This window comes from Vidua chalybeata, chromosome 8 (assembly GCF_026979565.1).
Source record: "Vidua chalybeata isolate OUT-0048 chromosome 8, bVidCha1 merged haplotype, whole genome shotgun sequence".
Classification (NCBI taxonomy): Eukaryota; Metazoa; Chordata; class Aves; order Passeriformes; family Viduidae; genus Vidua; species Vidua chalybeata.
This window is the reverse complement of record NC_071537.1, coordinates 6664944-6809122: the sequence shown is the minus strand read 5'-3', so window position 1 is coordinate 6809122 and position 144179 is coordinate 6664944. Positions and strand designations below refer to the sequence as shown.

General features: G+C 40.2%; 3 protein-coding genes across 3 annotated transcripts; 2 read left to right on the top strand and 1 right to left on the bottom strand.

Annotated features, from left to right (window-relative positions):
- The first annotated feature begins 4905 nt into the window (after positions 1-4905).
- On the top strand, positions 4906-9301 carry KCNK18 (potassium two pore domain channel subfamily K member 18). The gene is made up of 3 exons (XM_053949237.1): positions 4906-5122; positions 6165-6308; positions 8496-9301. Exons 1-3 carry the CDS (start codon positions 4906-4908, stop codon positions 9299-9301), a joined length of 1167 nt encoding a protein of 388 aa, XP_053805212.1.
- Positions 9302-37048: 27747 nt separating this feature from the next.
- Positions 37049-64894, top strand: SLC18A2 (solute carrier family 18 member A2). The gene is made up of 15 exons (XM_053949548.1): positions 37049-37283; positions 39081-39432; positions 46777-46835; positions 48914-48997; positions 51761-51853; positions 52260-52349; positions 52457-52500; positions 52575-52635; positions 55977-56072; positions 58898-58976; positions 59227-59278; positions 59692-59755; positions 60786-60905; positions 61449-61582; positions 63440-64894. The coding sequence occupies exons 1-15, from the start codon at positions 37163-37165 to the stop codon at positions 63548-63550; spliced, it is 1560 nt and encodes a 519-aa protein (XP_053805523.1). The 5' UTR covers positions 37049-37162; the 3' UTR covers positions 63551-64894.
- Positions 64895-66064: 1170 nt separating this feature from the next.
- On the bottom strand, positions 66065-118671 carry PDZD8 (PDZ domain containing 8). Its single transcript, XM_053949321.1, has 5 exons — positions 117723-118671; positions 101219-101341; positions 97142-97244; positions 71710-71872; positions 66065-70653 (listed from the first exon to the last, which is right to left on the bottom strand). Exons 1-5 carry the CDS (start codon positions 118604-118606, stop codon positions 68459-68461), a joined length of 3468 nt encoding a protein of 1155 aa, XP_053805296.1. The 5' UTR covers positions 118607-118671; the 3' UTR covers positions 66065-68458.
- Between the last annotated feature and the right edge of the window lie 25508 nt (positions 118672-144179).

Below are 144179 nucleotides of genomic sequence, written 5' to 3'. Positions count from 1 at the left end.
AGTGCCACATTGATAGTAATAAAGAATAAGCATTTTTAAGAGCAAAGTGGACTTGTCATCTTGAATCTACATGGGTTTTTTGCCAGTTCAAAGAAGTGCAGATTTGCAAATAAATGCAGTGTTGACATGAACCATGATGCTTAGCTTTCATGCAGCATATAATCTCACATACTCTAATGTTAATTAAATTCCTGAGAAGCAGCTTTCTGATCTCTCTACAGGGAGCTTGTGTGCCTTAAAATGAGCTACTGTGCTGAGATAGTCTCCACTATACCAGCATTACGTTCACTACATTAACTCAGTAAAGACTTGGCACAAGATGTGGAGCTGAACCTCAGTAATCCCCTTTGCTTATCTGGAAACCCAGGGCTCCTGCACTGTGGGCTCTGACTTTGGTGACTCGAGGTGACACCAACCTTCCTGCTTGTTCCAGCACACTGAAATGGTGCCACAGCACCCAAAGGAGTCATGCACAGCAATGAGCAGTAACGTGCCTTTGTTTGCAAAGCCATCCCCACCCTGACTGAGAATTGTTGCCCTCTATCCACCAGCATTTGGTTTTACTTGTGGTCCTTTAGAAAGGGTCTGGAAGAGTGTTTTCTGTCTAGAGTAGCTTCCCCTCCCAGCCCTAAGTGTATTCTGGCTTACCACATGTTTCAGAGAGCAGCAGGAGCAGAGGTGTCTGGTACAGAGCTCTGCTGTGTTGGAAACCTCAGCCTTGCAGCAACCAAACCCTCCAGATGAGCTGCACCCCTGGCTGCTGGGGGAGAGAAGATGTTACCAGTTCCCGAGGGGGGAAGGCTAAAATTTCCTCATTTGAGGGGCAGCTTGGCTCCTTCCAGCCTGTTGTGGTTGCTCAGGTTTGGGAAGAGGAAGGCAAGGCGAAGTCTTTCTAGCCAGGCACTGATATGGGGGTGGGGGAGAGGGAATCTAGTGGCTGGTTAGCTCGTGAGTGACCAAAGACTGGTCCTGTGTTTAGTTACCAGGTGAAAAAGACTCACATCAAAGGTGTGTTCTGACTACGTGACTTCGTCCCTCTTAGAAAGAAAGAAGAGGAACAGAAGCTAATACCCAAGCCTTGGTTGGTCCTGGGGCATACTGAGAGTGTTTTTCTCTCATAAGTGAAATGATAGGACCATTGCTTGGCTTTGGTGTGAACAAAGAAAGAAATAGGAAATTCTCCTATTCAGGGTGAGAGTCCTGGACATCTTTGAATCCACTTAGCATTTTATGTAGTGTCAGGATGTTAGTCCTGAGTGCTCTCAAATATTCCCAGAGGTTACAAGCTCAAGCACTCGACTCAAGCAAAAGCGGAGACTTTTAAAGATGGATACAAAGAAAACTAAACCTTCCCTGGGGTATCCAACACACTCTACAGCCCCAGTTCATGCATTTCCCTCTCCATCCCAGCAGTGTGAGGTGTGAGGGCACAGTGATAAGAATAGGAGGTGTCAGGGGAAATCATATTCCAGGGCAATAAGGAATGTGGGGTTGTGAGGACAAAAATATTTGCAGAGTGCCTTAAAAGCTGGTGTAGCTCATGTGGCAGGGTGTATTTGCTCTGTACAAATCCCACGTGTCTGTGCTGGGGCTGGGCTTGGGCCAGCACTGCTCCTGGGCTGAAATCCCACAGAGAGAGGCCTCGAAGAGGCTGGGAGGGATTGGGATAACCATTGTGGGTGGGAGGTGGGAGGAGTCTTTTGAAAGTGCTGAGGATGCTAAAATTGAAACTTCACTGACATCTCCCACCCAGCTGACCTCAAGTGGTGTGTCCTTATGTCTTGGGGTCAAATCTAATGCTTACACAGCCCTGAGATTGCTTTCTTAATGCAACTCCTGCTGCCACTCATTTTTGCTGGTTTTGGGTGCTTGGAGGTGATATCACCATTATACCAAAACATTCATTTTTTGGGGGAGCTTAGGTATATTAATGCATTCTGGAAATACTTTCCAGGGGCCTATAGTAGGGCAATGGATCAAATCTTCCATGATCCTTGTTAACATTCGACCTCAAATGGAATGTTTTTAATTCTCCTTGTCATGAAGAGCTGCCAGGCTTAGGTCTCAGTCCTCTACCAAACAATATTCCCTTCAGAATCAATGCCAGGTGTAAATAAAAGCAAACCATTTAATCCATTGCCATTTATTTAAAAAAAACCACTGTCATCCTCCAAGTCACTTTGATTTTCTCTTAAAAAGGATGACATGACATCTTTGTCAGTACAGAATGGTGAATCCAGTGGTGTTTCATAGAGGAGGTAACACAGCAGGTCTTTGGCAACATAGCAGATGACTTAATGCAGGAAGAGTTTTACTGATTATTGAAAAACGTTTCTCTCTGCCCAAACAGTGACCTTCTAGGTTTAACCTATGTAATCCAGAAATATCAGATAAAATAGCAATTTCATCGTAAGTATATTATTTTTACTGGAATTATTTAACCTTGCAGCTGTGGTCAAAAACTTCCCTTTCAAGCAGCACCTTACAGAGCACTCACATTTGCCCTAATCAAAGAAATGGAAGATGGGACAAGTGCAGGTTTGCTGTCCATTAATGTGGATAGGAAATGTGTATTGCAAAAATCTCTCTCAATACAAGTACCAGTAACTCAATTTGGAATAACTTGTGGTTCGTGGGATTTGCTTTTAAGCAACTAAGTTCAAATATGTAATACAGCAATAGTGGGAAATGGTTTAGATTAAGCAAATAATGTAAAAATCATTTCTGGTTTTACTTTTATTAAATTTTCTTCTTGTCACAAGCTCAGAGCCTGATGCTGCAAATGGCTGAGAAGCTCCTGGGAATTGCTAAATACTTTGCAGTACCATGTGTTGGAGGAGGCTGAGAAGATTTCAAAGCACTTTGTAAGAAAGATGTTTATATCTGAGTTGCAGATGAAAAACTGTGCAGGACAAATTGTATCAGAATTACCATACTGGTCAGTGAAAACCTTTTTTAGAACATCAGTGTGAATATGTTGCCTCAGAAGGGGCCCATTGGCCCAGTACCCACCTTATTTTTACAGCTGCAAGCTATTTTCAGTTCAGGGGGGTTACTGAGCCCTATGTGGTTTGTAGTCAGTGTCAGTGACTGTTCTTCTAAACATGTCTCCATTCTCTTTCATGTATGGAAACCCAACCACCTTTGGCAAAGACTATTCTAGCTATGTGAGAAACAATCCTGTTTTGGTTTGAAGCACATTTCTACTTGCTCCTTTTGATGGTCCTCAATTCTGCTTCTAGAAGAGGCTACAGAGAGCTGCTCCCTCACCTACTCTCCAGAACACCTGGGAGACTGAAGATAGTTCCTCAGTCACAATTTTTACCCCCTGGCCAATGACTGCTCAGTCATTCTTTGTCTGAAAGTTGTCCACACCTTCAGCCATCCTTGTTGCTTTTGAAATCTTCCCCGTTTTTAACTGAGCTACTCGAGAGCAGGGTAGCAGAACCAGGTTGGCTCCTGCAGGTGTGTGCAACCCATGCATTTGGACAGCAGTAAACAGCTGTCCAATGTTTCAGTCTCCACTGTAACAATTCCCAGCATAAAGGACACCGGACCTATGTACATTATCTCCAAGTACAACCTCTCAGGAAGTTCTGTTGCTTTTGACTAATTATGTTGCTTTTGACTAATTATTTTAACCCTGTGTGTCAGGTCAGTGGGGGGAAAAATTAAAACAGAGATTGACTGCAATAAGAGGATTTATAAATCTGTTGCCAAAAAGCAACACTGAGCCAACAAGGCAGACAACAAGAAAAATAGCAAGCACACAGGATTATTTTTGTCTTAGCTATAAAAGTCTCTTTTTTTATAGTGGAGACTTGCATACTGATGAACATAAACTATCTTCTGATTGAATTTACTGAGAGTTTGACCTAGAAGAAATCACTGTAAGCATATAGGATTTCTGTGTGGATGTGTGGACTTGTTCCACATATACAGCTCAGTAGGTCTTGGCTGCACAAGACTGTTTCAATTTTTAATGAAAGATGCCTGGGGATGAAATATTTAACACCTCTTTCTTTAAAGTCCAACTCCCCTTACTACCACTACAAAAATTGCAAAGGGCAGTGATACTGTTTGTTGCTCCAAGTGTTTTAGAGCAAAGGATGAAAAGAAAGGCTTTCTTTTTAAAGTTGGAAATAGTTTGTAAAGATCACTAACTCTGAACTGAGTCTTGCAGTTCTGACTTACTAAGGTCAGTGGGAATTTCATAAATGAAATTACTTTTTATATAGGAAGATTTTATTCAAATTAGACCTAGGAGAAACCTTCTTGACTCTTTTTATTTTATTTTTTCTTGTGAGAAAAAGAACTTAAAATTCAAAAGACCCTCTCTACAAAGACTGAGTGATTCTCTGAAAGAGAAATTGATTGTTCTATGGTCTGCCCAGGAGTTACAATTAGAGCCATCCCCTTCTCTTGACTAATTTTAAATTTTCCTGTTTGTTTCTGGGAGAAATCTTTAAAGAACTCCATCCCTTACAGTGCACATTTTCCCTTCTGGGAGCTGCAAGTGTTTCTGCTCTGTCAATGGGAAGCTGTTGCTCAGGAGAAGAAACTTTAAGCATGAGTTGGCTCGAGTGGAAGCAGATAGGAGCTGGTAATCCATGTGCATTACAGTGCTGGCTGATCAATAATAATTCAGGGATAGAGTGGCGTGGCGTCAACTGAGAAGTATTTCAGGGCTTGATCAGTTGTCCTTCTTGTCCGTGGGGACTGTAGTGCAATCTTCACTTATAAAGACATGTGATCTGAAAGCCTGAGGCAGAACAATCCTTGTTTTCACAGGAGAAGCTTTTCTTGGCTGCAAAAGCTTTTACATCCTCATCTTTCTTTCTAAAAGCTGTGTCTTCTCCACAAAATTATATATTTAAAAAAAAAAAAAAAAAGGACAAGCTTAGGATGGCAACAACATCACAGCCTCTGCGAGGTAAAACGACGTGTAAAAAAATATTTTGGGCAGTGTTTCCTCATGCCTGCTTCATTCTGTCTCTCGTCATCTATGCTTTTCTTGGGGCTCTCATGTTTTCCCACATGGAAGGTACCCGGGAGGTCACAGTAACTGAAGAATACAGAACATTTCTGCAGAACCTGGTGTACCTCGCCAGAGAGTTATCAGGTATGTACTGGAATTTCAAAATGACTTTACTGTACAGGGAGCTATTCATTCTCTTGCGTTCTGAATGAGATTTTTTTTGCTTTTGAAGACATTCTTCAAAATACTATCGGCTGACCCCACAAATAGGATTTTCCCTCTGCCAAGATAATGACTGCTGTTTTCTTCCTTAACTGTGATTTTTGACTGCAAGCTTCCCCAGTCCTGCCTGGGTAGAATTTTCCTGAGATGCCTATGTTCTCCCTTTTTGCCCAGGTTCTTAATGAGCAGCTGAGATTCCTGTGGTATTTCCTTCAGTTTGCTGGGAGCTGAATCCTCACTCTCAGAAGGTTTCTCCAGCTGCCTCTTCCCTGCTCTGAGCTTCCCTGCCAGCCCTCTGGTGATGGGATGCTCAGAGGAGACAGGTGCAGTTCCGCACCCCAGACCCAGTGATGCTGATTGGAGGGGGTAAAGGAGAAAAGAAGGGTTAGAAATCCTCCTGGATTTGTGATGGGGCTTGTACATGGGCTTGGAGTTTCGCTCAGGTAGCTGTGCTGACGCAATGATCAGTTTTGGGCAATTAAATAATGTAAATGATGTCCTTTCCAGCAAAGCTCAGCCACAGGGAGGAGGAAGAAGGGTTGCAGGATTCACAGCAGGGCTCTGGGCAGTGACATCCAAGTGGTTCATATCAGTTCCCTACTGTTGAGCCCACATTTCTTAGTGTCTTTGGGTCAAAAGAACACTAATCTCCTGGGAAGTCCAAAATGAAACAGGACATTCAGGCTGGAAGCTGGTTACTCAATCATCTTGCCCTGCTTCTTTATATTTATGTTTATTTGTTCCCTGTAGTTTTATTCACCAAAGCCACTGAACCCACCTGATTTTTTTCAGAGGTGGAGGTGAGGGGCTTGAAAGGAGAGGGTGAGAAGGTGAATATTTTTATCTTTTAAGAGAATATGAACAAATCCTCACCTGGAGTATATTCCACTGGAGACACAGGCAGGCTGCTCCCTGAGTGGTGGTCTGCAAACACTCACTGTGCCTCCTGCTGTGACTGTGACAGATAATGTGACAGAAAATGAGAAGTTTAACGACGACATCCGTAAGCTTTTCAACACAGCTGACCCAGTCTGGTTTATGAATCCAGAAGAAAGATGGAGTTTCTTTGGGTCTCTCTTTTTTTGCTGCACAGTATTCACAACTGTGGGTAAGTACAGAGGTAAAGTAACACCCTTCAGAATAAATTCCTATTGCTGCTTTCTTTAATGCATTTCTTCCAGAGAATTGAAACCACCATAAACAAACAAACAAACAAACAAACCCACCCCTTCTAAACCCAAAGCCCAAATCCCCTTGAATTTTCCCCTGAGTATTGCTGAGTCTGCAAGTGACTCTGCAAACACAGATTGCAGAGACCCAGCTGAGTCACAGAAAGAAGTCACAATTTAGTAACTAGTGATGGTCCACACTAATTAACTGCATCCTTACATATATACTATTATATGTATTTATATATGATGTTCACAGAGCTATTGAACTAAAAAGAAATCTCACTTTTTCAGTCAAACCTTATCCTTCCCACTGTTGTGTATCCTATTGGGTAATGATTTCTTCTCTGGAAAAGGTAATTCATAATGCATATATTATTTTTTAAATGCTTCTCAGTTACTTATGTCTAATTCAACTTTGTTAATCTGTGGTTCTGTAATTAACCACTGTGTTCACATTTCTCTGGGTTAACAGCACATGATAGTGTTTAAGTCACACCTTTGAAATCTTTCAGTCTGACTTCAGATTTCAAAGGAGGACCTAGATCAAATAGAAACATCTGCTCTGATTTTGGCTCCCCCTGCATTGCTAAATACAACTCCCCATGCTCATTTCCAAAGCTACTTTTATCCCTTTGTTAATCTCTCTCAAATGCTGGCAAGTACAGGCACTGTCTATTCAAATTTTTCATAATCAAAGCTGAATGGGAAATATTCCTACAGCGTTGTATCAAATTGCAAAGACATTTCTCCACTGCAGTAGGATATGCTCAAGATCCCAGCATGGGGAGGCATCCTACTGTAAAAGAAAAACTGAACCTTAAAAAAGAGCTTATCCTACACAAGGAACAGGGTGAGAGCTGATGTACTCAGCCAGAGCTCTTGTGTGCTGTGTCACAGCTCAAACCTCACACTCTCATCTCTCGGGTGACTGTTTCAAACTCAGCTTCTTGCAGTTTAAAGGCAGAAATCTGGGTGGTCAGAGACACACTGGGGATGTGACCAAAATCCTCAGCCCTGTGAATATTTCCTGGAACAAACACAGCAGCCAAGAACTTTTGAAAGGGGATGTTTAATCAGAAAGCTTTGACTTCAGCAAACTGATGAGAAGGCATATTGTTGGAAATGTCTTCCCTGGGTATATTTACCCACCTCCATTAACATGAGACTTGACACACCAACCCAACATATTTATTTCTAAACTGCCAGTACTTTTTGCCTTCATAGCACTGAGTATTAATGCATCTTCCTCAGTTTTGGAATATTTGCTGCTAATAGATGGAATAGGTGGCTATTTCCATTGCAGTGGGTTTGTTATTTGCAGTATCAGGAACTGATAAATCACCTCGGGATAGAATCAAATTATATATCTTGAATTTTCTAGGAGAATTGAAGCATCTAGTCTGAAGTTGGATGGTCTGAACTGCCATCTCTTCACTGTCTAGGGAGAATGCCTAGTGGCTCAGCTAGGATAGGTTTCTGGATAGCTAAATTTAAGCTCAGGATAAGTTTTAAGTCTGGAAAATGCACAAGGTATTTTTAATGCACAGAAACCAATTTTAAAAAGAATAAATAAGATCACTTTGTGTAATAATGACAATAATCTTCCCCAAGTGCTTTGACAGTAAAGATTAGCATTCCCAGCTAGCCTGTGGGGAAGAGAGTGACCAAGAATAAATGGTATTTCAGTGCCTCACAGCAAAGCAGGGACTGAGGCTGGGTTCAGACCAAAGGCTGTGGCAGCCACAAGTGAAAACATGCATGGATGAAGAAAATGAGGGAAACCATACCTCAGCATATGAGCTAATAATCTGACAGGCTAAGTACTTGGTCCAGAAGCTCATCTAGGAAAAAGCAGGGTTTTTGAAGGGAGAGAAGGAATACTCAATGCTTTCTGAAGGATGAAGAGAAAAATGGTTGTTAAAATTGAATACAGTTACTATAATACCAATGTTTTCTCCCTCTAGAATGGAAAAGCACTGATGTACAACTTGAGTTTCATATCCAATATGTTAGAGGAAGGAAACATAAATACCCAAATTGGATTTAGGGAAAGGCTATATCTTCTGCTACCATTTTATGTATCACATCTCTCTCCTCTCTTCTCCTTCTTGTTCTTGTTCAAGGTTATGGTAATACCTATCCTGTGACACGGAGTGGGAAGTATCTCTGTATGTTGTATGCTTTATTTGGGATCCCTCTGATGTTCTTGGTCCTGACAGACATGGGAGACATCCTTGCAACTGTCTTATCCACGTCCTACAATGAGTTCAGGAAACTACAGTCAAAAATTCTTGCCTCTAAACTCTGTTCTGGATCCACATGTAGCAAAAGGAATGAACTGAAATCCAGGGCACAGTCTAAAATAGTCATCAACGAGCCCCTGACCATTATGGAAGTGCTGAGAAGTCAGTCAGGTATGAAACCAGTCAAATATCGCAATGTGGAACTTTTTGAAATGTTAATTGCCAGGGAGAATGAAAACACACAACCAGCAAGAAATAAAAGCATGGAGAGATGGAGTTCGTGTCCTGAGCTAGCCAGGGAAAAGACGGTGTCCAGAGTAATCGAGAATTTTGACAAAATAGGAAAAGAGTTAGAAAAATTAGATGTGCCCATTGTACTGATGGTACTCGTTATCTTTGTGTACATCTCCTGTGCAGCTGCTATTCTTCCAAACTGGGAAAAAAATATGGATTTTCAGGAAGCCTTTTATTTCTGCTTTATCACTTTGACCACTATTGGATTTGGAGATACAAAACTAGAACATCCTAAGTTTTTCTTGTTTTTTTCCCTCTACATTATAATTGGCATGGAAATTGTCTTCATTGCTTTTAAGCTGGGCCAAGACCGCTTAATTGTTCTGTATAAAAAGGTGATTTCATTTTGTGCAGAGAAAAATATGTCATCAAAGAAGATATATCCAAAATAAGAGCAGTCATTTGTCCTTCACTTGTCAGCACTGACCGCTGCAATGAGATGAAATTGTTTCTGTGCATTTCTGCCTTGGGCTGGCAGATGCCATATTTTAATCTGATTTCCTCTGAGAAATGACTGTGAAATGGCTGAACACCTCTGGAAGCACTTGGTGAAGGCATCTCTAGGGAGAACTTTCCAAAGGGGTCCCTTCTGCTAAATAATCACAGATGCTGCATGATGAAGAAGCTGAAGGCTCTCCCTGCCAGTTCCCCCTGACATATTTTGCAAAGCTCTGACTTTCTGCAGCCTTTCTGTCCCCCTTCCCACTGCAAGCCAGTTCAGGAGTTTTGTTTTCAGTTCTGGTCCAAGCAAGGCCCAGGTCTCCTGGAAGGTCCTGTCCTGCCACCTTCTCTGCAGCCAGGGCCAGCTTGGTCGTGGCTGTCTGTGCTGAGCTGTGACACCCTGCTGCTGCCATCTGCTCATCATCAGAGAGAGCTGGGGAGGAGAGGTGTGGACCCAGCAGCTGTGCATGGCAAACATCACACCTTGCACAGCTCAGAGAAATGTTCCATGGAAAGGAAGGACACCACATTTTCCCATCTCTCAGAAACCAGTCAGAGAATTGCTCATCTGTTCAGGGCTGGAACCACCCCTGTCCCATCATGACTCGTGGTGTCTGCGCTCAGCCTGGAGTCAATGTGTGTCCCACAGTGTCCATCTCCCGAGGTGCTCAGGGCAGGTTCTGCTCCGTGGTGGTGTCAGGGGAAGGCACACAGCACTGCTGGAGTGGCTGCAGCCCTGGAGTGATGCTCCATGTCGTTGCTGTTGCAGGAGCACGTGCTGAACACCGACCCCAGCAGTCCCCACTGCTCACCCACATTTCGCTCTGCACAGGCTGCTCCACTTCTGGGAGCTCCTTGACCCGCCTGTAGAAGGAAAAACTCACCTGTTTCACTGGGATGTGGGGAGGAGCCTGTAATCATAGAATTGTGGAGCACATTAAGATGAGAATATCATTGTTTCTTCAAGATTTTGCTTATATTATCAATAATTTGAATTGTCAATAATAGCTTTTCATTAAAACCAATAATTTAGAATAAAAATATATAATTGATATAAAAGAAACCACTAACTTTAATTAACCACCTTTTAACTTGTAGATGATATGCATGTCCACTAAATGTGAACAACTCTAGATTATAAAAAATGCTTGATTATGACAGAATGTACAGAATATTCTCCATTAGGAAATTTACCAGTTGAAGCTGAGACTTTCAGAATATTTATACATTCAAATATATCAGTGTCTGTTGCACTCCATGTATGTGACCGTATGTATTCAGTCCTTATTAATAATTAGATGCAATTAAGCATTGATGATATGCAAGATATATAATGACTGATGGTAAACAGAAAAGTGTTTTATAAGAATAAAAATAAAAACTACAGAAGCTGGAAGAAACTCCAGTTTACTCTGTCATGTTTGTTGTGATTTTGGCCATACGTAAAAAGTCCCTCCATATCACTATTCTCATATAACTTAATTTTGTCCCTTCAAATTAAAATCAGTGTAGAGCTTTGGTACCCTGTCAAAGTTCTCAGAAATCAATGAAAGGACTTGCGTGATATCATGGGCTTTGGATCAGATAACTGCACTTCCTGCCTCTCAAGGTTTTCCTTGTGATATTCTAAACCTGTCAGCATTTTTAATAACTGGTCTGTATGTAATTTAATTTGTTTCTGTCATATCAGTGGGATCCCATTTAAGGAGAGCAGTTAATCCTGAATATTTCTATATATTTCTCTTTGGCATGATACCTTAATACCTTCTCATTTACTTTATGGATTTAGGGAATTTTGGCTGGATTTACAACAGAGATTCTTCACCAAATCATTCTAGTTATGGCCAAGGGATGGCAGTAAACAGCTTTCTTTCCTATAGAATCTGTCAGTTAAGGGGGATAAAAATTGATTTTGTAGAAGGAGAGGGCACAAGTCACATAACCATTACCTCTATAAACCAATACTGCACCTGACTGATGAATATTGTGCACAGCTCTGGTCTTTCACCTCCCAAAGGATATGTAAATTTGGAAAAAAAGTCTATAGGCCAGGGTAAAGGATGAACAAAGGTAGGGAACAACTTCCATCCAGGACATGTACAGTAGCTCTCTAGTCTGGAAAGAGGTGAGAGACTGATGGAGAGATGTGTAACATTACAAGGGCTCAGAGAAGGGAAACCAGAAATGATGGAATGATTTTCAAACATCTCTCATTGTGAGAGCTGGGGCTGACAAATGAATCCCACATGTGACAGGCTTAATAAAAGAAAGAGAAAGAAGACAAAATGGTGCTTCACACAAGATATAATTAAGCTGTAGCTATTCCTTGTCATGGGAGGATGTGGCAATTAAAAATTCCCATTAGATCAATGAGAGATGGGACAAAACCATGAAAAAAAAAAAACATTAAAAACAATTAAATCCAAAGATAACAATTCTGGCTCGATAACCACCGAGTTCTAAATTGGGAGATGAGGAGAACCCTCTCTACAGATTTTGCTGTCCTTGTTTTCTTCCTTTGCAATCTGCTGTCCCTCAGAGACAGAAAGTATTCTGTCCATCCTGTTCTGGCCTTATTTCCATGCCTGTAATGCATAGAAACATATTGCAATAGAGTTAAAAAAACCCACTCAGCAAATCTAATGCCTGAATAGATATTTAATTTCATATTTGTATTCCAGGTAGACAAACTAGTCCAGTCTGATTGTGCAAAACATATAACCAAAAATTGTGATTTAGGCAACACAACACAACCAGTCTGCAGTAAAAGTAATGGGGTCATTTGGCTTGTGTCATGAACCTAAAGGAGGGTGGAGAGTTGGACACACATTGCATTGTCAGGTATAAAAATGTATTTATGTCTTCTATTCAGGTACACTGAAACAGTGATCCCACACAAGTAGGAATATCTGGGCCTGATTCTCTTACTCTCAGAGTTGGGAGCCAGTTTCCAGATGGCAGAGCAGTGTGCAGCAGCCTTGGGCTGACAGTGACAGCAGCAGTTCACACTGCAGAGCAGGATCTGAATGTAAATACAGTAAATATAGTCACAGAGCTAATGAAAATGAAACAAAGTAGTGAGTAATGGCTCATTTAGTGCATAAATATTTATGATTTGACTGCTCTTACCATGAACTAAATCCTGGAAGAATTCACAGTCTCTGCCCACAGAAGTTTTTATTCAACAAAATTGACATGGAGATCAGCTTTGTTTGCTTCAAAGCAGTACAAAATATTGCTTTTCATAAATTTTCCACATCACGATCTGCATGAGATGGTGGATTAGATGTGAGGGGCTTCATTGAAGAACTCTTCTATCAGGAAAGACGTGACTGATGGGGAAAGAGCTGCTTGATGTGTAACCCACAGCGGATATGAGTTATTACAGCCCCAGCTGGAGAGCTTTACAGATCAAATGCACTTGACGCTGAAGGATGCTGGATCAATCACCCTTGATTGGGCCAAGATGGCAGCTGTCACGAGCACTTAGGAGCAGAGGGCAGGGTATCCCTGGTGTGGGAATCACAGGGAAACCATGGGAATGAGTGGAAGGAGCAAAAAATAATCTTTGGGCAGAAGGGTTGGAAGGAGAAAATGACAGTGGTGGTGGAGGAAAAAGCCATTTTCTGTGTACACATAAATATGGTGAAGAGATGCTTGAGACTGAAAATACAGTGGGGGCTGGTTCCTCTGGCTTGGGAAGGTTTGTGCAGCCAGCTTGGTTGGAGAGCCCTTCTTAAACCAGCACAGTGGTTATAGGTGATGGGCTCCAGCACAGGTCTCACCAGCAGCAGCCACAGCAGGGCAGAAAGTCTGTGCAAGGAATCCTCCTGAGAGATAAAACAGTGTCAGAAAGAAGACACAGGGTCTGGACTGAAAAGCCATTAATGAAACCATCAGAAACATTCCTCTTATGCTCTGCTTTGTCATTCGAAGAATGACATTTTTTTCACAAGCACCTTTTGCACGAGCAGTACGTCTGAGGACTCAGGAAACTCTTAATGGGATGTAGGACTTGTCATCTGTGTGCCAGTAGTTCAGATGTAGTCCAGATTTTAGTGGGCTCCATGTTAATAACATCTGATAACACTTTGATGGCTTTTATGCTTTTTCAACTTGTTCCAGGTGGAGATGCACCCACATCATAAAAACACTGCCATATAATGAATGCTAATTGCATGTGTGGTGGCAGGCTCAGCAGAGCTGAAGGCTGGGACTCCAGCTGGGAGCAGTCCCTGCAGTCCTCTTGGCTTCCAGGTTCCCAGCATACCTTGTGATCCTAATTTCCAGACCACAGGGAGCATCAAATGTAGCATGTGTGGCTGTTGCATGCAATGTCAGTGTTTTGTGAACCCAGAAGGATGGGTCTTATCACTTAACCTGCCTTTCATAAATGAAACACTCTTTGAAAATTCATTATTCCTATATATAAATAACAACAGTATTTTTTTGGTTGTTGTTATCATTACTATTACTAAGCAGCTCCACAGGCTGTATTCAGCATGTTCTGCCAGGACATGCTATATTATAAGACCAACTTTAAGTATTTAGCTGGGCTATCTTTCCATTTCGTCCTCACCTTATGCACCACTTATAAGTAGAAAAAAAATATTTTTCAAGCCATCCAACACGGCAGCCTGCATTTACACACAGAGCAAGGGAGATGAGGGTGCTTAGGATAAATTTCAATTGTCTCTGTTAAGGTACACGGGCACAGATAGCAGCAGAAATACAAGGAATTTTCTCCATCACTCATACAGCAAATCATAGCTACATGAAGACAGCAGATCTCTCATATATGAAGCCAATATTTTTAGGATAGCAATCTGAGGTCGAAGTGCAAACCTTCATGAGCAATGAAGTCCATGAATGTATTGCTTGTACGTGCCAAAAACTGATTGTCTGCACGTGGTTTTCATCAGAGAGTTTTAGGAAGTGCTTGAACAAATGTTAGTTGGCTTGTGTGCTTGTGGGTTTGCATGTGAATCTGAGCTTTTTTTATTTTTTTTTTTTCCTTTTGAGTTAAAATTCAGTCTCTGAGTAGACAAAATGTAGTTCTTTTGAGGTTAGTTCAGGCTTTTTCAAACTGATTAAGCTCTCTGTCTAGCTGGAGACAGAATCCTTCCAACACTGCTCTTGTGCATGAAACTTTATGTCTGTGCATTTTCAGGATGCACCGAAGCCCAGAGGAAAAGGAAAGCAATGGGCAAGAAGGGAAAGGAAAGCAAGAAGAAAAGAGTAGAAATTCGACAGTGAAAAATGAATTTCTATGTTAAGCATCTACTGATGAGAAATCAGGGTAACGATGCTAACATTGATTCATTACATTATCTGCTTCCACAAATTCCTGTGTGAACAGGAAAACGGAGTGAGAGAACACCACAAAATCAGCAGATAAAATTGCCAATGTACTTGATGTGCTGCTGGAAGAAAGCTCCTTGATCTGCTGTGCACTGCAGACTGTCATCGTGCTCTCTGATCTGTGCCCCGTGGGGGAGAGCCACCCGCGTGCTCTCTCCTGCCACACGTGGCAAAAACATTTGAGAAACAGTACCAGAGCTGGAGGCTGGGCTTCTGACTGTGGGTACAAGACACTCTCTGATATTTTTCCCACTTTATACTTCTCTTGTGGAAAGTAATAGGAGATGTTGCTGCCAAAGGAATTCAGGAGTTTGGGGAATTCAGTTATGTATTAAACCTTCTGCTCACCAGCTTGATAATGCACGTGATTTTAGGCTGTTTATCTCTCACACAACCATCCAAACTCTCAGGAGAGCACTGACTGCCTGGATTCCACTGATGCCTAGTGGATGGTGTTCCAAATACACTTGTCAGCCAAAAGTTGCAAGTGTTTTTCAAAGCAAATCTGAGTGTAGGGTGGTATTTTTGACTGAACCACAAAATGTTGATGGTGAAGAGAAGGTTTTTGGAAAGGCTTTAACATTTCCACCTTTGAATGACTCTGAGAGATGAGCCATTCATGTTGGTAAGAAGGGAAGGACCTGAAGGATAAAGCTCTTTGTGATCCTCCCATGCTGTCACTGTAACTTTTGACACAGAGACATGTCAGGTCACACTGCTGATGGAAGAGGGCTGGCTTTCTCCAAGGCTCATTCCAAGCTTTTCCACATCTCCCAGGAGAACACCAAACAATGGTCTGATCTACTTGAGACAAAGCAATATATGTCATTCTTGATAAAAAAAAAATATTTCTCAAACAGTTTAAATAGCCTTGTGACAAGAGAGCCTTGTACTTCCTGGGAAGAGGAAATAAGAGAGCAAATGGAGGCTCATGAATTTTCCTTGGAGTTTAAGAGCAGCACATAATTTGCTGCACTAAGAAGTCTGATTTTCTGAATGGGTCTCTAAATAGTGAATGCTTGGACTGACATTTGACAGCCAACAGCACCTCTTTTCTATCTCCCCCACAAGAAATGTTTTTACAGCAATTTTCTCCTCCAAGGAAATGAACACATTTTGTGCTCAAAGAGATTAAGGACTGGCATAGGTACATGGGTTTGCCTTCTAAAAAAAAACACTTATAAATGCTATTTAAGAAGGAGAGGGCTGAATTCTGATCTTCTTGATATCCATGGCAAAGCTCACAGTGCTTTGGAAAAATAAGGTTTGGAGAGAAGTGACAAATAGAATATGTTCTGCCATTAATCACTTTGATCCTGGTTTTAGAAGAGCCATTTCATGCCTAAACTGCCCTCGCATGGGAAGGTTTTTTCCTACAAAAAAACTGCCTAAATTACTGATTATTTGTCTTTTTTTTTTTTTTTCTCTTGAAAGGAGTAGATCTTTTTCCAGGTCAGCAGCACTGACCTGAAATCAAGAAAAGAGCTCCCTGTCTCAGAGTTCCCATCAATGGCCCAGCATGTCCCTGGATCCTCAGGAAGAGCCTGGGTGTGACATATTCCCTGGGACAAGGCTCACCCTGCCATGGGTCAGAGATTTACTTCTTCCTTGGAGAAGCATGGATATATTCCCTCTCTTGGCCTTGTTTTCCATTAAAAGGGAAGCTGCAGCATCAATAATAACACTATAAACACAGCAACTAAGGTAGTCATTAAACTCAGCCTCCAGGTGACTTTAAAATAGATTTTAGGGATGATGTTCCAATAAACACTTTGACTTGAACTTAATTGAAGTCCAGTGTTTTGAGAGTCAGGTATTTTATTTGTTCAGTTATAGCTTTTACTGATGGGAGCAAGAAATCATGCTAGAAACTGTTCTCAGCATTTCAGTGTTTGGAAAAAGGTGTCAAAAAAACCCATTAGGGAGTCTGTTCCTGTAAAATTCTCCTGCCTGCCACTTCACACAGAGGATTTGAAGTGGTTGACTTTGGCAAATGCTGATTTGATCTAAAAATCCCACCTGCTTTTTAGTCTGAATAGCATCACCATGGGGCTATACAACCTTTCAGAGCAGCTCAGTTATAAATAAGGAGACCAAAAGATTTGGTCCCTGACTCTGATTACACTTCCAGCAGTTTCAGAGGGCTGCAGCTCTGTCAAAGTCAGAAAAAAAAAATGAAATTATAAACCAATGGTATTTAAGTCAGGCTTCTTGAATTCTGTTAATAATTATTATTTCTGGAGTTTATTATTTTTATTATGGCAGTTCCTTGGAGCATCTTAGATGAGGACTTTAAATCCTCATTTATCTGAGAGTTTCGAGCTGCATGCCTGCTGCAGAGTGCATCTCTGTAACTAAAGCAGCCCTTATCACTTCCTGCCTGTCCTGGCTGAGCAAGAAAGAGAAACTCCTTATGGCACACGCACAAAGATGTGTCACTGGGTGATTGAGTAGATCTGCGAAGCAGCTGCGGTGTTTTTCAAAAAAGAAGAAACTCAGTGAAATAGGAGCCTCCTGCAACACCATGAGATTTCATGACACAGGAAGTGTCTGCATTGCCCATCTGTCCTGCTCCAGCTGTGCCACTTCACCCCACCAGCTGTGGTCCAGCTCGTGGACACTTGGCCTGGCCAATCAATCAGTGAATGCCCGACCAATGCACTGGCTTTGGGTGCTAGTATTTGCTGCCCTGATTTTTAAAAGTGTTAAGTTTTCTTTTATAGTTCTTTTGAAAGTTTTAAAGCTCTCATAGAACTTCTTTAGCCTTCTGATAATGTTTACATATTTGAGAGTCAAGAGTTCCCACACAATTTCTTGTATAAATAGAATAGTTTACATATTTCTCCGTGGGTAGAGAGAAATGGTTGATTGATCTTTGGACCAGTGTGGTTGGAGAGGTGGTAATTCCATCCTCTAATCCATGGTCATCTTTGGAATTCTATAAATACCAGATGTTTGAATGAAACTGAGTCTTTCTCTCAACTTACCAAGCTTCTATGTACTCATTTTGTGTCCAATAGTGACAAATATTTATAAATATCTTTACTGATCTCTATATTAATCTCTTGGATAACTCTGAATACTGAGGAAACACGAGTCTGTCAGCCTTCATATATTAATTTAGTTTTCATGGTGATGGATAGCTCTCATTCAAGGTGCTTGAAGCTGCCTGGAAAGCTGGAAAAGTGATGTAATCCAGCACAGCAATCATTTGACAAGCAGAGATAGAGGAAATCACTTTCCCCCTCTCTAGAGTGGAGAAAGAAAAATGTGATAAACTTGCAAAATTTCAAATCATCATCACATTTTATGAGACTGGACTAGAGGGTATGTGTGTCAGAGAAGTACTTGCATAGGAGTGTTTAATGTATATGCAATGTATCTGTATAATGCAGATTAAGTGATTTATATAATAATCTGCACTCAGGGGTCCATGAGCATCACTTCTTTGCAGGCAAGAGTTGCCTTAGGACTAAGATGAAAGAGGTGCAGAAAAGAGATCAGTCAGAAAAGCAACCACACTTGACAGCCTGTTATTGTTGAGAAGAGTCTGAGACACTAATAGACCCTTACGGGAGATGTTTCAATTCAGAGCCCTCCTGGCTGACTCCCTGAAATATTTGTCAAAAGTGTACAGAAAGATGCTCAGCTGGAAGAGAGCTTCATAGCAAGAAGGGCTCAAAGCAACATGATTTAATGAAAAAGAAAGAAAATCAAAGCAAAGCAGATTATAATGTCTGAGAGAGAGCTGGGAAATGCACAAATGGTCTGATAGGTTATAGCTGTCAAACCTGGGGGGACATGAACTCCTGGATGGCCCTCCCTTCACTGCTGCAGGCCTAGATGGTTCTCTGGAGACAGCAAAGCAAAGCATCCTTTCATCCCTTCATCTTTACAGAGAGGTCTCTGGGTCCCTGCAGTCTGGAGAATACATCCCTGCTCCTTCCTGCAAGATTAACATAGGGATAACCTCTCTGGACTATTTGCCTTTATACATTTAATTTTTAGCCACAGAGAACACAGTGAGTGAAGGGATGTTAAATTTGTATTTACAAGAGGAAAGCAATATGCTTAAAAAATTGTCCACTGGAGCTCATGTTCTCTTAAAGTCCCAGAGCTTGTTAAACCAAACAGGCTCCTGTGGGTTCTGCAAGCTGTAGGACACTCTTCAGGAAGACCCTAAAAACAAACACTTTATGGCAAGTAACAAGTGCTGAAATTCCTAGAAAGTCTTTCCAAGTCATGGTGTACTTCTGCACAACCATGACTCAAAGGCTATTCTGAGTGAAGGATATGATTTACAAAGAATTCTGTGCAGGTGGTTTGGCAGGTTGTGTGTTTCGTGGTGGATGTGTTGTACTTTCTATGTATATTATGCTCTTTTGAGGAATGAATCATTTCTATTTGAAGAAGTCTTTAGGCATCCATTAAACATAACCTGGAGCTTCACAGTGAAGTGCCTCCTTCTTCCCAGAGGCTTTCCATCCTCTGGCACGACCATGGACCTCCATGGTGAGAGAACAAGGTGCTGTTTGCTTAGCTCAGGTAAATTCCCACACTCAGAGTGACTGACAACAATTGCAAAACTCTCATTTTCTTCAATGGAAAACCTTTGATGTGACTCTATCCCTGAATAATGCAGCTCCTGTCATTCCAGTTGTACTTCTGAAGTCTTTGCAAATGCCTTTCTTTCCATTCACTCAATAAGAGTGATGAAACACTCTCTGTAGCTTTGCTTTCACAGCTCTACTTCTCTCTGGAGGAAAGCAAAACTGTTCTTAAGCAGCTGCAAAAGGAAGGATGTGTGATGATGATCAGAGTCTGACCTCCATAATATCGATCCTGGCAGTGAGATTGGACAGATGCCTTTTTTTGGGTTGTTGAGGAAGAACTTTCTTCCTTATTTTATTTCTGAAGGATTCTGCTTTTCTGTGCTTTGAACGGCACGGTGTGTGGAGGAAAGAACTGATTAAGAGAAAATTCTCATTTTATTCCTGGAGGCAAGTGTGCGTTTTGCATTCCCTGTGTTCACTTAGACCTATCTGAAATTGCAAACGCTTCATCTGTATTTTTATTACTCAGGCTTGTCGGGGCTGTGTGCTGGAGATGGAAAATCCCTCCGGCTCGGTTGCCTGAAGCCACTAGATGGTGCAAGCAGACCTCGTTCCTCCGGGAGGCCCAGCGCCAGCAGATGGCACGGCTGAGATGGAGGCAAAGCCTCCCGTTTGTTCTTCAGCGTTCCTCTGCCTCGGAAACCAGAGAACGCCTCAGAAAATTCTGTTAGGAGCAGTGGGATTGTTACTTGGGGACTTTAAAAGGAGGAGAGTACGAATGAAGTTTAGGAAGGAAAGAATAACAAAACACTTTACACAGAATAGTCAATCTGTAATTGGTTTTAAAGCAAAAAGGAGCCACAAAGATCATTTGATGTGATGCCCTACATTTATTGTCACAGGGAGAGCGTAGATTTTAAGATGCTCCTTGATCAGTTCTTATTTTAACATTCCTTTTAGAGAAAAAATATATAGGAAATATTGAAAAATCTCAAATTTCTTAATCATGGCCATATGAATGGGCAAACAGAGGCACAGAAGACTTAGAGACACACAGCAGCTGGGTCTGCTGACCCTACAGTGGTGCTGCTCCCCCTGCCTCTCTCAAATCCTCTTCTGCTCCTCAGGAGGTGGAAAGAGTTTCCTGCAGTGGAACCTGGACATCACTGCCCAAAGCAGGGACAGAGGAGGTGACAAAGTGTCAGTTCCCAAGCCAGGCCCACCCAAACCCACATGGGAGGCAGGCAGTGAGAACTGAGACCTTTGCAATCCTTGTTCATGTGCAAGGAGGGCCAGGAAGGGTAAAAGCACTGCCCACATTGCTCTGCATGCCAGTGGGAGAAGCACTGGCTGATGGCAAGAAAAACTGATGTAGAACAGGGCATTTTATGCTCTGGTTTTTATTTTCCATCAATTTGGAAAAATGACCTAAAGGAAATTACAGCCTCCTTGGCTTTATTTGCCCTCATCCACTGAAGTGTGGTAATAACATCTTTGAGGACTGTGGCAAAGCCTAATATGCTGTTTGCTCGCCATAGGATAAAAGATTTAATTAATATCAGAAGAAGAGCTAGATTCAAATTCTTTGTTCCTATAATTGATCTCTACAGGCCTTTCTAGCATTAGAAAAATGAGCATCTCAGACAGAAAGACTTATTTTGAAGTTTATTGTCTTTTACTGACAAAAAATCACTGAATACACACACACACACAATTTTAAGAAGTCAAACCAAACCGCCATCCATCACACTACAATTAAAATAATGGTCAAACCAAACCCCAACACAGCCAGAAAAATGCTGACTTCAGGGTATGTTGGAAGATAGGGGGGTTCTTGGAAGTCATATCACCAAGCACAGCCCATGTACAGCTGGTGGTGTGAGATGGGTAATCACTTCAGGAACTCAGTGGGAAGGTGTTTTATTTGTTCCAATTTCAGGGTTAGGAACAGAGAAAGAAAATGTTTCTGGTTGAAGGATACCCTGAATGCAAAAGTTTTCTCTTCAGGCAGATCAGTTCCCCCTGCATTTCCCACCATGCCCATGGAAACCACCAGCAAGGAGGATATTTTCACAACCACTCATTAAAGCTGGTGTCACCATGAGCAGTGCCAGGAGTTGGACTTGGTGACCCTTGTGAGTCCTTTCCAATGGAGGATATTCTAATCAAGCAATACGAAATGCCACAATGCATCCTGGATGTGAAATTTATGTCTCAGATTTCAGACTGAAAAAACACTCCTGAGACATCCCCCTCAAGGCACACAGTGCCTTTTCTCCTGCTTTGGAGCCCTGGTCTTTGTTGGAAGCCTCCAAACATCATTTTTGCTTCCTGAGTTATCTCTGAAGCAAATTCTGCCATTTCCATCTCACTGCAAGCAGTGATTTTTCCTATTCTGCAGCCAGTCAATATTTGAATTGGCAGGAAGATGGGGTGTTTCAAAGGACAGATAATCTTTTATTTGTTCTCTTCCATCCTTGCTTATACTCGGCCCAGACTTCTGCTTAAATGTCTCCAGTTTGTCTTATTGTTATTTTTAGTGGAATTTAAGTTCCAGTGGTAGAGGCCACGGGACTTGAATCATTCCAGCCTATGGTCCTGCTAGCATGGCTGATTATAACTGCACGAGGCAGATCTGATACAAACACACAAAATGTCAGCTCCTGCACCACAGCCCCATCCCAGAATAACACCGACCTCACCACCCCTCTAAATGCTGCCTGGGTGCTGAACTTTCCCTGCCCTGAGTGCAGGAGGAAATACAAAGCACAGGGAAAGAGAATGGCTGCCAGCAATGGCAGTCAGCACATCGGGCATCGCTGACGGAACTGCGAAGGAAAAGGAGATGCTAACCGGTGCTGACATGCTCCTGAGTGTCATTCCCGGGCCATGGAGGGGACCGTGTGACCTTGGGGTACCTTCCTGAGAGGAGGAGGGAGAATGGGTGCAGATCCCTGCTGGTGGCCCCGTGCTGCCCCTTTTGCCGTCCCCCAGTGCTGCACCTTGCAGGGGTTTCTCCGTGTTTGCTTTAGGAGGAGAAGACAGGGCAGGGGCTGAGGATGCAGAGCAAACACAGCTGTCCTTCCCCTGTCCTCCCTGTCTGCCCTCTGCCCGCTCCCCCCGCCTCCTCCAGGGCAATTCCCACATCATTTCAGACAGAAATCGGGGCAGAAATCAGTGTTGCATGGAGCAGCATGGATTTACAACGAGGGCTCCTGAGAGGGACCGGGACAGCATCGGCGCTGAGCCCCTTGGGCTGCTCTGCAGGTCCAGGGCTGCACAGAGGGGTGAAAACTGACCCAAATCCATCTTCCCGACACACATTTATTACTCTGGGCTTCGTCAGTGCTCTCATTCACGTTTGTGCAATGATTTCTCGTTGCTGTGACTTGGGGCTGCAGCAGCCCCTGCTTTCCCAGGCTGTGGCTGTTGTCAGGTAAGAGCAAGACAAACCACAAGGGCTGCTCACACACGGAGGGAGAGGGGGACTGGACATGGACAGAAAATGAGCCCAAACATTCATTTTGCTGTCTGCCCAGTGAGTGTTGCTTCTCTTATTAGAAAAGACTGGCTGGAAAGCCGTAACAAAAGGCTCAAGGGTTATATCAGAGCAAGCAAATTATTTTGGTGAGTATTAAGTAACATTTATCAATTAATTTTTTTGGGACAAACAAATTTTAAAAAGAGCCAGATCTGTTTCATAGAGTTACCTTTGAAACACCTATCACAAAAGCAGTGTGCTTTAAATTAGATCATATATCCATAGGCAATTCTTGGCAAGGCTTACAGGACCCAGAAAGGAAATGTTAACATTTAAAAGATGTCTTTGTTGCTGTTTAATGATCTTTGCTATACATTTCAGACCCTGCTCTCTTTCTGACTCTACAAGTTGTGTATATAAAGCTGACAAATAGAAACAGAAACATGTTATCTGTGCAATCAAATAGGACTAAACCGCACACAAAAGGGTTTCTAATATTATCAGCCTTTTACACTGAATGGATTATTGTCTCACAAAGAAATTCAGCTGGATTACAATATTTGATAAACACCAAGAAGGAGTGTTCTGCTTGTGCAATATCCACAAGGAGCAGTTCCAGCTACAGGATATTGTTGTGCTTTTGTAAACATTTCAAACGCAGCACTGCTGAATGGTTGATGGAAGTGCTGTTTGTGCTTAGGTGGTCATGCTCAGCTGCAACGTAACAAACTGCTCAGCTCAGCGCTGTCTGATCGAGGGCTGCTGCAAAGAGCATTGATGACCCCCTATGGAAGTGTTGGTTCTGATGTGGAGGGAGCCTGTAGTCCCAGCCTGGGACTGGAAGTCCTTTATGTTATGCACTGCATAACTAAATAATGGAAAGGCAATTCCTGCCCTGAGCAACATCTAATTACTCCAAACAGCACAGGGAGGGCTGCATGCAGGAGTACAAGGGGGAAGTGGCACTGCCTAAGGTCGAGCAGCAGTTTCTACGTGCCACCTGTGCCAGGCTTTTTGTACTCATGGGCTGAGGGAGGACGACAGAGTTTCTTTAATTCTTCTTTGGAGAACATTCTTGGTGTCAAGAACAGCAGAAGAGGAAGGACAATATATTTATTAAAAATATAACAAGTCTGAGCATCAGCAGGGGAGTATCCTGATGCTGGCAGAGAGGTGCCCCGGGGCACACCTTCAGCCAGGCTCTCTGTTATTTGTAGCAGCCTGGTTACTCTGGTATTCGTGGACACAGCCACTGCACTTTCCAGCAGGTGCAGTAAATGCAATTCGTTGCTATGGATATGGATCCTGCCTTTAGAGTCTAACTTTGAAGTTGGTTTGGGTTATCTGAAAAACAAAGATGCAGCACGATGCTTTGCCTTCACTAGGATTGCAAATTATTTCTTTTATCCTCGAATTTTCCTTTTATTGCTTTGCTTTCTCTCTTTTATTTATTCTTGTGAAGAGACAGTCTGTGCAAATATTGTGATTTGAAAATAGAGGCAATGGAGGCAGCCTATTGAAATCTCCTTTCATGTAGATGCAGGCTCTAGCAGAGCTAAATCAGAGGTAATTTTTTTTTGCAAAGAAGTGGGAGTACCTGATTATTTTTGACAAAGAGAAATCATATGGAAAGAAAAACATAGTATTTAATTGCAAGTGAAATTCTAGAGGTGCTCAAGATACAATTCGATTCAAACTGAGACTGTGAATAGCCCAGAATTCAGATGTCCAGCTTATATAAAAAAAAGGCTATTTAGAAACATCAAGATTTGAATTTTGAATTTCCAGAACACTTGAAGATTACAGGAGCTTGATCCTCAGATCCTTGGTTTGCCTGTATCTTAAAGTTATGAGGGATCTGCTGCTGTATGCTTACATGACAATCTAAGCAAAAACAGGAAAAAGGTTTTAAATTTTAAAAATCATTGTTTAATTTAGGAAATAAAAATATTTATTTCAGAAAATTAATCAGTTACATATATGCAATGTTGAAAAACTGCTCAGGAGGTGAAAAACATCATTAATATTTTGGTGCTTCATATTTCCTATCAGAAGCTTTTCCTTATGGTGATTGTTCACAGTGTAGAATTTCAAAAGCATACTTAATTTCCTCTGAAAAGGGATTTTTAATCAGAAATCAGCAAAAGTTATTGGGAAGCACATCATTACACAGAAGTCAGCTGGCATCACTTCTTCACCTACTTTACCGCAGGTGATCTAGATAGTTCATTATAATTATAATTATGGTTATGGATATAATTATATCCATATATACATCTCCAGTTTTCAGTGGATATATCTTACCTGGATTCCTCATGGAAAAGGCACAGAAAGAGAAGGAAAAACTGAATGAAGATATGCTCTCCTGTTAAAATCATGAGCCTTTTTTACACGTCAGGGCTTTAAATAATGAACTAAGGCAGAGAAGATATTCATCTTTAGTACAAGTCAGTGTGATGCTCAGTCCATTTCCCTTTCAGTCCAGAATATGTGGTCAAAATGGGATTTCTGCTTTAAATCTGCATGCAATTCTTGTGGAAGCATCTGTAATGCCTGGATTTCTTCCCACTAACTTCAGTCATTTCTGAAAATGCAAAACCTGCTTTCTTTATGTAAGAATTTCCTTTAATAAAAACCAAAAAATCGTAGCCTGTAAACCTGGGACTGCTTATTATTCATAAAGCTATTCTTGTCCATAAATTTTCACATATGATGGGAGTCTCTAGAAGCTAAAAATCAAGAAACTGTGCAAATACTCACCAGCACAGAGTCATAAAACACAATAAGGGACCTGAAAGTTGGAGGGAAGAGGCTATGAACATGGTTCTCCCTTAATTTAACTGAATGAAGCAAACAAACCTTTGGAAAATGAAAATGAGGAAATCAGATAATGAATAACGATAAAGGCTCATTAAAACTTAGACGTGCGTCCCTCAAATATAATTACCTTTAATATGATTTCATCAAATGTCACTGAAGAGCTGGAAACTCATAATGATGAAACACTTTTCACCCTACGGTGAGGAGGCCTCATCAAGCTTTATAAATATTGACAATGACTGACTCTTCCTGCAGGGAAAATGGGGTGACTGGAAATGTTTAATCTAATAGAGAGCCCAGGCAGCGTCACAGGGCGGGTGCAGGTCGAGCCCCTCCACCCAACACCTGCAGGGTGGGCACCTCCACTCAGATCTCACACGTGGGATGCTAAACGTTTGTCAGATCTGAATATCTAACCGTGGAACTTCCCTCCCCTAGAATGTTTAAACTTCACAAGGATTAACTAACCTGCCCTGCATCAAAACATCAGTTGTGGTGAGCTGCTGTGTAACGCAGAGGAGCTAGAAGGGTTTATGACTGTGGAAAAGCTGTCCCCAAATATTTCATGTGTGATTGGCTTTGTTTAAACAGGAAAATGGAATGAAAAATGGCATAAAACTATGTAAAACTTTATATAACTTTAAACTATGTATAAACTATATACTATTAACTATAGTATATAACTATATAACTTATAAACTATAAAAACTTGATATAACTTTAAAAGAAGTTATATAAAGCCAGGATTGTATGACGAAGAAGATACTCCATGTCACAGAATCCTGATTTTACATAAGTTCTCTTTCCTTTTCAGAAAGGCAAAAATATTATAGAGTGAAAATTTAATACCTTTGATGTCATGCAGAGAGGAATCCCTTCCCTCCCTTTGCAGAAATACTCTCCTGCTCATGGGCTGCTCCCTGGATAAAGATGGATGTACTGAAGGTTTTTAAATGCTGTGTTCAGCAAATCACATTTTTTGATTTCATGGCTTCCATGCTCTTATCCATTGTGTTGCATTCTGCTGTATTAAAGAAAAAATCTCTTGTTGCTAAACTAAGCCTTTTTAATGCTGTCAGGGAAAGCTCTGGCTTAAGCTTAGTTTTTACAGTTCATGGCTTCTCAGTTTGAACAAATGCATCTTTAGATTCAGCACTGGCTCTGTTATTTGTAGTTAACAACACCAAAGTCCTGAATCTCTCCCTCCCAGGACCCTGTGAGGAAGATTGGTGCTCCCAGTGACTGAGGGGAGTCTCAGCTGAGAGCTGCTCCCAACTCCCCTCTCCAGGAGAGCCCTTGCTGATCTCTTTCCTCACCTGGGGGAAGGCTGATGGCATTTTGCTCCTTGAGACCACGTGTTTCACACCTACACACCTCCCTTTTCACATGCCAGACACCACCAGTCGAGGTTCCTTGGCATTGTAGCTGTTAATTCCTGGCTTTTAACCATCTGACACCAGGCCAACTTTGCTCCTCTGTTGCATTACTTGGATGAAATGGCAAAAATGAAGGCATCTGAGAAAGTACAGGTGTAAACAGGCATTCTGTTGAACTGCTTTCCCCTGGAAGATCCATGGAAATCCTCTGGCCCCTGTACCATTGAGGGCTCTTCTAGGGCTCCTGTGGCTCTGAGAAGCTGTCACTAACACAGCAGGGAAGTTTTGAGCCTTAAAGGTGGAATCCCACATGAAAATACACAGCAAGTTCAGCAATGGCCAGAACTTCACTGCTTGGAGACCTCTGGCTCATATTTGCTCCCTCCTTTTCTGAATGCATTTAACACAGCTTCATGCTTTTATTTGTTGTGTTCCCTTGAAAGATGTCCATAAAGACACCAGAAAAAGCTGGTGCAGCATATTTGATATGCTGCAATATAAATGTCCACTTGCAATGCATACATTATATAGTTTTTTTTTAAGTAAGATTGAAAACAAAGCTGCAGAGCTCAGTTTATTAATATGTTGTATCCACACCTACACATAAATGCATGTGTTTGTACATCAGTGTGACATTACATGTCTGTGCTCATGGACCCCTGCACACACTACACAGAATTATCTGTCACATTAAGACTACACAAGACTCACAAAAGCCTGAAAAACTGACAGAAAACAGAAGGGAGCACAGCCGGTTTTGATGGCTTCTGACAATAAATAGTAACCTTTATTTTTCACTTACATAGCACAGGCCATACATCACATCTATGGGCAAACCCTGCTATAGCTAATGGAGATAAATCCATTAACATCATCAATTTATTCTCCTTTCATTTCAGGGTTCTACAAAGCAAAATAAAATATGAAATAAAGCAGGCTTTATGCTAAGGGAAATGTAATTTTGAATTTGAATTCATTGATCAGGAATGAGTAATTTGCCCTATGTTTTGGGGTCATTAGTGTGGGAGATAGTGCAGTGCAGTCCAACAGAGTCTAAGTTTAGCAGTGATATTTCTCATAGAGCATGAAGCTAATTAGTCCCTCTGAAAATTCCTTCTCAATCCCTTGTGGATTTCTTTCTGGAAAACCTCAGAAAGTCAATACAGAAGTTTCTCTTAATGCTATGCATCTCTAGTTAACTCTTTATTTTTCAGTGTAGGACCAGGACAAGCGTGGCAGTCTTGAAAGTTGTTCACAGTTGTTACACTGATAAATACACACAATTTTCTGGGCTTTAGTATTGCAGCCATTAATAAGGAAAAAAAAAAAAAAAAAACAACAACAACAACAACAACAACAACAAAACAAAACAAAACAAAACAAAACCAAAAAAAAACCAAAAAAAAAAACCAAAAAAACTCCAAAAAAACCCCAAAAAATGGGGAGGGTTGTTCTGCTTGGCTTTTCTGTTGCTAAAGCCAATGCTGAAGAAAAGAGGGTGTGTAAGAACCCCAGAATTTGCACCTTCAGGCCTGGGCTGCAGGCGCCACCAGCACATGATCATTGGTGAAAAATACACCACGGATTTCAGTGCATGCCCAGGGAAACCAACAGCTGTACTCACAAAAAAAGCAAATGGTTGTACACCAGTTTTCCACTGTTTCCTCCAGTTATGATTCTTCTCCTTCTGTCCTGCCCTGCTTCCCATGTCCATCGTTGCTTCTGACACCTCAGAGGCTTTTGGAGAACAACCACTATGAAGACATTTCTGCCAAGGGCAGCCCAGACCTGGAGTTCCAGCCCTGCTGTAAACTCAGTCCCTCACAATTTCCTTGGCACTGACATGCTTCCCCTTCAGCTGAGCAGCTGCAAAAAATTACAGGCTCTGAAACCTCTGTGTATTGTTCCCTGTGTGAGTGGCAGGGATCTGTTGGAGCCAAGTTCCCTTCCATATGTGCAAACTGTTCTCCCCAGGATTACTCCTGCTAACTCTGCTCTAACCAGCCACTGCCAGATTATTTCTAGGCTTTAAAAAGATTTTCTTCAACCAAACACATTTAGGATTTTCTAATAGCAATTTAAACCTAATCTGAGAATGTCTGGAAGTGGAAAATGACTTCTACATGCTGAGGATAGTGTTCCATTACCAGTAATTTATTGTCTTTAAGAGCATCACTGGAACATTTATTGACACAACAAAACACAGACATTTCTGGTTTATTGTAAAATCTCATTGTGCTCAGCCATTTGTGACTAAGCACAGCAGTGCAATTTATACTCCCAGGCAGGGTTTCCTATTTTTCTAAGTGTGTTTAGACTCATATGAAGATTGTACAGTCCAAGGGACAAAAAAATCTCCTGTTGGAAACCAGTGTAAAACCACAAGCGGTATTGGTGGAAGAAAATAAATTAAGATCTTTAGGAAGGAATTTGGCTGAAGAAATTTACTGCAGCATTTTCAGTTGTGTATGCTGGTATCTAAGAGATTATGACTGGTTTGTTGAAGCAAAGAGTCTCAGTCATTTTAGATTGCAAATAATGTTCTTCTGTGTTAAGATTTTAACAAGCTCATGTAAGATATAAACTTAGTATTTGTCTCTTCATTGACTCTAGAACAGATATTTCAGAGAAATATAATTTCTAATTAAAGGTTACACAAAAGAGAACTGCTAAAAAGTTGTGTTGGTTTTTTTTTAATAAATATTTATAATTTTTGCTAAGACATTTTAGATCCAGTCTTGCAAAGTCACATCTCGAAGTCAGGGATTAAACATAACTGTTAGGTCTGTCAGAGTACTAGAGTAGAAATCTTTGAATTTCATCCATTAGCAGTGGGTGAGGGAGCAAGTCCATGGCTGGTTCTGGGTGCCTAAGGAGATCCTGGGTGAGTCACACATGGCTGAGAGGTGCAGCTCATGCACCCCACATTTCACTGACTTTCCACTGCATTGTTCAGAACAGTCTCAGAGCTGTATTTTGCAAGGATTCAGAACTGTTCAATGTCAATTTTTAACCTTCAGATATTTTAGAGGCTCTTGTGCATTTTTATTTTGAATATATTTATTCCTTGGTACATTTCACCAATTAACTTGACCTCTATCACCTACCAAAAGAAAAGCCCATTGACTTCTTAGGTTTGTCTGGAATTGCTCCTACTTGCAGAGGTAAGTGGGTGGCAGAAAACACTTCTGCCTTCCCCTCTTTCCTGTAAGACCAGGATATTTCATGTAAGGCCTTGTTCTGTAAAACTAATGTGATTTTCTCCAGACCAGGCAGTTAACATTTCTCATTGACTGCACTTATACCTAACATATTGCATAAAGCTCTGAAGAGATTTCATTTATGCCAGCAATATAAATAAGGCCATACAAAAGCTTTTTGTCCCCCAGCTGATCTAGTATCTTTGTTCCTGCATTACAGTTGTTTGTTTTCTTGCAAGCTCTGAATGTTTCTTTGTGCTCTTATCCCATAATTATTTCATTAGGACCCACGAGGCTGCTGCATCAGCAGAGCACATTCAGCCCAGGTGTTGCTAAAATTATAATCTATGGGAAGCAATCACAGTGTTCAACAGCCTGCAGGTCACACCTGCTCAGGGTGGTTGGCTTGTTTTTCATGATGAATTTTCCACAGGGTTTATTCCAGGATAATACATTTAGATGTAGGTCTGGCAGGCAATTCAAGGATTTTAGAGTGGATTCACTTTTCCTGGTGGATGGGATTTGCACTAAAATGTTAATTAAGTAAGGCAACTTTTTGAAGCCCCTTTCACTGATGACTGTGTATTTGAGGGATTCTACTGTGACATCATAATTCTTTAAAATGTCAGATGAACCTTTTTTTATTTTATTTTTTATATTTTATTTTATTTTATTTTATTTTATTTTATTCACACTTAACTTGCCTTTTAAAATGACAAAGTTACATTTTGGTTTAACATATTTAAAGCCTGCTGCACTGAAACTGTGTTGAAGAACAAGGAACATCTCCACAAGAATTCCCAGGGTGAGTGGGTTGTGCACTATTACCTGAATTACTGATCTAAAGCACACACATCCCTTTATGTACATGTGTCTGTAAACACAAACTCATTCTGCATTCTCATTGCTAAACATTTTTCTTCATAAAAGGAGTTCACAGTTTGTGCCTGGAGGGGACTCTGTTTTCTTGCAGAGCCACCTAGAAGATACCAGCTTCAAAAGACACGTAAGCAGTCAATATAAACACAATTCACATGCAATGACTGAATTCCTCTGAGCTCCAGGGATAAGAAGGACTTTTTTTTTTTTTTTTTTTTTTTTTTTTTGTCAGAGGCTTTTTAGTTTCAGGCAGATTTCTGAAGAAAATAATTAGATTTGTAAAACTGAGACCAGCATTTCTTCCCATTGATCACAGAGCTAAGAGCGGCCTCAGGGCTTTGTTCACTCCAAAGGGAAAACCAGCCTGGAAAGAACAGAAAAAACAAGGTGTTATTTAGCCTAGTTATTTTCCAGCTTTTAATGTGCTTGGCAGAGCCTCTTTCTTTGTCAGATTAATCATGTCAGAGCCAGATCTCTCCATCACTAACCTCTGGTCAGTAATACCAGAGTACTCAGACAAAGCCTGCCATGGAAATGCTAAAAATAGCTTCCCTGGCCATCTTGCAGGGTGATGGTTCTCCTGGACTGCTCATGAGGACAGACACATCAAATCCTCTGCCCCATCCAGCTCTTGGTAATGTTTGCTCTCAGGAATGAAAAATATTCTGGGTGCAAGAAGGCAGCAGAGAAATAATGATGTTGTGGGGTGTGGGATGGACGGGCACTGCCTCTCCTGCCTCTCCTGGTCCTTGAGGTTAAATTCTCAAACAAGTCCAAAAAGATGAGGATATACCTAGCACACCAAGAAGCCATTGCCACTGATGAAACATTCATGGTGTTTATTCTGTCATTACTTTAGATACCATGTATACATATAGACAAATATTTTCCCATCTATAGCTAAACACTCTTTTCATGCTGTAACTCATTTAAGTATCCCAGGTGATGTGTTTTCTTCAGGGGTTTAGACAGGGAGCAGGGTTAAGTGGTGTTTTTCTACTCAAGCAGTTCCCCAAGTGCAGAACTGTAAAATGCTTTTTTCTAATGTGGTTAGCAAAATACTTAAAAAAATAAATTTAAGAGACATTTTACCATGGAATACAATTTCCTAAATTTGAAATGCATTGAAAATTTCAGGCCTTCACTGAAACCCTCACAATATTGTATTTTTGACTTTTTTTTCAGTGTGAATTGTACAAAGTGCCCTAACTTGAAAAACTTTACTTTTGAAGAGGTTAAATTATTTAATGTGTATAGATAGCCTATGCCATTATGTATACAAGTCCAGGATTTTGTCCATGGTACATATACATGTATGGTCCTCCAAAAGCATCACGAGAAAGAATCACCTATTTCTGTTCATATTTTCATCTACTCTTCCACCACAGCTTTCCCATATCTGTAAGAACCTCCTGCATAATTTCTTGGTGGATGGGGAAGTTTCTGCTTGTATTCTGACATTCAAATTAATGTTGTTGTTTCTATTCAAAGGGGAACAAGTGATATTTTACTCCTTTTTAGCAGAGACACAGGAGCTGTTCAATCTCTTTTCTTTTCCCACACCCCCTTTCTCCACCCTGAGCCTTTCCAGCTTTAAAAATTACCCCCTCAGAGCATGTCAGACCTGGTTATCACACACACAGCTGTTCAGCCAAATAAATGTTTAGCATTATTGATGAATTGGTCAGTGATTCTCTTAAAAGCAAAATTTCTGCTTTTTTTTCTCTCTCCTGTGAACATTGCATGCCATAGTGAGTAGCTGTATATATAGAAATACACATTCACACATACACTTTCTGTAGGTTATAATTTCTGCAGATTAAAATACAATGCACACCCTCTGTGCCTGGAGAAGAGGAGATGCATTATTCAGTGGAGCTAACTACCACACAGTCTCACTGCAGAGTAATTAGCAGCATGACTGTCGGGCACAGAGGGGGGAAAAAAGGTCTGGAAAGAGCTGCAAAGGATAAAAAAGCTGGCTAAGTGTATCACTTGCTATTAGTAAAACATAAGCTGCCAGGTATGGGATTGTAAGAATTGTAAGAATTATTTATAACAGGAATTTTCCCCCAGCAGCAATAGCTGCAAATGATTTATTCATACAGAAAGCTAAGTTAATTATGAAGTATTGCAAATTAAAACTCCAAGCACTAAAAATAAATGTAAATCTTAAAAAGAGACAGCTTTAAAAGGGATTATTTTTCCCGAAGAAGCCAGCAAGGTAGTGCATTTCTCAGACTGGATTGTGAAAAGCAGGAGGGTTTTTTTCTAAATTTCAACATTTAAGGAACCTGCAGGCAAATGAGAAAATTCCACTTCTCCCTTCTGCTTCCAATGGAATCATAGAATGCTTTCAGTTGGAAAGGGTCTTAAAGATCATCTCATTCCAAAGTCCCTGCCATGGGCAGGGACACCTTCCACTTGACCAGATTGCTCCAAGCCAAAATCCAACCCGGCCTTGAATACTTCCAGGGATGGGAAGTATTTATAAGTCCTGAAAATTTGTATTTCTAAATAAATATATGCTTTTGGAACTAATTTCAGAGTTTATTTACTTTAAAATTTTCTTATTAGAAGTTTATTTCATATTAATTTCTTATTAAAATTAATACAGTGATCACATTATTAAATATGGGTCTAATAAGTGTGTGTATAGTTAAAGAAGTCAAAGCAAATAAAATGTAGCTGACCAACATTTTTCAAAGCATGAAAGCATTTTGAGCATTTTTGCTCCACTGTTCTGTTGAAAGCTAAAATAACAACTTGAAGAAACAACACCCTGGCTTTTCTTCTCTCTTTTTTTGACCAATCTTAATTAAAATGCAGAATAGTAAAAACTTAAAATCATCAACAGCTGATTTGGCTGCGGTCCTATTCCTTTTCTGCTCGATCTTCAGTAGATACAGAGATGACTGATGAAAGACAAGTGGGTATTAGTGAAGGAATCATTATTTGCCTGAGTGCTGCTCACACCTGCAGGGCAGCAAACCCGGCAGGCTCTGCCCTGCTCCCTGCCTGGGGGAACCACAGTTCCCTCAGCTGCCTTGGTAAAGCAAAAGTGTCCATGTACCAACAGGCATCTTCACATGCAAAAGGATGTTTCTGAGTGCTCTTCTGTCTACCCATGCTAATGGCACAGGCATGATTCTGCATTTATATTTCAGCACATTTTACCAAACAATCAATTAGCTGAAGGCAAGAGGAACCAGGAAGAGTAGGAAAGGGGGATGATGTAAAACTCCAGCAAAGCGATCAGATGTTGTCAGTGTGTTGATAACCACAGCAAGAGAGGGATGAGGAGGAGAAATGCCACAAGAAAGGACTGAGAGAGGAGGTAGGAGGAAGGGATGGTCCCCCCTGTCATGTCATTGCTGCTGAGAGATGGAAACAAATTGCTTCTACAGTCATATCTCTCTTAAGGAATGGATAGAAAAACATCTTATTTCTATCCACATCTGCTTTTTGATAGGTGACAAAGCAACAGCACTGCTGTCAATTTGCTCTCCTGTGAACTGTTGGGAAAAAATACCCAGGCCCACATTTTCCTGGTAGAATATTGCTATTGACATTGCACTGACATGCATTCCATATTAATGATGCTTCTGCTGCTGACCAGAGCTGGTGCTGCCCTCCTCCTACTGCTATCCATGCAAGCTGTCAACTAAATAATGCCATTTTTTTGATTAAGTGCCTTCAGTATCTGACACTCAAAAGATGAAACACTTTCCTCACTTCAGATGAGTCAATGGTATTTTTCTATTTCCTCTGAATACAGAAGTTTTGGAAATTCAACTTCAGATGTGAATGTGTCCAACTCCTGAAGCTGCTGATTAAAAAGTTGAACAACCTCAAACCAATTATAAGCCATCATTCAAGAATCAATAACCTATTAATAGCTTTGGGAGATATTTGTCATGTGCTGGCATAATGGGTTCTATACAGAAATAATACATGGTGGACATGTCAAATAAAATCAAAGCTACCTGCATGCGAACAAGAGAGTGCTGAGCTGTCAGCAGATCCTCTCCCACTTTTCATTCTTTTTTGAAAAATCTGTGTATAGGAAATAACCCACTGTCCTGAAAGTTTATTCCCATTCCCAAGACCTGTTAAACTTCATCCAGAGATGGGTTAAGAACCAAGAGAGCAATTTAGACAATAAGCATTTATCTCCTATTATAACTGACATTGGCAAAATTCCAGTGTAAATGTCTTTTGTTCTCAGTCTGGATGTTTACAGCATGAAAAGGCTGCTGTCACAGAGGCACCAGCAGAAGTTTGAGCACTTTCCTAAGAAACCTGTATCAGCAGTGAAATCACATCACACCAAAGATGGAAACCACTAAACAGATTAAAATGCACTGCAGGCAAGGTAGCTACAGAAAGAAACGACCTGCGTAGTGAGGATGTCATTATCTTCAGCATGGCATTTGGATCTGGGGCTACTGAGCTCCTGAAGAGACTTCCCTCCCATTCAGTGGGTTTTTCCAAAAGTGAAGCTCTGTGAAGCAAAGAACAGTTCAAAGTTCAGTATTTGGTGACTAAAAGAAAGTAGTGTGCTATGTGATATGAAAGACAAGAGTTTTACAAAAGTGGAAACCTTTGTTAGAATGTGTTTCTTGGCCAGTTCAATGTGGTTAACCTTTTTTTTAATATAAATTGAGAAGAAATTGATAAGGCTGAGTCAAACACTTGGAATGCCATGAAGAGAAGACAAAAAAATTAACAGGAGACCTCATTGTGGTTTCTAACAACCTCATGAGGGGCAAATACTGATCTCTTCCCTCCCATCATCAGTCACAGGACTCAAGGAAAGGCATAAAGCTGAGTTAGGGGAGAGTTAGGTTGGATATTAAGAGGAAGTTTTTGTCCAGGGGTTGGATATGGGAGTAAATCACGTGGGACTCCATTTTCTTCATGGTGGAAAAAGGCCATTCTTTATTCACATATCTCCTTTTTACACAGGTATACAGACCTCGTGTGGGACTCTAACTGGTTAGTAGCTTTCTTGCCAATTACTTTTATTGGTTAGTAACAAGTTGTTATTCTGCATTGATTGGTCACTCAAACCCTTGGTGTATATGATTGTGAAAGATAGTTTTCATTTTTCTGTCTAATGGTATAAAAACAGTTTGTGTAGGTGCAAGTTATTTTTTAACAAGTTATTTTAATGTTCATTTATTTTATGCAGGTGCTTTTTATTTTTTAACAAGCTTTTAATAGCTTGTTATGTTAACAAATTGCTCACAACAGGATTGCTTTCATATGGGAACTTGCAAAATGCTAGTTTTGACAAGGCCAGCCACTGATTCCAGGAGAGCAGGCTTGATTTTATGAAGCCTTTCTTTATGATTTTTCTACCTTACTGTTGGGCACTCAGGCTCCACAGGACAATGGGCACAGCACTGAGGCTGCCTGAGCTCAAGAAATGTTTGGACAATTGCACACCGTGGGATTCTTGGGGTGTCCTGCACTGGACTGGGAATTGGACTAGATGATCCTGGTGGGTCCCTTGTGATACTCTATGATTGTATGAAATTCCTAATTTTAGGCAGCTGTTCCGTGTGGCTCGCCAAAGGTGGCACTGATGTGCTCCGGTGTCTGAGAAGCGACTTTGCTGGGCACACAGAGGTTCTGGCACATCCCGCTGGGCACACAGAGGTTCTGGCACATCCCGCTGGGCACACAGAGGTTCGCTGGGCACACAGAGGTTCTGGCACATCCCCCTGGGCACACTGAGGTTCTGGCACATCCCCCTGGGCACACAGAGCTTCTGGCGCAGCCCCGCAGACCCGCCCCGGCTGTCCCGGAGCATCCTTGCGCGGGCTGGGGGGACAGAGAGAGGAGGGCAGAAGAGGGGAGTCCCTCCCCGTGCCCCAGCGCTGGCCAGCGCTCCTCGGGCTCCCACGGGGACCAGAGGTGCCGCCCCTCTCCTCTCCTCCTCCTCCTCCTCCTCCTGCCGCTCCTCCTCTCCCGCTCCTGCCGTGCAGCGAGGCCGGCCGGGGACGCGCCGGGAGCGCAGCGCGGAGCGGGGCTGCAGGAGCGCGGCTGCCGCCGGGTCCCCGCCCGTGTCCCCGCCCGTGTCCCCGCCGGTGCCCGGGCCCCGCCGGCCTCCGTGTGTCCGCAGCCGGGCCGGAGCATGGCTTGGGGCGAGCTGGGGCTGCTCCGCTGGCTGCGGGAGAGCCGCCAGTCCCGCAAACTCATCCTGCTCATCGTCTTCATCGCGCTGCTGCTGGACAACATGCTGCTCACCGTGGTCGGTAGGTGAAATGGGCTTGGGCTTCTTTCCCTCCCCCGGCGTCTGCCAGGGGTGATCTCCGGCAGCAGATGTGCTCCCTGAATGCCTGATTAATGCTCTCAAACCCAGCATTTTCAAACACTGATTAATTTTGGTTTTAACCATGAATTATATTCCAGGCATTGCAAATGCACTGCAGTGGACATCAAAGTCTTGCTTTATTTCCATGTTAATTTCAAGATAAGGAATGGTATAAAAAGGTCTTAATAACTCCTTTTTTTCTCTTTTTCTTTTTTTTTTTCTTTAGTTTTTTTTTTTTTTTTTTTCTTTTTCCTGCTAAACGCCACTAATACTTCATAGAACGACTGATAACAGTATTTTTAGCTCATCATCGTTTTTTCTCCTGTGGTCATGCAACTGAAACAACAGGCTAGATAACATTGGAGATGCCTGTTTCCTTGTGATAGTTCCTGTTTCCCCCACATTGGTCTTAAAATTATAGGTTAATAAGAAAACTAAGTCACTTTTAAGAAAAGCACTTCCATGAGTTAGTTTAACAAAATAATAAAAGTTTTGATCAAAGTCTGAGATCCAGCTTTTAATGGCTTCAGTGGCACAGTGTAAAAATTCAGAAATCTGCTCAAATAAAACAATTGAATATTTTTCACTGGTAGACTTAGAACTCCTCATATTCAAATGTTCATATGATTTGAAAGAAGATGGTCCAGGGAAACCAGTGGCTCGTGGATGTGCACACAAACACACATGAATGCACATGGATCTCCTGGAAGTGACTCAGTCTGTGCAGAGCCAGCTCTCAAGTGGTGCTTCAGACTCAGTTTCTGAATCAGACTCCTGAATTTCTTGAAGAGGTTTCAGCTTAAAAGTTGTTGCCACAAGGTAGACCTTAGTTTAAAAAAATATCTATTTTTAGCAAGTTGATGTTGGAATTTTTTTACATTAATATACTTCCTTATAGGATTAGTAATATTTGATTTCTTATTTAGTAATATATATATGCTAGAGGCCCTAGAAATTGTTACAGTTGGTAGATTTGAGAGGCTGGGTGTTTTCAGGATGAAATGCAAGATGGGAAGGGGTGATTCTGTCACTTGTATTAAAATGAATGAACCTGACATCTGTTTTTACAAACTCTGAAATCCTAATGTCTGAGATACATATTGATGCAATTATATTGCAGCCAAGATCCTAAAACATGTAAACATGGTTCCTTTTGGATGATCTTTTCAATGTAAATTTTAAAATAATGAGAAAATATTAATATGTCAATAAAATATTGACATATTTTTTTCTGATTCCTTGATATAGGTCTGTTATCTTTTTTCCTTCTTATGGCTGGTACCTATCAATAGTTTGGTGGTTTATTTTAGAAATGTTTTATACTGTATTTTTTATATTTTGGTTGAATAATCATTCCAATGCTCTTCTCATTATTCATGATTTCACAGCCCAATAAAAGGACTTGTGCAGCCACATGGAACGAAGAGGCTTCAGACATGGGTTTTGATACTTCTAATATTTTACTTAATGATGTATGTATAGAAAACCTTATGGGAATCTTATGAAAACTGACAAAAAATAAAGAACAATGTAAACTAACTTTTTGTTTTAAACTGCACTTCTGAGTTATGGGTGTGTTTTTTTCCCATGAGCAAATTTCTCTTTCAGTTTTGTGTTTCTGAACATGCTTAGTAGGAAAGCCTTGTACTTCCTGATCAATGGCAAAGCAACAACTTGGTGATTCCATTTACAAATAACCTGATAGTAAGATGCCAATGTATTCTGTTTGTTTTTCCAGTGCCAATAATTCCCAGTTACCTTTACAGCATCGAACACGAGAAAAACACCACAGAAATCCAGACTACCAAACCAAACCTACCCTCAGCCACCATGGACAATTTCCAGAGCATCTTTTCCTACTATGACAATTCCACCATGGTCACTGGAAACGAATCTGACAAGACACAGCCCGGAGAGCTGCATCAGACCCAGACAGAACAAATGGTTGTCAGTGTGACTCCTTCCCCCTCTGACTGCCCCAAGGATGACAAGGAGCTGCTGAACGAAAACGTCCGGGTCGGTCTCCTGTTTGCTTCAAAAGCAACAGTGCAGCTGATGACCAACCCCTTCATAGGGCCTCTGACAAACAGGTAAGTCATTGCTGCTGCACCAGCACTGAGGGTTTCACACTGATCTTTTAGCCCAGATTAGTGTTTCAAACAGATTTTTCTTAATTCTCTTTTGGCCCTGGATTGCTGCCTCCGTGCTTTTTCTGGAGGAATATTCTAGTGAAATACATTTGGTGAACAGTTTTAAACACTTATACCCTTTCCAAAATAGCTGCACATCAGCCATCAGTATCACACTTTTCCTCCAGCTCCTGAGACCTTGGGTTTGTATAGAAACCTTTGCTGAGATGGTGTTGAAATATCTCCCAAAAGGACGCCAAAAAAACACTGCAATGTAATATTCACAAAGATTGTGAATTGCCAATATTTCTGTGACACCCACATTAGGCAAAGACTGTAGGCAGGATTCAGATCCCTTCCCTGCTCTCACTCAGATGAGCAGCTCTTGGTGTGTGGTGGTTTGGAGTTGTCTGAAGTGAGAATCAGTGGGAAAATTGTGTGGACTTCAGGGAAAAGTGAACAAATGCCCAACTTAGCTGATGCCGTGCTCATCACCAGGTTCAGTGGGTCCCACATTCCCATCAGTACATGACTCTGCCCAGCCTTCTAATTGCTCCCTCTAAATTCTTGCAAATATATGATGTCTTGAACCAAATATGTTTAAATGGGACTTCACAGAAAATTTATTTGAGCCAGGATCCAGCTTATAAACACCAATATCAATGACTTAAAGCCCCTCTCCAAATCCAAGTACTGATTGTATTTACATGAAGATTAAAAAGTAAATATAATATCATTTACACTTTTGATGTTAATAATAAATTTGATTTCACTGTTAACATTTTGTGTAACTGCTCCCCACAGAAGCAGCTTCAGTCCTCCCAAACAGACTATGAGATCAGTCTCTGCAGGAAATAAACTCCAAACTGTATTTAGTCAGGTCAGTGATCTGCATATTTCTTATGTAAGCTGTTTTTATAGAGAGTTATTCCTTTCAGAAAATAACATGCAGCAGAAATTTGTACTTGCAGAACACTTCTGTTCAAGCAGTCAATGTCCATCATAGGTGACAATATTTAAAACAACCAACACACTACCAACAATACGTCAGATATTTCAGCTTTTGAAGCTAAAACTACCATGTTTAGGTTTTATAGTGTATATATATATATATATGCACACACACAATAAATATATATACAGTATATATATATACTATATATTTTTATAGTATGTATATATATATTATAAACCATAATATATATACTATATATATAGTGTATATAGTGTGTTTCCTTTCAATCTAATAAGAAGTATCCAGCTGAGGGCTAAGCAGCATTTGGACTCACAGTGTTAGGTATTCAAAACCTGTGCTTGATCTGTGGAACTGATCTAAACACAAAAGCTGTAAATGAGAGAGACATTTTCATTTCTCTCTCATTTCCCCTTATCACCAATACATATCACCTCCACAGATATAAGTACACCATCACAAAATTACTTTTGCACAAATATTGCTGGAAGTTGAGAAGGATTTTTCTTACCTGCATTGTTTAGTGAAGATGCCATAACTCTTCTGCAGGTAAAGTAACAAAACATCAAATAACATTTTTATAATAGTTCTTTGGATGTGCTTCTAGGTTTCCCTAAATGGTTGTCCTATTGATATTTGCTCTTTTTGTGTTAGCACCACTATTTCCAGAGCCTGCCAAAACAGGAGAAAGGTGTGTGGTCACACCTCTCCCCTGGAGCCAGCTCCTGGGACGTGTGTGATGCATCCCTGGTTTGGCAATGAGGCAGAGATGTTCCTGTAGCATCCCCTGTTCCTGTTAGGGGCAGGGTTGGCACCACACCAGTGTGAACTTTAGTGCTGGGAGCTGAGGTTTCCTCCTGGAAACATCCCACAGGTTTTTGCCTGGGGTAGGGTGTGTGACTGCAGGCACAGGGACAGGTTTGCTCACATGAGTGCGAGAAGGAGAAACAAGGAGCATGTCATCTCATCATCCCACATGACAAACTCTTCCCTCATACAGCTGAAGTGAGTGCCTTAATGGCAAAGTGGCCCTAAATTAATTTTAGGGTTCACTGGTTTTCTTTCGTGCATTATTTGTATTTTGGTACTGGTACCTGCCTTTCTTCTGAGAAATGTTTAGCAGGAAATATCAGTTAACACATTTATTAATTAACAGTAGAAGTTATTAGATACCATCCCCCTCTTAAGCTGACAATTTCTAGTAACAATGATCAGCTAAAATTTGTGATTGTATAAATCAAACAGAAAATATCTGGGTTATCAATAAAAAGACTCTTCCTTACCACTGATAAGCTGTTTGGTTACTGTTAAGATTTTTGCCTTTAGTACTTCTACAGAATTCCAGCAAAATACCAAAGCTTACATAGAAATGATTGCTTGTTCCAAGATCAGTGTGCACAGTTGGTTAAGATGCCCAGTAAGTTTCATTTTCAAATGAGTAGCACACTGTGTACAGTGGTTTTTATTTTTCAATCAAATATAGCGGTTCAAGAGGGGTTTCAAGATTTAGTCAAGTGCTGGTTTTCACCAGGAGCTGGCTTTGAGTTTGTACAGCCAGCAACAGGATGTTCTACTCATGAGTCTCTGCAAATAATCACTATTTTTAAGGTTCTGAAAGTTTTGGAGGCCTGTTTTCCCTTCTTTTATAATTACTGAAAGTATCGATTTTCAAAAACAAATGCCAGAATTGGTTTCATTCAAGGAGTATGTTCTGCAAAAACCATTTCTTATTTAAAGCCCAGCTCTTTTCATGGAACACCAGACACACCTGGCTCAGAGGACAGGTTTGCAGTTCCTGAAACAATACATGTTCCCTCTGCCCTAACAAAGTCCTGGCAGAGCAAACACCGGTGATAGCTTTGCCATAGGAAGTCAACAACACACTTCCCACCCTGGCACCTCTTCAGGGCAGAGCTGATAAGATTTTGTGGGTCAGAAGCACATTATGTTTTTCTTGGTGGTGAAATTTGTAACAAACTATCCACAAAGCACAGCATCTGACGCAGAGCTCTTTGTGAGGAGGATGCACTGGCATGGGGAGAGTGAAGGCTCTGCCTAAAGCTGTCCTGTGAAGAGGGAGTGCAAAAGGCTGCCCTTTGTAACCCACTGCTTTATCAACTGCACTGGCACAGGTGCCAGAGAAGCTGTGGCTGCCCCATCCCTGGAAGTGCCCAGGGCCAGGTTGGAGGGGGCTCTGAGCACCCTGGTCCAGTGGAAGTTGTCCCTGCCCATGGCAGGGGTTGGAAGGAGATGGGATCTAAGTTCCCTTCCAACCCAAACCATTCTGTGGTTCTCTGATTGACCCTACTGCTTTTATCAATCTCTCACCAAGCTCTGTGCAGCAGGCTGGGAGCCCAGCTGTGCCAGCCCCTCAAGCAGCAGAGCCAATCAATGCCTCTGCCGTGTGTGTCCCCTTCTTTTGTTCATTAGTCTGAAAAAAAATTTGTTTTAACCTTGTCCTTATTCATATCAGCCTCAAAAAACATTACAAATGATTAGCCATTTTCATCATCACCCTCCTTTTGACACGATCTTGGCTACAGCTTTGAACTCCTCTGCATGAAAGAAGACCACAACGTGTTTGTGCCCAAGACACACACAAAGAGGGAAGCAGAGGAATAAACAACATTTGTAACTACATATTTACAGTTCAGTTCCTGTGTGAGCTTTCCTTTCAGGTTTTGGCAGGAGGTTGAAGTGACTTGTTCTGTCTGTCCAGGTCACTCTGTCCCTCTGCCTTCCTGTGCTCCAGCATGGGGGTGGGAGCGCAGGGACCACACGCCCAGTCCCTGCTGACCCTACATGTGCTGTTTGAACTCCACACATATTCAGTGGTTCATTGGTTCAGAACCCCAAGGAACATATTCTTGCCATAAATCCTCCCCAGTCTTCACCTCCAGTGAAGAGCCAGAGTTCCAGCCAGGACAGAGCTAGCAAGGGCTGCTCACATGGAGCTGTGTAACAGCAAGGTTGGAATCAGTGGATTTGCAGCACTCTAATTGATAATTAGGCTCTAATAATCCACAGCTGCTCACCTGGTCAATGTAACCTTTATTGTGCTGTTGCACAGGACCAACAATCTGTTGTCTTAGTCTAAAGTAATCTTGTTAATGGGTATAAATAATTTCCTGAGAGCCCTACAATCTGGAGCCACAGTGACCGAAATGGAGTTCGTTTGGGCATTCTCCATCAGTGGCAGCCTTTCCTTTCCCTCCTTCAACTAGTGACTCAGACTTTTCCAGAGATCAGAAATACTTGTAATAAGCACTTGAAGCTGCAAGTAGCCTTGATGAGGCATGCTGGACTCTGCTTCAGAATTGCTTGGAGGGTTTTGAAAGGAGTACCCAAGTAAATTATATGTTTAGCCATAGTAACAAGAAAAGATAAGAGAGAAGACAGGCTGTAATATTCTTTGGTGCTGCATACATGCAGAGGAACAAAATGCAGAGGTAATTGTGATGGAGGGTGCAATGTCATGGCTGAGGAAAAACTGCATATTCACTTTTCATCTGGCAAGAACATGAATGGCCCAGGACCGAGGGGCAGAATCACTGAACTGTCTGTTTACAGGTAGTGCCTCTCCTTTTTATGATTATTTATGTTGTACAGTGCACTTGTTCAGCAAAACCTCCCAGTCTGTGCTCTCAACACCTGTGGGACAGCCCAGGGAATGGAGCTGCAGGTCAGATATTTGTGGTAGCACAGCTGCCAAATAATTAGTGCTGCTATTTGAGGAGGAGCAGGGCTTGCTGAGAGGCAGCGTGTGTTGAGATTGCCCAGGAAAGGACAACCTGCATATCTAAGGAAATGTCAGCTGGATGTGGGCAGGACTGTCCCCTGAGAAAGCCCAAGCATGGCTTCTAGAGGTTCAGCAATTCCATGCAGGGGCAGCACTCCAGAACTGTGCATCTCCACATTTTGGGGGATGCTCTGGGCATCCTTCCAAAGTATTATAAGGACTTGTTTAGCTCCCACCCTCTCCAATGTGTCACTTTCCACCTTGCTGTGGCCCTGTTTGTCCAAGGAAAAGGAAGAATAACATCTGCAACTGCAAAAATTAAGAACAATGCTTGAACAGTATTACACTAAGGATCAGAAGTGACTTCTAAAATGCTTGTTTTTTCTTGCCTACAACCACCAAAAAGTTCCCTGGTGTAGGAAGCCCATTGGAAGAGCTGAAATCTCCTTTATTTAGCATGATAGCACTGCTCTGTGTTTAATTTGTGAATGTTTGTGGAAGATCTCACAGCTCATGTCTCTGATGTAGTGATGGAAATGTGAATGTGGGAGCCAATTTGGATGGCATTTCTCTTCATGCAAATAACTGAATATTATTTCAATACTTGTAGCAGAAGCAAATTGCTATCTCACAGGCCCTGTGTCAAGTCTATCAATTGCTTGATTCCTGTACTGAAATCAGAATTCTCTCTCACAGTGCCCATCCTAGATACGTTTGGGATGGCCTTGAAAGACCCAGCCCTACTTTTCTTTGCAGTGGGAAAAGGCATAAGGACATTCACCTTCTGCTTTCACACCCCAGAAAAATCTGATGATGCCCACCATCATCAGTATCCATACCTGCAGGGTTTATTTCTTTTTTTTTGTCTGTACTCCTATCAGTGCTTTCTTTAATTGAAAAGCTGAGAATCAGAACAGTTGTGATCAAACTCTCTGTGGCCTGTTCTACCTGGGCCCAATGGGAAGTGTTCACTTCAGCTCTGAGGCAGCTAAGTTGGCAAGAGGTAATTTTTTTATTTCCTCATGCACATAGAAACACCAGGGGAGACCAGCATCCCATTGTGTAATACCTATTACACACACAGCAAGGGAAAGGCTGCCTTAGAAAAAATAATTCACTTTAAATAAGGCAGACAAAAAAAGTATTGCTCTTTTGTATATCATGTGTGAAGGTGCTGGGAGATTAAAGTTATTATCCTAAGGCCACAGGGGAAGTTTGTGATAAGGATTTAATTTGCTTTGGAGACACCAGTTCAGGTAAGTTGCACATGAGTGACCAGTCTCTGCTGGATATTTACAACACCCACTTACAGATTTCAACTAGGAGAATCTGTGCACTATGTTTTTATCATATTTTAATGCAGTGATGATTTAAGGCAAAATACCACGTGAAAGCTCAATTTAGTTCATTCACAAGAATGAGACAAACAATGAACATTGAGCTCTGCACTCTAGGGAGTTTTCCATTATCAAAGGTCCTTGATTGTATAAAAATATTAATACAAAACCAAAGCTTGGAATAATTATTTTGGTTTGTCTATGTCATGACTGCTGTTATTAAAAGGGCCATTTTTGACCCTTCCATTGTTTGATTGACCTGCTTTAGCCAATGCTGCCCATTTAAATGCACAACACTGTCAAATCATTGGAAACTGAAATCCTTTGAAAGTACTCCTCTGAAAAGCAGGATCCATTGTTGAAGAATTTGACCATTAAATAATGTCCTGGCACACACATTTGAGATGCACAGTCCTACAAAAAATGAAGCTGTGAACAAGGTGTGCTGGATAGAATATGCACACTGTCTTCATAGCTACCTAGGTTCTGACTCTAGGGTAGATTTTTATTGCTGTGAAAAATAACATATTGTGATTTTTTTTTTTTTTTGTGGTTGAATTTTCAATTTTATCTGCTCCAAAAATGTAATTGCTTCCCAGCCAGGAAGTTCTTTATTTCCTGGAAACTTGAAAATACTTGGAGCAACCAGGCATTTCTACAGGCTGTTTAGAGTACTAATGAAGAAATGGGCTGATGAAGAAAGCTTTGATCAGATCCATTTCTACTCCTAAACCCATGGAAAGCAAAAGTATTATTTTCAGGCTCTTTGGGATTTTTCCAGTGCTCCTGAGGCAAAACTCCCAGAAAAGCTGATGACAAATTTTTCCAGTAAAAAAGCCATTGGCTTGACTATGTCTCATTATAATCATTGTCTGATGAGGATGGAAACAGATGAGCACTGAAACATGACTGGGGTATTTCAAAATTCAGCACGCTCAGGGAAATCTTCCCTTGGCATATCTTTGGCAACCTCATGGAGGGGTTTTATTGGGAAAAATTAAGGCAGAATGAGAACAGGGCAATCAGGGCAATCATGAGAAGGATTTTTTCTAGGCATTTCAGATAAAAAGTCTGCTGTGTCAGATGAAAAGACGTTTGTAATGTGGACAAGTATGGCCATGTGGTCCACAATAAATAGTTCAAAGCCTGCCAAGAAACTACAGGTTGGGTTTGTATGGTGTGTGAACTCGTGTAAGACTAACTCAAAACCTCACTGGGACAACCTCAGAAATGTGAATATTCATTTTGTTTTCCAGAATAGGCTACCAGATCCCACTGTTTGCTGGCTTCTGCATCATGTTTGTTTCAACAATCAGTAAGTGTCACATCTTACTTGGTCTGGCCCAGGCACAACTTTTAAATAAATGGTCCATAATAATTATCACTAGGAATTCTTCTTGTTGATGTCTGGGGACTAGTTCCCAAGGAAAATTTAAGGGAGTCAGCTCCATGTTGATGGTGGTACTGATGAGATTGAACAAGTGCTCTCTTGGGAACGTGCTCTGAGGAATCACAACCCTTCATCGCACCTCAGTGGGTCTCTTCCTTAGCTGAACCTTTCAGGCTTTTCTGATCTGGAGCAGTGCTCTGACAGTTTTAAATAGCCACAGGAGAGCTGTCTTGCAAGGCCCTGGGCAAGCAGATATCATGGGGGTTTATCAGAAAGATTGTGAGGCTGCAGTGGCTCATGAGCAGGGTATGAGTCAACAGGATCACAGTGTCACTGAACATCGCTGTGGGATGTGCAAACAGGAGCACAGCCTGCAAGTCAGCTGAGATAATTTTCCTGCTCTAATGGCATTGATAAGGCTTCAGCTGCTGTTTTATGTTTGGTTTTGGCCTGACATTTAAAGCTGTGGCCCAGACAGAAAGAATACAGAGAACATCAAGGCTCATTAGAAGCCTGTGAGGATCAGTGAAAGAATCGTTTTTGCCTCAGAAGGCAGATGTAAGATGTATTAGAGCAGATGTAAGATGTATTAGAGCCTGTGACAAAAAAAGGAAGGGGACAAACAGATCTCCAGGTCCACTGTACATAAAAGAAAGAATAATGAGAGGTTTCCCAGAGGAGATGTGGAGGGCACATCCCTGGAAGTGCTCAAGGCCAGGTTGGACAGGGCTTGGAGCAGCCTGCTCTGGTGGAAAGTGTCCCTGGCCATGGCAGGGGATTGAGCCAGGTGATCTTTAAGGTCTCTCCTAACCCAGAACATTCCATGATTCTATGATCTTAAAACTGTATCATCAAGGGAACTGAAGTACTAGAGAAGATGATCTGATCTTAGAGCCACTGACAACTCTGTGTTTTTGGAACATGTTAGATAAATTCTGGTTGGGATGTAGATAAGAGTAGGGAGCCTAATTCACAGCAGAGGAGAGAACTGCTGATCTGCTGAAATCCTTTTTTTCTTTATTTTTATTTTTAAGTGTTCACACAGTAGGGATTTTTGTAAAATGTGGTGAAAAACCCCAAGAGGCACAACCACATGGCAGGTGGGAGGAGTGCATGTGGATCCCATGTTTAGTTGGTGCAGAACACCTTCCTGCAGCTATAACCTGCCCAGCTGGCCAAGAGATGGGAGCTGAAAAATAACCTTTATAAACTCACTGTAGATTTAATGACACTGACAATGACATGGGCTCTACAAGCAGAGATGTGATTGGGTTCTGAGAAACTCCTATTTCCAGTGTTGTGGGTGGGGAATTTAGCCAGGCTGAGTGCAGCACGCAGGGGCTCTGTCCCAAAAGGCTGAGAATGAAACCTGAGGTTAAATCTCTTGGGGAAGGAAAGAGTGGCCCATCCTCTGGTGCACTTTCTCTGCTAGTGGGAGGAGAAGGAACTTGCTGAAGGTTTTGAAAGGGGGGGTCTGGCTTCCCTGCACCTTCAGCCAGCTGTGCTCCACACATCTGGCACGGGGCTGGCAGCACCAGGGGAAAACCTCTCTCCACCCACTCATTATTGGAGGAAACATTGGTGAGTGTGTGTTACAGCCTGCCTTCCCCAGGTGCCTGGAGCTCCAGACTGGGCAGCCTTAAATGAAGCAGCGTGGAGAGGTGAGGCTGGAAAGAAAAGTCTTATTACTCCTCTTGTGTGCAGCTGAACCAGAGCAGATGTAATCAAATCCTGAGTAATTAGTTAAAACTGCTTGGGCTCTTGCATTCTGTGTTACCTGGGGGCTTAGACACCTGAGAGCAATTCAACACTGACACATCTAAATGCAATAAGAGAAAATAATGCAGTTAGCATTGAAAGTGGCACAAGTCACTGTAAACACTTGACTAAATTGTAGGATGTTTTTGTGATAGTTTCAAGAAATCTAACTTTTTAAACTAGTTAGAGTTAACTTAATTTGAAAAATTACCTGGTTTTTTTTTCTTTTTTTTTTTTTCCTGCAGTGTTTGCCTTCTCTGGAAGCTATGCACTACTATTTATTGCCAGGTCCCTTCAAGGAGTGGGTTCCTCATGTTCTTCTGTGGCAGGTAAGAGATGATAGAGGAAAATGCAGATCACTTCCAGTCTTTGTTTAATTGAATTTTGTCAGCACATTCAATAATTAATACAAAAATATTCAATTGAATCCTTTTTTTCCCCTCTTTTATATAAAGTAGCTCAAAAGCAAATGTCTTTTAAGACTTCCTTGGTATTTGGGTTGCAGTAAGGTAGAGCACTAAATGAACTGCACTCTCCCTGGGATTTCTGCACCTGTGTCTTCAACATTTTAAATTCATTTTTAGCCATTGTAAAGGTCACTGGGAACGTATGTTGGTACTTATTACAGTTAGAACAGCAGCTCTGTCTGTTACGGAAATTTCTGTTATAAAATGTTGTTTTCAAGGGCTTACCATGCAGGCTGCCAGTTTGGGCTCAGTATATCCATACCACATTTCCAAAAAAAGTGTTTCATTTTTAAATGAGTAGGTAAAATGGATTATGGGTTTTCAGCCCAAATTATTTGAGCATTCTTGAGGCTGAGGTTGGAGAAAATACATTTTGTTCATGCTGAATATTCCAATCTTGGAAAAATGTCCTGCAATGGCAGGAACTGACATCAGTTAGAGTTACAAGTCAAGCTTTCCCAAGGGAAGACATGCCAGAATCAAAATTATTGTTCAGCTGCATCTCAGTCCCTGTGCAAGGGGGCACCTTGAGCTACGGGCTCTTAGGTGAACACAAGACTTTTTTATTTCTCAGCCAATGAACATAAAAGAGCAGAAAAGGCCAAGCTACCTTCTAGTCCACCCCTTCCTGAAGGCAGGATCAACTTAATATCTGTCATTCCTCATGCACACTTGACAGGCCTGACCTCAGAAGCCTCCAGAACTGCCCTCAGCATCCAGCTCAGTGCTTAAGTACCTTTATGGTCAGGAAGGTTTTTTTCCTGATATCTCATCTAAAGGCTCTTTACTGCCATGTGAACTTATTTCTGCTTGCCATCCTTCAGAGAACACAAAGAACAGTTTCCTTTATCTTCCTGACTCTTTCATATTGCAAGACTGTTATCACCTCTCACATCAGTTTTATCCTCTCTGGTTTTAAATTGGAAGTCCTGCAGTTGTCCCTCACAGATATTATTCTGAGCCCGTGCTCATCCTCGTTGCCATTCTCTGCATGGCCTGCAAGCAGCCCCAGATTTCTCCCTGTGCTGCACCAGAGGCAGACCCAGCTCTGGGGAGAAGCTCTGACTCCTTACAGGGCCACCAGCAGTGAGAGTCCCACCATGTATCTCACAGTAACGGAAATTTTGTGTGCCATTGCTGGCAATCATTTACTCCCCTGTGTTTGTGTGTGCAATCTTTTTTTTTTTTTTTTTCCCCACAGAATAATGAGGTTGGAAGAGACCTCTCAGATCATCAAGTCCAACCTATGCCATAACACCTCAACTAGACTATAGCACCAAGTGCCATGTCCAGTCTTTTTTTAAACACATCCAGAGATGGTGATTCCACCACCTCCCTGGGAAGACAATTCCAGTACTTTATTATTCTTTCAGTGAAAAAGTTTTTCCTAATATCCAGCCTATACCTTCCCTGATGTAGCTTGAGACTTTCAGGAAGTTGTAAGAGCAATGAGGTCACCTCTAAGCCTCCTCTTCTCCAGGTTAAACAACCCCTGTTCCTTCAAACATTGCTCACAGGGCTTGTGTTCCCAGCCCCTCACCAGCCTTGTTGTCCTCCTCTGGAGATGCTCAAGTGTCTCAATGTTCTTCCCAAACTGAGGGGCCCAGAACTGGACTCAGCACTCAAATTCTCATCTATGTGTAGAACTTTGTGTTACTGTCCTCGCATTTTCCCCTCTTCCTTTTTTTCCAGAATATTTCCCCAAATCCCACGTTCATTGTGAATTCTAATGCAGCTCTCTAACAGCTCTCCAGCTGTTCATGCAAACAATTTGATGTCATCCACTCTTTTCAATAAACATGGTAATGCACACAGGACCTCTGCTCTTTTGATGATGGGTGGTATTTACTGAATGATCAACCATGCAACATATTGTCTTCCTTCTCTGTGTTGCTGCAGAACTTATTTACTGAGTGCTATGTAAATCTTGATTTGAAATCAGAATTATTAATTTCTATAAGGACTCTTCTGCAACATTTACATCTGCAGTGTCTGAGTGCTCCACAAAAAGACAAGCAAATTAAGCTTCATGTTTCCTTTTGTGAAATGAAGGCTCATAATCAAGTGCAGATATAAAGCATGTGAAGATAAAGGTCAAAAGGATCCTTTAATTTTTTTATGCTGAACTTGAAATACTCATTTACAAAGCAATCAGCTCTGCATAATACCTCATGCCCAGAGCACTGTCCACAATTGGAGCTAAGTGGTCACCAGACCTTTGTGCACTCTGAGTGTAAATAAATGATGGTGAATACTTGTCAAAAGCTTTGATTCTGCTCATTGAAAAGCATCATGAAAGAGCTCCATGACAAAGAGATGAATAAAGAATCTAACAAATAAGGACATCACTAAATTACCTGACTAATACTGCACAATAGAACATGGCCTTGGTGACCATGGATGGTGCCAAGAGCATTTTTGCTTGGAAATTAATTCTATGGGGAGGGAGTATATATATGTATATTAAAAAAAAAAAAAACAAACCAAAACAAAACAACCTTGGTCATTTCTGTATAATGTTTAGTAGGTGTGGCAAATGATAGCCATAAACTGTAGCACACAGATGCCTAATTTTGTGCTGTGCTTTTTTTTTTTGTCTCTCTATTTATTTGTTTTTAATTGTAGGGATGGGATTACTTGCCACTGTTTATACAGATGATGAAGAGAGAGGCAACGCAATGGGAATTGCACTTGGAGGCCTGGCTATGGGAGTATTAGGTCAGTGAGTTGGAGGCTCTGCTGGCAGAAGAAACCATTCCCCAGGCATCCCAAAGCTTGTTCTTGGGACCTGTGAAAGCAGAAGGGTCTCACTGGGTGTGATGGCATTGTGCAGTCTCCAGGCTGGATTCATGGTGCATGTGAAGAGCAGTTTTTCCCACAGCAGACATTCCCTGTGTGCATACACACGTCAAGCAGTCGTCTCTGAGATGTTTGGGTTTTGTTTACATTGCACAGTGTTTTGGGGAATGAAGAATATGGTTGTTGCCACGGTCAATGGTCTTTGTGGGGATTTTCTAACTGGATTTTTGGTTGCTGTGTGCCTGTAGCAGGATGCCCGAACATTCGCAGGGGTTTTGTTCAGAGTCAGAGTTTTCACAAGTGTGTCCTTTCCTTTCCTTGGCAGTGGGCCCCCCTTTTGGGAGTGTCATGTATGAGTTTGTGGGGAAGAGTTCTCCTTTCCTGGTGCTGGCAGCCCTGGCTCTGTTTGATGGAGGTCAGTAGATCCCTGAGTCAGTATCACCCTGAGGCACGTCCCTTTCCTGTTCCTGCCATCCCTCCCCCTTCCTGGAGGAGAGTTACAGCATGGATTTCTTTTCACAGCTGTTCAGTTGCTTGTTCTGCAGCCCTCCAGAACACAGGCAGAAGTGAGTATTAAGGTAAAACACTGCAGGAATGGGTGTCACTTTGCCTTTCCTAATCCCAAGCTTTTGTTTCGCAGAGTCAGAAGGGGACACCTTTACTGACACTTTTGAAGGACCCCTATATCATTATTGCAGCAGGTACCAGACCTTTTTTTTCCTTCTTTAAATCAGCCATTGATGTCATTCCTGGCCTCTTGGCATGTCTTGGGCTGAGCTTCTTTAACAGCATTGTCATTTTCTGGTTTACTTTACATAAAGATCTAAGAATGTGTTGGTGTTACAGGATGAATGTACCAGCAGAAGCACAATAGGCAGAAAATTTGAAATAAATGTGTCTTTCCAACTGAGAGGCCACTAATGACTTGCAGGTGCCTGCTGGGGCACTGAGATGTGGCCAGGAAACTTCCTGTGAGGCAAGTGAGTTGGGCCAAGGCTTTCAGAGTGAGGGATTGCCAGCACATCACAGGCAGGCACAGGGAATAACACTGAACTTTGTTTCTGTTTGAACAGGGAGTAAGTTTGGTCTCTTGAGCATGAATTGCTGTATTTCAGAAAAGGTCTGGTGGAATAGTGAATGGTGTTTGGTATTATATGTATCTTTTTTCTAATGAGCATTTCTGTTTCAAGAGAAGTTTGTCTTTTTGCATCGCACATTGTTGAATGTTTATTCTGAATTCTGTAATTAAGCCTGGCCCTTTCTAATGTTGACAAAATACCTGGAAACAGAGAATTATTTTCACAGTTCTGTTTCTTCATCCTAACTTGCTTGTCTAATAGAATAATTCTTCCACGCATTTTTGGAGGTTTTCTGTTTCTTGCTGATTTTAGGGAATTATCATAACCTTAACTCTGACCTGGTTGAGCCATGACTTAAGTTATACAAATCCTTTTGCTTGAGAAATTCTTGGAGTGGGAAAAAACACTGAATAAAAGTATTTGAGGAAAAAATATAGCAATGACAGTACTTGTGATAAGAGATCAGATTTGTCATTCAGCTGATTCAGTAACTTCTCCTACAGCAGTTAAAGCACATAAAGTATGAGAAAGTCCCTCCCACAGACCATTGGTGGGATTAAGGGGAGCACCTGGGGTCTCTGCCTCCCAGGCCAGAGGCTGCCCTGTGCTTTGACAGTACACATGATGCTGATGTTCTCTAACCTCAGCCTCTCCTCCTTGCTTTATTTCCCTTGCAGACCAAATTTGGTTTTGTCAGCGCTGAATGCCAAATGCCCTGGTTTGTGTCAGAGGTGATGCTTCACAGTCTGTGCCATCAGCACTCACCGACTAGGCAGAGGAAATGTCTCTGACATGTTTTGTCCCTGCTGGTGGGAGCTCAGGGAGTGAAATCTGTGTCATTCCTGAAGCCAAACCTCACTGACAGGGATTACAGGAAAACCAGTGCTACTGCCTGGCAAAGCTGCATGGACAGACAAGTTGGTTTAAATTATCAGATCCAAAAACCAGAGCTGAGGCAGATATCACCAGGAGCACACAGGTCCTTGGGAGGCTGTGGGACAGCTTTTCACTGGGTGCCTGCTCTTTCACAGGAAAATGCCAGTGATGTCTGTGGCACTCTGCCAAAAGCTGGGGGTCTCTTGGTCTCTTGGCTGTGGAGATGGGATTCAGCTGGAAAGCTGCAATTTCACACCTTCTGGCCAACACAGGACATTTAATCTCATTCAAGGAAGAAAAGATGTAGGATTCATGCCTTTGACACATGGCACTTTAAAGAAAGGTCAGCTCCATGCAGGACTGAGGAAAAACATAATTTATTTTCTTTTGGGGAAGCTTTGCTGAGGTAGCAGGCTCTTGGACTTTGCCCCCAGATTGCACAGTACAGCTCAGGTTCTCACTTTGCTCTTGGGGCACATTCTACAGGTCTGAAGCACCTTTATCCCCATATCCCTGAGTACTTTGGTGGTGCTTCCTGGCCTAAGGAGAAGTAGGTGCCACAACCGTGTGCAAGCTCACCTGTGAGGTTTGTTCAGAACAGAACCAATCCTTTGCTGTTTAAGCTGCCTCAGTCAGAATGCTCCTGCTTCCTCCAGCTGCACTCGGTGCAGCCTGAAATGTTTTTTCCAGCATCAAGGAAGCTGTTTGAGCATGGCTGATTTTGGCTTGGGAGAGCCCTAAGGTGTTTAACTGGGGCTCCTTACAGACCCACTCTGGGAGCTTGCACCCAAGTGGAAGGGTTGGCTTTTGTCTTTAGGGCAAAGAAGTGCTGAACTGTTGCTCCTTGCCTGGGGAAGGGAGCGAGCCAGCAAGTTCATTTTAGGAATTGTGGAAACACAGTCTAATATATTCTGACAGGTTTGAGCAAAGAATGACATCAGTGCTCATTTGGTTTTGAACCTTGTGATGAGGAACTCCCTCCGAGAGAAATAATGTTTTTCTGACCTCTGAAAAATTCAGCTTTTTTTTTTTTTTAACGTGTAAAATTTGTATAGTAAATGGCTGGAAGAGTCTAGAATATTCTCCTGGAAATCAGAGATTGTAAATATTAGGAAGACAGATGGGAACACAAGTCTGAGGATGTCACTTCCAGCGGTGATTCCCCAAAGCCATTTTTAAGGGATTAGCAGAGGGGACATGTCCTGTTGCCCTGCATTAAGCTTTGAGTGCCTGAGGGTCTTTTGAGTAAGTGTGAAAGGCATCTCAAATCCAAAGAAATACCATGGAGTTTCATAATCCCTCCACTGAAGCTGAAGTGCAGCTCTGAGGACAGATGAACATGACACAAACCCGCTGGAGCCTGGGTCTGCAGGCAGCGGTGGAGGGCAGGGCTGAGCTGGCAGGCAAGACTGAATCAGCACTTCCACCACTTGTTATCCTTGGTGTCTGGGTTATGAAAGGTCCAGGGATTCAAAAGAGATTTGTAAGCATTTGAAATTCATAGGGCTGTGCAAGCTCAAAGCCAAACCCACGTTTGCTGCACAGGCTGGCTCACTGCTGCCTGCAGGATCTCGAGAGAAAATTCCCCTTTGTGGGGAGCAGACATCCCTGTGCCTGTATCTTGGTATTTTCAGGATCAAGACCTCCACATCCTGTCATGTGAGGTATTCCTGGTCTCTCAGATGACAGAGGCACAGGGTCAGAGCCTGAGCCTCTTACACAACTGGGCTCTGGTATTGCCCCAGGAGACCACAAAAAGACCAAGTGATTGTAGTTTTAGCTAATCATTTGTACAACAGACCTTGTGAACTTTCCAAATGTCATCAAGCTCACTGCAAACTTTCACATTATGAAATAGCTTAACCTTTATTGTAGAATTTTTGGGAGAATAGAAACATATAAAAAGCTAGCCTTCAGTGATTTTACACTGTGTTCTATTTAATGTTAATCACTATCTGACACATGAAAAATAGGGCTTTAAAATTGCAATATTTTATGTAAAAGTATCCATTCTTTGCATGGTGTTTTGTTTATAGTCAAAAGAAATAATTACTACTTTTTTTTCCCCCTCCCCTTCTTTCTTTAAGGCTCAATCTGTTTTGCAAACATGGCTATTGCTATGCTTGAACCGGCTTTACCCATCTGGATGATGGAGACCATGTGCTCAAAAAAATGGCAGCTTGGTAAAGTACAGTACATTATTTGCATCTCTATATATTGTCTATTGAATGCCTGAGTTCTGGTCCTGTTAAATATTATTTGCTTCAGGAGGGTAATTTTTTTTTTTTTTTTTTTTTTTATCTGTAAAGTGTCAGTGTTAAACCTGCACAATTACAAACACTGGTATGTAAGAAAAATACACTGGGGTGATGTTACTGCAATAGAGGCTCCTGTAATGGGCTACACTCACTTTTCAAGGAAAAATAATTGTAGGCAGCCTCAGGACTGGTGTTGATCCAGCTCCATTGGGAATGCCAGCGCTGCTCTGGCAATGAATGTTGGCCAGGGCAGCTGCAAGGTGCCTGTTGAGCTACAGAGCCAGGCTTGCAGAGCAAAACCTTTGTTTTCTCTGTGGGGAATCCCCCCTGAGTCCCTAGTTTGAATTGCCCCGAGCAGGCAGGCACAGAGACCTGCAGCAGCTGCTCTGTGCTTGGTGCAAGCAGGCTCCTGGCAGCACACCCTCCTTCCAGCCTGCTCCTGCTGACATGTGGAAGAAAGATGGACTTAAATGTGCTTAAAATGTGGCCACGGGAGCACTTTCCCTTGGAACTGATATAGTTGGCTTCCTTTAGTGGTTACTTAAACATCCCTTTCAACAGAAAGCAATGGGGAGCCCCACCTTGGACCTCATTATGACTTTTAGCAGGGACACAGCCTTGGGAAACCAAGTCCATAAACCTGGAGCATGCCTCATGTATCCGTTTGCACTCCAGATAAAGCTGGGGCAGTTACTTTCTCTTTGAGGTGAGCAAGAGCAGGAATAAACCACCAGAAAGTGGATTAAATTTTAGTGAGTGACAAAGTGTGTGTGAGAGGTTGATGTGAATCTTCTCAAGTGGGGGATGCCCAGCCTTCATCTATCTCTGATTAATTTAATGATGGCATGAGGGTATTTTTTAATATCAGTGTATAGTTTGAAAGAAAAATCCTTCATGAAAATGATGTTCAGCTGATATCCCTGCTCTGTGTTAATGTACACATTACACCCTATAAAAAGCACAAACCTGTGTTACAATTGACATCTACAGTGGCCACAGATGCAGTTCTTAACATACTGCTGAACCTGGCAGTAACTTCTAGCCTGTAATTCAGCAGAATGAACATGCAAACTTAGGTTTTTTGAACCTCAAAAAGGAAAAAAAAAAATATTGCCTCCCTCACCAGTTTCATATTACTTGTGCAATAGAAATGAGATTTACAAATCTCTTCATTGAACAGAGGTTACTAGAAGGAAAATATCCATTTTAAATGGAGATTAATTTAACCCCTTAATGATACAAGTAATTGACTCCATTTCACTTTGTCTGATTTGACAGCATTAATGAAAATTTTTAAGCCTCTTAAATTGTAAATTGAACTGCAGGGTTTTAAGCAAATTATTATCTTATGGAATTGGAAGCCAGCTGTTTGAAGCATGATCTGAAGAAGGTATAAAGAACCTTGATTTGACCAATGACTATTACCGTGCATAAAGACTATTTTGAAAATTATGGTTCTGCCTCAGTATATCACAGCTTACAGACCAACCTGTGCAAGTCTTTGCAGTATAATTTCTCTTTTACAGCTGTCAAGACCTGCTCTGTGTGACCATTTGGTATAACTAGATAGCTCCAAGCAGTACTGAAGCAGCTCTGGTTACACAGGCTAAAATGAAATCTTTCCCCAGCACCACCACTGTAACCCACAAGGTTTTTAATCACAGGATATTGCTGTGCTAAAAATTACCTCTTGATTTTTTTTCTTATGAATATATCAGAGAGATGGGAAGGAAGATGGATAGGCAGGAAATGAGAAAACCTATGTTGCCCTGGTGAAAGATGAGGAGCACACACACGTGAAGGCAGAGGTTGGATTGTGTACCCTGACACCGTGGCTGCTTTCTGAATTTCTGGCTGGGTCCTGCCCTGGGACTTCTGTGCAAGGAGAGGATGAATCCTCCAGAACAGACTGTAATAACTGGATTTTAAACCACAGATATCACCAGACAACAGCATCTACTCCAGATACAGCCACTGCTGTGGCAGCTTCAGGGACAGAAAAACATTGCTGGTGCCAACAATGTGCTTTTCCAAGTGGAAGTGGGAAATGAGAGAGACAGAATTTACTCAGGTGTCCTCAGCTGCAAGCTATTACAGTTTTTTTAAAACTTTATTTTATTTAAACCAATATGTGATAAAAAAAAAATAAAAATACATTGGCTAAATCATTTTGATACAATTTTAAAAGGTTTTTCACCCTTGCATTATTGGTACATGCTTGACTTCAGCCTGTGCTTGACCAAGGGCCATATCACAGCACTACAGACTTGCCTGTAGCAGAAGCTTAATGGCATTCCCAGGCTTAGAGGGGACTGTCACTTGCAGAACCACAGCAGCCTTGCTGTCCCTGCTGCAGGGGGATTCACCCACCCTGAGCACCCTGGGCTGGCTGCATGTGCTGAGCATATGCTCCATAAGCCCTGAACTGCAGGAGAGCTGCTCTCCTTGACCTCTCCCAAAGCTTATTGCAGTCAGATATAAACTTTTTGCTCTTTGTTGTTCTGTCCCCTCTCCCAGACCAGTTCTTGGATCTAATGCTGAAAAACTCTTTTCAAAGGCTTCACGTTGCTCCTGCATTTCACAGATGATGTCCTTAGATTTCACGGGAAGGCTGCAACAAACCGGATATTTGATTCTTTGGGCTCTATTAGATGTGTCCAGATCAAAATTGCAGTGTCTGGCATTTATTAGTTTCTTCTAGCACTTCACTGAAATCCTTGCTGATAAAACATCTCATTCATATTTTTCAGGCGTTGCTTTTCTTCCAGCTAGCATCTCTTATCTCATTGGGACGAATCTTTTTGGGATACTTGCGCACAAAATTGGAAGGTATGCCTAATTTAAAAATACTAATCACCTTCCAGTCTCTTCATGTACCATTTCCAGTGTTTCCCAGGGCAGTTTATTGATAGTGGAAATTATTAAAGCTTGTTCTATAGGAGCAAAATTTATTTTTTTTTTGGAACACATTGCTACTTTTGCTGTTTAACTCAGTGCTTCAGACATGGCTTTGAAACATTCAGGTTCAGCTCTAATATCTCATTATCACCATCTCTGAGTGATGTTTCTTCTTTGGTAGGTGGCTTTGTGCTTTGCTCGGGATGCTAATCGTGGGAATAAGTATTTTATGTGTAAGTAGACAATCACACATCTTTTAAATCATGTGAATGTTTGTGTGCTCATCTTCAAATACGTGCTTTTCCCATGAGAGTTTTATGACACGTTATTAAACAATGTGTGGTTAATAGGTTCCAGATCAGAGTTTTGAGTGCTTTCCATTTTCAGTGCTTCAATTATTTTTAGAAATGATGACTCTGAGAGGAGCATGCTCCTCTGTTGAGCTGTCACTCAGCAGTTTATAATAGTAAGTGTGTCAGTGGTTTAATGGCACAGTTGTCTGAAATGACAGCTCAGAACAAGGATCAAACTCTCAGATCTGTACAAAATGGGCCGTAACTACTTGGGGAATTAGCTCAGAAAAAGAAGCTAACCTCATTAGCATGTGCAGTGTGATGTAATTAACTGCCTGAAATTTCCTTTATAGGTTCCATTTGCTAAAAACATTTATGGGCTCATAGCACCAACTTTTGGAGTTGGATTTGCCATAGGTAAGAACATTTGCAATGAGATCTTACAATCTGTTATTTCTGTAAAAATTATTTGATATGAAGTTACACAGAATATAATTTTTTTTGCCATTCTGATCTAAGTGTTGCAGCCTGAGCTGTGGCCCAAACTGGCAGGCAGAGCAAGAAGGATTAAGGGACAGTGCTTATAGAGTTTGAACCAGGCTGCTTTAGACCAGCTGGACCCCCAAGCCTGTCCAGAACTGCTCCATTGACCTAAACAGATCTTTCAACCTGTCCATGAATGTAAATTGGTTTTTAGAAATGCATCTGTGCACTGCCCCAAACCCACAACCTTTCCTGTAGAGGAAAAGGAGTTTTATAGACATTTCCACTGAAAAAAAAGGGCTTAAATTGTCTGTACATAAAGAGGAATTCCCAATCTCACACACGTGTACTCCTCAAGTAACATGTGTGAACTTTCCTTACACTGGGCCGTGCAGGCAGGCTGCAGTGGGGACCCTGCCTTGCTTTCCAGTGCTTGGCTGCTCAGCAAATGTTCTGGGGCATCTCCACATGAGGGATGTGTAGTGAGGAAAGAAGCTACAGGCACCAATTCAAACCCCAAGTATCTCAGCAGTTTTGTGAGCTGTTTGTGCTGTTTCTTGCCAGAAATGAGGGTGTGTATCAAAAGACAGGATAAAAACACCATAAATAGTTTTGATTGACTGGGGGTTAATGCTGTCTTTTAGGCTTTCAGTCAGGGTAGGTTCACACCAGGTAACTTTCCCTTAATTACTTGGCAGAAGTGTGAATGCACCCTAAATTCACATTTCCCCTGTCCTCTGGCAGGTGCCACATGTACCCCTGTATACATGTCCACACATGACCCCAGACACAGCAAAGACCACAAAAAACAAAGCTAATACAGACTATTCTTACACAAATCTTTTGCTTAGTTATGAACAAGCATCAATTCAGCTGCTTTTCCATCCCTTCTTAGCACATAATTCACCAAGATGTTAAAAGAGGGGGAAGAAAATGCAGCATTTTCCTGGAATGTGTTTTGCAGGGATGGTGGACTCCTCCATGATGCCAATCATGGGCTACCTGGTGGATCTGCGCCACGTGTCAGTCTATGGCAGTGTGTATGCAATAGCTGACGTTGCCTTTTGCATGGGTTTTGCCATAGGTAAGTCCAGCCTTTCCCTGCCTGGAAAGCACAGTTAAGAAAAGGGGGATCTGCTACAATTCCAGCTGTGAAACCCAGTGGTACTTGCAGGTTTTATGAGAAGAGGTTCTTATTTTCTGCAAGAAGTCAGAGCAGGGGGAATTGTGTTTGGCATCTGTTCCCCTCCTCTGCAGCAGTTTGTGCTCACATCACGAGCTGTAAGAGGCTTGAAGGTGTCGGGAGGCACTGAACACAAATGGGATGGAACATTTAAAACTAACACCACAGCTGTGCTCCAAGGGTCTGTGAGGGGAATCCCTCCCCACTGACCCCCTGCCTCCTTGAGAGCATGACACAGATGCCCTTAGGAACACCTCTAATCTCCTCAAGGAATGTGGGCTATGGAGCCAGGAAAGTTTTATGATATAATTACAGATATGTCTTTACATTCCTCAAATCTGTTTGTAAGATGAGGGGTTTGTATACAGAATTGCTGTTGTTTAAAGTGACTGCTGCAAATTTTGTGTCTGAGCAATCTCCAGAAAAGGGTTTTATCTGTACAAGGTCCCTCTGCTGGTGGTGCCATTGCCAAGGCCATTGGATTCCCATGGCTCATGACAATTATAGGAATCGTGGATATCCTCTTTGCTCCCCTGTGCTTTTTCCTTCGCAGTCCACCTGCCAAAGAGGAGAAAATGGTAAGTGTAACTTGGTGGTTTTTTTTTTTTTTAATTTTGTTTTTTTTTCAGTGAAACAAATCATAACTTACATTTGCATCTTTGCCTCTAACTTCCTCAAGACGGGACCAGCACAGTGTATTTTACCCTCAGGCATTAACTTTGGAATGAGGTCCCCTTTCTTTCTGTGTCCAAGATGTATAAAGGCAAACCCTTTATTAGTTTGGTGTTACAAAGTCACAAATTTGACTTTTATGAAACAGGGTCCTGCAGACGTTCCTCTGCATCAGCATATGCTGTGGTGGAGTCAGTAGAGAATTCGTTTCTCTTTTCCTTGAAGACCCAGAACTCTATTGACCAGTTGACCAAATTATTCCATGGTGTGCCTCAACCTGTGTTTTTCCCATGGTCCTCTGGGAAAAATATATTAAAAATATACCACAGTATATTTAGAATATTTTGAATCATCTTTTTTCCTCCTTCTCCTTCCTTCATACAGTTCACCTATCCCTACAAACGAGTGTCTTCTCTTGTCCAATATGTACCACAGGGCTTCTCTCTTTTTTTTTAAATATAAATTTGCCAAAGACTTCATGATCTGGAGCACTCAGTGCTCCCCTGCCACGGTAGGGTGTGTAAGAACAGTGTCACCATCTGGAGGTTTAGCCCACTCAGCACTTCATCCTTGCTCTTCCTGAAAAAGCCTGATCTGGGCCCAAAATGTAGTTGCTGGTTGTTTATTTGGGTGAAAAGAAACTAATTTTGCATGGTCATGGTCTTGTTCTGCAGTGGCACAACTCTGCAAGGTAAGGACAGCACCTGATGTTGGTGCTGCTCACTTTGTACTGGCAGAAGGTGGAAAATTGAATCTTGCTGAAATAATGGTGTGTGTGAGGCCAGAGACCTTCTGCTTGGCTCATATTTGGACTGCAGAATCCCAGTTAATCCCTTGTCATGACCTTTGCTGAATGCACTGGTTTAGTTTGTTTTGGTTTTTGTACATTAAATAAGGCTGAGGAACAGAAAGGAAAAAAAAAAAAAATCAGCTGCTGTTTCCTGGCAGTATCAAATTTATCACGTACTTCTATGGCCCCTGACAGTTTTGTTTGTAACAACACAGCCCCTGAAGGGACAGGATCTCTCCCCATGGCTCCAACACCTTCCAGCATCTGCCACCTCTAATATACCTTTAAATGCAAAATAGCTCCTGTTCCCAAAGTGGCTCATGGCTGTAAAGTGATGGACCAATTCTTTCAGGCTGGAGGAGAGTCAAAAGGCGGGTCCCAAAATTGTGGTCTTTGCATAATTATTAACCCCCAAACTTAATTACACTCATCATGAAGAACACTACACAGCTGCTCCAGAACTCCCTGGGGAATTGCAGCCCAGAGAATTGAGTATTTTATCTGGCCCTTACCACGATTACCACTTTTAGCTTGCTGTGGGTGTCGAAGCACAGCACTGGGACCACCACTCCTGGCGTCATCCTCAGTTATGCTGTTCTGGATCTCCATGGAAAGAGGGGACAAAAGCATTAAAGGAGAATTGGCTTGAAGCAGTAGGACTGCTCTTGACCATTCATCCAGGTTTTAATAGATGGAAACTAATTCTGGGAGGGGTAAACTACTGTCTGGAGAGCAGGTAGAATGTATTTCAATAATACCTGGGCTGAAATACTGGAAATAGAAATTTTCCAGAGCTGTCTTTAGCACCAAGATCCCCCCTCACACAGACCTGTGGACTCAATTTACCCTAAGTGCAATCAATTTGGGCTCTGCCTCAAGGGAGGAGAGGTGAACCCCCGAGTGGTGAATGCAGCATCAGCCCCAGCCTCAGCTGGATGCTAAGCAGGAATACTCACACTCTGTTTTCTTCCAGGCAATACTCATGGATCACAACTGTCCTGTGAAAACAAAAATGTACACCCAGAACAACATCCAATCCTACCCCATAGGTGAAGAAGAGGAGGAATATGAAAGTGACGAGTAGCAGAAAAGCCATATCTCATATTTAGGTGTACGAAATGCTGTGGTTCATGTGAAACATCTCATCCAGAAATAGGTTTTAGTTGTACTGTACTTTTAATAGTGAAATGGTCAGAAAAACCAAAGGTACATTATATATTGCCCGTGACTATAAAGCAGACTGCAAACCGCCTTATGGGGGGAAAGAGCTTTTATAGACCATTTGTATAGTGTTACTCTTTGTGTATTTAATTTTATTGAATATTACACTCTATTTTTATTAAATGTGTAGTATAAATCTGTATAAAATGTGAATTTAAACTATTTGGTTTTTAAAGTCACCTCACTGACAGTATTTCATATTTTATTTGAAGTCACAGGTTACTGTCAAACTCGAGTCTTTCTTATTTAATTGGAAATTTAAAAAAGCAACCCTCAAAGAAAACCCAATTTGCATCCTTTTAAGTGACACCCTTATAAGTGCATTGAAAGGAGCTGGAATTCAGAGTGTGGACAGCACTACCACTTTTTTCATCAACTTCAGGTCTTAATAATACATACAAAAAACTAAATAAGAGGCACAACTTCTCTGCCAGTTTAAATAGCAAGTTCTCCCTGAACCACCAATGTTGAGGAAAACATGTTGTTAAACAGACTAGGGTATTGCTATTATTGGTATCTAACAAAGTTTTAATCAAGCAGTTGTGCAATATGAAGCCCCCAAACACACAGCACCAGGTAAACAAGTGTGTATGAGCATGCACTGTTCCTGTCCCCTAGCAGGGAATGTAACAGCACGAGGATTCTTTTTGTATTTCTATCTTTTGGATCTTTTAACATATTTCAACTTTATTTTAGTTGCATCTTCAGTGACTGGTTAGGAAAAGCTGCAGTATTACAGTATTCAGACTTAGCATGTACTGAAAGTGAGCTGCTAACTGGAGCAGTTCAAACAACTCTTTTACATGTATTTATGTATACATCTAAAAATTCAATGTACATTTATTTTTTTAAATGACTTCAAATACACTCTTTGCTTAAAAAAATGGAAGAAACAGCCAGCTTGTTGCCAGTCTTTCATAACATTTGGGGACACAGCCCAATACAGGTGAAGTGTTGTATTAGGCAGTCCCTGTCTGCACTTAGAAAAGAGAAGACTTGGAAAGAAAGCATTTTAAAAACAATCCCAATGTCCTTTTCAACCATGGTGTATCATCTCATTTGTAAAATGAAAATCTTTATGTGCCTTCTCTCATGTAATTGCAGATGTTTTATGTACTACAGCATAGATACTATGTTTACATATAGTTTTGTAAAGCGTATATACTATGGTCAAAAAACATGAAAAATATAGTGGATCAAACTTCAAGTATTGCTCTGTCAATAATTATGCATTCAGAACGCATCAAAATAAAATTATCTGACAGAAGTTCATGATCTATTGTAATAAAGTGCTTTACCAGTGTGGGGAGAGCTGTCAGGAAAGCATTTCTCAGAGCTCCTTCAGAAACCAAGATTCTGTCGTGTGATGAATTCTTCCCTGTCACCAAGTAAGTAATAATTGTGCAGATCAGTGACTATTTACATTAGGCTCAGATTTTACCGTGATTTGCACACTTGAAACTTTGCTCCAAGAGATGTTATTCTACTTAACTTCACTGAAGTCTTTTGATCAACATCAAATTGTTAATCTGATCAAATTTGAGGCTGAAATACCAATGCAAGAATTCTGAATTATTACAGTGTTCATCTTTTTGCCAGCTGATCAACCCATGTATTTCTTCAATTCACTAATATAGAATTCAAACATAGCAACTCACACTTTTTTTAAAAAGCTTTCTTCATGGCTTGGTTTTGAATTTTTGAGCACATCAAAACCAAAGAGTTTGCATTAATCTGCAACGAGGAGGAGAACCAAGGAGAGAGAAACAGATCACATTCCTCTTCTGCAGCTGGAGCCAGGTTTCTGCTGAGCCTCAGGGAGCAACATCTTCCCAGGATTTGCTGAGCAGATCAATGCAGTGCAGTGGCTCCCCTTCTCTTGCTCCCCTCCTGCTCCACCAGAAGAGGAAGATTAACTAAAATCCACACAGACAACTCATGTTTGTAATCTTTGTGCCACCCTTCTCCCTACTGCCAAATAAAAACTTAGCAGTTGTTTAAGATTTTTTGAGTAATGAGTAACCAAACCTTTTTTGGTGACAGTCAGGAAGAAATTTTACTCAGGAAATACACAAAAATATCCCTTCTGTCCTGGAAGAAATGTGGATTTTCCCTATTTTGTATATTTTGATCTGTGTCAATTCAGGTGTGATAAAGACATTTTATTAATTTGCTCACACTATTTATTCCTCCTCTGCAGCTGTAAACTTCACGGATGCTTTGTTTCAAATTTCTCAGCCGAAATAATCCAGTTATCAGTAGTTTTATATAATGCAAAATGTGTTTCTCCCCTGAAGATCCTTCCTTTAAGTGGTGGCTTTAGATGATAAGCTACTGCAATAGAAGCATTTAAAAAAATTGACACAATGCAAGAAAGTTGATAATTTAGCAAAACTATTTTATTAAAGCTTATTTTCATGATAAAATAATAGCCAACAAAATCATATTAGGCAGGTCTTCTGCAAATGTGTGTAGCTGCCACCTATTCAGATATCATTAAGTCAAGATATTCTTGTTTTCTGTGGTATTCTTTATTTTTAGCTATTTACAGTCAAGCATGAAGCAAAGATTACATCAGGAATGTAGTATTACAATTTCCCCCTGGAGATTCACTGCTTATTGTAAATAATGCCAGATAGGAATTCATGTTTTCCTTCTTATCACTAAAATACAACTATTTTGCCCTTTTTCCATTCAGTATATTTAAAAATATTGCACTACATTTAATTTACCTCTTACAATCATCATCATTAGCAACACTATGCGAGGAAAACAATATCCAGCTTTTCTTACCCACCGTGTTACACCAGTCAATCTAAAACCATGAATGTGTTTTTTGAAATCAGTATTTGCATTGTTTTCACAGCTCCTTCATGTGCACCAGGGCTTAAAAGAAGCACTTGGATATATTTGAAAACCTCTGTAGTAGTCTGTAAGAGCAAACACTGATGGCATTGAATGCAGATCACCACCAATGAATGGTAAGCTGCTGAGAAAATGGAGTGGGGAAGTCTTAATATGCATCTCAAGCAAGTATAGGTTAAATAACTTTTAGACAAGAAGGGAAGCTGATTTTGTGCGATTATTTGCTGAAGCTTAATTTCAGAAGTGTGTCACATGCCTGTTTTAGCATGGATAGTTTTCCATACATCAACTAAGTAGTATCAACTGCCCAGAACTCATTAAAAAGTGCAAGTAGTTGCATGACTGGCAGTAACCATTTTGCTTAGAAGCACAAGCACGCTGTTCCATGGTGAAAACCACTGCTTCTTAATTTTGCCCATCACAAAACTAAACCAAGAAGCAAATTTAAAGGAGAGGTACATTACAGATGACCTCAAAACCTAAAGGAGTTATTTTTACCATCTCAAACTCCACTCCCACAAAGGCTTTTTTTCCTACTACCAGCAATACCAGTGATAATGATACGAGTACCTAGCACAGTACCTAAAATAAAGATGATATTTTATACAAAATTTCTATACACAGAAGATGAAACAATGTCTACAGGAAATAAATAAGAATGATGGCCTTAGCCAGGTGATGCTAAGATCCACAGTTTACACATAGCACAAGACCAGACAGTTCTTTTCAAAAGCAGCTGGCTGAATTTCTTTCTCATCTCTACTGGACTCACAAATTGACTCAAATAAAACATGTTATATACACTATAGGACATTTTGCTGACAAAGGTGATCCTTCTGCTCAGACTCTATCTTTTGTCTGAGGAGCTGAATGCAACTTACCACGCTATGATTACTCAAAAGTGTTGAGAGAACATTAGTTACTTTGTATTTTGCACCTTAAGCTTTCCAAAATGATAGTCTGCAGCAAAATATTCATTTCTTTATATTACTTACACCATCATTACATGCTTTTTCACAGAAGGCAATGAAACCTCCAACTCTTGTGAAGAACAACTTTCCTTTATCAGGCTATCAGATAATACAACATCACAAACATATGATTTTGTTCTGGAAGGCAACGAGCCTCTTACCTTGAAAATATTCCAAATTAAATTATTATGAGATACCAGTTTATACTTTGATATCTAATAATAGTCCAAAGTTCTAAGGAGGTTTTTTTTTTTTTTAGCATAGCATTACTATTTTTCATGTTAAATACAAACTACAAAAAGTTCTTGCATTTAACAAAAACATGGAAAACAAATGATATGCAATGGTAACTTCCATAAGTATTAACAACAAAGAAAATTAAAGACCTTTTGTTTGCTTTCATGATATGTTTGGCAAAAAATACACAACTACCTAGAAGACATACAATTAAACTGTGATCAACACTTAAAAGCCTGGCCCCTTGGTGACTTCTGAGTCAGTCATCAGCTTAGGCATGCAACAAGCTTATAATGTTTTCATCATACAATGGATTCTAAACATCTTGAAAATCCTGACTGTTTCCCATTGAAAACACTAGCTAAAAAAAAAAAAAAATGCAGAGAGGGGAAGTGGGGTCAAGTAATGCATTAAGGAAACCACACACGTTGATGTGAAATGGTAAGGTTACATAATTAGAAAAAATAAAAATAAGTTATTAAAAATAAATTTCCAATATAAACCCCAAAGTGTAGTTTTAACCAGCTAGTTTAACAAAATGACGATGCTGTAGCTGGAGAAGAACCACTATTAGCAATTAACTGTGGAGAAGCAGGACACGCACATTATACCAGTGTTTTAATTTAATTTGTGTGTGTTTGGAGTTAAGTGCAAAGTATTCTTTTAGTCCATTCCTTCAAAGACTAAATATGTAAATATCAGTCTACTGATTGAGGTGGATCAACTGGTTCTTCTGATATGATGTTCAATGTTGGAGCCTCTGTCAGACTGCCATCTTCGCTATCCACTTCTTCTGCTATACTGGGTTCCTCGAAATCTCTAGTCACTTTTTTGGATTGCCTCTCTAAGAACATGTTCTCCAGGGACTCTATATCCTCAATGCCTGCCCTGTAGTGGATCATCAGCAGAGTGAGGGCCTGCAGTCTCTCACCCGACTTAGCCAGCGCAGCAGAAATCAGGGCTTTTTTCCTCACGTCGGTCGTCTCCTTTTCTTCCTTAACCAGCGAATTATTGTTTTCCAGCTCTTGGTCTATTTCATTCTGCAGCTTATCCAACATAAACTCCAATTTCTGAAAACGCTCCTCTGTGGGTAAACTTCTGTAGAGATCACGCCCGATTTCTTTCACAGCAATGAAGACGCTGTCATCGAGGCCACCGTCCTTGCGGACCAGCTTGATGCCAGTGCCCGCGGCGCGCTTGGAGGGGCTGCTGGGCCCGCTGAGCTCGGTGTCGCTGCTCTCGTTGTCAGACGTGTTCGGGGTGTGCTTTGGCGAAGGCTCGGCCACGTCCGGCCCCTGCTCGGCCAGGCGGCTTTTGGGCACCTGCCGGAGGTTCAGCAGCCGGGTGCTCGTGTTGATGATGTGCCTGGTCAGACCTGTAGTTCTGTTAGCAGACTTGGCCTCGGAATCAACCCGAGGGGCTGCGGCTGCAGGAGCCTCCTGTCCCTCGGCTCTGCTGCTGCCCCCAGTTCGATCGAGTCGCTTTTCAGCCCCTACACAAAAGGGCATCTCTGTTAAACATTTTTCTTGACATTTTTTATGGCAAACGTAAGCACAGAACATGCACTGCGAAGCTGCTTTAGTCCATACTTTCTTTTTGCAGTAATCACACCAAGTTGGATTCTGAAACTGAGTATCTTGAAAGTTATGCTTGTTCTCTGTGAGAACTTGTCCCATGAAAGGATCTTCTTTCTGAAGGGCACGAGCTTCTTCTTCTAAGTGACACTCTCTCTCTTTTTCCAGAAATACGCCTGAATCATCAATTTCACCTTCTTTTAAATATTTGAATTGTAAAGTTACATCACCGTAACAAAATTTTTCATTGAAACCTTTATGAGTTGTCAAACTCCGCAATGCTGTTCGGGTGACTGCTGCTTTAGGTGTAGGAGCATGCAGTTGAAATTTTCTAACAAATTCCATTGAGGACGTAGCTAGACAATCTAAAGCAATTTCTTCAAGTTTTATGCTTGCATACCCTAAGCAGATAAAACCACCTGCTTTGAAAGGGTCTCTGCACCACAGTGCAACATTAAGGTACTTATGGTATTTTTCTACTTCAAATAGACAGGAGGATGTTCTCATCATTGGCCATCGGCCCTGACGGTTTTTATAAGGAATTTCTGGTGACTCCCATGTTCGATGATCATCGCTATCTTTGCAACTACGTGCATTTTCTGCGAGTCCATCTTTTAATGTATCTTGCTTTGGTGCTGTTACTACTTTTGATACTGCTGGGTCTTCTATCTGATCACTAATTTTAATTATCTTCTCTGTAGATTTTTCTCCGTTATTTGCAGGTGGAGGTGGCCTCTCTGGTTTATCAGAACATACACCTCCAGTTTCTAACACAGTTTGGCTATCACTAGTAGACAAAGTAGGCTTAATTTGTGGCCTAGGTGGCACAGGAGGCTTAGTACTAGATCCTTGCGACTGTTTACCTGATGGCTGTGGTGCATCTGAAACCTCAACAGTTTTAGGTGTTGCCACTTTAGCCCCATCTTTTTGTTGCGTTTTTGATGCTGCCTGGTAATTTCCTAAATGCAGTTTTCGATTCAGAATGGGGGATATAGTTCCAAGAGGTTTAGCAGCAGCAAGAATTACTACCGACCGTTTGGGACTCGGAGATGTTAGCAGATCTTCTTTTTGGTCAGGTGCATCACAAGCTAACTCTTCAAATTCTGAATCAAAATCTCTGCTATCAGTATCAGCTGCTAAACTATTCTGGTCATCTTCTGCCTGTGCCAAGAAAGCTGTGTCCTCCAATTGTCCAAATCCATCCTGCAGTGCTGAGCCATGCTGATTATACCCAACAGGCCTTTCATAAAAGACTAAAACTCTGTCCCCAGCTTGTCTAATAAGTTTCAACACTTGGACAGTTGATGTGATTTTAACACCTATAAAAAAAAAAAGACAAACATTATTAAGTTCTAATTATGATAATAATCTAAGTGACCAAAAGTAGTCAACAAACACATTGTTGCTCAGTAACAAAGGAAGTCAATTATGACAGAAGAGCTTAATTGAAATGTAACATGGATTATGTATTAAATGTAATAATGGATTCTCTCCATTTTATTCATATAAATATGGAGCTAGAAAAAATAATTACATAAATACTCCAGCTTGCTGCTCGTAATAATACTGTAACCTTACACAGTAATGTTGATTTGATATGGAAACAGTTTTAACCTTGCTCTTACTGTACGTTTGGTCTTTTCAGCAGTAGAAATTTAAGAAAGGACTCAAAAAAGTTGGGTATCTTTAAATAAAGTTATAACAGAAGCAGGATAAAATGAGAATACTTCCAATATGTTAACAAAATATGGGCATAATGCTACATTATCAGTGTGGCTGGAGTGAGCTGAACCATCTTCCTGAGCAGAACTTTCAGAACCATTTGATGTATCTCCAAATTACATGCAAGCCAAAATATCTTAATGAGCACACGGTCCACATACAGTCATGCAGTGGATCACATAAAAATGACTTTTCTTTTGTTCTAAAGCTATCATCAGCTATGTATTGAAATGAACTGAAAACCCTTTTAAATTACTGGAGTATTGAAATGGGGATTTATTTAGGCAGTACCTAAGCAAAAGAACTTATTGCAGACTTTAAGCTCTGGTCTGTAAAATCTCTGTAAAGGTTAAACTTACTGCTAGCCCAGTCACATTAATGTTTTGGCTCGGTTTTTTATTGTTTTGTTTTGTTGTTTGTTCTGTTTTTAATGTTGCCAAATGTTTATTCAAGCTTCTTTTGCCTTTTACCTAAGAAGGAGTAAATAAATATGCAAGAAAATGAATCAAGCAAACAAAGGCCTTAAGTGACCATAAATACAGAAATGTTAGCTTTCGAGTGCCAAGCACAACTGAACTATTAAGGAAGGGAGATTAGCTGAACTGCACACACGGCAAGACAACCCTCATTGTGAAAGCTGACGTATCACTCACTGCCAATTGCCAGCAGTCTGTCTCCTCTCTGTAGATCAGCAGCTGCAGCAGGTGAGTTTGGAGTCACAGTTTCGATGACAACGTGCCCTGCATCCTCCTCCTTGGACTGCACAAGGCGCAGCGTGAGCCCAACGCTTTGCAGATTCCCTTTCACAAGTTCTGCCTGCAGCGAAAGAAGTCAAAAGTATCTCAGTAAAGCTGACTACAAGGAATCATGGCTAATAACAATAATTTAAATAAAAATTAAATAAAATTATACCATTTTAATATTAAAAGCAAATTATTATTTTAAAATACATTAGGAAATCCATTAACTTCACCTAATTGATTAACTGCCTGCCAAGTGATTTTGCACCTTTGGAGATATTCACAAAAACTCCCAGTCCTAAATAAAATACTACTATTCAACATAACCTCATTATCCATTTTATTAGGAGCACTGCACCATCAGCCTAGGTATCACTTTGAATGTAGCCCATTTGTGTTATAAAACATAACACTATGAGCAGCTTTCCAGTAGTCTGTGCAAAAGGGTGTTTGGAGTGACAAAACTCTTATGTACTTACAGATTGCTTAGGTATATCTAGAACAAATCTCAATTAACAATAGCCTAAAAAGTTTCTTCAAAGAGGGAAACCCTTTTCTCATACTTATCTTGCAAAATAAATACTATTTAAATTTTAACTCAAATAACCTCAAATACCTTTTTAAAAACAAACAAACAAAAACCCAAAAAGGATAACTGAGGTGCAATCCCTATAACTGACTTTCATATGACAGACCTAGGCAGGGATCAATTATTTACAGACCTCAGTGTCTGAGAACTTTGGCAACTTTTTTCCTAATAAAAGCAGCCCTTAATGACTTTAACAATTTTTCCCCTAAAGCACATTCCTTTTAGACTATTTCAAATGACTGTCTACCATCATTCCATCAACAGATATTCTATTTGAAAGGAGAACTCATATGTTTCAGCTTCAAGGATAGAAATTTAATTTGTTGTTTTTTTTGATTCCCAAGAAGAGAGAGGCCGACAGTGTAGAAACCTCCACAGGAAATTTTATATTTGGTTTCAATTTACTGAGTTCAGGTAGACAGCCTTCTCCTCCAGCCTTCTGCATTTACTTTGTTGCTATTCAATTGTGGATGTTTGAACTGTCTGGAGCTGAGCCTCCTCTTTGGAGGATGTGCTCATTTACTCAGTTTGTGCAATGGCTTTCCACAGATGGAAGTGGATTAGCTCAGTCCATGGCTCTCTCCTTGGCTGCATGGCTGTCACTCCTTTCCCATAATCTTAATAGCAGAAGATTAATCTTAATACAGAAATAAAAATGCTATAGAAATAAAAACTGCTCAGCAGTTTGCTATAGAACAGCACTGAGTTTGAAGAAGCAGACTTGTATCAACTTCCTAAGCTTTGTCACTATTTTCTGCACTTCCCACAGGCACCTACTCTTTTTTCTCAGACTTCCATTGTTAATATCCAGTAATGTACGTAAGAATAACATGACCAATATAACCTTAATTGCAGTTCCAAGACTTAAAGGTTATTCCAGAATGAAACAAGTAAATAGTTGCCTACAGAAACAACCCTGATGGAGTTTTCAGCTTGATTTTTGTTCATTTGTTTAAATGCCATGCTCATTTATACCAAAACTTCTGTTACATAATTAAATTTCAAAAAATTTAAACAATAAACTACTAAGTGTCAAGATACAAAGAAGTATTAGAAATGTCTGTGGAAGAAGATAAACTTCGTTTTTTTTAAAAAAGAATTGCTCTTCTGCTTTAGTCCTTTATTTATATGCAATGTAGCTTTAAGCTAGCAATTCACAAATGTTGCAATGTGCTGTATGGAAACAACATGAACAATTACTGCAATTTCAAACAACACTAATTGAATATTTTAACTGTCAAAAACACAAATGACATGAATTTGCTTTGGCAGCAGGCAAATCTGTAACAAAAACAACATCCAAAGATCACAATAATATAACTGCACATTCTTATCAAACAATGAGGAAACCATTATTTCTGAGCTTTGCTCCAAGTACTCAAATCTCAGTTTTCCTATGACGGTTTCTTTGTAAGTCTCACTCTAAGTGATTAAGCTCAAAAAAATATTTCCAAATCATTACGTCTGAATAGAAGAGGAACTATCATAATGAAGATCAGGAAGTAAACTCGCATTTAAGGAATGCTGACAAACATGAAAATTACAAAAGGCTGAAAAACAAATTACAACCACTTTTCCCCCTAATTTCTGTTAGTGCGCTGAAGTAGAAAGCTGTCTAGTGAGAGAATCCAGGAAAGAAATGGATGCTTAGAACAGTGAAAGAAAAAAAAAATGCAACAAAAACCTCAAGATGGTTTTCCTTTTAACACCCTGTTATTCTGGCCATTTAATTATACTCCTTTAGGAAGTCATCTATTTTGACTGTATATGGTTTCTTCTGAAATCTTACATTAGTTCTGTAGCTCAAAGCCCAGAACTGGATTTCATTAGCAAGACAAGATGTTTGAAAGTCAAGGCCCGTCCAGGGTGGACGTCCTGTTAGCTTTGCATGGCAGGAGAAGAGACATTGCTGTGAGTTTGTTCTCAACATGAGACAACTCTTGTCCACTCCGTCTCTGAGCAGAGCAGAAAAACACTCAACTACTGAAGGGAGGTGGCCACCACAACCCTGTCACAGGAGTTACCTCAGGCCAACCTACTCCTTCCTTTTACAGTTGGTATTCTCTCACCCATTCAAAAAATGGCCCAAAGTGATAAGATTTCTCCAGAAAGTCACAAGTCTTGTCTGAAAGAGAATGTCAGGAGGAAGAGCTGGCGTTGCAACGTCTGACTTTTTGAAGAAAGGCAGCAATGACCTCTAACCACTGTTGGCAATCATGGCAAAGTGCATGATGAGCAGATATGGAGAAAGGGTATAATTAAACAATAAAAAGAAATAAAAAAGTTACCAAAAGCTCTTTTTAAAAGTGCTTGTCAGTACAGACTCTGATGCTCTTGAGTTTCCTTTGAATCCAAAGACTCCTTTAAGCAGAACTACACAGTGGATAACTTAACAGTGAAAATATTCTGTAGTGCAAAGACTAGAAACTCCCGAGGTGATCCCCAGCATTTCACCCTTCCCTCCTCCTCCAGGGAGAGACCACATGAAAGAAATGAGGGACAGCTGGGACCCAAGATATGTAGGTATCTCTGAACATTTGGCTCCCATGCAGGGACACAGCCTGCAGATTACAACATGTATGACTCACTGATGGCAAGGAGACTTCCCATATCCCAGCAGTATCTGATGGAAAGCTGTTTTTGGAAGGAGAGTGCCTTTGAACATAACAAGCAAAGTTCATCTCAACTTTTTATTAACTTTGGCACAGTCACAAGCTTTCTCATGAAGTAAAGTGATTTTATTTATCAACCCAAACCAGATGAATAGTTTCCTTGATTATTCTTTCTGGCACCTGCAAGAAACACCACTCTACCTCAGGCTAAGAGGAATGCAGGTGAAGACCATTTGGAGCTCTCAAACACCCCCCCACCCCAGCAAGTTCACTCACAAACCCAAACATCTTTGTATACCCAGCACAATGACTTTAGCCTTTCTGTCTGCCCCTCAAATTAAGACTTGATAATATATGTGAAGAGCCAAAGACCTATAGGAACACAAAACACGAGAAGGATGAAAATCAGCTAAATGACACAGAGGTTAGAAGAAAATTGCTAATAATGAAAGAACATTTATTATCAAGAAACCTTGCTGCAAGGGAGAAAAACTAACAGAACCACACAGGAGAAAGGGAAATTTTAACCAATTAGCTATATCATATTAAAGCAAGTTTATTTTAATTTGATCTAATTAATAGCTCTGTTTTACTAGCTCCTGCAACGCTTAGTAGTTATTTAAATAAGGAGGAAGACAAAGCAGATATTAGTACTTCATTGTCAGTGACAGGCATACATTCAGAGTATTTTATACTGAAATAGTTCGAGCAGTATCTCTGTATCACAGAGCTCAGAAAATGTACCTTTTATAAAAAAAAAGCAAGCAATCCCAAGACTATTTATTAAATACTTGTTAAGATTACGATGCAACAAAACAGGAATGATTAGCCTGGAGAGAAAAAAAAAAAAACAAACAAAGAAGTACTTTCCTTAGCATTTTATTATTAAAAAAAAAACCAACCCCAACAATAAAATAAGAGGACACAAGATGTCCATTAACTTTAAAATTAATAGAACATTTTGATGTGGAGCTGTGAACACTTGGCTTTTACGGGACAAAGTCCATCGATTCCACAGCCCAGGCTTTAGCTCATTTGTATGCACCAGTGTTTGAGGCACTGCAGAGCACAAGCCCACTGCCACTTTCAGTTCAATACTGGATGTGTGCTCTGGAAACACAATGCAGGAGAAAATCATCTCGTGTCTTATAGCCTTTCCTTGTTCTGAAAGCCCAGAAATTAAATGTCAGTGAAAAGAAATTTTTCCAAACCTTTTCGAACATACCAGTACTGAACTCCACAGCTGCACAGAGACTAATCAGAAGTTTAAAGCTTGCTAGTATAATTTAAATGGCCAAATATTTACATGAATGTCAAAACACAATGCAGTTTTAATCTTCAAATGCTTAATGAAATTATCAGTCTGAAATAATTTACAAATACAATGGGATGATAAATAAACATCCCTTTTACAGGCAACAGACAAATGTGATGCCATCTCATTTGCTATTTATTCCAAAACTATATATGAAGTTAGATTATTATTTGATTCAGAGGTAAGAATGCCACCAGTAATACTGTAGTCTCATAAGCAGAACCTAAGTTAACATTAGATACAGCACTTCCATTCAGAATTTCTAAGACAAGACATAATAAATAATGTCCATTAATAAATACAGAAGTTACAGCATCTAGGAAAGTGTGTATGACAATGTCTTATAAGCAGTGCAACATCGATCACCTAAACTTTAAAAAATATTAGGTGCATACAAAAATAGAAAATGAAAAAAAAATTATGCCATAGCAGGGTAATTGGAGCATAAGACTTTTGCTCTTAAACTTAACTGCTTATTTTCAGGAACTGAAAAGGAAATAGTTGTTTTTGTAAGCTTAATTTTACACTGTAAAATAATTTCTGATAGTCTAAATTTGCTTAACTATTTGTAAGCATTAACATCATAAATCTTTACTAGAATTTAGTAAGCATGTCACATTCTTTCAAATAATTGCTAAGAAAAATTTGATCACCCAAGCACAAATAAGAAATCTTTTTTTACTGACTTTATATCAACTAGAAGAATACTGTTTTTCCAAATTGTTCATATTTCCTATCAGGGGTATGTAACACACTATGTAGCAGAAACTGAACCCATGTCAGTGCTAGGGATAAAAATATTTATTTTTGGCCGAATTATCGGAGTTGCCAAAGGGGATCTTAGGTATTCTTGCAAGGTATAGTCTAATGCCTTTTGAGGAAAAAAGTGAAAATGTCTGTGAATATGTCTGTAAAGTATTACATTCTCCCAGACAACTCTGCATGCCGAGAGGACAGGAAGGAATATTTCATGTCAACCCCCCCAAAAAAACATTAAATTCCAAAACTGGGAAGCAGTTTCTTCTCTTTGGAAGACTCAGTTCTTTGTATTATTGAAAAAACATTTTTGGCAAACATCCTTAAAGCATTGACTTTAGTATTATTGCTTTTTTCAACTCTATTACTGAATAGAGTTATTATATATGACCTGCACAGCAAAGAGGCTGTGAGATTATTTACAGGGGAAAGGAGCAGTGAAAGGAAATGGGTATCACCAAACTCTTGATTTTCTCCTTAGAAACACTGGACACAAAGGAAATAAAATAATTTTCTTGTAATGTTCTGGGAGGATTTCAATCTATGGTTTAGGAAAGGAATAGATGGTTTTCTTCTCCGTGTGACACAGCACTGAAGCCTAAAAAGAGAGCTTGTGCCAGTGTAGCAAAGTCTTTTCCAAAGCTCTTCTCCAGCCCTCCTGATGTAAACCTGGACTAAGGAATCCACGATGACAGAAACACTTTCATTCCCCAGGCACTGAGAAAGCTCCCAATTACAGAAAGGGAAATGTTTTCTGAGCATTCAAGAGCTACCCCTGATCTTGGGATGCTTAAATAGCTCAGTAGTCACTAAAGCATGCCCTAATTATGAGTTATAAACTGTATTATTCACTGTTAAGTCTTACACATGCACAGGTGCAACGATGCACACGTGTGGATGTGCCTCCATCTCCAGATTTAACTTCTGTATTTCTTTAGAGGGTTCAGAAATGTTGAAACACACTGACAGAAGGTTTAAATAAAATAAAAAGCTGTAGTAATATTTATAGAATAACTACACTATACAGTATAACAAACAATGAAAATGAAGGAAATAATTTCTGCAGTCAAATTAAATCTACACAGAAAACTGATTTAAGTTATTTCCCTCCACACTAGAAACAGGCATTAATTACAAACCACTCATTAGAAAAAGACTGATGGCAATGTAATGTAAAAGATAATACATTAGCTACTTAAAACATTAGTATACACTACAGCTAGAAGCAATATGACATTCTAAGAAACCAAAATATACTAGAAAACATATTTACAAACTTGGAAATTAATTTACTGATTTGTGATTTTTTTTTCTTTCAAATAATAATGAAAGACTGCTTGAATAAAAATCTGATTCAATTTTTTCCATAATTGAATCTAAATCCTAAATCTAAAAATGCTACTGTTCCACAATTTGTATCAAGACTTCTATGACAAAAACTGACTTACTCTTCCTTGCTATGTGATCCTTCCTCCATACCAAAGATATACACATCTTTAGTATCATTCAAATGGAAATTTAAATGTATTTTCCCACCATTCTCAGGTTTACATTGATACAGTTAACTTCAACAAACATTTTTATTGGTCCTCCCTGTTTTTTTAATATTTTCACGAAACATACCAGACAAATATGTTGAATTAAGATATATTTCTTCTAGATATACAGAATGTTAGGTGAAAGGGGTGTGTGTGACTTTTTTTCCAAAATAACTAAATTTATTAATACATTTAAATATTTACATATATGTGTGTGTGTGTGTGACTAGAACTGCCAAAAAGAAATCAGAAGGGAACTATCTGCTGCTTATAAAAAAATTCCTGTTGAACAGCAATCCCAATTATTGTTTTTTGCACAACTCCTTTTACAGTCACAACTTAGCAACTGCCAAAAAGATATTCTTATGCCCATTTTGTTTGAAAGAAGAAATTTGATGATACTATTAAAAACTTAACAAGGAAGGGAAGACTAAGTTTGAAAAAGCTACTAAAATGGACTTTTACCATAAGGAGATACCACCAATAAAAATAAAATTTCAACCACATTTTCATAATTTCTCTTTCTGTTCTGTGCCACTTATTTGATTGCTAAACTATTCCTTACTTGTACCCAAAGTTCACTGGAATGTTTGTAATGGGTTCCAGACCAGGCTGATCAAATTTTAGACATATTCAAATTTTAGACAATTTAAATTAATTGTTTTTTTGCTTAACCTGGAGTTCTGTTTTCCTCCCCTGCAGCTCTTACTGTGTGCTGAAACCCTGTGAGTCAGGAGGGTTTTTCTGTACTCACAGCTGTCCTGAGCAGACCTCCACTTGCTTAATCCCCTAAAAAAAGTCAACTTTTCACACTGCTCACCTTTCTCTCCAAAACCTCTGAACAACACACTCTGTCCTGAAAACAATTTTCATCAGTGAAACAACGGAATCAGCCAACACTCAAAATTATCTTGCGACTAATTATTCACACACAATTTTTCTAGTACAAATATCAGAAAATATCTCATGTAATATCAGAAAATAAGTTCTTCAGCTTCTTTCCTTTGATTCAACACTGCCCAGTTTGTAATTTCGGCATTTTTCACATATAGTTACATTCCATACCCTATCAGCTGCAGCAGCTTTATAGGACTGGATATATCTTGGTGTCTGCTTGAGTGTTACTGAGTGAACAGGCACCAACTGTTTTGTAGAATATTAGAAAAACCAGGTTTTTGATGACTATAAAACAGGGAAAAAAGGGAAGTGGGATGTTCTACCTTTTGCTGTTAATCTTTGCAGCTGTGGTCTGTGCTCGGGGAGACAAAACGATCTCAGACAAACACTGCATTTTTCCTGTTTGGTTTGTTTTACTTTTAGGAAGGACTGTACTTATATGGACAAAAATCTTGATATTTTCTTACTAGTCATCCTAAATAGCAAGCCAGTGGGTCTCATTTTCTGATCTACAGGATAACTTGTAAAACCCAAAAAATACAAGTTACAAAATATGATGATAATTTCATTCTGAAATGAGTTACATGTTGCACCAAGATCATATTTAAAATAGCAATTCATTAACACCACAATATGGCAAATGCTATGCACATGTCTACCTTCACCATCATAAACTACTTGTCTGAAAAGAAATGTGACAATTCATCGTAGGAAAATTAAACATCTGCATGTCTGCCTGATGAGCACTGAAAACTTTAGACATCAGCAAATCCAGAACAGGCTTGTTACTGAACAGAATGAGAGCTGTATCTTATTTTCCCAAATACTTCTGACACATTGCAGGTACTCTTTGGCTAAGCTACTCCTAAAAAATTGCACCTTCCAATTGCATGGTGAAGCAGGTTACACGGCATGTAAAAAGCAAACTGTTTAGCAATTATCACGAATTGCTGGGGCATTCTTACAGCAATTACAGGATTTGAATGGAGGAGATAAAGACAAGGCAGCAGAAAACCTGCATTTAACTTTGAAGTGTCAAAAGCAGGTAAAATAAAGGCCTTCAGTTTTAGGTGGAGCTCTTCTTAGCAGAGCAATTTAGCACAAACACCAACATAGCTCGTCTTTAAGTGCTCTTACTCACTGACATCCTTTTAGTCTTTATTAAACCCAACTCTGATGATTTCCTTTGACTCTAAAGAAATGGAAAAGATCAATTCTTTTTTTCCTAATGTTATGATAGGAAAAAAGCTTCCTCCAATATTGCTTAAGCATTACTTGGTCATCATGTAAATATTTTGTGCAAAACTCAGGTAGTCTAATAAGAAATACTGAAATATAGTCTAATAAGAAATACTGAAATAAGGTTATTAAGTTCATTAATAATACCATGTGTGACATCAAACCAATAAAAACTTTACCTTGTTATGAATCACTGCATTGCAAATTACAGATAAAGGGGACTGACAAGAACCTGTGAGTTGATGCACTGTGAATACGTGCACATGAGACAGGGCAACCCAGGGGTTTGCTCATCTCTGAGATGGAAGGAAAAAAACTGAAAACATTCAAGTGTATGCATTAAAAGAAAACCCTCTACAACAGTAATTATTTATATGTATCTTGGAAGTATCTAATCAATGGTGATAAGACAGCTACTAGTAATCACCTGCAATAAACTCAAAATATTGGAGTTCTTTATAATGGAACTAACAGACAGAGTGAAGCGTTTTCTCCACACACAGAAACTGCTTGGCCATTTTCACTATCGGACCCGGCAGCATTAAATACCTGAATACTGACATGGATATTGCCATCAAAACCAAAAATATGAGAAGTTATTATCCGCTGTGATTACAATAACATGCATCACAGATGCTAGTCTCCATGGAAATAAGATATACAATATAATTTATTTGCACTAAGAAGTAGTAACTCTTTGATTTCAATAATGGGCTTAAAAGTCACATTTTAAAGGGCTTAGAAGTTACTTTTCTGATAGAAAAGCTACACTCTCACAAACAAAGCTTTAAGACTGCAGGTAATACAAATTACACTCTTAACAATAACACAGCCAAAGCAACAGGCACCTCACATGCACCTAGAAGCTCCATAATCATACAATTTGAAATACCATAGAACTTAAGAGAACAGTCTGGTTTTTCTGCACTGCAGAAACACCATTTTTTGGCAACTGGTACATTTCTCATCAACATTAATGGCTAGATGGCTATTAAAGCAAAGCACAAGCCTGAATAATATCCTGTGTGACCCACTGAGTGTTCAGACTCCCACATTCCCCCACTGAACAAGCTAAGCCCAAAGGAACTAAAGCAGATGTAGTAAAATGATTCGTGATCTTAACAGCTCTTCAGAGATGAAATAGAAGACCCATCTGTACCAAAATGAAGTTCCTGTTGCATACAAGCCCCAGCCCCACCCTTTGCCTGGTAAAACCAGACCAACACTCTTCTGAAATTCTATGTTACCATGGCCAGGAGAAATGAGGACTTATATTTAACTTATTCCAAATAAATGCTGCAAGAAGGCCAAGGTTTTGTATATAATAATCTTTCTGTACCTAGAAAGGCAGCCAAACCACATTGAGTTGTTTTCAATTAAATTCTGGACAAAACGCTGCAGTATAAACACACAACTATACAACCAGTAAAGGTTTCCACAACCATACATCTATTTCTGGTTATTTTGTTGAACACATCACATCAAATCAATTTATTTATGGTTATAGGGCACAAGTCACTGGCAGGCAGTGAAACAGCAGCTCAATGTCACATCTAATTAGTAGCACCAAGACAACAGCACACCTAGAACCAGATTTTCATTCTCTTACTGACGACTATCACTTATACAAACTGTCACAACTATTAAACTGAAAATATCTTTACATCAACTCAAATACTGACAATTCACTTTGCAAAAAAAAAAAAAAAAAAATCAATACTCAGCTCTATCTCCTCTGCGCTTGAAAAATAATCCAGATTATTTTTTAATACACACAAAGATCAGTTCCCAGTAGATTCAAAGAATGCTTTAGAAACGTAACATCAGCTGTAAATTGGAATCCACATACCAGCCAGCTTTGCAACCGAGCTTCTAAAAATGCTTCATGAAAATCCAAACATCTGAACTTTTCATAGAAGGGATCTTTGACTGCAATGTCCTCTCCACGCAACCAACGTGACCAAAACTGCCTAATAAAAAAGTGGGATTTCCTTTCCCTATAGTCAGCTCAATGACAAGAAAACAATTTGTGTAACTATGTCTTCTCCAGAAACTGATTTTAGATCTCAAACCACTAACATTAAGCATGTAAAGAGCTAAAAAGAAATATTCTTTCAGGAACAGCTTATTAGGAGTAAACCCAAAAAAATTTACAAGAGAAGCAGAACATTACTTATAGTGGAACTAAAAGTTCATTCCTTTTGACCTTTTTTTTTTCCAGTATCTTCTGCTCAGGGAAGTAATAGATACCATTTCCTCATCTCCCTTTTGTAAGCTAAGTGAAAGAATGAATAGGAAATTATGTCAAGCTTAAAAACTTCTTTTACTTCAGCACTCACTATAACTTCATACACTCTGGTTTTATGCTCTATTATTTTTAAATTAGCAACATATTTTATTGATAGTTGGTGAAATATATATGAAAAATACCCACGGGATTTCATAAAGCAACATCTTTCTACTTCCCTTTTTCCCTTCTCTCTTCTGTCACCAGAAACCCAGCTTGCTTGGGACTGTGACCAATTACCTCTTCCAAAGAATTCAGAACTTAGTCATTAAATTGAAAATTGAACCAAGGATTAGTCAATACTATACAAGGCTTGAGAAATAAATCGAACTTTAATAAAAAGCCATACTGAAGAAGGTAGGAAGAATTCATCTTACTTAATGATTTCAATGACCATTATTATAAAAGAAAAAGCAAATTGCATCCAAGAAACTGATAAAAACTTTTGAAGTAATTTGAATACTTGGTTCAGACCACAGTACTACACTTTTTTGATCATCATTGTAAGGGCATTGGTGAAACAGCCCAAAAAAGTCATTGTTCAAACCTGGCACATTCAATACCAAGTATTCAAAAGTCCAAGGCTTCTCTTTTAAAGTGATACTTGTAAAAATATTTCATTTGAAAACCTACAGGCTTAAGACATTAGGACTCTATGGAAAAAAACAATGTGCAGTGTAATGAATTATGAAATAACTCACAGTAAAAAGAAGAGTAAACCCAACAAAATTCCCAGTAGCAAAGCTTCGGGATACAAAATTACAAATTTAATCATCAGCTTGCTCCCAACATTATACAGCCACTTTCCTCCCACTAGAGTTCAGTATTTTTTATAAATTATACAACATACTAAAAAAACATACTGGAAAAATTCTATTCAGTCAGGGTTTAGGGGGAAAAAATAAAGGGATAAAAAGACTGTGTATATAGAGATGGGAAGGGAAAGGAGACTGGAGTTGAAAAAAAAAAATCAGATCTGGACTAGAAAATAAGTTACAGTTTGTAAATCCATAGCTGCACTATGATGGCAAAACTTCTAATTTTCCCATTCCCATGACCTCTGATTAATAAAACTTAATTAATTCACATTAACTACAAGAAACCAATGGATTTAACTTAAAATTGATAATTGTCAATTATTTGTGTACAGTGTTAGATTTTGGTAGAGACATCCATGCACATATTAGAATATATTAAGAAGGAATCACCTTTTTCACATGAAAAAGAAAAAAAAAGACAACTTGGGAGCTAAGAAAGCAAAACTGCCAATGCTTTTTTTTTTTACTTAGGAGTTCTACCAAAAGAAAATCATAATTAATAAACATGTGTGTTCACCATGCACAGCTTGCCCTTCTTCATGAACTCCTGGAGGTCACAAAACCAGCCTGTGACTTACATACTTCCATACCATTTGATCAAGAACATTGCAAAGTAATTAAGTCTCAGGTAAATCTATGCTGTTAAGTCAGACAAACATAAAAGTTAACTGCAATTTAGATGCTTTCAGCAGAAACATCATTGATTTTTTGCCATTTTCATACAAGGACACATTTCTGAGTTGAAAAAGTATTTTGCATAGAAAGCAGCCCAAGGTTAAAAATGGCATGCAAGGATCATAATCTGAATATAATGATAGCATCAACTAATGAGTCGTTAATAATTACTGAAACTATTGAGTTAATAATTATTGATAGAGCTATGGTTTTACTACACAGAGAGCAAAGTGCTTGCTACCATGGAGAATATCTGCTTTATTTGCAGGCCCTCCTCCATGGCAGCTGCCAGAGCTGTGGTCACAGGGGTAAACCCAGCCCTGATGGGGACAAGTGGCAGTAGTGGCAACATCCACCTGTGCCCAAAGGTGAGTAGAGTGAGTGGAGTGGGACAGGGTGGTCCCACAGCAGCACCTTGCACATCCATGGCAGCAGGACCCTCCTGGCAGCCAGGCTGCCCTGCTGGGGAGGTGTCCCTGAGCGAGGGGACTTGAGAGCCAACTCACCCCACAGAAAGCCTGAGCTTTTCACCTGGGCTTGCTGCAGCTCTCTGCAAAGCACTCACCAGCGTTCATAACCCAACATCTTTTTATTTCCCTTTCCTGCTTCTCTCCTCCGCCACCAGAACCCGGCTTGTGTGGGACTGTGGCCAATCACCTTCCCCAAAGAATTCACGACTCACATTTCATTTAATTGAAAATTGAACAAAGGATTTGTCAACACCACACAATGCATGAGAAATAAATACAACTTCAAAAAATTCATACAAGTAGTGGAGCTCTGAGGGACACTAACAAGAGCTAAGCTAGGGGCCACCTTTTTGGTTTAAGTCTCTGCCTGGGTAAACTTTTTTCCAACAGAAGTTCAAACTATTTTACAAATAACTGTGCTTTCTTAAAAAAACCCAAAACATTGCACAGCTATACAGACACTCAGAAATATAAAAAAAGGAGACATAGCTAAATTAATACAAAGATGAGACTTTTCCAATGAGCAATGAGACACTTTGAAATGGATATCAAAGTTATGCCTGAAGATTTCAGTGACACTCATTCAGTTGACATGCCAACCTTAAAGCAGCATGGCTAAAATATGAGTTTTTAAAAATTCTTAACAAAAAATTGCACTACTAACAATAACCAATTTTAAAAAATCCATACACTAGATAAGACCTGTAGACAACATTCACATTACAGAGTATTCAAGACAAATGGGAGCGATACTGAAAAATGGAACTAAAGATATGCTGGGGAAGAGGTGAAATGATAGAAACTCAAAAAAAGCTTGTCTGCATCTACAGTACACATTTTGCATATCAGCCAAACTGTCTCCCTTACAGAAGGCATTGCTTTAAAGTATTTCTAACCAACTGGTAGTTACTGGCTGCCTGCTCATTCAGCACTCTCAACTGTTATTCCTTCCTTAATAAATGCTATATAGAAATGCATGATACCCATAGATTCATAAAGAGGTGACTGTACACTTCAAATTCATGACTTATTTGCAAAATTTTCACTTCTCAGTAATGACAAATTAACCACTGCTCTCCTATTCTGGGTTTATGCTGCTGCCTCAAGAGAGATTCCACTTAAAAAAAAATCAATCTGTTCTATTGGCAGTAGAAATTTATATTCCTGCACTTTGCATTTGTCAATACAGAACACTTGAAACTTATCTAGTAATCTGTAGAACTGCTAGAAATCATCAGGAAAGCACATTGCAAGGAAAAAGGAACCTAGCTTTCAAAAAGAAGAAGAATCTCTTTGAGAAGCTGGTTGGTAAAGTTAGTACTAAGTTACTCCCCAGTAAAATGCAAAAATAAAAAATAAGAAAGAGTGCCAAGTTTCAATGTCAAAGATTTATTTCTGGTATGGAAAAAAAGAGTAGAAAGAGAAAGGAATTTGCTTGCAGCTCTCCCATTCTACCTTTGCTGAAAAGGAGTTTCAGGACAAAATCTGTCAAGACCCACACAGCATCTTTCCCTGCCCTATTCTTCCTGCAGCTACAGCAGGATTCCTTGAGTCTTTTCTCTTGCAGATTTAAAATACCTGCCTCAGCATTTGAAGAGTTATACACCAGGTTGAGGATTTCGCAAAATCAAAGAAGAATCCTTTGCTCCACTATATTATTTCTGAATGTGCAGAAAAGTGTGTATTAAAACAAATTCAGAAACAAACCAAATCTCTGTAGAAGTAATTTTTTTCTTCTTAGTGAGGATCAGATTCTTAATTTTCTGGTAAAACTCTTTTCTTTTAGTTACAATTACTAGATAGGATATTAGTCTAATGACCGATCATAAAATCTGTTCCTCCTAGCAGCTGTTTTTAAAGCTGGGGAATTAATTACAACTCTTGGTTACCTCAATCATATACAGCCAAGACTTTCGGTTCCTCATTCACTTCTACACATCAGTTGGCAAGAATCTGAATGCCTCTGCTCACAACAGCAGCCAAGAGTTTGCTCCTAGTTATTACAAACATTTTTAGAATACTTCCTATTTCAGATTCTCTTCCAATAGCGAAAGCTTTAAGAACTCCAGTGGAAATACAAATGTTTATCAAGATTGGCAAAAAACTCGTTTAAAAAAAAATGAATTCTTTTCTCAAATATTGTTTTGTAAGGAGTAAAAATCCATCATAGATGTTCCCATGTTTTGTCTATACACCTATTGTAGCCAAAATGAAGAAGTTTAACATTACTTTCTCTCTCCAGCAAGTCTGTACCTCAGATATAATCTTGATGCAATTTAATTAAGAGTTTTTAGGGTAAAACTGCCTCCAGCCTGGACTGCTTGCTACACAAAGTTTATTCCATCTGAAGCCATCCTTACAGATACATTCTTAAGCTAGTCTGAAGACTAAATTAGTATTTTTGTGAATTATTTTTATTTAACTACTTGAAATGAGATAGCTCTGCTGCTCTCCCCTCCCTGTGTAACAGCATAGTCTGTTATGTACTATTTACCAAAAGTGAAAATACAGTTTGAAGAAAAAAGACTTTTTTATCCATGAGCACTGCTTGGCTGTGCTCAGGAAGAGGGTCTGAGCCAGGCTGGCACTGATGTGGTTAGAGCTGGAAGCAGATTACTTCCAGAGGTCCCTTCCATTCTAAATTACTGACTCAACTCCAACAGATACCTTGTCCAGATACCATTTTAATCTTCTTTTGGACTATATATATTTATTTTAAAATGCTTGGAATCAAGCCAATTTTTCTGCTGAATGTTTCTGGTCATACAACCACAAATTTCCTGGGAGTTTCTCAAACCAGTAAATAACATACATTAATCAGGCACTTTAAAGATTCCATACCAGCTAAATATTCAAAGCTACTCTACTACTCCCATGAGCTGGCTTTGCTGGTAGTGTTACTCTTGTCCTGCTTCTTCTGCCCTCTGTTTATGCAGCAGAACTGGTGCACATGGTCTGCACCAAGCTGACAGTCACTCTTTGCTCTTCCTGACTGCTGTGCACAGGCACAGCTTCTTAGTTCAGGCCAGCCGTGTGCTCTTGAGGCAGAACTCCCCATGGTCCCCACCTCCTGTGCTTGGATTTGCATTTGGAAGTGCTCCTGCTCCTGGAACACACCAAGTGCATTCCCTGCAGAGGAAGCTGTGTCAGCAGTGCTGCTAATGCTAATCCTGATGTGAGTGCTCCAGAAGCAGAGCCCAGCAAGGCCTCCAGGACTGCCCTCAGTCCCAAGGCCATACCGGCTCTAATGGGGCAGCCAAAGCACCCACTGTCCACTTTGCTTGCAAAATGCACACCTGTTTCCTCAACTTTCTTTCATTTATTTATATGTACATGTCCATAGAGAGAGAACTTGATCTACAGTCTATACACAGGTCTTGAATCCAGAAATAGACTAATTGACATATTGGTGTGTTTCACAGTCCCCAAGAGCAGACTGCACTGCTCAAACAGAATCGGGCTCCACATTTCACAGAAATACCATGTGACTGAACAGCAGTTTGTGACTTAAGCAAGTTACTTGTTTTACACTTAACTAGTCCAATGAAATCCTACTGTAAACGTGCATCTGATTTAAACCAGTGGAAATCACTGGTTTGAAAGGGGGAGATTTACAGTGGAGATGAGCCACAGGTTTGTTTGCATTAGAAGTTCTGAACACTATAATCCTATGCTCCCTTCACATGTAGCTCACATTCAGTAAAGTGGTTGTTTTTAGTTTACAAGCTGCTGCACAGACTATTCCTGGAACCTAGAAACAGATTTCTGCAATTGCTCCCTAAACTTTGTTATTTCTTGACTCTGCTGATGAACTTCAGGCGAGTCAATTCCAATTTCTCAAGGGTCACATATTGTATTTGCAAGAATCTACATTTTTTTTAAATGCATGGTCAACTTGTTATCCATCAGACTTCCATATATATTCAATTGAAGTAGAGCAACTGATGTTTTTCATTACATACATATAGATAGATATATATATAAAGTGCATGTACTTATATGCACAACTTATATGGGAAAAGTGCATATGCATATTTATAATATATATGCTTTCAGATGACTTTTATAATTAAAGAAAACCTCAACAAACAAAACACATGAAAAATATTTCTGCATATCTGTCTCAGGTTTCTAAGGAATTAGGTTCTTCTTTCCTTCAGCCAGGGAAAAATCTAAAGTTTTGATTAATATCAAATGGATGTGAGGGTGCACAGGCATGATATTTGTTCCAAACTAAGCATCTAAAAATGGAAAGAGATGACAGAAGTATAGATCTTAATATACTGACTTTTGGCTAAAGTATCTGTGAAGACACTCATAGTTCATAAATTCTATTTATCTCACCCAAACTCTGACAGAGACAGCCTTTTACCAGACTGTATGAAGGGAAATGCTCCATTTTCTAATGATTATTTACTCCTGATCACTTCTGATCTGCAGGTGGCCTTTGCAGAGCATCACTCTGCTCCTTCTAACCTTGATACACCAGGTGACCTTTTAGTCATTTCATTTGTATGACAGGAATTGGCAATTCCAGGTTTGATCCCCAAGGCTTTTCCAGGACAATTGCTGTACTGCCCACTCACATTATTCTCTTATTGCTCTCTGCCATCATTACAGAGCTCTGGGAGAACATGCACTGCACTTGTTTGAGGAAATTTTTGCTTCTAATTTTTTTTTTTAATTATGGAAAGCATTTTTAAGATGCTTGGTCACCAATAAGAATCACTTATCTTGCACTGATAATTATCTTAATATTCACTTTTGCCTACAAAGTGAGATTCTACTCCTGCTATTCTACAGACATAGAACAGCCACAGTCACTGCTAATGCAGTAACCATTGAATATAAATATAACACTGTTCTCATTCACTCTGCGTGGCCTCTGTGTCCTGAGCTCCACCAGACCTCGAAGAGACTTGTAACACTGAGACAAGCACCTAATTTTTAGTTCAGCTTGTGACTGAAGAGGGAGAAAGAAAGAAAAAAGATAAACAGTTGATTTGAGATAACGTTCAGTTAATAATTACATTCTAGGAAAGCAAGATGTGACACATGTAACAACACTTGAGTTCAAGAATCTGAACTACTTAAAGCATTTGACTTCATAAAAATAGTCACAATACATTAGACTGTACTCAGAATAAGGAATCCCTCCCACAAAATTAAAGGCTTGCTTTGTAGTCAATCAGTACATTTTATGCCTGTATTTTGACACTTGAACCATAAAATTTAAAATAACTAGACATCAACTAACATTAACTAAACAAAAAAAACAGGAACCAGAACTAAGTAGCTGAGAGTCCTTGTATGGTCTTCTGAGTAGTTATTAATGTACTCCAAGTCTATAAACAGGCAAGATATTTATACTCGGAAGCAAGGACAATATCAGATTCCTGAAGGGCTGTTCTGTGACACCTACAAGCACTTGCCTATCCTTTGACAATCTGCAGAAACTCCAACATAATTTTCTCTTCCTTAACTGCAAGATGAACTTCCAGATGATGAACTGCTCGTGGCAGTAACGCTCAGACAAGATCCCATTGAGCAACTTGCAGTCAGAAAAGAACAACTGTGCAGCTCTGACGTGTCAAACCTGCACACATCTCACACAGATGTTGGGAGAGAACTGTTTTTAGGAGAGTTTGTGAGCACCAAGTGCCAATACCTTGCTATTTCTTAACAAGACTTTTACTCACAGCGACGGGCCTTTTTTCCACAACTTTTTACCCACTCCCAGGCTTTCTCTCCGGAAAATATTTCTGTTCAGTAATTACACATTCAAGCACAGACTTCTCTTCTTTATTATTTTGGGAGACGTAACTGTTCACCAATGGAAGGAAAACAGCTGTCAACCTGCCCAGCTTGATGAGGTCTTGATTTGGTAGGGGAACATTGCAACATCACTAAAATCCATACACGTGAGTAAATTAGCTCCAATGCACTTACTACCTCCTCAGTAAGAACAGATCCCAGCCCCTTAACCTGAAATAACCCCCCCTACATTAGGAAAAGGCTAACTATTACAAGGTTATCAGAGAAAATATATTTTAAAAGTAAACTGGAGGGCTGAAGAGGAAAACAAGCTACAAACCAATGAGAATATAACCAGCTTATTTTCCCAAAGGTGGCTGTAGATATCTGTGTTTAAGTAAGTGCCTCCCCTTCCACTTCAGCCATGTGAGGCAGCCTCCAATCTGCCAGCTCATCAGGCCATGCAACTTTGCAATAGGATGTAACAAAAAAATTGAAAAGGTCATTCTAGAAATACTGAATTACCCAGGAACCACTTTGTGTACTCTGGTCAATAAAGCACTGCTATCTCTCTTACAATAAGCCATACTGTTTATACAAACAAAGTTAGCTTTCATGCATCAGCCATCTATTTATTTAGCAAGATCAGCTATCACTGTAAATCAATTTCTTTGCAAATGAGAAAGACAGCTGCTGTGAAACCTACTTAAAGCTCTTTACTGCATTCAGTATTTGGACCTGTTGCAGAACAGGCGACAAGAATAGGGGAAAAAAAACAGTCACCAGCACCACATCTGGTGACACTCTGAAACAGTCTTCACTTTTACAAGCATTTCTAAAGAAAAGGCATAATTTACTGTTTACTTAATAGTTACATATCTTTAAATATGAACCAGTACATTAAAAAGTATGACAAGAAAAGCTTACAACTGACAGTCAAACTGGGTACTATCAGGATGATAATATAAAATAGTCAACTGAAAGGTAACTCATAGAATCTGTACTACAGGTTGGTAATCCATGAGTAAAAACACAGCAAAAATGGATTTCTTTTCAGATCAGTTCTGTAAAAAGGAGAACAGAACTAACCCTTAGTAAGCCTGAAGTTTCATGTAGCTTTTGTCCTAGAACAGTCATACAGAAGAGTCTTACTAAGGACAATTCGCCCAACATAGCCAACTAAAAGGCTGGAGCCTCTTTCATGACTCTGTGATGAATCAGGAGATCACTGCCATGTTTTCAGAGGTCAACACCTCGCAAAATATCAGCTTGGAAAACCTCAGCTGGATAGACAGTATCACCAATGGCATCTGCAATACAACTTGGCTACAAAATCTAATGGAGATTGCAACTGGAATTAGGTGACATCAAATCAAACTTATTTCACTATACAAGTATCTGGTCACAGAACTCCTAAATCCAAGGACCATGAATCAGCCTTGCTAGCAACTCTCAGAGTAAGAGGTGGGGATGGGGAAGTGCAAGAACACAGAGAGCACTAAGCACTGCTCAGCACAGCTTCTTCTCACTCAAGTTATTTTAACCATTTTCTTTTCATCTACTATTTTAAACTTGAGACTCAGCAAGTCAGATTTCTCTCAAGCAGTCAATGTCTGTAGCACTCCAGGGAAAATCACAGTGTCAAATCTGGACAAAGGGAGAAAAAGGTGCAGGGAAGGGAAGCCCCAGACTTGGATGCACATGCTGCATTTAGTACTGTCTGCTGCCAAATGCCAGAGTGGAGCAAGCTCTACTTTCTGCCTGCCCCAGCAATGGTGTTCATGGCCAGGATGCAGCACAGGACAGCTTCTGATAAGCAGGTAAGAAGTTCCAGGTCAGGCTGTGATTGGAATAATGGCATTGGGCTCTAAAGAACTATCTGAATATACACTGAAATGAACCCCACTGTTAGTGGGTTTTTTTAATGTTCATATTCAACAGTTTCTAAGTAATAAAGAACTACAGTGCATTTTCACAGAAGGTTGTTCATTAAATTACAGTAAAGCTTTCTGAAGCCCCAAGTCAAAAAGCTTAAATGTTTGGGATGAAACTGAAAAAATCCCAATGGCCTTCAAGTTTATTTGAAAGACAGATTACAGAATATTATGTAAGGCACAAATCTCAGAAGTATTCCCCATTGTATTTACAAATATTACCAAGTTTTACAAGATCATGAATTTTCATAAAAAGTGACATTTTCAAAAAGCTTTTCTTGCTTTAATCCTCCTTCTTTCTTTTGATAGGATTAAATGCTGAAATGGCAGGCTGTTAAATAAGCACAGTGAAATGCCAACTGTGAGGCATTTAACTCCATGTATTCACAAATTAACATTTCACAGTTGCTTTAAATTTTGACATTATAGTTTAGTACCTTCAGGCAACTCATTTTAGAAGGTGCTGGATTTGATTTACATTATTTTTCATTTTAGATTCATATGTTATAGTACTGGAATACCTTGAAGTTTCCCTTAATCCCTGATAAAGGAAATTTAGTTTTAAGAAAAGCTCAGAAATATTGCTCTTTTTTTAATAGTGCAAGATTGAAAGACGGTGTTATAGGTCCTCCCCTTGGAGTTACTCCAGCACTGATCACAATGTTCAGAATGAACTGGAGAACACATCAAGCAGTATTCATAAAAAAGCACTGGGATGCTAATCTTAATTCTTTCATTCTTTCTATTATTAGATTACTTCAGGAGATATTTGTGTGCTTCTGAAACAACTGCTGCAAGAGTGAATCCTACGGGCTACCAGACGTGGCATTTTAGATGGAAATTTTTACTTTGCACAATATGAAATGCAGTTTCAGTATTGCTAAAGTTAATATTTATAGAAGCGATTTCAAAACATCATAATGAAAAAACTACCAACAATAAAAAAGCCCCAAGACTTACTGCATGTAGAAATAAGAAATTGTGGAGAAATATGAACCTGTGGCTATTCTTACAGTACCACCTCAGACAACACAGCTGACACTAGAGTTTAAAGGTGTTCCCTCAAATTTTTCTTGGATTATGTAATTTATTTCATGATCAGTAATGGTTCTCTTGTGCTCCTGAATTTCGATAAAAAAGACTTTAAGAGAAAAGTTGGAACAGATGTATTTTTGGTGTGCAGTAGAGAACCTCTCCCCATTACTTTGGATTCTTACAACCAATAAAAAGCACAAACCATTTACAGTTTACATATGTATAAGATTATTAGAAGATACCAATCTCTTTGCAATAGTTTCTACAATTCCTAGAAAACTACTTAATCTTTATCAAAAAAATCAGTATGCAGATAAAATTAACATCACTACAAAGATTTGCAGAGAAGTTCATAAGAAACAAGATTCTCACTTCAATACAACTGCATTTTTGAGTCATTCTTCTCTACAAACGTGGATCCAGAGAAAAGCACCAGCATCTACAGCACAGTCAATGCACAGGGTACTTACAAAGCTACCTCAGGTCTCTGCTAGTCATACTTCAAGTTCATTTCCATGTCCATTCTTCTGCCAGTTCTACAGAAAGCAGACTATATTTTCCTTTTATAAATAAAGAATTTTTTATTTTTGCTGAAAAATCATTCTGTTCTTTCACAACTCTACACAGGAAGTGCTGGCACTGGTAAAGAGTCTCACCAAGAGTAAAGAGGGCCCAGGGTTCACTTTGAACAGATGTGCTCCAAGGGAAAATAGAAAATTTTTGGTTGTAGAAATCAACCTGGTTCTGCTGACTGGCAGTCCAGTGGACACACCCATCCACATTTATGACACAGCCTCCACTTCATATCTACAAGCATGTATCTCATTATTTAACCACAGAACACCTGTCTGGCAATCCAGTGCTGCTAATGCTAATTACTGCATCCTAGCCATACATCACTTTTACATAGCAATGCACTGATGAACCTTAATTCCAACAGCATGTACTACTACTTAAGGTATTTAAGGATGTTTACATGTTTCACATGGGAACGTGCAAAATCACTCTCTAAAGTCTTACTTGTGTTTCAGATTTGACAAACATAAGCCTGACACACCTTTATATTGTAACAGACACTTCAATAATGCTCCAGATATATTCAATAACACAGCATCTTTTTTCAAAATCAATTGTGACATCTACTAATATTCTATAAATTCTGGGATCAGATTAAAGTCTTGCCAAAATTCATTACAAAGTATTAAACCTGTCTAGTCTTTATCACTAACACAATACAAAGAATGAAAATGTCAGAAAGTATAAAAAGTTATGAGAATTTTCCTCAGGAACATTGTAGAACATAGTCTGAATCAGGGGATGTATTGTCATGCCTTTGTTAGGCTTGTATAAATTAGACCCTGTTAAACCAGAATGTGTAACTTTTCACTTCAATTTTGTCTGCTATTTCTCTTTTGTAGTTTCTGAAGTTGTTATTCATTCTAACTCCATCTCGAGTAAGTACTGCACATGTGAGCATCACAATAAGGATTTAATATAAAAAAAGTATTAAATATTGCCATTAGCTGCCTCATGGTTAATATTGCATTAGGGCGGATAATCACAACAAAGGATAGAAGTAAACTTTTTGTTTGTAAAAATAACAATTTTTTTTCATTATAACTTACTATTTAACTACTTCCACAGTTAATATTTCTGAAAATAACAAAGTTATTATTATAAGCAACATTTCCTATTCTGCTGAGGACCTTTGAAAGTACTCTTATCACTCAGTGAGATGTCCTAATATTTTGTAACTTAGCTTGCAAATTTAACCAGACTTCCTAAGGAAAAGAGATTTCCATGATTTTGCTACATCTGTTGAATATCAATTGAGAACCAAAAAGTGGTTCTGCAAGTTGCTAATTTTCAGTTTCCATATTGTCCCATATTGAGATTTCAAAAGCAGCATCTTTAAACCACCATTCCAGGGGCCCCAAGTTCAAGGTGGTTGGGCACAGTGAATTCTCCAGTGCCAGCTGAGCTTGAGGTGCAGCAACCCAAAGGAAGGAGTCTCTGCTCTGGCAGTGTTTGAACACACTTAATTTTTAGATATGAAGGACTGCACCACGGATGCACAGAAAACCCTCCATACATTGAGGGCCAGATTTCCAAAAACTTAGGATATTTTTTAAAACTGCCATTTCGTTTAAAAACCTGCCATTTCACTTTATATACTGACACAGAAGATGAGTTTTTGAGAGCCTCTCCTTGAGTACTTTTCCATAGTTTTAAAAGAAGGCATTCCACCCTCACTCCTTTACTCCTACTGCCATCTGCTGTCACAAACACATCAGTGCCACCGTGTCTGCAGAGCGTTTTTCCTCTTCCGTTGTTAGAGTGTAAAAGAATGTGTCCTAGCACTGCTACTCAACCTCTATAAATAATCACACGCTAATTTGTCTTGAGGAGTGCACTGGTAAATCAATGCATTGCCACCTTCACTGCCAGAGCACTAACCCTGCAGATTTGTGCATGTTTCCAAACACAGCTGTTGCTCAGCCGTACTCCCTTTTTGGCAAAATATAATATACAATAAGCTGAAAACAAGTATCACAGCATTTCTTACAAGGATTTTAGACCCAATGCAAAGTGGAATTGAATGGTGGAAAACTGAATGAGATGTTGAAATTCTGGATTCTTGCTGCTGCAGTGGAAAACGATGCTGGTCTCCAACCAGAACTCCAGTCAGATGTAACAAAGGCAAAGGCTTAAGTTAGTGGTACTCAGCAGAGGGTAAAATTCAGGACAGGAATTTTTGTTCCAGTGATTTCTTTACATGAAACCAACTGTTAAGATGAAGTCCTTTTAAAGCTTTGGGGGGTTTTCTTCAATAAGCACACTACTTAATGCTCAGCACAAGCCCAATTCAATTTGATTACTAACACAATATCCCTCTAATGTAAAACTGAAAAGCTCTTTCATACATCACACCTCTTCTTTGAAGGAATAGAAAAAGGTCATTCTCACCCTCACACACAAAAAACAGGCAGGCAATCTGCAGGCTGTATGCTGCTAAACTCCTGTTATCAAGTGCAATAATTAGTAAAACACTACCTTACAATACTGGCCAGGCAAAGACAGCTGAATCTTACCCACTGCTTTCTAAACACTGCCCCACCCAAATATAACAGGACTATAAAATGCACATTTTCCACTATTTGTTTTAATGCAGCTGGACAGCTGGCAGTACATTCAAACCAGGTACAGTTTCAGCACAGTTGTGAGAACTGAACGTGATGTTATCGATACATGGTCATTTGCCAGTGGACTGAAAAGTAAATAACTGGTATGCTATGTTTTTGGTTTGGTTTTTTCTCTTATGTCATCCATTTGATTACCTAAAGACACAACTTTCTAGACAATGTATCAAGTGCATAAGACAAAGTGCAATATGCAAAGATGACACCCTTTTTTCTTTTTTTTTACCGTTTTAATAGAACTTCTTGATTTTTCTTCCCAAACATTACTGCTCAGCTCCATTGTGCAATGAACATTTGCTTCTCTTTCATAGGATCCAAACACCAGTAACCTGAAACAGAAAAGCCTATGGTAAGAACTGTAATACCAGTACATATATCCCAGATATCACATTAAACTCCCTCGTCTTCATCTATACACTATTATTACCTATGTGTATACATAGAAGTCCAGAGAGAACAGATTGCACAGGCACAGCCTTACACCAAAGGAAAGACACTGCCACCCTCTAGTGGAAGAACGCCAAAAATATAAAATATAACAGAATTTTTAGCTAAGGGCTTTTTTTGAGTTGACTTTTTTCCCTACAGTGTTGTGGGTTTTTTTGGTGGTTTTTTGGTTTTTTTTTTTTGGTTTGGTTTTTTTTTTTTTTGGCTGGAGTGGGGGTTGGTTTGTTTTTAAAGGAAGTGTTAAATTGGCATTTTCCCATAAAGGGCTTTTGTTTTTTTTTAAGAAGAGCAACAATAGCTACCAGAGTCTTCCACTTTAGTCCTAAACAGTTTAAGAGAGTGACTAGATTAAAGTCAATTTACTGACTTTATATTTGTATTTCACTTAACTTGGATCCAGTTACCTATGGATTTTTTAACATTTATAACAAAGAGTGGTTCTTCATGCATGATACCCTATTCCAGAAGGCTACAAAAGTTTTCAGAGAGGTATTAGTACTAGAAAAGAAAAAAAAAAAAACAAAAAACCGGACTATAAATTTTAGGCTATAGAAGAGCAATCAAGTTGTTCACAGCTTATCTCACAGTGGCTGGAAGCAGATAAATATTTTGGAATAAAAACTTCAAACAAACCTTACTCATTCAAAATAGTAAGATTAGATTTTAATTTCCCCCCAAACTTTCTACACACATTTGACAAGAACAGTTTCTAAGCTTTCATCCCAAGTATCTTATCTGTGATTGTGATGTGTTATAAAACTCTTTAGATGATACTGTCAGAAAAACATGTCAATTTTCTCTGTTTATCTTGACATTGTTAATTAATGTTTCCAGGTTAAGTATTTATAATCAAAACAAGTCTCATCTTTCAGATGTGGAGATTTGTAGTAAACATCCTTTGAAAATTAAGTAAAGCTATTGAAGCTATTATTTCACCAATAATCAGAACTGGTAAAATTAAGACAACCTGAGGGTAAACACCTCTCAAGTTTGCTTCTGCTCACTGAGCCACACTCTTAGGGAATTTTTCAGGGCCACTTATGACCCCTCTAAATATCAGCACAGGAACTATTTTGCTGTACTGGATAGAAAAACAAGCACATGAGATAGCTCAAAACAGGAATAGAACAATTTTTAGCCAGAACTGCAACATAAGACACAAGCGAAACAAAGAGCCATATTGAGATTTCACCTTACAGCGGGTTAACAGCACCTCCTAACCAGGTGTAAGGTGAACAAACACATTACAGGACAGCCAAACTACACATTTACACCCATGCTGGAAGTTTGGAGCACAATTTCCATTCTCAGAAACTAAGAAAATTTTTGTTTGAACAGTAACTCCATTAATATACAAAGAAAGGTGCTGCACATAAAGATCGACATTATTATATATGACTATATATTAAAGAGATATCTATACCCTACAGATTGAAAAGTGCCCACTTTATGCCACAGTTTTGGAAGTGTATTCTTGCCTAATAAAATCAGTTTTCTTACCTTTGTTACTTTTTTCACAGTGTTTCTTGATTAAAAAGAAACAAAGTCAAAATTTAACAGAATGTTGCTTTGTTTTTCCCTTTTTCTTAAAAGTTTTAAGATAATGACAGAAAACAGCATTTTTACAACAATTAAGTTCCTTGAGGGCATTGTACTTTTTGAAAACTTGAATTTTTTGTACAGGTCAGATAAAGACTTGCCAAATATATTCCTTATTATTTCTTTACACCAAAGTTCGCATACTTTCATTAATTTATGAGCAAATTTAATTTTTCTTTCAACAGCATAACAGCAGAAAATTGCTATGGTCAAGCCTGCAATTAGAAAAGAAGTGTGAAAAGTGCAAGTATTTGGGCATGTGAAGAGTATAATTTAACTAAACAAGCCATTTATAACAAAAAAAGTTTGCTAAACATTTTACCATTATGGTTTCACCACTGATGTCCAGATAAATGGGAGAAGCAGCAGAACTCTATTACCTGACTAGATGGAAGAATTCTACTTCCAAATTCTGTAGAGAAGTCAAAGATCATTTACTGTAGTGAGAAAAATATTCTGGGGAACTGAGCAAAACTGAAAACCACTCAGAAATTAAAGTGATCCTTCATTCTGGAATGAGAATCAGAAGATGAAAAATGCTCAGGTGCCTATGGCAGATGTAAGCGCAAAAGCCCTGGACGTCAGCACACAGTCCTGCACTGGGAATTGGCCCAGCCAACCTTCACGCCACTCACAGAGGGCTGGTGAGAAAGGGAAATTTGATCACCATTACTTTTGTGTATATAGTATATGTTTCTTCTTCCACAACCAAAATTCTCTATTTCTCTTCCTACCTCATCAATATGTTCAGATGCAAATTAAACAAGAGTATTTACTCACTGAGGGACTCTACGGACAGCAGTTGTAGCTGTTTAGTTCAAAAAAAGAATGGGACAACTGGAAGATCTGAGGAATTACTGTGGGTCCAACAGTCAGACATCCTGGCTAAGAAGTGTCTGTTGAGACAATTTCCAAGTGTTGAAAAATTCCAAGCTGCATAAAACACTTGGATTATGTCAGACCTGACAAATCAGCAACTGCATCCTCTCCCAGCCATCTGATAAGCATCTGTGACAGCCGAAAATACTGAGGGTTCAGAATGATGTCAGACTGAGCAATCTGAGTTCTCAGTGCAAAGAAACTCAAGAGTTGATGCTGTACAGTATTTCAGATCCAGGAAAGACAACAATTAAAAGATTACTTCCCTAACCAAGAACAGCTGTACACAGTGCAAGGTGGTCATTTTGGCCCTCATGATAAAAACAAATGCACCACTGGGCTGAAATTGAGGAATTGCTATGAAGAGAGACCAGAGTTCCCTTACTCAGTACAAAGGGGAAATGCTATTGGTGGCCAAGGAATGTAGACAGTTATTTAGTATCCTTGGATTATCCAGAGAAAACACCACAAAGACAGGGAGACAGGTAAGCAGGAATTCTATCACAAAAAATATAACCACTACTGCTACCACAGAACCCTTAGAAGCAGGAGAATACCTTCAGGAAATCCTGATCACTGATAAACTACATTAGTACAGGAAATACAGCTCAAATGTTGTACAGTGCTACAGAAAAAAAGTGCAAAGAGGAGTTGATATGGGAATAAAAGCAATGAAAAGAACAGGTTAAAAAAAGAGTCTTTCTGCAAAGCAGTTGAGTTCATAAAGAGTAGAACTGCACATGACTAGATCAAAGCCTTAGCACTACTTGGATAAGATCTAACATAAACCAAGAGGCCTGACAAAAAGCCCCCAATAAACCAAGAGCCCACACACCTTTTCTCCAGCTTTGAAGAGAATAATATTCTGAAGAGAATAATATTCTCTTCAACGAAAGAAGGAAATAGATTTTATTTCTTTCTATTATTTGTTCAAGACCAAGACAATAAGTAATGCCTTATAAAAGTGATTTGGATTTATCTAAGTAAGACTGAGTGAAACTATTCTTTCTCTTTGCTTACATAACACAGTAATATAATTACAACATTTATACTGTCCTGGAAATAGAACCATAATTTGGTGTGGCAGAAAAGCAAACCAAGCAAATAAGAGGAGGCACAGATTAGCTTGTAACCAAGCAAAATTCAGAAAGGCAAAGGCTTGCCCACACACAAACCCCAAGTGCCTCAAGAAAGTAACTGCAACTTTCATTTGTTCATTTTTACTTCAAGAAAAGTACATTTTGTGGTTAGAGTGCAATCATAACACCAAAGCTGCCACTTTGCAAATCAGAACTGACCTACAGCTATAATTACTACAAACTGAGGAAACCCAGGTCCTTGCTTAGTCAAGAATGAGCAAAAGTGCACAAAAATATACCTTGTACATTCAATTAATGTGACCTTCAGTCGACCTTCTGTCAATAGAAAATCCTGTATACAGAGGTCTCGATCTTCATACTCATCAGCTGGCAATACTTGACATGGAAAAAATGGCTTGAACCTGAAAAACAAAGAAGAAACTTCTTTTAATTCACATTACACAACATGAACACATAAAAATATAAAAAAGGTAACAAGACAATAATGAATCTTTAACACTCTTTAAAAAGAGAAATATTGTCATTCCTACATATTCATTGGTCAAAAGGAATGAGCAGTAGTTACTAAAGCTGTTTGAATGCAGTAGACTGGACAATACAAACAAAAATTGCTTCACAGGAATAGACTGAGTTACATTTACTAGCACAGATAATTTTTAGGAAGTGGGAAGCTGGTAAAAATCACACGGTATTTTTATGATTGCAAGCATGATTTATCACTAGAGTCCTACTGCAGTAAATATCTTACCTTAAAGGTCCTAAAGGTCTTTAAGAACTGCAGAAACACCACAGCATAGAAAGATGAAAATATGCTATGACCCTAAAGCTTAAACTTTTTATGAGAGTACTGTTGGTGCACCCTAATGAACAGTTCACTTTAGTTACACTGATTCTCCTCTCACTTTGTAAAAAATTTAAAGTGGCTTTTCTTAGCCAGTTTTCTTGAATAAAGATGCAGGTATTTTAAACATTTGCCCCTGAGCTTTATTTCCCTCACTGCAGCATTTGATTCACAGGAAAAGCAGTTCATGTTCAAGATAACGTGTGCAAAACACCAACTATCTCACCACATAATTCTCTCTCTTTGATTAGAAAATGCTGAGTTATAAATACCAATTTGGTTTTTAAGTGATAGTGCTCTGGTGTTGGACACAGGCTTGATCTGAGGGAGGGAAGGAGGGGGAGAGGCTGCACAGCTGCAGCCCCATCACATGGCTGACACACACAGGCAATCCCAACAGCAAGGGCCACAACCCTGCACAAAGAATCATAGCACAGCATCTGTGCTAAAGTTTTTGAAAAAAAAAAAAAAAAAAAAAAAAAAACCTCTTACAGGGTATTCCTTCTTTCTGTCTTTATTTATTGCTCTCATTTTCCAGCACTGCCTTGTACCTTGGTTTCCATCCTCTGTCACTGATGCAGCCTCCCAGCAATTATTTGTGTGGAGACTCACAAATAGCAGGAGAGGAGCAGCACAGCCTGCAGGATGGCTCTGCCATTTCATGAGAAAGAACTCTTTCATAAGCACTGCTTGCTCAACCATCAGGGGCATCTGCTTGTCACATTCGGAGATCACAATATGTTCAGGAAACAGTCACATGGAGCTGAACTGAAGAGTTTCAGAAACTCAAATAAATAATTAAGCATCCTTTAACTGTCAGCACACACTTTGGGAGGGAGCTCCATGCTCTGATTCCAGACACTTCGGTTCTGTACAAGCAACAGCCTCGTACAGAGCCATGAGAAAGTAATTTCTTTTGTTCTCTTTGTGAATAAACACAACTCAACACTCCAGCTATTTTCCTGAAATCCAATTCAACTTCTAACTTTAATTTTGTTCCAAGTTTCTCCCTCATTAACTCCTTCATAAAGAAAACAATTTTGAAATATGTTGCATAAAAATACTCAGTTTTAAATACTTTTTTTAGAAGTCTTGTGCGTGAAAAATATGAGGCTATTAAATCTCTCTGGCCACAATTTAGGTTTATGAGTATACCACAAACAACTAACTCAAGATATGCCTTGTTCAAGTACTGACTGATCTGGTACTTTACTCATAATCTTCCTTTATAGTTCTTGAATTTCTAAAGTAATAGCAAGCATCACAAGGGTAGGGAAAAACCCACCAAGATGACCCCACTGCTTCCATTCTGCATGACTTTGTCCCACTTCAGGGCCTGGTCACCTCCCCACTCAGACCCACCTCACGTTTCTCACTGTAAGCAAAGCAAGGGTACCCTACTCCTGTTAGGAATGATTTTACCCCTCAAAATACAGACTTAGGATTTTTTTAGGTGGAAAAAGATAAGTTAGGCAAGCACACTGGAAAATAATAGTAAGTTTTGAGTGAATAGGTACTTGTAGGTTTGAGGATTTTTAAGCACTAATAAACTGCTTTTCAGTTAGTACCAGCAACTGCCAATATCTGTGCTCCCAAATCTATTATAGTTTTCCATGGGAGCATCAAACTAACAAAAACCATTCTGAGCTTCAGTGACTTACTGAAACAAGATTTCTGGCAGGGAAAAAAAGACAAAGGAAGAGGATTCAGTGGATTACCATTAGCTCTCCCAATTTCTGCAAATACCATGCTTAAAAGTGTTGGTATTTCACAGGTCTTTCGCTTACCTATGCACACATCCTGCAGACCATTTACAAGAACACAGACTTGGACAAATCTATTTTATACACTAAAAGTAAGAACAGAAAAGCAAAATAACAGACTGAAACATTCCAGTAAGGATGCAGACATATCCACCTACACATTCAAACTAAAAACATCATCCTCATGTGACTTCAGAACAGTGTTAGTACAACACACACTACAAGCCTTTGCTGCAGCACAGAATAATGAAACAATCCCCAGAAAAAGCTATTTTCCTTGCTAGATTAAGACAATGTTTACGTAATTTTAATTTCTATTTTCAAAATCCTTTTAAAAAAATTTATACAACAATGAATTAAAGAGGAATTAATTTTAAAATACCAATACAGTTACATACATTAATATATAAAACACTTAGCAGTGCATGGGGGACTTTGTGCAGCACTACTTAAATTTTCTACAAACACAGGATTAAAAGGTAGTCTCAACATCATGTTTAATTTTCAACAAGCACTTATGTTCACATTCTTATCACAACTAAATTGCAAAATCATTAGGAAAAAAAGGAACACATCACCTATTTCCATTGGCACTAGCAACGTACAAAGAGCTGAATATCTCTCATTAAATGCATTTTTAATGTTTTAGTGCTGCTCTGAAGCCTTCCAAATTTATACCACAGCACTTATCTATTTAATTTACAGAGAGTTTGTGCATTTCCAAAATTAAACATTGGACAAATTACTATTTCCTGTAGATTTCAATTACATACTAGGGAATTAAACAGTTGTCAAAATATTTAAGACAACTTTATTTATTTGGAAAGACTTTCCCACTGGGAGTTGGTGAACTAATACAGACCCAGATGGGGACTGCTGGTAACAGGGTGGGACCATTCCCTCGTGTTGTAAAACCACACACAGGAAATCCACGCTCCCACCACGGTCAGGCATCACAGGTTCTCCCATCTTTTTCCCCGTGGTAGGAAAAGCCTGTGAACTTCCCCACCTTTCAAAAGCAGGACACATGCTCTTACAGAGCCATCATCCCTCTCCTTCTGTTTGGCAGGACTGCAGCAGGCCAGCAATGGATGCTCTCTCTGCAGAAAGTCTTTAAAAGTGCTTTATATTAAATGCTTACAGTGCCTTTTCAACTTGTTTTTGAATTACCAGAGTCCCTCCACAAACTCATCTTACTTGTCCAAAGGTCTGAAATTCAGACAGCACACTCTTAAGAAAAAGCTAGCTAAAACTTAGCATTAATATGAAGAGGAATATCCATCAATCAAACTTCATGTGACATTTCAGCAACTGAAAAAAACCCTACAGAAATAACATTTAAAAGAAGCTGTAGCGTAGTAAGTGTTTCTTAAATATTGCAAGATACAAACAGCAAAAATTCCTCCTTCGCACAAGGAATTAGTCAGATGATTACACTGAAAGTAATTAAGATAAAGTTACTGAATTAATATATAGGATTAAAGGTAGACATTAAAATAGCACAATACTAAGCTCTTCCATGCACAAAGCACAGCAAAAATATTTCCAGCCACTGCAGGCAATGTCTCCTTGACGTGAAGGACTTCTACACTCCCTTCACGCCAGACTTCAGAGTCACTTCAGTGGCTCATTTGCTCTTCAGTGACTCATTCCCTCTCACCACCACCTTCCTCAAAGTCTAGATCAAAAGTGTTTCCAGAAAAACCCCAAGTACATCAAGCTCCTTCCCTTCATTTTTAGTGCTTTCAACCCTGGAATGGGGAGAATTCTCCCTTCCAGCTGGCAGTTCTGGGAGGCAGAACTCATCTACTTGGAACAAGTCTGGATTTGGTGATTTAATTTTAAAGATGTCTGACCTACATTCCCTTTAATTTAAATCCACTGTTCTGTGATGATTGTTTTGTGGTCCTTTAGCCAACTTCGAACAGAAAAGATGACAGAAGTCTTTTATACCTTAGTTTAATTAAGCTAATTCCCAAATTAACTGCTAGCCTCAGTACCTACTTAATGATATTTTTAGTTGTATGAGGAAATGTATTGAGAATTTTAAAAAATTGAATTATCTGATACGATAACCATATGCTTCTGTGCCTGCTCATTGCATCAGTTAAGACTATCCAGAATCACAGTAAAAAAACCAACAATTGTTCAGAGCTAAACAGAGCCAGAAACAAAATTCAAAAGCTCTCAGTATTCCATCTCCAATTTGGAGAAGCAGAAAGTCTTACAGTATCATTTCTAAGTGCAGGAGGAGGTGGGATTTTGTAGAGCTTTTGCTAAGAAGTGAGAATATTTTTCTTGAATAAGTTATAGGAAAGGTTTTAAATGATTCTCTGGCTTTATAAAAGAAGTTTGGTATCTAAAACAGTGTTAAAATGATTGAATATCAGTTTAAGACCACATTAAACACTTGTATGATATGAATCCCAGCATTACTCTATTGACATAAAGATTAAACATTTTCAGGTTTGGGAATTTTTAAGTTACATTAACTGAACATTTGAATTTTAATACAGAGCAAAAGGATTTTAAACCTCAGAAGAATCAATCAACCAAAAATGCAAGCATCTTCCCCATAAAGCTACTTTGAATGCATTGCAAGTCTTAATTTTCATCCAGAATGTTAAGCAAAATTCTATGAAAATCTAAAGAGAGACTGTGTTTAGAAGATTTCAATTTTGCAAGTGCTACTGTATGTGAAGATTCTTGTATCTAAAATACTGTTGAAAGAATAACTGCTGGGTTTATTTTCAGTTTGAGGACTAATCAAAAGGTTCAACTAACTACACAACAGAATTGAGTCATTTTTAGATTGTGTTTTTTCACCCGAGTCACAGAAACACAAATCAGGCACCAGTAAAGCATGTAAATTGCAAAGAGGGATTGAGACCAGATATTTTAAGATATAAAGAAGTAATCTATTCTTACACTGCATGTAATTTAAGATGAAGTTTTACTTCTACAAGAATTCTAAAATATTACAATTCACTCCTAAAAAGATATGATCACCTTAATAAGATTTTAAAGCGCTTATCAGCTAACATTTACACTTGTCAGGTATTATAATGTAAACAGCTATATCATTCTTCACACTGAAGATATAAAAATGAGTTTTATCCTTATTTTGAACAAAAAAATAGTAGCAGTACTGGTTTCTCTATAGATTTTGTTATAGATTTTACAAAAGCAATTCTCCAGCTTCCACTAATTTCTCAAGGAATAATGCTGCTGAAATGTATCAGTATTCACACTCAGGGACTTCAACAATTCAAATTACAGTACATGTCTCTAACAAGTAAGACTAATTTCAGCTTTACTCACAGCTATGAAAATCTGACTTACAAGCAGCCTGAAAAAACCATTGCAATAAGATGGTGTTTATTTTCTAGGAAGTTTTATGGCAAACTGCAAATCAGATCTAGTAATCCACCCACTGTCTTACAGGATATTCTGCCACACACATGTAGGAGGCTCATACACACAAGGTCTCAATATATGAACAGTCCCCCCTTTTTTTTTAAACCAAGACCTCAAAAGAAAATAAAAAAAAGCAAGGATTTTACTAGTCTTTGTTTTTTCTTCAAAGACATTTCACACATTTCCAGATTCTTAAAATAGTCTTCTTTCTTCTCAGTAATTCTGAGGTATATCTTGAATCATACATTTGAGACAAGACACTTCTCAAACTTCAATTTGTTCCTGACTTCCACAAGAACAAATAAAATAATAAATGCAAACAGTCTAGCAGCTTCTTCAAAAAAGATCAGATTTCTTCCTGCTCATATGACAGAAATTGCAAATACAACATGGACAGTCTTAATGATATGGTTTTACGGCCTGTATTGGAATAGCCACAGGTAAAAAAATCTTACGAAAACTTCTTTCTTATAAGCACAAAGCCGATCAACTTGACCATGTGCATACTTTTTTTGCATTTCAGGAACACTAGCTTCCCAAATTCCAAATTCCAAAAATACTAAAACAGTTTTGTTAACTCCACGTAGTCAATGTCTGTTTGATCCCTAAGTTTTCAGGTTCTGTCGATTCAAATTAAGGGATGAAAATCGAGCTGTAATTCAGACAGGATGAAGACAAAATTTCCCTGTCTAACCAAAAAGCCTGAATTGTTGTGGCTTTGCTCCAAATGGGACAGAAAATACAGAATGTGCTTATGTTCATGTAGAGCTGAAAGAGAAGTAGGTGTGGTTTAGCAACAAGCTTTTGGGCATTCAAGGAAAATAGCAGCAGAAAAAAAAAAAAAAAAAAACCAAAAAATAAAAAGCATACACACAAAAACGCAAATAAAACCTAAGCCACCCCAAAACTCTACCTTCAGCCAGGATTAGAGGTTGGTCACCTGTCTGCAATCCTGGTTAGAGCAAAAAGTTGATGTTCTATGAGGATGGTCTATGAGAAGTCTAAGCTCTGAACACAACTCAGTCATTGAGCTGAAGAGTTTTAATCCTCTGCTCTAAACCCTAGCCTATATCCATGTGAAATAAAGTGACATCTCTTAGGCTGCTTAGACAGAAAACAACTGTCTCACTGCTGAAACCAGTCTGACAGCTGTAAACCAAAAGTGAAAAAATATTTCTATCTGCTATGATTTCTAGGCAAGAGAGCTTCCCAAGGCTTATCCTCACTCCTCCAGTTAGTTTTAAAAATGCTCAAACTGCGGAAGCTTCTCCTCAATCTACATTTATCAAGTCACTTCTGACAAGACAGAAGATGCTCAAATTCACAACCTGGAAGCCCAGGCTTAGCAGTAGCATTTTCAAAGCTGAGACGACTGACAGCTTGCCCTGGAGCTGTGAGCAGCAGTCATTATGGGCCTGGTTTGCAGAGAACTCAAGGGCTGCAGTGGTGGGGAGGGCACAAATGGACCCAGGGACACAGCATGGCCATGTACTTGCCAGCTGTCCCCCAAGCAAAGATGACACCGCAGGCAAGTCACAGCATTTTATTAATAGACCCACACCGTAAACAGGATCAGGTAACACAGAAGCTCAGTCTGAACATGACCTGTGGCACCACTGATGACAATCAAACACAGGAAGGGTTTGTGAGGTTAATTAACAGGAAGGATTCCTGCACTTTCCAAATCCTGCATCACTCATGGCACGTTACACTTAAGACTTGTGATTACATTTAATAGAAGCAGCCGCTCAGATTATGAATTTGGATACTTTCTCTAATTTGCCCCTCATTCAGAGGCACAGAGGAAAAGAAAAAAACATCTGAGTTTTTCAGAATTGTTTTAGAACAATACTGCTGCCTAACACTGCTCTTCCCACCCCACCTCCCTTTCTAATTCCTGGGCTCTTTGCTTAGAAACATTAAGCTTGTTTTGTTTCTTCTAACATATTGCATCAAACTTTGTTAGCACGTATGAGGTTATTCTTAAAAAAAAAAAAAAACCAAAACAAACCAACAAAAAACCACACAACTGTTGAAGTTTCTGGAGTCATTTCCCCATGCTAATTACTTAGGAACTATTCACCAAGCCAGATCCTTCAGAGGTGATCCAAACACCACCAGGAAGCCCAGTGCCATGCCACCACCAGACTGGGATCTTCCATTTTTACTCTTCCTATTTGAGCTCAGGCAAACAGGAATAATGGTTTAATAATAGTTTAAACCATTTACCACACAAGTGACATTCATGAAAAGTCCATTTTAATTTTTACTACTCAGTGGGTTTCTTTTAAGATACTGCATAATAAAACCTATGTGACAGGATATTTTTCACAGGTTGAAGTATAATTTAAAGCATTTTACCTATGTGGTAGTAGTTACTACCAGTATTGCTATCTTCATTTCACTGGCAAACACCACATAATCTTGTACTTAATGCCATTACAAAAGTATATTTTAATATTTGTACACATTTCCTTCTGAGTGAGCATTTTTCATAACGATGTTGCCATTGACAGATGCAGGAAAATCTCCCTCTTAGCATTAGGTCTCAGTAAAGAAAGTCAGGAACAAAGTATGTAAGTGTTATGATTTCCATTAGATATCATCAGATAATTTTTACAAGATAGAAAGTAAGAAATCATGATTTTGAATTTACATCTCAAAGCGGACCTGTAAGTTTTTCAGCCAGAGCAACAAAAAACTACCAAAAATTAATTCCCAAATGATTATCCTAATTTAATTTTATGCTAGTCGTATCTGGCAATTAATTACTGCCTTTGAGCGTGTATAACAGTCTGATTAACTATCACTGGCTGATCACTGTAATACACTCTATTTCAGACAGAGCTTTATGATATCTGGGAAGTCTTCAAAAATGTGTGAACTGTATTGTTGTAGTAGAATTCCTCATGAAGCAGCTTTAATGGAGAGCTTTAGTGGCCTGCTGCTCACAGGCCATTCTGCTGAGCTCCAGCAGCACTGAACAGCAGAATTAAGATGTTATAAAGGTCAGTTGTACCCAATAGCTTTAAGGCTAAAATGAATTACAGCAGCTAGTAGAGAAAATAATTAAAAAAAAAAAAAAAAAAAAAGCGCAGCTCTCCAGAGCCCAACTCGGGGTTGAATGAAATTTCAGTGGTTTTTTTACCTCACAAAATTTAAGGTTTTCCCTCTCTTTCTTTTATTCTCTGCTACACTCAGCATCTCCTGGCAGTTTGCAGAGATGTGTTTGGCCACAGAGAGGTCTAAAACACTGCCAGCCTCCAGCTGGGTCCTACAGGAAACAGTCCTGAGAGGACTTAACTCAGGCAGGGCTCCACAAGGGTAGGAGTCCTTCCAGAAAGAAGGGTGCTTAGGGAATCAGATGTACCAAAATGGCTTTGGGCAGGTGTAGGAATCTTCATCATCACATTGGATCATTGCTTGTTTTCTGGATGAAAGGATGGTTTGAGATCATCACTCAAAGTTTTTTGTAGTTCCACAATTCAGGGATTTTAACAGACTAGGGTGACACAAATTATCTATTAATGTAACCTACCTATGCGAGTTGCTAATTTCTCTCCATACTCAGTTTAGAAAATAAAGCTTATTAATTCTAGAAGAAGTGATAAATTTAAAGTCTTTTACTATACTCTAAAGAAAAAATAATATCAAGAACACCCAAATGTTCAAACAGTTTTAAATCAAACAAGTGTGAACATGAACTGCAAACACAGGAGCATACTGGGCCATCTCTGCAGGAATGCAGAATAAGCAGAACATGAAAGGACCAGCTGCAATAGTGAATCCAGCAGCTTGAGGCTGAGCTTCACCAGCACTGAGCTGCTCTACCCACTAAAACCCACTGTCTTTCCCAGGCTGCTTTTAGGAGTTTTCTGATCAAGTGCCATTTTCCAATAAAAGATTAACTGTTTCATGCATTTAATATATAGAAATAGGTTTGACAAAAAAGCCTCATACATTTTTACATCCAATGAGCTACTAAGAGCTGAATTAACTACACATCTTCACAGATAAATTCTGAATCCTTTTCCATTAATTAATCTCCTTCAGGAAAACCCAGTGTTCAGTTCTATGTGACAAGTGGGGAACATTAACCATACTATCACAGAGTCTAAAAATCATAATACAGCCTGTAGAAGGTGGTTCAGAACAGCCCAGTTCCAGAGCCTGAACACAGCTCCCTGCTCCAGCAGACAGGCTCAGAACCAAATCCACACATTTCTTAGAATCCACACACTTCTTAGGTGCCTACAGTTCAGTAAAGTGATTAACTCCTATATGATCTATATTTTGAAATAAGTTACCTTTAAAAAATAAACACTACTATTGCTTATTTCATATTTATTTAAATGCATTGAAAGCAACACAAATTAGGACAACTGAATAAAAAGATCCATATTTGTGTTCACTGAGCAGCATGATCAGTTCAAGGTCAGAGTCCAGATGAACAGAAAGGTGGTCTCAATGCTGGTGCATGCAAAACACCATCAAGTACTAAATAAATCTTAGCAGATTTTTCAGAGGCTTTGTTCACTATCCACATGAAAGTTCACTGCAGGACTAAGATCAAGTAACTTGTAATACAAACTAGCAAAGGATTAAACAAGGAAATTTTCTTTACAGTATTATTGTACAGTGTTTTATATACTGGTGCAAGGAAGAAAAGTTGAAGGAGGTCCTATTTTATGTCAGACCAATTATGCCTATTGGATTTCTATCTGCTGCAAAGGCAGGTACTAATAACCAAAACATATTCCTTTATCCTGTATCTTCATCCATCACTCCCTCCAAATGAGAATTTCTTTCTGCCCCATACCTCTGGTCTCCCAATTTTTTCACTAATCCATCTCAAGTCAGTGATGTGTTAGTTCCTCACCCTTGTAGGTAAAAATGGAAAATACAAAATCTGTTGACTAACCACAGAAAAAGGCTCACTCTTAAGCTGAAAAGAATGCCACCTGTATGCTGGGAAATGTCTGGTATGTAGCTGGTCACTCATTACTTCTGACTTTCCTATGAACAAGTTTCAAACTGGCATTCTTTCAGAATTCAATCTTTCCAGTGTGAAAACTCATGAAGTGCTGGAGCTGGGGAAGATGACTAAAAATGTTTCAAAACCCTTAGAACCAATGGATTTGAACTACATAAGATTTACACACAGCCATTGTACCATATAATTTCATACAATCTGAAGAAATTTGTACATAGTGACCCTCCAGAAATTATGTATGCCTGAGATGGAGCCCTGCCCCCCCCCCAAAAAAAACCTGTAAAAAGCTCTGCACTACCAAAATCTTCCTTCTACATGTAGCACCATTGAAAAAAAAAAAAAAATATTTGCTGTTCTGAGGTTTGCTTGTGTTCTTTGTGTATCAGGTTGCCTACAGACCCATTTAGCTAATTCCTGTAAGACAAAGAAAAACTGCTTGTGCACTATTAAGTTAATCTTCCAAGCATGGAACTACTGACTACAGATGGATCTCCTGAGTGAAATGATCACCACTTTGCCATGAGCAGAATAGTCTGTGCTGGCATCATTCAGGGCAGTATCTCTGGGACAGTCTGAAAATCACAGTGCTGCTTTACCATCAGATTTTGCAGAGCAGAAAAGGACTCAGATCCTGAAGGGGTTTTTTTAATGCTTTTGTAGAGTAGATGATTTTTGTACCTAAAACAGGCATGGCATTAAAAAACCCAAAAAACAGAACCAACAAACAAACTACCCTTCTTTCCTAGCAGGAGCAGTAGGCATGAGAACTTCAAACAGGATGTCTTGCAGATTTAACTACTGAGAGATTCCTATCAACTCCTGTAGAAAGCCACTCAAAAAGAAAAACCCCACCTATGCAGCAGCTACAGAGAAAGGTCTCTGAAGCAAAGACATGATCACAGTCCCAAAATCTGGTTATTTCTGGTACTCCTGCCTCACCATATGAATAATACATGCTTTTTTAAATTTTATACTTTTTCCAATACCTCCATTTCCTCATTATGAAGTAATTTCTATTGTAAAACACATTTCAAATCAATAGCTATTTACATTACTTCTAGGCTTAAGTTTTGCCAAAAATGAGAAACTACTATGTAACCCTCAAATTGCATTCTAAAATGGTAAATAAAAATAGGCTTGTCTAATTGTTCTTCCCAAAGAAATTCAGTATAGCTCCAGTTTCCAAATAAAGCATAAAACTATTTAACATGACTAAATATATAAATGATCAGTTCTAAGGATAATTCATGTTGGAAGTGGCCAGAGGAGGTCATCTAAACACCCAATACAGAAATGGTAGAAGCAATGCTTTGTGAGAACACTTGCAAAGAAAAGTTAGTTATTCCCCTCTGTGGTAGCATGTATTAATATAAAGCAAACAGAGTTTCTCAAAGCAGACTAGTATCAATACAAAATAGTTGGGGTTTTTAATGTAACAAACCAAGAAACAAAGTGTTCCTAAAATATACAAAACTGACACACTGCTTAAGCAACACTGGTCTGCTTAGAATCTGAATGGATGAACTTGTGAGGTGTTTAATTTAAGGAAAAAAAAAAAAAGGCACCTATCAGGTTTTTTTACATCATTGCTTAAGAAATACCAGGAAGTTAAACTCTGGCAGAAGAAGGACTTTAAACATATACTTTGTATCTTCATTATGGCAAAGTGTATTTTTACTGCCTAGAAGGAACCCAAAACCCAAACCTCTCCAAAATATAAAAGCACGATTGAGAGCTGTGCAAAAGAGCAAAAATACACCCAGCTATTAAGAACATGCTGGACACAGCATAATCAGTGTACTGATAAGCCTGAGGTGAGAGAGGGCACAGTAAGGTTGTCACCATAAGCAACTTAATAAAAGGTTAATGAGCAAGGTAGAGCTCATTAGAGAACTAACACAGATGAGCCCATGACTACTGCAACAGCACCATCAAGCAAGGAGACAGCCACCTGAAATAGTCCTTACTCTGTGCCTCTAAATCCTATTAACCACTTTAATAGCCACTGTTAAAAGGACATCATAAAGTTAAAACCAACATGAACAGTGTCTATAGCATTAAAGAACTGTTTGAGTGCATACAATGAAAAACCAAAGGCTGTACTCAGGTCACAAGATAAACTCCACTTTGTGCTGATAGCATTCACTGCCCTGGTCTATTAAAAGAAACCTACATGAAAACAAGGGTGTATTAGGTTTTTCCCACATTTGAACAAGACACTGCTCTGACATAACAAAATGTTTGCAGAAAAGCTGCTTGCATTTCTAGTATAAAGCAACAAATACACTAATATTAAATACAAAAATTTAACTATTGCTATTATCAACAGAATTGCATAAATCCTTTATCAATGATGGCAAAAAAAAAAAAAAAAAAACAGCCTACATTCACTGGATTTTACCAACAGCCTTACATCCAGGGATTTCTTGAAATTCTACTACACAAGATAGCAATTTCCATTCAATGGCACAGCAGCTACAAAATAGGGTGTTTTGCCAGACACAAACACATTTATTAAAGAGACTGAGAAAAGTGATTGTATGCTATTAGAGTAAAACACAAATTACTACTTATTAGTTCAGACATAAAGCACAACCCTTCTTTTTCAATTAGTAGACAATTGCTTTTATGGAGAAAAATGTGTATAAAATGCTAGATAAACTTTAAATGCACTTACTAGGCTATACTGCCTTTCCCTATAGACTCTTAGGAGTGCAGCAGGAGTGCAAAATGCCTTTCCTACTTTAAAGGTACAGTTATGCAGATCACACAAAGTCTGTAGAAATGGATGATACAAAATATGATCTTACTCATCACTGCTGTGCTGCATAAATTTTGTACCTAACTGGAAAGAATACAAAGTACTTGTGTAGTAATTTGGCTGCAGCAACAGACAGTGCACATATGAATATACATTTTTTTAAATACAGTATTTTATAACTAAATAACAGAGGAGGCCAGGATCTGCAACACAAACTTCATTATAGGATGTTCAAAATCAACTACTGGCAAAAGTTCTCTTCATATGCCATTCACCACCCAGTAATAACGTCTAGAAGTCGCCTAATACAAAAGACAAGGAAAATGGCATATTTTTATGTACTAATTAACACCTTGAAACAAGATAAAACTCTTCTGTGGGCTTCAATGTGGAAGCCAACAGGATAGCAAAGTACCCCTTTTAACGAGGTGAAGAGAGAATTCCCCACACTCCAAGTACTTTTGTTTACAAAGTTGCAATCACTGTTATTCAAAGTTTTATTTACAAAGTTACATGAGCAAGAGTAGGGAGACATCAAAAAGCTTTGAACTACACATGGAAGCAAATACTATGTACTTAAGGACATATAGGCAATAGGAAAAAAACTGGGAGAGAATAATCACATCCCATGTAGATGAGAAACTTTTAAGCTTTAAGAAAGGTAAGAGGTTATTAAGCAGTTGTGAAACTCCTGACTTTCTCCTAGATATTCTTTGCTAAGAAATATATTAGCATACCATAATCCCAAATCCAACGTAATCTTACAATTTAAAGCTCCACTTTTGCATCCTATCAGCAAGGGACTTGATTTTCCAAACCAGCTTTCAGTAACACCTGCACTCTCAGCTCCACCTAAGGGTGTACTGTTAGTGTTCAGCTGTTACCAAGTTTGGGGATTCACCTGCCTAAACTCAGCTTGGACACACTGGGGAAGAATTTGTAGTTTTAGTCTGTGTTCCACAAAACCTTGGGCCCCTGTGGACAGCTCAAGGTTCCCACCTGAAGCTGTAAATGCCATGTTATGGACAGCTGGGACATCTATGAGCCAACCTTCCTTCCTTAGGACAATTCCATTAATGTGCATTGAGCTGTGTCCTGCCTCAGTGTCCCCTTCTCAACATGGGGGGGGGGTTGAATGATACATTCAGTACGTGGCATAAAATGTAAAAGTTAAAAGCACCACAGCAGAGCTGGACACTTTCACTGAGTACAGTGTGCTACCAGCCCACTATCTAGTGGGAAAATCAGCTATGATACTGCATTTTCCTCTGCAGCATTCATGGATTCCCAATTCCTTTAACCACAGAGAACACTGTAAGTTAACTGTTAATTCTTCTTAGTTTTATAATTATTTATGCTTCATATATCATTCTTAGTGTCAGTTGCCTTCTGTCATCATATTTCTCATTTCTGTTTCAGGCTCTACACTCTGCTTCTTACCTTATTTGCCCTTCCAGTCCCTCACACATGCCTCATTCATTCTTTAGGGTGGCAGAAAGTTGGAGAAACACCTGGAAAATTGACTAACTCCAACTAAATTATGAGAACACCTCACTGTCCATGTGCATCTCTCAGAGGCAAAGTGAAGATGTCTGTCTTCATCTGCTGGAAGGGAGGAGCACATCATCCATCACAGGTTGTACAGGAACCCTAAAAAAAACTTGTCTAGGAGTGCAAAGTTCACTTGTTCTTTCTAGGTGTGCTGAGAGTGCTGACTCTGCACCACAACTGTGCTAACCCAACTTCTCCTTCAGGCTCCTCTCCACTTTACAGCTTCACACTTTCCAAAACAGTAAGAGAATGGAAGCAAACCTGCTGCGACAGCTTCCCTGCTGTTCAGGGATTGCTCTCTTCTGGAGAGCAGTTCAGTACCTCCAAACTTGAAAGAACCACTACATTACTCAAAAAACTACCTATTGTCCTGTCAGGGCTATCCAAATCTTGGATATTTTAAAAATCCACTTTCATGAGAGCACTTAAAAATTCAGTTGCAGGGGAACCAGCTGAAAAGTCTTCAAAAATTACACCACTACAAAGTTAATTACACTTCAAAATTCCAACAGGCATTTTCAGTTACTCATCGCTCACAAATTTTAAGGATAAGACTTATTGCAGAAGAATGTTGTAAGCAAACCTAAAATCCTTATTTAACACATTACAAAATCCAAGAAGAACAAACAAAAGAGAAAGGAAACGTGGTACCCTAAGAAGGGTAAGACACAACAGAAAGGAAAGACAGTACCTGAGCAGTGGCAGGACATTAAGTATCAATATCAGAGGACAGAAACAAAGCAAATATGCCTCTTGCCACTTCTGCTACAGAAGTATCAGTGCACATTTCATTATATTCACTGTATAACACAGTCTGTGCATTTGTAGAAGAAAACATACTATAATACAAAAAAAAAAAAAAAAAAAAAAAACCAAAAAACCCAGAAGGGCCTTCAAAGCTTTAGCTACCGCAGCAGTGGTGATAGTTCTCTTATCAACTTTCAGACTTCCCCCAAAATTACTGAGGGAATTAAGCAGACCAGAAGAGAAGCAGACTGCCTATATCACAGGATCTCAAAAATATTCCTTAGACAGTGAACACTACCCTTTCTTATATTAAGTAATAATCATCTCACCTCTAGAGGTAAGCAGCAGCCACAAGTCTTGCCCTGGTGGCTCACCAGCAGCAGAAGCTTGGGAGGATACCCCAAACGCACACACTCTCCATGGAGCCATCCTCCTACCTCTTCCAAAGAGGGACATCATGGTCTATTGTCACACACCTGACAAGATCCCCAAACTTTCCATGCGTATTAATTCTGCCACTTAGTTACACCCAGATGAGGGCATGTAACAACCTCACCGTGCAATGGCTTCTTCACCTGTTATAAACGGAAAATGATCCTTCCTTTCAGGAAAGCTCCTGCCAACAGACAAGCAATGTACCCATCAAGAGCAAAACAGCAATTCTGCTGCACACCACCCAAAGTAACGCTGAGGACGCAGGACAACTCACCTGATTTTATAATTGGGTAAGGTGTGCTTGCGCTTAATTACTTTCTTGAACTGGTTCACTATGATGGAAGTGAGCTGGGGCATGGGCCTCCCTTCAAACTGAGACTTCACCTCAAAGAGTATCACGGGGTCGTCCATAAAAGAGAAGGACCAGTGTGTGAAGGGCAGGCGAGTGAAGACCAGCTTCAGCCTGCCCATCACCCGGGAGATCTTCACGAAGAGGTAGGCCGACTTGCCGAACACCAGGTCGGCATCGATGGCCAGGTGGAAGCCACCATTGTATTCCAGGTCTACCTCAAAGCCCAGCTCCTCGGGACAGCCCTCCTCATTGCAGGCCACCGGCCGGATGAGCTTCACGGACTTGAAGACAGGCAGGACACCGCCGAGAGAGACCTCCCTGAGGCTGAGCCCCTCCAGCACCTTCCCTGTCATCTTGGCCTGGAGCAGCTCCTCGAACTCCACCTTGATCTTCTTGATGACCCAGTCCCTGACCAGGGCAGTGTCCCGGAGCTCCCTGAAGAGGAAGAGGAAGATGGCATTGAGGAAGTGGCACGTCTCCTCGCGGGAGGAGGGGGCTGGAGGGGGCTCCGGCTGCGGCGGCGGCTGCTTGGGGCCGGGATCGGGGCCCGGGGCGGCGGCGGGCGCAGAGGCCGGGGCCGGGCTGGGGGCTGGCTCCGCGGACGCCGGGCCGCCGGCCGGCTCCGCGCCCTGCAGGTATTCCCTGAGGCCGTGCTCGGGCGCCACGCGGGTGTAGACGATGCCGCCGTAGGCTCCGTCCGCCCTGGGCGGCTCGGGCTTCCTCCTGTAGACGAACAGGAGCTGGAGCAGGAGCGTGAGGCAGCAGCCGGCCAGCGCCGAGAGCAGGATCACGTACAGCAGCGGCATCCTCGGGCCTCCGCGCTGCCCCGGGCGCGCCGCCCTCACCGCGCCGCCGCCATCGCGGGGGTCGCGCCCGCGCCCCACCGGCGTTTAACGGCCGCGGCCGCCAGGGGCCGCCTCATCCGGGTCCCCCCCGCCGCCGGCCGCGGGGCGGGGCGGGGCGGCGGCGGCAGCCAACCAGCGGCGCCGGCCTCGCCCCCCTCGCGCTCCGATTGGCGAGGCCGGCGGGTCACGTCATGGCGCCGGGCGTCGCCGTGCCGTCACGGCGCGGCGGGCGCGTGCGCGCGGGGGGAGCTGCGTGGGCGGCGCGGGGCGGGGCGGCGGCGCGCGGAGGGGTCGCCCGCGGCCGTGAGGGGCGGCGCGCGCTCCCGGGAGCCGGCCCGGGGCGCGCTCCCCGAACTCGCTCCCGAGACCCGTTCCCAGGGCGCGCTCCCGTGGACGCCTCTCCCCGGGGCGCGCTCCCTGTACCCGCTCCCGGCGCACGGTCCCGAGACGCTGCGGCGGGGCGCGCTCCCGAGGCCGCCCCCCGGGTACGCGCTCCCCCGGTTTGCTCCCCGGGCACAGTCCCGACCGCCGCTCCGGGGCGCGCTCCCGAGGCGGCCGAGGCCCTGCGGCCGTGCCCGCTGTGGCGGTGCGGGCGGGGGGCCCGGGCAGGGGAGGAGGGTGGGCACGGCCGGGGGACGCACCGCGCGTGGGAAGGTGACCGGTGTCGGTGGCACTTGTTCGCCCGAGGAGCAAGTGAGAGGCGGTGACAGAGAAAGGACATTGAGCATCTTCAAAAATCGGCGGGTGGCGTGTTTCGGTGAAATTGCTCCGGAGAGGGGCGATGACATAAAGTCTGTTTTGGTGGGCGTTGTGTGACTTCCTAGAAACCTCCTTGTTTCCTGCTGATGAGAGATGCTTTTAGCACATTAAAAAAAACCCCAAAACCCAGCCTAGATGACATTTTATCCAGCTCTGCTATTATTGGTGATGAGATATAAATCTGTTTCCGTCCCCTTCAGCTATCTATTTGTACTTAAAAGTCGTCATTGAGTACATGAGGTAAAAAAACCCTGCCAAACCTGTGGAGAAAAGGAGCATGAAGAAAAGAAAGTGGAGAGATTTACATGATATTTCCGCTTCTGATGTGTGTGAGACCGCTGCTGTCCTGTGGGTAGGACAACCAAGGACAGGTTTCTTTTAGGACAAACCGGCTTCGATGAGATCGCAGAGGAAAGCGGAGGAGGGATCTCACTGCCCAGGCTGCTCAGAAGCCTTCCAGGGAGGTGACAGATGTGCTCTGTGCAGGAGGCACAGCCAGTGACAGCCCATCCAGCTGGGGACTGGGGACATTACAGCACTGCTTGAAAATCAGTGAGCCAGGATAGAAAGAAGAAATGTGACATGAGGCAGGGCTTCAGCATGCAGGGAAAACATGTGACTCTTCAAAAAGAGTCATTTTGAACATTCTGAGAAGTTAACTCGGAAGAGCCATTCAAATTCAGCTTACAGAATTGTCATAGGAAATAAGCATATTGTTACTGGAAATATAAACATATCCAAAAGAAACTCCTGTTATTTAAATCCAGAAAATTAATTTAAAGACCAGATCAAGGTTGTATATGCTGCTAGAGAATGTACTATGTCAGCTGTACACTGTTTTTCCAGGTGCTTCCCTTTGTCAGGGGTAGTCTATTTCAGTCTTGGAATAGAAGTTTTCTGATTTCTGAAAGGCAGCAACAATTGAGACAAAAGTTACTTTAATGATTAAGCTTGTTTATTACACTGGTTTTTTTTTTATGTTTAGCTAAATACTTAGCTAAAAGTTCTTTGATTATGTTATACTTTAATAGAATAAAAGAAAACTCATGCTCACATTGCTGGTTGTTCTTTTCCCCAACCTCCAGAACTGCTTAAAAATGCAAACAAGAGGAGAAGAAAATGTGGAATTTTATTACCAAGAAGATAAAAGCTCTCTTCCCCATCCCCCTTCGTAAAGTGTGTGGGGTGGGAGGATTGAAAAGCTCTTAATGATGTAGTGCTGTGGTTTGAAACTAGAGATTCAGAGTATGAATTTTTTATAGGTCTTGTGACTGAAAGTTGAAATGCCTGGGTGTTTAACAGAGCACTTCTATAGAAATACCAGAGAGGTCATTAGTCCAACATTTGAGCTGCTCTGTTACGGGCCTGCGCCGTGGCTAACACAGACATACGTGGTAATAATGGAAAGGTTTGGGATTTGCAACTAAATGGCTTTTCAGATAAGGACTAATCTATTCAAAAAGGCAATAGCAGCCTTGCTTTTGGGTCAGGAGGAACAGCAGGAGGATAAAAAAAAAAAAAGTCATGTTGCAGATGTCTCAATTGAGTATTTTCTTCTGTTAGACAAGCAGAATAGGGAATTTGGCACATTCTGTGCACCTGATGGCAGCTTAAGAGCCTCTGAAATGTTCAGCTCAGTAATCGCTTTTCTCCTTCCCCGGGAACATTTTCAACAGGAGCTGTGTTATCTTAAAAGACACGTTATGAAGCAAGAATCAGACACGTTTTAGCATTTTCAATGAGAATGGGAGAATGGAGGGAAATAGCAAATGTGTTAACGTGAATACAAAACGATTGTGCAAAAATGTTATATAACATAGGATTGAAATAAAGGGAAAAATATTTAAATTTCTCAGCTAGAGGAGAAAATGAAGATTCATCTTAATACTATCTAAAAAGGGCCTTTAAGAACATATTTTACTTTGGCTTCTGTTTGGAAGGTCTTATTTGCATTTTCTGAAAGTCTACATAAATAGAAAGGTTATGTAGTCTCACCAGTTTCACCTGGGTTAGACAGAGCTTTATAAAACTTTGTAGAATGTACTCAACTGTTCACTCTTTGAATAGCTGGAAATTATTAAATGGGGCTCAAGACATGCAAAATAAAAAGGCCTATATTTATAATGATCTTTTTAAAAAGTACTAGGAAATAGTTTATTAAAGGGATATTTTACCTGTATTTAAACAAGGAAAGTACTCTTTTAGTTTGTAAATCAATTTAGTACATGATGGCAGCAAATCACAAAGTACAGAGCTTCAAAATTAATTTCAACACTTTGTGGGAGATTTCAACAATGACAGTGCACAAAGATTGCAAAATATGTAGAGTTCCATAATTGATAATACAGAACAAGTAGCATAAATTCACAGAAGGGATAAGTTTGAAGCAACTGTCCTGTTCTAAGCAAGGAGTGGTGGGGCCTTGGGAACATTTGTCTCGATCCATCTCACTCATGCCTGATCCAAGGATCACTGGGCTTTAGGAGCATTTTCAGTAACCCCAGGCAGCAGGGCCAGGCAAAGCTGCACACTTTAAAATTCATGTTGTGGCACCAAGGAAAGAAACATCCACATCACAATCTTAAAAGGCAATTACACATGGGTTGGGTTTTATTTCTTTCAGAACTGCAAAATAGTCTAAATAGATTGTTTTTCAAAGCAGGATGTTTTGTAATGAGTGGTTTTAGTTATTTTCTTCATCACTGGACTGGAATTGTTGCCTTCTTTTGTAATATCTGTTGACAAAATGATTTCATTCTTTCCTGGGCCTCCTATTGTTTTTGTATTACATCTCTTAGAGACCAAAATTAGATTATCATTCTCATGGTGCTGCATGAAACAGGATTTAGAAAGTGATTAGGTAAATTCATGAGGAAAAACCAATCCATTGAAGGCCATGAAACACAAAGATTGCTGGAAGTTACACTGTGATAGCTGGCGGGTGTCTTTTCCTTTTGACTGTCCTCAGGCAAATTCAGACAGGATGTGCTGCACAGAGAGCAGCTGGTCTGCTCCAATGCTGAAGATATGTTAAAACCAAAAAAAAAAAAATAGGAAACACATTGATCAGTACTGCTCCCAGTTCTAGTTCTGAACTCTGCCAAGAACAGCATTACCTTAATATCTTGTGATTCTGCATTTTATTGGTATAAACCTCTTTCAAAACACTGGGACTTCAGGTGGGATTTCCTTTGATGCCATCTAAATTCCTACTTTTGTTTTAATTCTGCCTTTGAAGGGGCAGGTTGCACTGTGAGTCTGCTCCCAGAGCTGGCAGAAAGAGTTCACCCTATTTCTAGTTAGTCCCTGGGGAGATTTGTTCAATTCACCTGGAGGAATTTGTCTCATGCCCCCTTGTGAGCCCATGCCTTGTCCAGAGGAGAATCCATTGCTTGGGGCTCCATATTAATTTCCAAATCTCTCAAGTATATTTCACTATTATAAGCTAAATTCCTCCCCTTAGAATTTTATGGGAAAAAAATACAGTTTGGGTGACTCAATCATATTTAGGCTGTGTTAGTGCTACAGAGAACCACCAGCATTTTGTCATCCGGAATAAATCATTTGCTTTATTGCATTAATGCATCCATTTATCCTATTAAAAAGTATGACACATGCATCCCCCAACTTCTAGTCATTTTTAAAGATGGCAGCTGAGAATTTTGGAAGGTTTTATTCCTATCCTAGAAATGTCTCACTGGAAGACTTATTTTTTTTCAAGATGGGAGTGCATATTAGATATTGCTTTTTTGGTGGATCCTACCTGAGATACCCAGTTTTCAGAGATAACAAGAAACTACAGAATTTACTTTGGAACTGTGAATATTGCATGCAGCAGGAGAAAAAAAAAAACAAAACTCAGGAGGAAAAAAACTCAGCCATTGGCTGAGTAAAGATGAGGATGCTCCAAACTGACACTTTTGAAAAAGAAGAGGTTTTTAACTCTGTGTCAAAAATTGCAGATCTGGTATAATCTGTCTCACAACAGGGATACTGTTATTTATCAATCTTACCTGCAACAAGTACAACAATTGATTTGTTTGGTAGCAGTGGCTTAGAGCCCAACCACTTTGGATCAGAACATGTTAAAACAAAAAAAAGACAGTGAGGGTTTGCATCCAAGATTTAATTTGGCCCAAATACAAACCCAGTATTTTCACTGCAGCTCATCTTTAATTATCTTTTAAAGTATGTGCTGCTTGTTTAATCAAGAGCTTAGCATTTTGGATGTAAAGATGCTTTGGATACTTACTTCAAGAGGCTCATCATACTCAAGCTTGAAGTATCATGGTTCTTAATTAGGGATTCTTTTACTATCTTACACAGACTCTGGTTTTTATTATATCCTGAAGGAAGATACTCCACTTAGGAACTGTAGCTCTCAGATAACTTTTCTGAGATTAAAAAAAAAATTAAAAAGCTATTTTAATTGTAAATATAACAAATTCAGGTTTTTAACATTACAAGTATGCAAGGCAAACTGAAGATTTCCTTTATTCCCTGTCTGCTGTTATATCTTAAGTCCAGAAACTGTTACTTAATTCGCAGATGCGGGTGAGACTTGTCACACGTATTTCACTTTTTCCTGCATTTACTTTGCTGACTTGTGGTATTCATGTAAATGCCAGCTTGCTTAAGCTTTAGAAAGTGATATGTTTGGGACAGTGATTATCACATTTGTCATTTAGTGCTCACTCCATACCTTTTCCTTACATGCTCTGAAGCACATTCACATCCCTATTCAGAATTACAGGCACCCTCCCCAGGGCCCTCCTGCAAGCTCCCAAATTATCTTTTTCAGAGTGGAGATTGTTTTAACTACTTCCCCTAATCCATTTCAAGTATAATTACACTGTGGTCAATATGTTTTTGATGTTCCATAACCTCACATTATTTTTTTTTTAATGCTTGGCTCATTTCCTGGATTAGTCCAAAGCAGCCTCTGGCTGATGGAGAGGCTTCAGGAAACTGCATTAAAAAGCAATTTTGGTTTGCACAGGGATTCACTGGCTAAAGGGTTAATACACACTTCAGGGATGAATGTGGGGTTTGAGATGAGGGTCCCTGAGCCGTTGTGCCTCACTTGCCCTTCATTAAAAGTGTAATTCCCTGCATCAGTCCACAGGTAGTTGGTCGTGTCTGGCAGCCGCCGGTCACGGAGCATCTGCTGTGTCTTGTTAGCCTCCAGATAAGCTCGGCCAAATCAGGCCATGGCAAGAAGCTTCTTCCCTCCCTCCTTCCCTCCCTGCTGCTGGAGGTGATCACCCCTTCGGAAATGTCAGAGCTGCACACGTGGCCAGGCTGCAACTGCTGCAGCACAGAGAGAGACCCTTCATCAGCCTCTATGTCTGACCCTTTATCCTTTCATCAGCCTCTATATCTGACCCTTTATCCTTTCATCAGCCTCTATATCTGACCCTTCATCAGCCTCTATGTCTGACACTTCATCAGCCTCTATGTCTGACCCTTTATCCTTTCATCAGCCTTTATATCTGACCCTTCATCAGCCTCTATATCTGACCTTTTATCCCTTTATCAGTCTCTGTATCTGACCCTTTATCATTTCATCAGCCTTTATATCTGACCCTTCATCAGCCTCTATATCTGACCCTTTATCCCTTTATCAGTCTCTGTATCTGACCCTTTATCATTTTATCAGCCAGGTCCTGGATTCCTGTTGCTGCTCACACCCCCTGTGGATCCTGATGCTGGCTCAGCTGGAAAGAGGACAGAAGTAGGGGAACAGGAGATTTGAGGGAACCTGCTCCAGCTCTTCAAGCTGGAGGGAGTATCTCAGAAATTTTAGCTCATATTGAAGTTTTCTCAGAAAAGGAAGATTCTGGGATTTCTCCACTATTCACCTTAGTGTCTCTGATTGCTGCTAAGTTTCATGCAAGGTTTTGAGCCATTGAAACAAAAAAAAAAAAAAAAAAAAAAAAAAAAAAAAAAAAAAAAGGAAATTACTTATCAGCTCATGGGGAAGGTGTGTTTGGTGTAAGTGCAGTGGGCTGGCAGGACTGTATCCTGTCCCCCTGGCATTCCTGGGACTTCTGAGGCATCTTCACAGGGCTGTACGTAAAGCTGTCCATCTCAGCATCTGTAAATGTGTTTGTGGAGCTGAACCAGTCACTAATGCCTGAAGAGATCCTTTCATCTCCCCTCCTGTTTGGTCAGCCCTTCCTCCCCTCATCCCAGCAGTTTAAACTAAAATGAGTATAACTTGTTCCAAGTGCTCAAAGTAGACCAGGCATTTTGATGGAAATAAATCTGGGGGAAAAATACCTTTTGTACTGGCAAGAAGCTCAGGAAAGGGAAATGGAAACATTTATTTACATATTCGTATTTCTGTTTTGTCCTACTAACTAGGTTTTCACAACAGTCTTCCCCTGCCTGTATTGATGCTTCTGTATTCAGAGAATGAAAATATGCATGTGGGCTCCCAAGGCTAATCTATACACATGTAGTTTTATTCCCTTCACAGCATATTTCTGCACAAACTCATGTAGATTTTCTCAGAAGATGTCCCAAAGGCCATGTTTAATGACAAATTATGATCATTGCAACTATATCTGAACTATAATTCTAATATATGTACATATGTTTGTATTTTAATACATATACATATCGATTTGGGCTACATATTTGTAATAGCATGAGTTACTTTGTTTAACTATGTAAGACAAATAGCTATATTATTGAAATCTCTGTAAACACCATTAGTAACACATTTCAGCTGAGAAAGCATAACATTACAATTCCTGCCATTCTCCCTTTAGACTTTATTTAATAGTCTGGTTTCATACTACTCTGTCTGTGCTGCTACTGTTCAGAGCAGGACAAACATCGGCCAAATTTAAATTCACCCAGAAACACAACCTCACGTTTCACACTCAAGTGCTACATTTGAGAGGACAGAAGCAATTTGTAATGTCACAAATATTTTGCAGGTTGGAAAACTGTATTATCCCTGTAGTAACAGTGAGGTCTGGCCTTATCCTTTGACACAGAGTCTAGGCCATATGCTTTTAACACTTTCTTTAACATATTTTTTTGTGTGTGTGTGTGCATAAGACATTACAGAGGAATGGGCTAAGTGAACTGCCTACACAAAGGAAGTGACAACAATAAGTAAGAAAAATTGTAAGGAAAATCAGCAGATTGGGGAGGTTGTAATAAAATTTGGAAATCTCTGACAGAAAGGCAATTTAAAACAAGGATCTTCATGTTCACTTCCAAACTTCTGACAAGGCAAAAATTCCAAATCCCTCTTAACTGAAGAACAATTTTTGGACAAACTGTATTCCTGTAATGTCATTAGGCCAGAAGGCAAAGCTCGTGCAAGTTTGTACAGTTTTGGATCTCTTCGATTTCCACTCTCTTTTCCTGGGCACTCAGTGATGCTGAGGATGCTGAATTGAGTAAGAAGGTGAAATTCCAGTCTTCAGGCTAAAACAAGTGAGGAACCTGTTTGTTGTTCTCAGCATCACAGCAGATTGGCATTTCCTCCCACTACCAGCCTACAGCTTTTCAGTTATTTCACTAATTTAAGAAGCATGTCTCTAAAACCACAGCTGCCTGAAATGCAGCCTATACACTTCTATTTGAATTTACTTACTGAGCTGTACATCTAACAAATGGAAAAACTGAAGCAAATATTTGCAATATGAAATTTAAAACTTCTCTGAAATAAGCCTTAAAGAAGCTTGGGTTCCTGAATAATTTCTGCTAAAATTTGTCATCCGCACAAGTTTATTTAATCCAAATCAACATTAAAAGTTAAAAAAAAAAAAAAAAAAGCCAGGAAGATGAAAACTGTCATCTAAAAAGTGAAACTGAAGTTCTGTGAGGGCTGTATTTCCAAATAATGTTATTTTTATTGGAATGGGTAAAGCTTAGAATATGGCAATAAAAACTTGGAGGTTTTTTTGCCAAGATTTTGACTTAACTGCTTTTGATCAGCAACATTTTCTCAAGTCTTTTGAAAAGAGCAGCCCATGTAACTACATGAGTACCAGCAATACATTTTCTGCCATTGGCACTGTGACCCGATCAGCTCAGCTTAAAGACAAATAAAATCTTTAATGCAGCTGATGCAGTTTTTATTAGAATGCCATGTGTTGAAACAACTCAGATTTTACTGAGGGAGCTCCAAATGCATGCACTGCAAGCCATGTGAATGATAACCTTTATTTTTATAATAGGATTGCTGCATTTATCACCCCAATTACAATGATCCTAAGCACTGATCCTAAGCCCTTCTGCTTTGAAAAAGGCAAAATGTATTAAACAAGGGATATCTGCAAAGGCAAGAAACTCTTAATGGAGTGCTGAAACTGTACATCTACAAATTTTTAGTAGATCTCCTCTCAAGGGCTGTTCAGTTCCACAGCCTGTGTACTCCCACCACCTCGTACAAGTGGGAGTATTGTCAGTTTCTAGTAGTCTGAGAGAGAAATGTTACCTACGAGGAACATAATCAATGCACATCACATACAGTGGCTACAATAAAGGTCTCCGTAGCAACATTAAGAACAGATATTTTTAAATACTTCTAGTCTTATGTTCATGTTGGTTTTTTTTTTTATACAGCTATTGACTGCTTCTACTGCAGATGTTGCTGTGAGCTAATCATCCAACAAAACTCCTTTGCTTAGGCTTGAAAGGATGATCCCTGCCTTGTTTTTCTGCAGATCACCACAGGCTTGCTTTCCCCTGCAATCAGTTAATTTCCACTAAATATTGCATCATTATTTGTCAACAGGCAGCTGGTCTGAAAAAATCAACCTGTCAGAGCTTTCTCTCCTCTGAGAGGAGTCAGAAGAGCTGTGGGAATAGAAAGAATTTAAAAAGGAAAATTTGAGCAGGTTATGGCAGACAATCCACAGAAATGGTAGAAAACAAGAGACTGGGGGGGCTCATCATACCTGGGGGTGGGCTGAGGGAAGCAGAGTTAAAAGGTAGGGTGGTGAGGAGGAGGAGGAGGAGGAAGAAGAAGAAGAAGAAGCTGGAAAGCTCCTCAAAGCCCTGTAAGCTGTCAGGTGCTGCAGTGGGGGAGCTGCTGTGGGAGCAGAGCTTGATTAAGAGAGGAAGAACAGAGAACAGTTGGGTTTATCTCAGGGATCCCAAATGGCTGTTTCTGGAGGAGGAGCAGGAAGAATGCTAATATTTTTCTGAGAAATTAAGCAGCGTGTGAGTTTTTCTTGCATCTTCTTGCTCCTTTGGACCAGTGTCCCCAGAGATTCACCCCCTACTAACTCCAGCATAAAGACTGATTTAAGACAAGCATGGATTTCCAGACCTCCTTGTACACAGCATTTTTCTTTGTTATCTCAGAGTAACCCTACTGTTTTCCCCTGATTCCTCAACCCTACAGTTCAAGAAGGGAATGTAGATTTCAGGCAGGTAAAACAGGTAGAAAAAGGCTGAGCTCAGCCTTGTGCTGAGTGATACTGAGGCTTCATTTCTGAAAAGAACAGAATGATCTTCCTTTCCACTATTAGCTTCTTATGAGAGAACCAGAAAGGACCAATAATAGCAATAATTTATAACTGCTGTACTCAGGAGTGATACAGGAGTGATGGAGGCATGTACTGCAAGCCTTAGACTTCATTAATTATATATAAATACGCATACTGGGTAAAAAAACAACCCTGCTAAGTTTGTTAATAGACTTCTGAGATGCTAATCTTTGCTTCATCAGCTTAAATGCTTAAAACATAGTCTGGAAATACTGTTTGTACCATGCAGAATTGATCTGCTTTGGGGGGAGCACAACCAGGGAGCATGAGAGAATAGTCATCCATTATCCACTCTGTTATGTACACAGGGTTCTGGGCCATCTCTGGAGCAGCTTGGGCACAAAGGATGTCAAAGGCAGGGGAAGGAAATCACAGGTAAACATGTAAAAATTGTGTGTTGAGAAGGATGGCAGGAAAAAAAATGAGTGGAGTTTTAACAGCAGGCCTGGTCAAGAACAAAGTGTGCAGAAGGGTAGGTAAAAGGATTGAATTCTGTCCTATTCTAAATCTCTTCAAGGGACACCAGAGGTCTTTAACAGGGATTCACAGATAGGCATTTGGGCAACAGAGTTGCCTGGGCTGGGCAGAGCTGGTTTATTTGGGTGTTCCTCTCTCTTCTATTAGGATGGGAGCACAGATTTCTTCAGCTAATTCAGCTCTGTTCCCAATGGCAATTGTCTGGGAAGTTCTCCTTCTTCAGGACTATATCCCCTCTCCACTCATGCTCTTTTGCTGGGAAAGAACCTGTTGATGGCAATTTGGCTGAGCTGTCCATATCTCTAGGAAAAGGGCAGCCATCAGCAGCTCTGTGAATGCTTCCTGCAGTCAGTACAGCTCCTGGCTGGGAAGTAGCTGAAGATTTAGGACCAACTGCAAGGTCTGTTCAGGATCTGTGCCAAGGAGCAGCTGGACAGGCTGCTGGCTGAAGCCTGTTACACCACCGTGGTTCATAACCGAGGTAATTGACTGTGTTTGATTTTACACAGGAGATTTGTGGGCATCAATACTTCCTCCACACCAGCTGCTCAGCATATCTGATGCTGTAACCTGAGCTCGCTGGCTTTCTCGTTGTCAGAAGGGCACCATCAAGGACATTTTCAAAGTGTATGCCAAGTTATTTGTGAAAACCTCTCAGAACATTGAAAATATTGCTTTTCCACAAGGCCAATTCTTATTTGATTCCTACAGTTACCCTCATCAGCATGACTCTCCCACAATAACTTTCTTTTTCATGTCTTCTCTTCATGTGCATTTACTGGGGGAAACTTTTCACTTGACACAAGATAGGTGCCGTTAAGAGCAAGCACAGGTTCAAATTTAGGTGAAGAGGAGGTCACACAGATGCAATGAAGATTTAATAGCAAGTTATTGCTGTCCTTCTCACACCATTGATTTTCCCCTTTTTCTTTCCACACTTTTTACATTTAGTAGAGTTATCAGTAACAATCTGTAGTTGTTTTGCATTTTGTATTTCATTTCGTTGTTGTTTTGTTGGGTTTTTTTTGACACAAATGTTAAATTACCTACAAATAGGTTTTAGTTACAATTCATCAGCACAGTCCTGTCTTCCCTCCTTGCCCACAATTCCAGCTCAATATTTTGTTTCTGTATTATTCTGTGCCTGAGCTCAATATGCCCAGCTGTCAGGGTGATTTTGCTTTGATTCTGCCCCATGCCAACATTTAAGGAGGGTATTTTAATGATTTGGATACCAGACCTGGAGAGAACAGACCTGTGAGACAGTAATGGCAGGATTCCTGCCTGAATTCTCACCAGACATCAGCCAAGTTACTTCATTATCTTCAGAAGGTATTTAGTCACCTGAATCCTTTGAGATGAAGCTTAGGTCTGCAAGCCTTGAAGTCACATGTGTAATATCAGGATAAATGTGCTTACTAAAATTACAGGCTGGTTAGATAAGTTGGTCATATACACACACATCTGGGGCAGCTGGAATAAATATCCCTCACCATTATCCACACTAGTGAGCTCATTTAGCTCTTGTTGGAGGCCAAGGCTGCAGGAAACTGCTTTAGGTGCTATGGAAGGAGCAAGGGGCAGTGAGGGTGCTGTGGTTGCTCTCACTACATTTTCTCTCCGTGGTTTGATGACTCATGTTTCACACTTCCTCATTTTGCCATTTACCAACAATACAAAATGTCCTTTTCTAACACAGAAGCATTTAGGAGAACTGGGCTTGGGTAAACAGTATAAGAATGATTCTTGGTAGCTGTGAAGAGTTCAGGTTCACAGCTTTTCTGAGGAGGGCTTGTCTTGATGCAAACCTCTTTTACACAAGAGCCAGCTGCTCACAGTTTGAGCAATACCCCTGATGTACTCAGTGCTTCTGTAGTCCAGAATTCATGATGGATGATGAGAATTTGCAATGTCTGATCCTCTTCATCTGAAGATTTCATGCTCAATAAATCACATGCATTTCTTTTTCCTTATTTTCATCTGTGAAGAAAACTTCCAGTGCATTTTCTGAGTTTGCCTTGGTTCATTCTGCTTTAGCTACACTTGTTTCCTGGTTTAGCTCATCCAAGGGAACCGGGTCCTGCATGGGTCTGGCAAGCAGTGTGTATGTTCCTGTGTGCTATGATGAGGTAGCAGGTGGAGAACTTGAAAAACAAGTTATTTGGAAATGCAATTAAGATGCCAAGGAGTAATTTGCAAGATTTTGCTGAACATATAGACCCAAACAGGCTATTGCTAAATAGGTGCTGTAGACTAACAAAGCTGTGTTAGGAAAAAGTAAATAGAGAAAGGAAAAGCAAATAGAGAATGGTCATAATGAAATGAAATAGATTTTCATGTAGGAAAGAAAGAAGGGGATCCTCTATCTTATATTGCACATACTAGAGGTTTATGATTTTTTTTTTGTTGTTTTTTTTTTTGTTAATTTGGTTGTTTTTTTTTTTCACTAAGTGTGAAATATAATATTTCAATTAGTTAAATGCCTCAGGAGTTAAGCACACAGAGACTCATAGCTGCACCCCTCAAATTTCCTGTGGCATTAAAAGCCTGACCAGCACAATAAAATATATATTATCCTTTGAGCACTTCCTCCTGAAGATACTATTGGATTGAAGAAATATGGTCCAAAGCTTCATCCTCATAGGTCTTCTGAGACATGGGGCTCTGAAACTGTTCTTTTTGAATAGCAAAAGATGCAGAGCCAGCCTATGCTTTCTCCAAAACAGATCAGCATCTGCAGATCAGTGTGTAAAACAGAACAGCAAAGAGCACGAGACCATTCGATCTTGCCAAGGTTTGTCTGGTCAGGCTTCCTGTAACGGGATACCAAATCCAGCAGCAGAGGAATACTGGAGAACCCAAGTGCAGAGCCTTCCTTTGCAGGCAATAATACGCCTTTATATATTATCAGTCCTACTTATTGTTGTTAAGAGAAGAGCTTTGTAGTTGTGTAGACATACTCAAGCAATCATTACAATGAAGAAGATTTTCAGTTTCTTCCCTTTTTTGCCCCCAGACTGAGCCCTCATTGAGGCAGAATCAGCACAAAGAGGTCTGAACTCATACATAAAAATATGCAGCATTGATGGCTTTTTTTTTCATCTCTGGCTAATGATAAAACTGCTATCTTCATCAAGGAGTAGAACCCTCATTTCTTAACAAATTTTGAAGACCATGAGTACATTTCTCATCATGCAGTTGCAGTACCTCACCTATAGATAATCCACAATCTAGTACAGATGTCCAAAGAAAGCAGCTGAGAGAAAATAAAAGCCAGCCAGCAAACATCACAATCGTGTGCATCCAGATCCTGAGGGAGATCCACTTTAATCCAGCCTTGAATCCAGTCATTGAATCCACTCCCCTTGGGGGATCCACTTTTTTTGTGGTGCCACCACAGAAATAATTGACTTCCTGGCTGTCTCAATACTAAGACTTCTCTGGACAGATACAAAATATTTTTGAGCATAATTTAATAAAGATTTTGGTATCTTTCTCTGTTTTTCTCTTATGTCTTCACTGGTCCCTTTCCATGGGATGCAGGACCTAAGGGTCAGTGCAGTATCTGCTCCACAAGGTATCTGCTCCTCAAACATTGTTTGCATTTCCACAGTGTAAAGTGAGAGACCATTCCAGCTCAGGGATGAAGAAAAACTGTAGAAAAAAGAAATACTGTAGAAAAAAAGCAGAACAGGTCTTGTTAATGGACTTGGACAATGTCATAACATTCTTCATTTTGAGGAGGCAGGAGAGGGAGTGGGATGGGATGAGGGAAGTAGTTAGGAAAGAAATAAAACTCAGTTTCCCTCCAACAAAGCATACTTTCCAGGAAGCTCAAGGAATTCCACCTTTATTTCTTGCTACAAGAATTAAAAAAATAAAAAAAAAAAAAACAAACATGGAGACACAGCCAGCAGTTGCTGTCTGTGCAAATGGAACTGCTTCTCTTCCACACATAGTAAGGATTAAATCTTTATGCTCACTATCTCCAGCAGCAGGTAGCTGTCATGAACCCCTCACCCTGGTAGTGCTGGTGATCTCAAGTCTTGGAGAGAGACCAGGGCACCCCAGCAGACCCACACCATGCTCCAAGACAGGGCAGCACTACATGGCCAGTGCACAGCTGGTTTTCCTTTCAGCCTGCAGCCACCCTCCATACATATTCCCTCTTCTGCACATGGGTCACCTAAGAACCTTATGCCTGCCAGGGATTTTTGGAAATATTAATAATAATAGTGACAAAATATACTCCAACTAGCCCTTTTAAGGTTCCATTTCTCACTGAAGTGCCAAACCGCCAAATCTCAAACTTCTGAGAAAGTAAATCTTACTATTTGCTCTGAATTCAGCCAAGTTTAATCCTATTACACTCTGTTAACTCCTGCTAGACTTACACTGCCTCATAAAGACTCTGCTGGAGACCAATACTGTCACTTACTCACTTCTTCCTTTTTTACAACCTCTCTGCTCTGTCACCCACCTGGCACCAATGACATAAAGCTTTCCATTTTTAACTCCTGCCTTGCGGCCTGATATTTTTCTTGGATGTGATTATGATATCTGGTAATCTGTTCACTCTCTCTTAGCTTAGAGGATGTTTCACAGGGAGGTTACTCAGGGAGTAGCTCAGATCTCCTATCGATTCAGGCACTGCTTACTTTCCCCTTCTGTTTCCTCAGCAGGAATCAAACCTCGATAATGATGGACTTGTTCTGTTCAGAAGGTTAAGCAGAGGTGCTAAATACACTGCTGAAGTATTAGTAAATTCCTTGGATTTGATTTGGAAAGTCATCCCAAAATTTTCTTAAAGGATCAGAATTTGAAGTTACTATGAATGATTGTAAGTACAAGATGAGTATAAATAGTTGTATGTGAATAATAGGAGCTTGCTGCCATCTGGGCAGCATTAGGAGCCTTAGCATCTTTTAAGCATTGGTAAACAATCATTACAAGGAATGGAAGCAGGAGAGAAATAAGACAAGAGCGAAACTAAAAGTGACATGACAGAAATGTCAGTCATCATCACAATGTCCTTAAACAACCACTCTGAACAGACAAGCAGGATGTTTTATCAGATATCTCAGATAAAGCATCAGCAGGATCTGAAAGGCTGGCTTATGTGCCTCTGCTGTTTAGTTTCAGTACATGTGTTTTTAGACTCAGCTGTCATTCCTTGAAGCATCCATATTCTAAAAGTAAGCAATGAATAGTGAGCAGGGTTTTACTGCAGCCCTTTCCACAACTGTGAATTAAAGGTTTGGATCTCTGTGCAAAACTTGTTGCTCAAGTGCCTAAATATAAAACCCTGGCTCAAGCACAAATCAAGTACACCAGAGCCATAAACCAGGCAAGAGTGTTACCAAAGCCCAGGGCTCAAAAATGAGTGAGCTCTTGCAGTGTAATGAGTTACTTACCGAGCACCAGTGGAGCCAGATGTTCTTGGCCTGTCTCATATTTGAGGAAAAATGTGTTCATTTAAATGTCAGCAGAAGAAGATTTAAGATAATACATTTTTGCTGAGTGTTTGTGAGACTCTAGAAGAATGCCTGTGGTGGAACCCCCAGCCTTGAGGAACACACAGTAACTCTCCAGCCAACAGTAACCTGATTATCTCCCCCAACCCTGAACTGAACCACAGCAGTGGCTTCAGATTAAAACTGAGCAAGAGGCATAGGGCTGCCAGAGAAGGTGTAAATTTAACGTCTTAAATTGCAAGTCTGGTCAAGTAAGGAACAGTGTTTTACTGTGGATTTCCTTTATGGGGTCACAGCATCAGCACTTCACTAAAGAAAAGCCTATTGTCTCTGAGGGAGAGTTGAGCATTTCCTAGTGCACAGTTGGTAAAAAATAGTCTGTGTCTGGCTCACACTGGGCTGGTCAGTATTTTTCTAACACACCAAGAAAGAGAATCAAGGTGTTCTCAAGTTCCCCAACTCGTCCAAACCAGCTGATGTACTCCTTGGTGGCCTGGCTCATATCCCCCATGAGGAGTGACTCTGCAACCCTGGCTCAGCAAGAAGTGAAGCAGAGTGGCTGCAATCCTAGACAGTCCCTGTGTCTGCTTGTTCAAGGCCAGGGAGCCATTTGGATGCTTGAAGTATTCCCTGTGCTGTATTTAACTCACTGTGGGTTGGAACATGATATAACATGATAAGGAAAAAGAAAGCAATCATGTAAAAACAAATCACTCATGATGTAGGATTGCCAAGTTGGACTTGGACTACCTGGATCTAGTGGCCATCTAAATCTTGGGAAATAGGCCTGTGAAAGTTTTAATAGGGGTCTGCACTGTATTTCATACACATTTCCTTTTAAAAAAGCATTGACAGCAGATCCTTCACTCATCATACCAAAACCAAAACCAAGACATGTGTATGACTCTGCCAAGTGCAGAAAGCCCCTTTGTTTAGACAGCATCAGCCAGAAAATGCCTAAGAAACCAAGAAGATGAATAGAAACCATCTGAGAGCAAAAAAGCCCTTGGAAAAAAACTGATTAAACAAGCTGACAACCTACATAGACACCCCAAGTTCATCTATACTTTACCTTCAACTCCAAAATACCTTATTGAGTGAATTAAGCTTATTCTGAAGGCCAATATCTATGGATGGAATGTTGTGTGGGTCAGAGCAGAAGAGTGGCTCCTAGTACAAGATCTGGGTGGATATGTGTGTGTGTGTGTGTGTGTGTGTATTCCTCATTCCCTGGATGGTGGAACTTATACAATCTACAAACTCTTTTTTTTTTTTTTTTTTTAGGAGACATATAATTAGTGGTTAATCCAGCCCAAACGGTTATAGCCCAAAATTACTGTGACTGTCTCAGTTTGTGGCCACTGGATGTCACTACTGATCCATTTCAGAGGACCAGCAGATTTTTTTTTTTTTTTTATGCGTGCAAAACAAACACCCTCCTAATTTGGAGAAAATGAAACATTATTTTACATCTTATTATTGTTTATAAGAACGTGACAGACCATTTTCCTAAGTCAGCACAGCACGCCTGTTTCTTTGTCTCTAACTGTGAAGGAGCACAGGCACAGACTGTTTCCTTGCATTGCCAGACAACTTCTTCTGGTCAGGGATCCAGGGGAAAACTGCAGATTTGGGGTGATGGTGCCATGTCAAGGCTGCTTGGAGCAGAAGCAGCTCCCTTCAGCCTGGGCTCATGAGCTGGGGGATGCCAGGAGCCTGGCAGGGGAGGGTGCTGGGACCCTGCTCCACACTTTCCCGGAGCTGGTGCTAAATGCCAGCTAAGCACCACCCTCATTCCCTGCCTCCTCTGTGGAAACAGGACAGATCTATTTATTTTCTTGGAGATAAAAGACTGATCCCAAGTATTATAAATTTTAATAAACAGTAGCAACAAAGCACCTGCCAGGTCACTAAAGATGAGGTCTCTATAGATCCACCCCAGTGTGTGGGACACTTGCATGGGCATCAAGTGAGGGCTGGGTCTGCTTCTGAAGCCTTGCAGGTAGCAGAGATCAGAGGACAAAACTATTCTGTTCTGTGATATCTTTGCTCTGCTCTTCTGGCATCCCCACAGAGCAGAGGAGAGGCAATCTGAGAGGAGCAGATGAAATGGAACTCTGGGGAGGGAAGAGAGAAGATGACATCAAGATTTGGATGAGAAGAAAGAATCTTATGGCAATGAAAGGCAGGTTAAGGAAATTCTGGAACAATCACATCAAAGACATTACAAAACAAGGAATCAGCCTTGCTTCCCTGAGACCCCTGGGCAGATCAAATACATTTACCCACTCAATGCAGTGCTCTGGAGGGCCTGGCACAACCACTGGAGTGCTCTTGTAAACATCCTGTGAGTCCACCCTGCACTGCCCAAGTCCCACCTCATGCCAAGGTTGCTCAGAACTTCCCAGGAAAAGGTCTTATTTGCCATTCAGTATATCCTCACAAAACTTTCATCATTCAAACTGAAAACTCCTGTTAGATTTTTCTGTCTCAAGCTGAAAAACAAGGGAATTAAACTATTAATCTAAGAAAGAAAATTGAAAGAGAAATCATATACTCAGTAGAGACTTTTAGAGATTAATAAGTGGACTCTTCCAAGATTTATCCCCTTTAGGCATGCAAGGATCCCCAAGCCACTTAAAAACCGGGTGACAGCCTGGGAGGAGAAAGGAGAACAGGACCAGACAGTTAAAGGGATGGAGATTTTTTTAGACAGGGTCAATTAACTTGGTATAGGCAACCCAAAATTACTGCCTTTGAGCTCCTCCTTACCACCTGGAAGTGTTTTGAATGCTTTTTTTGGAGTACCTTCCCCTTGTGACACAGTTTGTGTTGTTTGGGGTGATTCAGGTATTTACAAAAGCACAGATTTGGGAGCTGCAGGGCTCCTGAGCCCATCACAAGCTCTTGAGGAGCAGAGCATGGCCTTACAGCTTCATCATCCAAGCCACGAGCTTGGTCCAGGGTGAATTACATCAGCTTGCTAATCTCCTGCAGTGACATAACCAGATAAAGATAGTGGTGACCAACACCCAGTTATCTCATGGAGCTGTGGCTCTAACGGGGCTGAGCCAGGGCTCTCTCCATCACCAGCCCACTGACCTCATTGGAAACCTGAGGAACTCCTCAGATTTCTGCTGGGAGGCTCATTTTGATTTAATCAGTCTGGCATTTTGCCAGCGTAAAAATTTCCTCTCTGAGATTTTCCAGCCTGTTTCAGTGAGAGCTAAAGGATAAGCCAAGGAAGACCTCCTGGACCTCAGGAGCTCCTCTTTTTCCTCCTGTCTCCTTATGTGCACATCCATATTAATGCTGTGGGGAAATAGCACCATGTGCAGAGTTGTATTCATGTCATGAAATGACATTATGAAGTGAAAAAAATGCATGTAACAGCACAGAGGGGGCACAGAGCAGGTACTTCACCTAACTGGCTGACTTTCTTCAGGAAAAGAAGGAGCAGGACCATGCCCAATGGGATCACCCTTTTCATCTGCTAGTGGAAAAGCTGCTTTATTTAAATCAGGGTATCCAGTGAAGGATACTCACTCTACCAGTGTGACTGGGAATTTGGCTGGAGGGAGGAGGAAAAACAAACAAACAAAGAAACAAACAAACAAACAATCAAAAAACACAATCAGAAGAAACAAGATGGCTTTTTGGACTAATTTGCTCCATCCTTTCTGACTCTGGATTTCTTTATGTATGCTGGGAGAGCCAAGCAGGCAGCAAAGCTCAGCCATGGCATCTCAGTCCCAATATACTGCAATGTCTGTAGGGCATTTAAAGCTTTTTAATACATAAGTAAACAAGGTGAATGGATGTTTGGAATCAAAGCTAGGGATTTCTACATCATGCCAGGACATCTTTCAACTCCATTGCACTATCACTGGTTTCAGCACAATTACTTGCAGAGTAAGAATCTGCTCAGCCTGAGGGAGAGAATCTGATCCCTTCTTTTCAGCTGAAAATGTAAACTCTGGGACAAGGATCATTTCCATTTTGCAGAGGTTCAGTTTGGCTCTCTCTTCGACCGTTCTGTAAAGCAGCATATTACAGGAAAGCTATTTATTAGTCCAAACCAGGATACTGGCTTGAATATCAACTTTAAATAATCATTTAGAATCATAGAATTATAGAATTTCTTAGGTTGGAAGTACCTTTAAGATCCCTGTGTCCAGCCAATTACCCAGCACTGCCAAAGCCACCACAAAACCCTGTCCCCAAGCACCACATCTACTGGACTTTGAAATATTTCCAAGGCTGGTGACTCCACCACTTCCCTGGGCAGCCTGTGCCAGCGTTTCCCCACCAGCTCATCTTTGAGCACATGGGAACAGCCTGCTCCTCAGCCTTGAAGGTTTCTTTCTTGAAGAATGCCCAGCCTTCCTGAACTCTTCAGTTCTTCTTCCAAGGAACTCCATGAATCTGTCTCCTAAAGAGGACAAAGTCTTCTCTCCAGGTGACCAACAGAGCAGATCTGTGGATCCTTCTCCTTACTTCTCTGAGAATCAAAATCTCTATCATTCCATGATCCCTGTGCCCCAGGCAGCTTCCAACCACATTCCCCACCAGTCCCTCTCTGGAAAGACTGGACAAACAGCAGGGTCAGTGGGTGCCTTTCCAGGCTGGCTCCCTCACCAGCTGTGTCAGGAAGTTCTCTCCTGCACGCTGCTGCCGCCTTTTCAAGGGAGAAGTCCTAATTCCTGCCTGACAATTTTCAGGTGCTTCCAGGTTTCTAACATATCAATAACCCTTGTGTCTCTGCTGCTGCACAAATCTCCATCCCTTCTTTCACTGACAGAGCAGGCCAAAGGACCTCATCAGCACCCTGTCCCTCAAATTTTGGGGTGCTGGCCCAGGCTTCTCTCTAGCAAGCTTGGGTTTATCCCTTCCCCTTTCAAATCTAGTTTAAAGCTGTCTCAATGAGCCCTGCTAATTCCTGTGCAAGGATCCTTTCCTATTTTGACACAGGTGTACCCCATCTGTTGCCATCCAGCTCGGTGTCATGTAAACCAACCCATGATCAAAAACCCCAAAATTCTGCTGATGACATCAGGCTTGGAGCCAGCTATTGATCTGCTGGCTCTTCCTGTTTCTTCCCTCATCATTCTCTGCAACTGGAAAGATGGAGGAGAATGCTGCCTGTGCTCCTGATCCCTTAACTTGTTGTCCCAAGCCCCTGAAGCCTCTCTTGATTGCACTTGAAATTCTTGTCACAAATTTGTCACTTCCTACCTGAAAAATCAGTAATGGATAGAAATCCAACACTCATACCAGGGCAGAAAGCTTTCTCTTCACATCTTTAATCTGGACTCTAGGGAGGCAGTCCACTTCCCTAAGAAATGAGTCTGTTTGGCACACTAGGCCTTCTGAGCCCTTCAGGAGGGAGCCTTCTCTGACACTGACCCATTTTCATCGGCTTCATTTCACAGTCTCACTATACATTAGGCTAGAAAACTTGAATTTTCCCAGCAAGAAAGCAAAGAGGGAAGGAGCTGGCCAGAGCTTTATGAGACACATTGGCAGCATCCTTCCTTCCCCACTCCACTGCCTGGTAGATGACTCCCTGAATGCCTTAGCACCCACTGCACGCTTCTCCCTCCTTTCCTGGAAGTGTTGCTTTGTCCTGTGGAAACTCAAATACATATGATAATATGTAAGGAGTTCTTCCTAGCTCTTTTTATGAGCACTGTGAAAGATGTCAGAAGATTATCTGAGGCCTCCCTGCCAAATCCATTTCTTCAGGGGGACACATGGAGACTGGCAAGAAAGGGAAATCCTATGGCCAAAAACTCTTGGAGAGAGCAGTTTCTCCTCCCACTTGCAGAGACCATGCTTAAATATTTGTGGTATCATAAATATGCTCTTTAGTGTGTGCACTAATAGATCTCTGGAACACAGATGGGTTTGGACTCTTGGGCTCGTGAAAAGCAAGGTAAGAATTGTCTAGTGTGTGTGTGTGAGGGGGTGTTGGGTGGGTGTATGCTGGGCTCAGGGTTATTCTGTTTGACCCCATCCTGGTACTAAAGCAACCTGCCACCATTACAGCTGTGGGATTTGAAAATAACAGTTTTTTATCACTAACCTGGATGACTATAGCATAAACATTACATACAGGGAGGAAACGTTACTACCATGGGGAGAAAATGTGGAAAAACAGACCTCTAGTGCCTTATAGGTCATATATCCACTCATGCATGTATGAAATGAATATAAGAACATACAAAATCATTATATAAACATAGCTGATAATATTCTGCTTACTCTCCACACAGTGATTTTATGCTAAAAGGTGCCACTTACCTAACATGGTGCTAAAGCCTCGATCTGAAGTCTTAATTCCCTTCTTCAGCCATGTTAAAACCCCTCCTTTGGGAGCAGAACTTCCCTTTTCCCCCATGCTCTTGTTTTCTCATGCTGTTTGCTCATGGCTTCAGAGAAGTCTCTTCAGTCTCAGAAGCTGAGGTCCTTCCTAAGAAAAGCAGAGTTAAAGATGTGCTGAAGGCTTTACCTGTAGTGGTTTGGTGTAACAAGACAGCAATCCCTCAGGGGCAGAGGGGTTGAGGTTGATTTTAATGATTTCCTTCATGTCACAAGGAAAGTTTAAATAGATTTCTGTGCCCTGAACATGAGACCAGTAAGAAGTGATTTCTGTTTAAGTAGGTGTTAGGAGGTAGGAAAGAGTGTTGTAATAACAACCTGTCTCATAAGCCAAGGAAGTGAGATGTTGAATCTGTACCCAAACAAAGAGTGAACCTGAGTCACAAGAACATTTTGCATTTATAGGGCAGCTTTCACTGGAGAATTTCAGCCTGTTCCAGAGTGTTTTACCTACCTGGAGAGCCGGGATAAACACATGAACTTACACCAAGTGCAGCTTTCCTTGGTGATGTCATGGAGCCAAACAGTCAAGGAACACAGAGCCTGCGACTGTTTCAGTATGAGTAAGAGGACAGAATTTGGGCCCTTATGCTTAACTTTCACATCTCTTTTCCCTTGTAAATTAAGTTTTCATTCAACTTTATAGATAGGTAACTGATGTACAGAGATCCCAGGGAGTTTGTCTAAAGTCACAAATTGAGGAAGGCAATGAAAAAGGACCCAAAAGTTTTGGCTTTGTGCTCTAACCCCAAGTAAAACCTGATTTAGCACTAGCAGCTGCTTGATCTTTAGGGCTTCTGCATGAACAGGGAGTAGTTTGGTTAATGAAATAATATCCCAGGCACATATGAAGGGCAATTACTTGCTCTCATATAAACTCTCATGTATTCATGTAGAAAAAATGTTCATGACTCAGTCATCTGGGATGGTTCAGGCTACTCACCCTCCAGCATGAGGCGTAGGCATTGCAGTGGTGAAGTTAAAAAGGAGGACACGTGACCCCAGTTACTCACAAGGAGAAGAATTATGATCTCAGATACAGTGGTATAAATCCAAAGCCATCACCCTCCCCCCCCCGAAGTAATTGGCATCATATTGTATTTTCTCTAACATACAGGAAATCAGAATGCAGTCTGTAATCCCACTTTGTCTGCAGAGCTTTGTTCAGGGAGAGGCTTTGCTCTCCTGCAATGGATGTTAAGTGATGGAGAAAAATAAGGCTGGAAAATGTACAAGAAAGAAAAATGTGCCAAGTCTCCCTTTAGCAAGAGCAACAAATTGCTACTTAGTTTTAACAGTGTACTTAATAATGATTTTACTTTTTTAATCAGGTTTTCTCCATTTTTAATAATCAATAAAAATGAACTGATATACAGAAAGACTGTCTAGTTGCCCTGTATCTCAATTTCCTCTTTTTTGCTCTGGATATCACAAACACTGAGGAAGGAAGGTGTTGACTGTCAGGAAAGGTGAAGAAAATTACGAACTAACAAATTTACAGATGGAATTTGACAGCAAACACAGATGCAGCATTAGGGACATTGCAAGTTCAGAGAAAAGATTAATTAATCTAATGACCACAGTGAACTGTTCCTGTGGGACATGGGAAATTGTATGAAACTATTTCCATCAGTGCAGAACAAAGGACTCAGGACTTGAAGAGTGGAGACTGGATTCATCACAGCAGGAGATCACATAGAAAAATATTCTAAATAGACCCTCCATTTATCATTTCTGAGATTTTGGTAATTGTAATATTCTCAACTTTATGGTTTCAGTAATTTGGAATTGACAGATGAGAACTTTATCCCTTGGGACTACAGAAAACCTGGCAGGAAATGAACAGGGAAAAGATTCAGTTTGAAACATTATAGGCACCTAGCAAGTTTCCAACACATCAGGCAACCCAGAGATTTTACAAATACGTGTGCTTTTAACATTTTTTAAGACCACAAAGGCAGTCCAAACATATGTAAAATTATTTTATTGGCAAATTGTCCCAGCAGGGTACAGGAGTTATTCCTTAAAAACTCTGGATGTGCAGGAGGACAGATGGGGTGCCACCACAAAGCATCCTGCCTGCCCCTGCTGCTGACACGGGGAGGAGCAAACATGCAGCTCCAGTGCATGTTACAGCACTTTATGGGCACTTTTTGAAATTTCTGGCTGGCCACCCGGTTCAGATCCCTTCCTGAAAAGTCTTGGCACACACATCTTGTTGATACAATTTCTAAGTATGCAGAGGACATGCTTGTGCTCCAGTAAAGCTGCAGATCTTGTGGACTTAGGAAAGCTGATACCTGTATTACATGCATGAATGCAAAGCATGTATATTTACACATGCATAGAAGGCAGATGTATTTTACATATGTGGCAGCATGTGTGTAATGGAGTGTAACACAAGGTCCAGGGGTATCATTAGGAGACACTTGAGTGAAGGTGGTGGGGAAACTGTTTGCACTGGCACAGCTGAAATACTGGAGCCTTCTGCCTCTTTGCAGAGAGAGGCATTGTAACAACTTGAAATGTTTTTGTGGCAGATCCAAGAATAGTAAAGCCTTTCCCAGCATCAAGTACAGTCAGAGTGATGGTTTGCAGTCCTTTGCTGTGTGTAATTAACAACTCTCCATATCTGCATCAGTCAAAACTCCTGCTGTGGAACTTCCACGTCTCTGTTAACCCTGGCAGAGAAGTGGCCCCAAATAGCACCCAGCCCAGTGCAGCTGAGTGGGGCAGCTGCTCTGTGATGCTTCATAATCACAACTGGTCCTGGTCTGGGTTGGGCACCCTGAATGTGCAAAAGCATAGAGCAAAAAATGAACTCCTTTAATTACGTATCCTTTATTACTAAAGTAATGAGTGTTTTTGGAGCAGTTTTAGGCAATTTCAGTTCAGGAGTTATTTTTTTACCGAAATAGTACCTCA

Coding starts and splice junctions, on each gene's coding strand:
- KCNK18 (XM_053949237.1), top strand. CDS start 4,906: ATGGCAACAACATCACAGCCTCTGCGAGGTAAAACGACGTGTAAAAAA. Junction 5,123..6,164: donor CCTCGCCAGAGAGTTATCAG/GTATGTACTGGA, acceptor TGACTGTGACAG/ATAATGTGACAGAAAATGAG. Junction 6,309..8,495: donor CACAGTATTCACAACTGTGG/GTAAGTACAGAG, acceptor TTCTTGTTCAAG/GTTATGGTAATACCTATCCT.
- SLC18A2 (XM_053949548.1), top strand. CDS start 37,163: ATGGCTTGGGGCGAGCTGGGGCTGCTCCGCTGGCTGCGGGAGAGCCGC. Junction 51,854..52,259: donor CCTGGCTATGGGAGTATTAG/GTCAGTGAGTTG, acceptor TTTCCTTGGCAG/TGGGCCCCCCTTTTGGGAGT. Junction 60,906..61,448: donor TTGCATGGGTTTTGCCATAG/GTAAGTCCAGCC, acceptor TATCTGTACAAG/GTCCCTCTGCTGGTGGTGCC.
- PDZD8 (XM_053949321.1), bottom strand. CDS start 118,606: ATGCCGCTGCTGTACGTGATCCTGCTCTCGGCGCTGGCCGGCTGCTGC. Junction 101,342..117,722: donor TTACCCAATTATAAAATCAG/GTGAGTTGTCCT, acceptor TTTGTTTTTCAG/GTTCAAGCCATTTTTTCCAT. Junction 70,654..71,709: donor CAGACTGCTGGCAATTGGCA/GTGAGTGATACG, acceptor TTTTTTTTATAG/GTGTTAAAATCACATCAACT.